Below are 102,181 nucleotides of genomic sequence, written 5' to 3'. Positions count from 1 at the left end.
GAAATCCGCCCTGGACTTCCTGTTCAAGAAGATCGGCTGTGATGCCACCAAGATCACGCAGCATCTGGGCGAGACGGGGGAGATCACGGATCAGAATTTGATGCAGTATTTCAGTGAGTGACCTGGGTAGCACGCTGAGCTGATCGCCTGGGGGGTTTTTCCCTAGAGGACCTTAAGAGGCTCCCTGCGTGTAGGGGTGCCAAGCCAGGAGCGGCAATAATACAAACTGACCTATGGAACCTTCCATAAGAGCCTGTCTTCGGCCAGGTAAAGCCTTCCAGCATATTCCCTCATTTGTCTTGAGTCTTTCCATTTGGGATTCCTCTCCTCTGATTAGAGTGTTTCCCAACCTTGAGAACTATAAGATGGGTGGATCTCAACTCCCAGAATTCTGGGAGTTGAAGTCCACACTTCCTAAAGTTCCCAGGGTCGGGAAACACTTGTCTTATAGCTTATGTAGTCTTCGTACGTCAAGTTTTAATGAGAAATTCCCCTTTTAATCCAATGAAACCAAATTTATCAGTATCAAACCGAGTTCATTGGGAAAACCTGATCTAAAAAACAAAACAACAACCCAGAGCTAACAGTCACACCTACCAAATCGGGACGAGGAGGCCCCCCTTGTTTTCTGCCCGTTTTTTTTGCGCATTGTGTGAGGTGTGTGAAGCACCCCTCCCTCCCCCCCGGGGTTCCCTTTGCTTCTCTCTCTGCAGGCGTTCTCGAAAAGAAAAGCAATGACCTTTTGGTGGTTGAATCCTTCCTGCGCTACAAGGAAGTCGAAGGGGAGCTGGACACCGTCCCAATGCTGAATCCCTTTTTGGGCGGGAGTGCTCTGCTGAAGAAAATGGACACCCTTAAAGTGGCTCCACCTTCTCTCAGCATGGATCCCTTTGCAGACATGGCAGAGCCTAGTAAGTAACTGCAGGAAGAAGAAGAAACGGTTGTGCAAAATTTGGAGCCGGCAAGAACGAGGGTCTGGCTATTGAAGACTGGCTTGGAAGTTCTTAGAAGGGCAGAGAGAATTCCCTTATGCTCTCAGTAAGTTGCTTTCTGCCAAGGTTTCTCTTGGTTTCCCTGAGTTTTCCCAAAGACATTTCAAGAAAAATAAGAAAAACCAAATCAACCAGTCAAGGAGCCTAAGAGTGGGGAGAAGACAAGCTGGTGTTGTGTTCATGCTGTGTAAATACGGTGGTTCAATGAAACTGTGATTTTAAAAAGAAAGAAAATGCCTGGTCTCCAAACTAACCTCGTTGAACTTCTCATTCCTTTCCCAACAGCAGAACCGCTAGACCACAATAACCTGCGAGCCATGGTCTTGGGGAATCAGGAGAAGGAAAAAGCCAGAAGCAATTCCCCCACGGAAAGATTGGAGAGTGGCAAAGATAAAAAGAAAGCGTCCCCGGTATAGAAGCTAAGATAGAAATGAGCGGCAGGATGAGGAACCGTTTTTCTTCACCGGCTGCTTTCATATATTTAGATTCATGTATCTACTTTTATATATACATATATATACACACACACAGTACAGAATGGGATATCAAGATGGATTTTCTTTGCATAGGATAAAAAAGTATTAACAAAGAAAGCATTTGCCTCTCGAATTTCTACAGCTTGCTGTCTTGCTTGCAGTCATGTTTTTGGTTTCCCTGAATTTCTCTCTTTTTTTTAAAATATACCCTCAAATATCTAATGGGATCTCTCCCATCATCCTCCAGCCATCAAAGTTTGGAAAGACAGAAGTGAAAGTTCAACGCAACCAGAGAATCTCACTTTGATGAGGGCTGCATTCATGTTGCAACAGGTTTTTGTTTTACTATTGTGGAAGTTAAACCATTTTCTCGCCTCTTTTCCAGGATAACAAATTCCTTGGACGTACTTTTATGTGAGGCATCCTCTGCTCTGACAAAGACGCTGCAGAGCACTTAAAATGACTCCTACAGTGTCAGCATTTTTCCCCCACCCTCTATTACCCTGTAAAGGAGACTCTCCTCCTTGCCCTTGAAACACCTGACACAGGTATCGATTCTGTTGTTGTTATGTTTTTACTGTGCGGCTGTTGCAGAGTCGAGCCATTTCCCTGGTTTGGCAGGTTCTATTAGCCAAAGAAGATGAAGGGATATGTTCCTGGCACCTCATTTTTCCCAATAAAAAGAGGAAGGCCCCAAGGAGGCCTCTGGGCTGCGCCTACTCTCCAAAAGTCAGATGGAGAGAAAAGAGGTGAAGCACCTGTCATGGAATCCATGAGCTCCACTTCATTCTTGAACTAATGTTGGTTAACCCTCATGTTGATCCTCGTCAGCTCAGGTGCAGAATCTTCTAAACAAGCCACATGATGGCTCAGTGTTGATCAAGCTTTGTCTTATGTTCTTCATACGGCTGATATTTTATATGGGTACGGCTCCATTATAACCGAGTTATGCATCAGATCTTAAGCCTTTCTAATTTTCTTATTTTTTTACATCTTAAAAAACAGAAGAGCATCTCAATAAGACATTTTAAGATGTAAATGGAAACGTCCTTCGGTCCTATGCCTTTCAAGGTGTGGAGTTACTGAAGTAGGATCATGATTCGGATTTATCCAAGAATGGTGCGTGCTTTTTTAGATACCAGACAATTTTACTATTTATAGCCCACTGTGAATGAGCTGTGTTATCTCACAGCATGTTAACAGAGAGCAAATGCCATACCATAAAGATTGCACCTGTGTGTAGTTCTTGAAAAACCTGGGAATTGTAATCCCAATATAGCTGGAGCACTTCAGGTTGGCCAGCTCCCAAAGCTAGTAGACGTTGGAAATTTGGTTTTGCAATCCTGGACGCTCAACACAAACTGTGCAGCCACTAGCTTTGGATGTGTCTCAAGCTATGTTAGGTTAGCCTGCCTGTTACAGCTGACTTCATGACCAGCTACTTGGATGGACAACTCTACATGCACCCAGAAGGACAATCGTGGGGTTCCAGCCATGTGCTTCCATTGGGTAAGAGATTCACTTGAATGTAGCAGCTGACATAGCGGGGAAACTGGGAGGGAAAAAGATCCTGGGCTCACATTTCCACGATCGGCAGGAGATGAGATGTGCCTATTGACCTTTTCAAGGGGTTGCTCTGGGGAGAGAAAGGAATAGAAATGCAACTCTACGGAGGGAAATTAAGAGAGATAGCAGGTGAGTAAATCAATAGAGCTGTGGTGGCGCAGTGGTTAGAATGCAGTATTGCAGGCGAACTCTGCATTCCCACTGCCAGCAGTTTGATCCTGACTGTCTCAAGGTTGCCTCAGTCTCCCGTCCTTCCGAGGTGGGTAAAATGAGGACCCAGATTGTTGGGGGACAAGAGGCCGACTCTGTAAACTGCTTAGAGAGGGTGGTAAAGCACTATGAAGCGGTATATAAGTGGTATTGCTATTGCTCTGATAGGTAGGAAGCCTCCATAGATATGCCCTGGTGAAAATGGCTGCCTTCTTCCAACAATAGGATTACTTAGCTGCTTTTAAAAGATGCACCCTGGCTTTTTCCTGCTTTGTATGTTGCTCTGGGTGACAAGGAAGCCCCTGGCACCACTGGACCGGGACAAACTTTGTGAGCAAACCTAAATAACATCAGCAGGCCAAAAAATTTTGGGAGTCACGCCTTCCTCCAGTTGAACATCAAACAAGATGCCTTTTCCAATTTTCATGCTTTTCTCTTTCAAGATGTGGGGTTATTGGGTTGTGCAGTGTGTGTTTGTGTGCTGTCTTTTATCCATTTCTAAGTTGGAATCTTGCCTTCCTCTCACCTAACCTGAGCATGACTGGTTCAGGAATTCTGGGAGTTGAAGTCCAGAGGTCATATAGTAATCATAGTTCCCCACTCCTGCTCTTCAGAAATGGCAAAAGCAGAAGTGGCAAATTTGTGGTCCTGTTGGTGAAGCCTCAGCTCTACATACTGTTGTTGGACAGCCTCTTAGCATTGTGTGCTGAGTGAGAAACGCACCCTGCTCTGGCATCAGAAAAGAAATATGGCTTGCTGTGAGTTCAGCTTATTCCATTCCCTCATCCATAATAATTCATCAAGGGCTGCACAGATTTTCTGAATAATTCAATACAAAGGCAATTTTAGAAATAGGTTTCTCCAGACATGGCTGCGTTCTTTCTACAGATAGGACAGACAAAGGGCTGGGACTGCCAAGAGGATGACAACAGACAGAGAAGACACAACAGCCCAGCTTAGCTGGCCAGAGAATGTATCACTTCTGTCATCACACCGAGTGGCCTCCCACCATTTCTTAATCTTTTTCTTCTCCGTGTGTGATGATGTGCACCAAATTCTTATAGTCAAGGTTGCCGGTTACATCTGGAGGGAAGGCTGCAAACATTTGCTCTACCTGGAAGAACAAAGAAGCCAGAACATTTCCTCTTGAGTGTTAATACCTCAGTGGCTCTTTTGGTAAAATTGCATATCTTCATTTTGAAGACAGTCCAACGGGCTGTACTCCTGAATTGCATTCCCAAGAAAGGCCATTGAATGATTCAGAAATTTATCTTACCTCTTCCTTTGAAAACCGTTCTCCTTGCGTCATGAGCATCTCTTTAATGCTGGAAAATAAAAACCCGGATTAGATGCAAAGGAATATCAGTCTCCATCCCACCCATTCCTCCATGTGAAAAATAGAAGTGATAGCGTTTTTTATTTCTGAAATCCAGGCTGGAGCCCATGGGGACAAAAAGCTGTTAATTGCTTTTACGATAGGCAGCCAGGCTGATTGTACATTTGCATCACGGCAGATTCTCCAAAGAGGGGTGATGCTAAATATATTCTTACTAAGGGGGTGAGAAGAAAGGGATGGAGAGAGGCAGAAAGGGATCCAGGGATCTTCTGACCATTTTAAGTGGAGAAGCTCCGGAGATACTTACTAGCTTGCCTTTAAGCCTTTGCTTTCCGGATCAAAGACTTTGAATGCATTTAGGATGGTTTCCTCTGGATCTGCTCCTGGAAAATGGAAAGGAAATAAAAGGGGGATGGGAGAGGAGATGGAGAGGAAGTCTGAGACAGCTGAATACTTCGTAAAAGTGGTCCTTCTTGCAAAGTTTGTGGGAAGGCTGAGGCTACACAGAAAATAAATGGGCAGGTGAACCAGAATGAAACCCTCCTGGAGCCACACAAGGAAGCTCTCCAGGAGAATTGGGAATCCAGCACATGACCTTAAATGTTGGTTTGCTTGTTTCTTTGTTTTTTTATCCTGTTGCGAAGTGACTCTGGGCAGCTTACAACTTATTAGACCTGTGACACTCTCGGCACATTCTTGGAAGTTCTAGTCTTGATTCTACTTTTAATCTGCTTTGTCTTGTCTTTACAATTGTAGCTTCTTCTTTCCCAGGTTGGTTGGTTATATATCAAGGGTGTGCCCATATATATGTCTGTATGGGTGGGTGCCTAAACATCTTACCAAAGGTGCTCACTGCTTGCAACCAAATCATAGCCTTCAATCTTACCTTTAAGCTTTTCTCCAAACATTGTCAAGAACACGGTGAAGTTAATTGGTCCAGGAGCTTCTTTGATCATGTCATCAAGCTCTTCATTTTTCACATTCAGACGCCCTAAAGCGAGCAAAACCAAACCAAGCATAATCCCTCAGCAGGGAACGGAAGGAATCCCTCTTAAGGAATCCCTTAAACTATTGAAAGACCTATCGCGATTGTGCTAGGCGCAGCTATTTTGAGGCAATGCAGCGGAATGTGTGGATGACCTTGAGGATGAGGGGAAGATCAGAGAAGAAAGGGAGGAGCCCCCCAGTGGCATAGTGGTCGGAGGAACAAACTTAGCAAGAACCTCCCCTAATGAATCAAGCCATTAAAAGTGAGGGAAGGAAGTTTTGGACTTTCAGGCTTGCAAAATTCTGTTAATGTAGCCTTACACTAAAGTAGAATCAGCTCATCTAGTGGTGTTTCCTGTCTGCTTTACCTGAGAGGCCTGACAAGCAAGCAGCAGACAAGTAACACCCCTCCCATCCCTGCCTAATGTGGAACAATGGAGAATTTTCTTACATTTACTGCCAACATTGCAAAAATTGAGAAATTCTGAGATGCCCAGTCGTTCATACCAGCTGCCTTTGGCTTGGAAATATATAAATCATCTTGACCTAGAACGCGGTTAAAACTTGGGACTGTCCGTTCTATTTCAAGCCAGAGTTCTGGATTTCTCTATTCCTTATTTCTCGTGGTCTACATCTTGATATTAACATTTTGGGCAGTGGAAAAGGAACGACAATTGAAACACTTTTTTCCTCAATGGGATCCTATATAAATTACTCACAGGCCACTGATGGATTTCATAACGTAAAGGCGTTTCTTGGCTTACCTAGTGCTGCGAACGTATCTCTCAGATCTGTTTTGTCGATGAAACCATCGCGGTTCTGATCCATGATGGTGAAAGCCTGTTAAAGGAGAAACCGCATGTCTGGTATGGAGCGGCATGTACAAAGGGCCTCGCCTCGCTGTCAGATCGACCACCATTGCTTTTGAAGCTGCTCCCAGCTGTCTTCACCCAGAAGTGTGTGCCCAGCCTTTCCAATGCCTCTTTTGAAATCTTTCCCCAGCCCTATTCTGTAATTATGCGAGATACATCATTGAACTCAGGGTCTTTCTGGGGTCCCCGAGACTGTGGGGGAATGTATAAGGTTTAGGAAAAGATAAAAATTAATTCAATCTTATACCATCGACCCAGGAGGCAAAACAAAACAAAACAAATAAACAAACTTTCCATGGCTGGAATTATAAGTGCACAAGGAATCTGGCAGACTTTACGCTGCAATATTCAGCTAGGACATTTCAGCCAGGTTCCAGGACTAAGGCCAGGCTTCAAATTAAGCCCCAATAAAGTCTTTTTAAATTGGTTATTACAGCCTTTGATCTACAAGAATGTAGAATCATCCGGGACTTAAGCCCACCCTTCCATGCTTTTTTAAAAACAGATAGGATGCGTGTCCAGTTCCTTAGGCCTTAGATTATGTAGCATGGCTGAAATTCAAATACGGACTCTTAATTGTGCAAGTTGAACAGAAGCCTACGTTTTCCATGTTTTTTGGGTCAGGATATTCTGCTCATCTGGATTCGTAATACAAACGATTTGCCAAACATTTTACTGCCTCTGTTGACGTACCTCCTTAAACTCCTGGATCTGTGCCTGTTCAAACATGGAGAAGACATTAGAATTGGCACCTTCTGCCCTCTTCTTAGCTTTCTTGGGTGCCTTTGGGGAGATAAAACACAATATCATTCAGCGGCATCTCCTTCACTTCTAAAGGTCCCTTCTGCTGGGTCAAATAATGGCCCCAGGCCTCCGATCTGAAGCCATAAGCCGAACACAATACCATTTTTACCGCTTTATTGGTCAAGATAGTTATGGGACCATGATCGGTTGTATTTAGTGGCTATTGACTTAGTGCCATCCGTGGAAAATGCCCCGTGAAAAGTCCACGAAGGGGTTTCCCTGACCCAAGAAGTTTGCAATTTCACATTTGATGCCCAAAAGAAAGAGATGTACCGATATATGGATTTTGACATTTTGGGGACTAAATATTTGTGCTTAAAGTAGAAGGGTAAATTGGAGGTTTTAAGAAAGGATTTGAATGCAGAAAGGGACAGAATGTGTGAAGGGAAAGAAGACCATATCACACTAGTGGTCTGAGAGAGATGTCAAGCCAGTAAGGAAAAATTGTTGGAGTCCGTTTTGGGCGCCCCTAATTCATTGCTTCGAACTAAGTTATAAAATCATCTACATTGATAAACACCCTAGGTGTGAAGGAATACGTGTGTCTTGATCAAAAACCAAGTCCTATCAATTAATGCCAGTTTAAGTAGCCTATCCAAACTTTTTCTGAAAGGAATCTCATGCTACATCCTACTAGAACTTTTGTTCTTTGGAACATCCTCACTCACTTTTTTTTATCCAGAATGCTTGAATTCCTATTTCTTTTGTTCCCCTCCCAACTCACGGACTCTCCCTCTCTCCTCCTTTTACTCACCATTTCTAAGACCCAACTGTGCCGCTCAGGGTGCTGTTTGGAGACGGTTCCTTCGGCGGGTGCCCCCTTTGCTCTGCCCGAGGAGACAATAAATAAGGCCCAACCCAGATTATAAATAAACCCATCTCCTCTTTTGGATGCAATAGGTGAGCTAATCCCCTCCTCCCTCCATTCTCTCTTCTGCCTTCTTAAATATCAGCCTGCATTGTCATGTGGTGACATGCCAGAACAACAGAGGCCCCCGAGGTTAGGGACACACCAGCCGCCCGGATGGCCTTTCCATTTAAGATGTCGATGGAGCGTCCTCCCAGCGGCCAGATAAGAGCCAGACACCTGTGGGTGTCAGTTGGCCTTCACTGCATGCATTGGAGGGCCCGCAAGGGAATAAACAATGCGTTCTCTACCTCCGTGTATATGCAACCAACGTCCGTTCTGACCGTCCCTTCAAACAATAGCAGGAACAACATGGAACCTAGAACTTGGGCAATGCAGATGGGGGAAGGTCTGAATCTTCACAATTAGGGGTCCAGGACGCCCACTTAGCTGCAAGCCACTGGTTTCCCCTGACCCATTCTTGGATTGTGTGGATCAGATCAAACGATGGATTCGGTCAGTGTCAGCAGTGGATGGGGAGCTAAGCGACCTCGGGGAAGCCGAGTCAGTCCCGGAGAGTACTTGGGCGGATGGGAGACCCCGAGGAGATCCCAGGGTTCCAGGCTAGATTGGAAAGTAAAAACCTCATCAAGAATGAAATCCTGAAAGGCGGCAAGAGCAAACTGCAAGGGGGTCTTTTATCTACCTCGCAGGGATGTTTTGCCAAGCAGAGAAGAGGGTTTAAGCCTTTCTCATATCTAAGCTTCTAAAAACTAATCTTAGCCCACCGGGAAAAGGCCCCTGTGAGTGTCCCAGGGCCAAAGCGGCCTCTCTGCATTCAGGCGAGGCATCTTCCTATCCTTTGCACTTTATATTTTTAGCTGGTGCTCTCTGCTCCTGAGCATTTCTCCCCCTCGCACCCCCCCCCCCCCAGGACTGGAACACACTTAGACAAAGGGGTGGGCAGGCAGGGAAGGTGACACAGTCCAAACAATGCTCTCCATATATTTCACAGTTGCTTGCAGCTGTCTTAACCAAACACGATGGAAATGGATGCAAGGATGAACAGCTGCCGCTCTTGGGTTGAGGTCCTTTCCCCTTCCTCTCTCTCTCTCTCTCTCTCTCTCTCTCTCTCTCTCCTTTCTGTCTGTGTCCGTCTGTCTGTCTGTTTGTCTGTCTTTTTCTTTTTTTCTGTCTATCTGTCTTTCCTTCCTTCCTTTCTTTTTTCTCTTTTATCTCTCTCTGTCTCTCTCTCTGTCTCTCTCTCTGTTTCTCTCTGTTTCTCTCTCTCTAAATCTCCCTGTGAACCAGACAGACAGATTCTTTTATTTAACCATCCCAGAGCCTAGAATCTATATATAGGCCTGTTCCGTCCTTTACATTGTTATCCTCTAAAATAGCTTTTCCCACAAGAAGTCTTGGCCCTGCAATCTTCACAATTCCCAGAAAGTTTGAAAATTGGGATTGGCAGGCTGCTTTGCATGAATTCGTGTGAACAATAATCATTTGCACAGGTTGCATGTATCTCTAGACTTTGAAATCAGTGAACCTAATAGCATGTAAAAATAATTTTAAAAATCCTCCCAATTTGTCCCGCTTATTTTGCTTGCTTACTTAATTAGTAAGTAAAAGAGAAGGGAAATTAAAAAAAAGAAAACTTCTTAGGATAAAGTTTTTAAAGTGTCTGCATTTTAGGGACATACGTTGCTACACCTGGCCTGAAGACTCAGAATATTGAGGAATTTTATTGAAGTTATAATTGTTTTATAGAAAAGACAGTGTCACCCATACTGTAACTTGACATACCGAGGATGAAAAGGAAGGCTTAGGGTTATTTTTGTGGTGGTAGAAAGAAAACTTAATCTAACATTTTTAATATCCCAACAGGGATTCCTATTCAGTGACAATTCTTTTTTGTCCGGATCCTTCTAAAAGCCAGATGCGAATTCACAAGAGCTTTAGAGGCCTAAAATGCTATCTCAGCTCTCCTCAGCTGAAGCTTTATTTAAGCTTAAACTAGAACAGGAAGAACAATTTGGAAAGGATCGAAAATAATAACAATAATAAAAAAGCTGGTTCATGCACATCGAGGGTTGTGCTTTGCCTTCCTGCCAGCCAGCAGAAACAGAAGGAAAGGAAGTCAGAGGAAGAAAATACGACATGGGCCCTGGGTACCTCCCCAGGAAAGGAAGAAAAGCCAGAAGGAGAACATCCCAGCTATTCTGGAGGCCGAGCATGCAAGAATAAATTCCGGGTGGCTTATTTAGGCCAAGCCATGCAGCTTGTGGGACTGCAGCAGTGGCTTTTCAGTGAGGGGAGCCAGTGAATCTGGTGACCTGGTGGTGATCCTGTCCACAGATCATCCATTTTCAGTTGCAAGAGCTAAAAGATAACAGGAAACAGAGGATGGTACCTCCCTCGCATGCTTTTGTAGAGGATGCTTTTGTAGTGAAGTGTCTGTTTGCAGGTGACCCCGACCAAGAGGATCCTGGTGGGGAAAATTTAGCAAGGTGTGCACGATGATGAGATTATGCCCTCAGTCACTTTAACGTCCTGCTTTGCTTCCAGTTGTCACCACCAGCCTTGTACTACCTTACTTTTGAAACGTGCAACAAAATAATGCTAGACTGGAGTTAATGATTTATGAGCTAGGGAATGCTGAGATGGCCACATGAATTCCATTACAAAGTACTATTATTGTATTATCATTCCGTATCCGGTAACTACCTCTAAATCCCTGAAAAGCTTCAGCGAAAGATATTAAAGCAGAAACAATGTCAAATTAAACAGCATGGCAAGTTTACAATAAACCCATTTTTATTGTGGGTTGGGCTGCAGAAATCTGTTACAATTCAGGACCTCTTGTGAATTAAAAGGAGATAGGAAATGCAGTTTTGCAAGTCTGCTTCGTTTTACCCCTTCAATTTACAGTAGGGTGATTTAAGAAAGGAAAAAAAGGAATGTGAGCTTTGCCTGCCCTCTTCTGGCAAAACCTAATAACACTAAAATTCATTTTAAAGAACAGATAATTCTTTCTTCCCTCACCATTGGGCCATACGTGGGAGTGTAATATTCAACTGCACTGGCTTTTAAAATAATGTTTTTTATATTTTTAAAATGATCTATATGACTTACCTTGTCAAAAAGCAGCTATTTTATTTTTTAACTAAGAACTAAACTCGATGGTGTCACACCCTTATGAAAATTTTGTGGCTGCTCATGGTTCTTTAGGTGACTCCTAAGTATCTTTGATGTACAAGAGTTTGTACATGATTTGTAACTGTTACCTTGGGTGGGGTTTTCTGCAACAATGAGTATTTTATTTTGAGAGAAATATTTCTTAATTTGATGAAGACACTTTTCCAATTCTTCTTCTTCTTTTTTCCAATAATGGGGAAATATGGTATTTCTATCAGAATTAATTTTAGGAATCTAGCTTTATATCAATGTTTAGTCCACATTCTGCTTATGAACTGATATTTCTCTTCAAGGTTTTCCACAAAAACTGAAAAACCAGTTTTGGTAAGGAAAATTCTTCCAAGTCTCACATTTCTACCATGAAATTGTGTGAAACCAATCCCACAATAATAGTTGCGGCCTAAACTAAGGGTCTCCAAACTTGGTAAGTTTAAGACGTGTGGACTTCAGTTCCCAGAATCCCTCAGCCAGCCCTGCTTGGAGAAGTTGTGGTAGGCATCAGTTTGCTCTGAAAATGAAGAAGTGTGTGTTAACAAAGAGAGCTGTCCTTGGTGCTGGGCTAGGATTCCATGTAGAGCAGTGGGGTCTCCAACCTCGGCCACTTTCGGACTTGTGGACTTCAGCTCCCAGGCTTCCTCAGCCAGCTTTGCTTTGTGAAGTCCACAGGTCTTAAAGTGGCCAAGGTTGGAGACCCCTGATATAGAGCATCCTTTGCCATTTAAAGATGGCTGGTTGGAGAATTCTGGGAGTTGAAGTCCAGGCGTCTTCAAGTGGCCAAGGTGGAGAAACACTGCCATAGAGCCCTTCTCTGAGTTTGGGCTTAGCTTTTGACTTCTCATTGGAAGACTGGAACTTTAAAGGAGCTGGAGACAAGCTCAGTCATTGGCCTGCCAAGGCTGTCTGTGAAAAACGATATAGCCAGTCTCAGGTTGACTTTGTGTAAAATGAAACAAGAGTTAACTTCTACTGACTGGTGCTAAGGCTTGAAGATAAAACCTTTGTCGGTGATCTGCTTTTGGGTCTTTAGAAACCGATCGTAGAGATGCAGGATGCACCAGAAAGAAAACGCAGGACAAACAGTAACAGTTAAAACATAGTTTTCCTCGCAGCCAGGAGGTTTGGTGGCCTGGCTCCCCAGCCCCTTGGTTGACCGTCAGAGTGAGGGGAAAATCAGCCCAATGTGTGGACCAAGACAATCCCAAAGCCTTCACTTTCAATCAAGCTTTGGGGGCTGCTCCTCTTTCTCTCCTCCAGAGTTCAGCAAGATTAATTGGCCCTGGGTGCAATTACCTTAATTTCCAGCATTAGGAAAAAAATCTATAAATGTCAGGAAGTAACATGCAATGGCTTAATGTGAGTTGTCATAAAAGCCCAGCTGGGGCCCTTTGGCCTCACTTTTGAACCTACACACAGTATTTAAATGCCCAGAAAGCAGCACAATGGAACCAGATAAGTTACCCCAAGCAGCCGAAAATAGGGATACCTGTTGAAGGAAAGAAAAATTCCATCAGAGAGATGTACATTTTTTTTATTTCAACTTCCTACTTTACTGGACTTTTGCCTCTGTTGAGTTGCAAATCCCCTTCAATTCTAAACTCAGCTGGACTCACCTGTTAGCTTGAAAATACCCAGAACAGCATCCTAAGTGCAGCCAACTTTCTATACTTGTACATTTAAAGGAACCACAAACAACGACAAATGTTGGAATGGCAGCTGAATGAGATCCAGTCCTTGGTTATCAGGAGGCCCGAGTCCAAGGATCCTAACCCCAGTTGGTTGGTTGTGAGTGGATCTAATGGTCTAAACAGGAGGAATTCCTCTTGAAAAGCAAAACGCTACTCAGGAATCCAGATTGTCCTTAACTTATGCCTACAATTGGGACCAGAACTAAGCAAGGCTACTGTTAAATGAGGCACACCCAATTCTACAGCCTTTTTTGCTTTTGTGGTGGGTGTTTTCTGCCTGGCTCTCAGTAATCCTGGGGTTAATTTTCTTCCTCTTCTTGTGTCTTGCATTGAAGGGCTTGCAAAGGGATCTTTCTCCAAAGCTGAGGAGCCAAGCTTGCTCTCTTGCTTGCAACACTTTCATAGACCTTATGCCCTGACCCGGGCACTCTGTGTGTGTGTGTGTGTGTGTGTGTTTAGTGAGATACAAGCCGTGTTTGTGTGACACTGGAGTCCTGCAAGAGTTCTTCACGTGCCTCCCCAGACCTGCTGTTCTGTTTGCCTGGCCCTTGTTCTAGGGCTTTCTTTCATGCAACGGGAAACCCGGCCCCCTTTTGTGCTTGCCATCAGCCCTTTCATGTGGGTAAATTAACACGAAATCAAGCAAACTAATTAACCTTGCTAGCTTTCTGCCAGCTGGCTCCATAACAGAATTCCCTCTCCTGTGGCAGAGGGGGATAAATCACGCTTCTCTTGCAAAAGAGAAGAATGTTATCGGGGCCTGCCAGAAAGGAAGAGGGGAAGGAGGCAGAGCACACCAGAATGGAAGGGGGAACCGGGTTGGGGGGGGGGAAGTAGGTTAATCAACCCTTTTCTTCTGCTCCAGTTTTTATCGCAGGAAAGGGGGCTGGCCTATTAATTAGAAAACCCTTTTTTTCATGTAAAACACAGCATTCTCCGCAGATAAAGGAGGGAGGTATTTGATTCTCTTGCTGTTACTTGCGTGTTCCTGTTGTTTGGTGGCCTGCCTCTTCTGCTCAGTGGCTGGGCAGGGGCGTGTCCTGCCCAGCTTTGAAATTTCAGGGGGGGAGGATTTTGTCTTCCCTTTGGGGTGAATTGATCCACGGGACCTAGCTGCTGTTGTCTTTCCTCTGGCCACTTAGTCCCACCAGCATTCACCTGGGATAACTCAAATCAGGATGGTGTTAATGAACAGAGTAACTTCACCCATGTGCATTTGGGGAAAAAAGGGGGAGAGAGAGACCCCTGCCTCGAGGAGCTTACCTTTCAAATCAGGATGATGGAAAGAATGGATCTAAACTGGGGGACTCTTTTCACAATGCTACCGATGCGGCCTGATTTAATCTCCGTGTTTCACTTGAATCTTGGGAAACGTACCCCTGGGACTTGGCTCATGGAGCAGGCTCCCCTTGCAAGCAGCCACCTGTGGCTCCTCCACAGGTAGTAACAGCCACGTCCAGCTTGTCCCTCATTTCCCGGAAGAAGGTACCGTCTCTCGGGATTTATTTTGGTCCTGAAAATGGAACAGTACAATACGGATCCCAGATGGGTCTGCAGCTGTTAAAAATCCAGCTGTTGCTCTGTTCCATGCATACATCTGTGTGGGTGAGGGATTCCGTCTGGGTCTTCAGCCATCCAGAGTTCAAGGGATCTTGAAGGAAGGAAGAGATTACAGGAGAGAACGCAATTTGGCTGGGCTGCTTCTCCAAACCTTAACTCTATTGCTGCTGTTGCCGCTAAAGGCAATTGAAACACACACACATATGCATTTTTTTTTCCTGGCAGGAAAAAAAAACACCAGACAGCACTAGATCCCAGCTGGTCACATGATTCACCAAGATAACATCAGGTCTCTCTGCAGACAATCAGAAGTGGTTACTTGTGCATCTCACTGAAGGCAAATGCAGCGATCATCATCAATTTTTACCTTAAAAAACCCAAAAGAGTGGCATAGCTTATGCATCATTCTTGCATTCTCCTCTCCCTTTTGCTAGGTAGGTTTAGGGGAACCCTGTCCGGAAGTAATCCTCCTCAAAATGTGTTTTGGCTCCATTATCTGAACACTAGTCGGTTCGTTTGTGGATTGGAGAAAGTCCCCATCTTGATTAGTATCTATGGATTTGAAAGCTACGGGTTTGCAAATTGTTCATTTGAATCAAAATACCCGTATCTTGCTTAATTCTGTCTTCTTTAACTACTGTATATATCGCAGTGGGTGAGCTTTTGACTCACCTAGCACCTAGGCCAACATTTGGGTGCACCTAGGAGGCTGGGTGTACATGAATGCGCACACACAAATGGATACATTCCCATTCCGATGAAATATAAATTCCCCTTGACCAATCCAATTTCCCAGGAAATCAATGCATCTTAACATGAGCTAATATTTATGAAATTGAATTTTGCCAGGCAACTAATGCAGTCCTATTCTACTTTATGCATTTTTATTAAACTAATGCATTTTAAATTTAACTGTCATATTAATGACAACAGGCTCCTGATACTTACAGTGTAAAATAATATATATTTGCAGAAATCGATACCAGGCCAAGCAGAAGGGGTTTGTGCTTTGTGAGACAGATATGACAAATTCATGGAGCTACTTAATTTGCTGCTTATGTACATTAGCTGGTAGGTTTGTTTACTGATAATGATTTTTCCCCATTTTAAAGAAAACATATATTAAAATGCAAAAAGACGACAGCTGAATTTGGAGGTAAGGAAAGCCAGAGAGGGTGTGACTGATGGAGGTAGCTATTAGAGATTAAGAACAGACACCACCTGCACCCCATCTATGCATCGGCCCTTTTTCTCCACTCTGTCACCTATTTTAATGTTTTAACTTCCAGTTAAACTTTTAACTTGGCTCTTTTATTTGTTTTACACTGCTGTGTATGGCATTGTAAGCCTCCCAGAGTTGCTTGATGACGAGATGAGCAACATATAAATTTAACAGAATAAATAACCAAAAGGCTTGGGGGGCAGAAACAGGTGGCGCAGGCAACTCTGGGGTGGGAGGATGAGCCAGAGCCTTTGGCTTACTCTGAGAAGTTGGTTATGCGAGGCATGTCTTACATCGGAGGGAAAATGCCAAAGGGACGTGCTGGTGGAGGCGTTGTGGTGGTATAAATATTCATATTATAGATGTACCTAACCTCAGGTATTTTGGGGGGTGAAAAGAGCTGGCGGTGTGCTTAGCAATCTTCCACAAGTCTGAGTTGTTCTCCTGAAAATAGCAAGCCCCAGGAAACGGGCATCTTCCGCGGAGTTGTAAACTTCCTGCCAATCAAACCCAAAGTACAGAACAGCGAGCTCCCTGCTGTTTAATAATGACCCTACTGGGCTCCGGACGGCCACCTACTGCTCTGCTGTGGGGTTGCCTTGGGGTTTCCTAGGCCTCTGAAGGGTGCATGTGTGTGTGTGTGTGTGTGTGTGTACACTGGAGGGACAAAGGCAGACTCAATTTAACAGCTATGCCTGACCAGATTGCATTTTCATGCCAAAAAAGACACCATCTCCTGCAGAAGCTTTTCAGACCTGGAAAGAAATTCTGCACACACACACACCCCAACTCCAATGCGTTCTTGAAACGTAGGACGAGTGAGGGGTGAGAGATCTCTAGGCAAAAGACAGTGTGGGAATATGGGAACAGTTGTTGCAATCCCATGAAGCGGTGTTTCTCGACGGAGGTGTGGCTGGCTGGGGAATTCTGGAAGTTGAAGTCCACCCACCTACAAGGGGCTCAGCTTCTGCACTCCCTGAGGGTCATATTTACACCGCTTGGTTGTTTACACTCCATTGAACAAACAAATATTCTCATCGTTGTGGAGTCCCGAATGCTCTCTGAGTTCGGCTGTTTTCTTGCAGGTGTTTCATTGCCCAACTAGGTAACAGGATCAGTACTGGGGGGAGGGAAGGAGGAGGAAGAGAAGGGTGGTGGAATACTTGGTGTTTTCTGAGCTTGGCTGGGGTTGTTGTTGTTTTTTTGGTGGACATTTCATTACTAAACTAGGTAATATCATTAGTACAATTGCTGATTATACTAGTAGCTAGGAGCACTGATGATGTTCCATAGTAGGGTCATGAAACGTCTGCAAGAAAACAACCAAACTCAGAAACCACCGAGGACCCCACGGTCGGCTGGCTAATTTTGGCCCTTCTAGTCTAAGCAGTGGCACACTCAGCCCACCCCTCAAATGTGCCCTTCCTCTGCATGCCCCCAGCCCACCCCACGGCGGACCCCGTGGAGCCCGTCTCCTTTATCCCGTGGCTCCTTCTGCCGATTCCCCCGGCATTGCTCCTTGGCTGCCAGCAGAGGGCGCTTTCTGCCAAGGCACCGGCCTCTCCCCCTCCCTGCCCACCCTGGGCGACAGATCAGCGCCAGTTCTGAATTTGGGGCAATGGGAGGGGGGAGGTGAGCCGAGCCTAAAGTAAATCACCTGCCCTAATAGGTGGAGACGTTAACAAGCAACGGCATCAATTATTCATGAGCGTGCGAAGAAGCAAAACAGCCTTAAATCATTTCATAATCCTTGGAGGGAGAGATGTTAAAGCTCCTTGAGATAAGGTGTCTCAGGGAGCCGGGGGAGAATCATTTGATCTGAGTCCAGTGTGGCTCTTTCAGGAGTGGAAGAGGAAGAAGGAGAGGAGGAGGAGGAGGAAGAGGAGGAGGAGGAGTGGGAGAAGGGGAAGGGGAAGGGGAAGGGGAAGAGGAAGAGGAAGAGGAAGAGGAAGAAGAAGAAGAAGAAGAAGAAGAAGAAGAAGAAGAAGAAGAAGAAGAAGAAGAAGAAGAAGAAGAAGAAGAAGAAGAAGAAGAAGAAGAAGAAGAAGAAGAAGAAGAAGAAGAAGAAGCCATCCAGGCCCCATCCTAAACACCTCGGAGGATGGAACTTAGGACCAACCAGGGTCCCTTAGCAGTTTGGGGGAGCTCCTCGTCCCAGGCCACTTTCCTGAACCCTGGTCCCCCACCCCAATCGAGGCGGGGGCAGCGCTTGCATCTCTCCCGACGGTCTCCCCAGTCGGCCGCTTTGGGGGCTCAGCGGGGTATTTCTCAATCTTGGCCGCTTCAAGGGGGTGGGGGGGCTAGACTTCAGCGCCTGGAATGCCCCCGCCAGCCCTCCTGCTCCCGGCTTTCGGTTTGGGGCGAGGTGGGGGGAAGGTCCCTTGTCCCGAGAAGGCAGGACGGCCTGGCTCCGTCAGCCTCCGGGAGGGAGGGGGCTCCCTGCGGCTGGGCGCTTCGTTGCCAAACTCTGCACGCCTCGGACGCTTCGGAGCCCAGAGGGCCCCCCCAGACCCCCTGCCCCCGGCCAACTCCTCCCGCAGGAGCCCCAAGGCCGGGAGGAAGGGGGCGATCCCTCCGCAGAGCAGGTGGCGGAAAGGCCGCTTAGGGGTCGGGTCCTGCCCGGGGGACGAGGGGCGGTGTGTGAACGGCAGGCAGGCAGGCCGGTGATCCAGCGGGCGCTCCCCGTCCTCCTCCTGCCAACTTCCCCTGCCCGGCGATTCCTTGCCCGCCCCCTCCCGGCCCTCGGGCAGCGCTCTCCGCCCTCCGTCCCCCGCCCGCCCCAGCTCGCCTTGTTGACGGGCGGGCGGGGGGGGGAGGAGCGAGGCGGGCCGGGCGGGGGCGCGATTGTTGCAGGGCAGCCGGCGCTTCGGCGAGCGTCCTGGAGGAGGCAGCAGGAGCCCCAGGCAGGCAGGCAGGCAGGCAGGCAGGCAGCGGGCGGGCAGGGCTGGAGGCGGGCGGCGCTCCCGCCGGCTCCCGCGCCCAGCCGCCGCCGCCGCCGCCGCCGCCCGGGCGCACTCACGGCAGGCGCAGCAGGAGCAGCAGGGCGGCCGGGGTCCGGGGCTGCCTCTCCCGCGCCTCCCGCAAGATGGCCGCCGAGGCCGGATCCGGGGTCCAGTCCTGGAAGCAGCCCGAGCTCGGCCGGCTCCAGGTGAGTCCCCGCTCCGGCGGCGGCGGCGTCCCACGGCGGGGAGGGGGCCGGCGCAGGGCCCGGGGTGGGGGTGGGAGGCGGCTGGAGGAGGGGCAGGCGGGGGTGGGGGTGCTCCCCTCCTCCCCCCTCCCGGGAGGTACCGGGGATGGATGCCTGCCGCCGCCGCCGCCGCCGCTCTTTGTTCGGCTTCGCCCATTGATCGCGGCGGGCGAGGGAGGCGCGGAGGGGCAGAGTCGCGCGCCCGGCTCGCCGGCTGGATGGAGGAGGCGCCGCCGCCGCCGCCGGTCCCGCCGCGGACTCTCCTCCCCGCGCCGATCGCGCCCGCCGGCTTGCCCGCCTCCAGCCCGCGCCGCGCCTGCTCCTCCCCGCCGGCTCGCAACTTCGCCGGGCAGCGCAGGTGACGGGCGCGGAGTTCGGGGCGGCCCTCGGGGCTTCTTCCCTTCGCAGCGGCCGGCCGGGCGGGTGGGCGGGTGGGAAGCGGCCGGGAAGGGTCGCGCGGGACGCCTCCTCTTCCTCCCCCTCCTCCTCCTCCTCGGCAGCCGCCTCTTCCTCGCTCCGCTCCCGGGGCCGGCGGCCCTTCACCGGAGCGTCCCCGGCGCCTGGTTGGGGGGCGGCGGGGGCGGCGGGGGGATCCAGGCGGCGGCTGCAACTTTCGCATCTCTCTGAGGTCTGCGGCTTCTCGGGGGGGCGGGGGGCGGAGAAATGGGGGCGTCCCGAAAGGGTCTTTCCGAAGTGATTGGGGAGGGGAAGCCCCGCGTGTCGGGACGGCTTCTGGCGCTCCTCCTGTGCTTCGCGGGTTTGGCTACTGAGCGGGAGGGGAAGCGAAGCACCCCGAGACCATCCATCTCCCCCCGCACGACTCTTCTCCCTCCTGGTTTTCGGGGTGAGCCAGGGTCCCTCTGCTCTTTCCTCCCTCAATTCCACGCAGTTCTGAAAAGCCAGCAAGTTCCCTCTTCGGTGGGTTTTTTAGACTCTTCCCCCGAAGTAGCTGTTGCACCTGCTTAAGTCTATCTATCCCCCGACACACCTCCTGCCCCGAAGACCTTAAGATCCCTGGAGACTTTGAAACTGGCAGGACCTCGGGTGGCTTGTGGTGGCTGGGCTGGCAGAAGGACCCGAGGCCGAGGAGGATGGGTGCAGGTCCTGCTTGGGCCAAGGGGAGGCTTCCAGGCGTTTGGGTTGGTTGTCTGGCCATCTTCTCAGTCTTTGGGTGGTCTCGGGGTTTGTGTGGGTGGGTGGGAGAGTTGATGAAAACTCTCAGCCCCCTTGATTTTGTCCCAGGCATTTCCCACCAATCCAGACAGGCTTCTTTAAAATTAAATCTAGTTTATTTGGGGAAAATGCAACATTTCTGCATTCTCCTAAGAGGCTTCGCAGATATGTGATCAAGCAAAACGATCTGTACAAACTCCTGCGTAAGACACAAAAACCCTTCCAAATTTAGCAAAACTCCTTAATGAGAAAGACTGGCACAATGGTGCAACCAGCTATGCTGATGTTTGCGTCTACATGTCATTTCCACATGTGGATCAAGACACGCTGACTGCCAATTTGTCTGTCCTTTTCTGTTTGGTGCCACAGTGCTGTGCCTCAAACTCTACCTTGCCACGTTCTTCTGCTAGGAGGATCTAAAATAGAAACATTATTCTTTAACTAAGTTTTTTTTTTAAAAAAAGACAGTGTATGCAGGATTTTGGCCAAGGGTGGACAATCTTGATAAATTGCAGGTCCGTGTAATAACAAGCTGATAATCTGATGGCTTTGATCACGCTGCTGCGTTTGTAGTGCACATGTTCTCGGAAATGAGGACAGATAAAATTCCTGTTTGGAATGACACTGGGCATATTTCATTTAAGAAACAATCTAAACAGGGTGTAACATCATTAATGGAGTCTTTCTTTCCTGATAGTCACATAACTAGATTTTTGTCTTCGCATTTTTTCTTTCTTCCTCTTAGCTTTTTTAATATGTCTTTTAAAAGGTTGGCAATGTGCATCCAACATTTTGAATGTTTGCGGGTAGTTTATTTTGCTTTTGCCAAGCAAGGAGGGGCAAAGGATTATTTCCAAGGAAGCTGACTACATTGTGGTGCGTAGTTCCCTAGTTCCAAAAAGAAAGCAGATGATTTGGGGGAAAACAATTATCTTTTCAACGGAGAAATGTATCCGTTTATAAAATTAGAATATCGAAGCAGGCATTTGTGGCACCTGGTTGCAAAAACCTGTTTTCTGCTGTGGAGTGTCCACAACAGCTCAGTGAAATGTGAGTGAGGGGCAGTTGGGGACCATATTTTCAACCCAAGCTTTCACAACGAGCTTTTAGGGAGCAGAGAGCTAAATTTAGGATGCCTGACAGTGAACGGTTCTTTCCCAGGTGCCCTGCAGGTATGTCCAACCACTGTTTCCATCATAGTCAATCAAGATCCCTTTCCTGTTAAGAGTCATGTTCCCTTGAAGCAATTGGGGTGGGGGGAGGCAGGCTGTGTGCAGGACCACCGTTCAATATGGTTAGTTTCTGGCATTTTTACTCCTCCTTTCTCTTATTCCGCTTTCCTTCTCTCCTACTTAAAGGAAGGAATAGGCAGCCGGAGAATTAAATAGTGTTTCACCTGCAGCTAATATCTCTGGTCTTGGGCCTTTTCCTGTGCTTGACCTCTGACCCTTTTCAACTGGAGATTCCTGAGCCAAAGGACTTACCCATGGCAGACAGTTGCTTATCACAGTGGTTCCCCCTTAGCTTTAATCATGAGATACAAGCCTTTTCCATTCTCCCTCCCCCTCCTTCTCTCTCTCTCTCCAAACTTTTACATTGTTGTTTTTACTCTTTGGATTTTGGAATGCATAGTTGGAACAGAACCGCAGTTTCGGAGAGCTTTCGGAGAGTGTTTGGTCCCATCTTTTTCGCATTTTGGGAATGGGGGTGCCGATTAAAATATTATCCCTGCGTGATATTCCAGAGTGCATGAATTTTACATACGTATCCACTAGGTGAGGCATCTATTACATGTCATGACAGGTTGACTTATTGTAATGTGCTAGCGTTTAACCAAGTGTCAACATTCTTGATTCTCAATCGTAGTAGTGATTAAATGATTGTATTCCATTAGCTTGGAGAAACCGGTGGGGAACATAACTTAAAATGAAGAGCAAGGGAGTGAGATTTGGTGTTCCTTATGCAGGAGTTAATCTATTACAGGTTTTTTTTGTAGAAACCCCATCAAGAGACTTGGATTTATTTCCCGTTCTACAGGTCCTTGGGCAATTCACTATTTTGGTGTTCCACTGTCATTTGGGAATAAATGTGCTTTACCTTCTAAGTTTATCTTGAGAGCAGTGCTAACCAAAAAAGAAAAGAAAAAGAGGCCATCATGAATCTCACTGCTAGCTATTCCTGCTCAAAAATTTTTTTCCAACCAAAGGCACTTGCAGGAAAGCATCAGAAACACCTTTCTCTCCCTTTGCTCTCAAACGTGGGAATGGGAGCAAGGAAGTACAATCTCACGGAGATCTTTAAGAACAGCCTGTTCTTCGTTTGTGATGCCTGGTTGATCTTGTCCCCTTTGGTTGTGGCAGGGCTTAGAGTGGATCTTGGCTGATCCTGAAGCTAAGCAAGGTCAGGCAGGTTCTTAGAAGAGCTGTCAGCTAGACAGGGAAACGGGGGAGTGAAGGGAGGAAGAAAACCTCACAGAAAAAGACAAGGAAACCGTTTGAAGAGCTCCGTTAAGTCCCAAGTGGGGAGCAGAAGTTGAGGGAGATGCTACCTGGGGAGAAGAAACTTCTCCTTATTCGGATGTCCTTCAGCCCTGGAATATGCTGACTTGGCCGGCAACATCCCTGGATTGATAGAGCCATATTGTGATTGCCAGCTTGTTCAGGCACTGCGGGAAGAGAGCAGAAGGCATTCTGGAACAATAGGTTGTGGGAGAGGGACGGTGGGACAGGATCGCCCTCTTTCCTTCGCCCCCAAACCTCTGCCTCCCGTTGGGGGCTTGGAAGCGACCGACATTGAGCCAAGGAAGGTTTCCCCCAGCGTCTTTTTCTCGCCCTCTCGTTCTCTCCTTCTTCCTCTTTGCAGTCTGCGTAATTGAGATTCTGTCAGACAAGATTGCTAGCAAAGGTGTGGAGTTTTATCTTTAGCGCAGGGTGTTCTTTCTTGGGAAACGGATGACCCCAATCGCAGCCCGGGGAGGGGTGATTCTCCTAATTAATAAAGCTATTAATTAATTGTGTGCACAGCACAGAGGTGGGATTGGGGTAGGGCGGCCGGAATTTGTCTAGCTGAAGAGGTCAAAGGAGCATTAGACTGGCCCCTCCAAAAAAGCACAAATTCTATTCTCCTTGGTCAGACCGAGAGATTCTCCAATTTTTATCAAAATACAGCTGGAAGGGACCTTGGAGATCTTGTAGCCCCGGAATGTTCTCGGTTCCAATGATGAGCTGTCGTTCTGGGGGAAAGGAGTTATTTCTTAATTTGAAATTGTGAGGGTGAGATCCAGTCCATCAAGTTTTAGAATTTAGAACTGGGCTGGCTGGGGAATTCTGGGAGTTGAAGTCTAGACTCCTTATCCCAGGATGGAGATTTTGCCTCATCCCTTTCGTCAGCAGGGCCTAGATTTGGTTTGAGAGCGATCTGGCTCAAAGTAGTCCCTTCCAATGGCTTGTTTTACTCCCTGGTCGCCTGGAGGGCATTTCCGCTCAGCAGGGACAACCAGTTGACCTGCTTCCTGGTTTTACAGTTAGAGCACTGGTAATTCTCACATCTCCAGGCCTCAAAACTGGAACCAGGAGGCCAAAAACAGGAACACAAGGCATTTAAACCAATTTTCACGGGAACATATATTTGCAACCTGGCCGTGGGATGCTCCATGGTGCTGAGGTAAATATTAATTTGTCTGGGCAAGAGCTGGAAGGGACCTTGGAGATCCTCTAGTCCAGCCACCTGTTAAGGCAGGAAAACCCTATACCCGTGAGGGAGAACCTAGGGCAGATGTGCCAGAGGTGACACGGAAAGCCCTCTCCATGGGCAGACTCAGGGCAGACGTGCACATATTGCATTTTGAGGAAGTGCGTGCACACTTTGGGCACTCGGGTGCCGGAAAGGTTAGCCAACCCTGCCCTAGACCATTTCAGACAATTAACTGTCCAGTTTCTTCTTAAAAAGCTCCCAGTGTTGGAGCATTGACCACTTCTGGAAGCAAGTCGTCCTCCACTGATTAAATGTTTTAACTGTGAGGAAATTTCTCCTTTAAAAAAAAAGGCACGTTTAAAGCAAATTCGATCCCAAAAGACCAATCCTTGAGGCTGTGTAATTCTGGGGGGCTTCCTACCTGACCACCCCTGGCTCTAAAAGTGTGTGTGTGTGTGTGTGGGGTGTTTTGAGGACAGGCCCTGCTTTCCTTCCTTACAAATGGGCCTTCATGCAAATCTAGAAAGTCCCCAATTTATTCCGTTCTCACCCAGCTGAATCTCTGTCTCCTATCCAGACAACTGTGGGAGTATTGTACTGAAATAATTATACTCGAATACCAAAATAACATGCTTTTTCAAAAATGACAATTTGCATGGTGTCAGGGAATTTATATAAATTTCAGCTCTTCTATTATTTCCCCCCCCTCCCCCACCCCTTTCGTTTTTGCTGTTCTTACTAAATATATTGTTAGCTGCCAGGAATCCCTTGGGTGGATGGAGGCTCTGAGCTGAAAATAAGTATTAACTGATTAAACTGCATGACTGATCTCTGTTTTTCATCTATAATCATAACATTGGCAGAGAAAGAGGTGGGTGGGTGGAGAGCTCCAGAGCCGCCTCTTCGGGGGAAGGCTTGCTAATCATAGTACATTATTTTTAAAACAGACCTGATGATTGAGGTCTTTGGGATACGTAAATAAACTCGCCAGCTTTGGGAGGGTTGACTTTGTGTGGAGAACGGTGAAACTTTTAGTCAGAACTATGCTTTTTCCATAACATTTAGCTTTTCATCTCCCAGGAAATTCTCCTGATGGGTTACTTTCATCCTTATTTTGGTTTTTTTAACTGTTTTTCCCCTTCTTGTTGGTTGCAAAACACAGTGTTTGTTTTGCCCACGGTGTCGTGCTCCTCTGATATTTGCTTGTTGCAAAACGAATCAAAGGACAGAAGGCGGCTTGTCTTTTTCGGCGGAGATTTCTGACTGTACACCAATCTTTTCTCTCACACCAACATTCATATCCTACTCCCCCCACCCCCCCTTTTCTGGATATGACAAAGCTTTCTGTAGTCTGTATACTTGCAGATTATGAGTGCGGAATTTTCTTTTGTGCTGAACATTTCATCCTGCTCGTTTTTGTTGACACTGAAACAAGTTGCCAGCCCTCAAGGCTAATAAAGGGGAGGCTGCGAAAACTCTCATAAAGATGACCCTGCAACCCAAAGTTTGCTTAAATCCTATAAGTGAATATGTATGTGTGTGTGTGTGTGTGAGATGAAGGATCCCGTCCCCATATCTCAGCTAGAAGATCTTTTATACCGCATTACGTGTTTGCATGTGTAGCTCTGATGCGCCAAAGATCCCCGCTAAATAATCATTTCTTTGTTTCTTAGTTGACAAAGCAGTGCCGTTTTTAATACTGCTTCGCTGGATAATTATTGGGTTTTGTTGTCTGTATGTTTTTACTCGTTTGGTGTAACATTTAATGATTTCCCCAAAGCACCAAGAGGACTCTGGCGTATCGATTTCGCTGCAGTTTAACTGACTCACAGCAAATGCAGGGGCTGCTTTAATATTAATTGCTAGACACGGTGGGGGCTTGCCAGCACTTCTGTCACACCGATTCCTTTAAAAAAAGAAAAAAAGGTAAATAACCAAGCGGTGGCCTGTGTAAATATGATACCCTAATGCAGTCTTTCTCAAGCATGCCTATTTGAAGATGGGTGGACTTCAACTCCCAGAATCCCCCAGCCAGCATGGCGATAGGCAGGCTTATTGCTTGGGAAAAGGTACTTTTCCTTCTTCCTGAACCTTCTTTTGTCCCCTAGGGCGCCATGTTGCTTCCCTGCATTGAGAGCAATCGTAGTGACTTGAAGCTTCCTACTTCCAGCCCCCAGTTAGGCAAGCTGTCCTCCCTCTTTCTGTGCACAAGCCCATTGCTACGGATAAGGCCAACTGAGGCCACTTAGCTTTGGTTATCCAGAGCGAAAAAGAGACCAGGCCTTGAGCCATACAACAGCAGTGCAAGACCAGAAACGAAACCAGGAGATGCAACTTGTGTGTAGACCCTTCTGCTTCCCAGCCCTTAGCTCACCCACCGCCTAGGTGAACGTTCCTTCTGATGGGTGCCTCAAATCACCTCCAACTGGCCTCGTGTGAGCCCGGCCCTCGATGAAGTCAAACCACCGCCTCTTATTTTACCCGGGCTACTGCTGCAAATGATGAGATCCTTCACAGCATTACCCAAAGGAGAATTTTTGTAGTTCAGCACTCGAATGAGGGATCCTTGGTGCAGCCCTGATGATGTTACCTAGCTTGGCCATGAAACGTCGGCAAGAAAACAACCAAGCTCAGAGAGCACCAAGGACCCCTCATTTCATAGCGTGCCTGAACCAAAATACCGAACTAGAGGTAATCCTTGACTTACAACGGTTTGTTTAGTGACCGTTCCAGATGTGGATTGGGTCCCTCCGCAGGCTGCAAGGGGGCTTCTAAGCTGATACACCTCTTCACAGAGACAAAGCTCTTCCTCCTCTTCCTCCTCCTCTTCTTCCTCCCCTCAAGCCTTCCCCCCCCCCAATAATTAGATTTCTTCTATTGTAACCCTTCTGCAGTAAATAACTGATTAGCAAAACCTGCACTGTGTCAATTAGGAGGGGCTGTTTTCACAAAGGTGGGGGGGGCAGCTTGCAATTTTCCTTGGCAGCACACAGTGGCGGATGCCTTCTCCCCTGCTGCCGTACTTTTTATTCCTATAAAAAGCAGTTAATTAACATTATTCTTTAATTATTGCTTCTATCAACAAGGGGGCTGTTTCCCCCCCCACCCTTTCTTCCCAGCTGCCCCAAGTCTGAGCTTCCTTTCCTGTTTGCCTGTTGAAAAGGCAGCTGATGACTTCCGTCGTTGTCACTTGATGGGGTCTATCGGGGACGGCCGTGTGCCAGAATGCTGTTAGCAGCCTGGAAGCTTGTAATTTGCCCCCTCTGGCAAAAGTACTTTAGAAGTCTCTGGGTAGTTTTGAACTCTCTGTTCTTAATTAAATATGCAGCTTTTCACAGTAAGCAGGTTAATTCTTTTGTGTGGTGTAGTAATGCTGTTAGGAATTTTGCATAGTTCTTATTAAACATTATTCAGGCATTGTGGATTCTGTAATTAAAAAAAAAAAGAAAGAAAGAACAAAGTTGGATTTAAAAAAAAAACCCTCCCCATCTTCTCTTCCCTCCCCCAGTTAATTTATCAAATGAATTTAGCACAGTTTTTTGAGGGGGGGTTGGGGGAAAAGGAGTGGGGAGGGGTGGCAGCTCAATCCTGATGCTGCAGCGAGTGTTTTAAAAGGGGAAATATTTAATTGCTCACCCGGGATTGGTTGCTTATGAAAGATTTGGCTGTTTGATTAGCAAAGCCTTCTGGGAGAGGCTTTTAATGGTATGTGATTTTTTTTTTCTTTCTAAATTGTGGGTCTCTCTGTGTGTGATTGTGGATAACTCGCCTTTTCTTCAAGAAAAGACCTCTAGGGAGAATTGCTGATGGAGAAGGAAGGAAGGAAATTGGGGGATCAGGCAAGACTGGAATTCATCATTTTAACAGCATCTGTGAAATCTTTCCCCAGCCTCTAGATATGTTAGGCAATCAGCTCCCAGAATTCCATTGCCAACATGCCAAGGAATTATGGGAGTTGTAGTCCATGGAACATCTGGAGGGCAGCAGATTTGGGAGAAGGCTGCTATTATAGGAACAGCTTCCTGCTCCACGCTGTCAAATAGGCAGCAAAGTTTTGTTTCTTATCATCAAGACCGCCATTTTTAAAAGATCATTTGCCGTATTTTTCTTTCAGATTCTTCATGGCTGCCCATCTCAAAACCAGCACTCTGGGCATGTCGCAATTAGTGTGTAAATATTGATAAGTTATTTCCTGCCTTTCATTTGGGACTTTAAGGCAGCCTGCAAGGGGAGTGTCCAACCTTGGCCACTGTAAGACCTGTGGACTTCAACTCCCAGAATTCTGGCCAGGGACTCCTGGAAGTTGAAGTCCACGAGTTTTAAAATTCCAAGGTTGGACATCCCTGGTGTACAAGATGCTTTACTCTGTCTTTGCTCCACCACACGCCTGTGAAGTAGGTTGTCCCAGAGTCACCCAGGGAGTCTTGACCGCCGATGCTACACCTGAGGCTAGGTTTTCCTGGTGCCAGTCCAAGAACTGGCACTCCATTTGCTTCTCATGTTGAGACCAGCTAAAGAAGAGCCCTGAGCAGCATTACCTGAAATCTTTTGGGGTGTCTTATCTCTTGGCCTGGTCTCCTCCAACAGGCCGATACCTTCTTAACGTGATTCTGTCTCGATGTTTGAATCGTATGCTGAGCTGTAGTTAAAATACTCAGAAATAAACCTGAAAGGTTGGCTAGAGGTGCGCAGGGTGCCTTTGGTGACCGAGTACCATCTGGCAACCTCACAATACATAACCCACAACACAATCACCCCGAGAATTCCTCGCACTTATAAAAAGTATTAAATCCTCTTGTTCAGCCTAAACATTCCAGCTAGCTTGGTGCATGGATACATAGATAATTAGGCATTTTCAGAGCCTTCGTTGAACCTTCAATGCAGTAACACCAAGGAAAGTTTTGTAGGCCTCTCTCTGTACCTGCCTGCCTGCGTTTGCCAGCTTTGAAGTAATACCCTTCTCAAAATGCTGTTCTTTTCCCTCGATTGAGTCAGGGCTACCTTCCTTGTCATCTCACACAGTCATGTAAGCATATCTGATTTTTATCCAGGAGCAAAACCCCACCCTGTTCCTCGGCATCCAAATTGGTGTGATATTTTCATTAGACAGTGACAGGAAAAACAGGTCGTTGACATTTACCAGGAGCAATATTAAATTGTCAAACTGGCAGTCTGGGCTGTCTCGTCACAATGTCCACCCGGTCCGTGCAGAATGGCCAAGTTGGGCAGGAAAGGCAAAGCTTGTTGAAATTCACTCTTGGTTTCTTATACGCAACCTGGTTGTGTGAGTGTAGGCTTGTTTTGAGGGACATCTTCCCAAATGCTCTTGCTATGCCCATAACAGGTGTGAAAATAAAGAAGAGCTGCACATTTCTCCATATGTCTGGACGGCTTAAGGTTGAAAGAAAAAACCATTGAGTTATAAGCTAGAAAGTTATATTTATGTACACATTTATTGTTACTTTGGAGAGGATTCATCCCTAACACGAAGTTCTTCCCTGAATTAATTGCAATTAATTAATTAGTTCCTTTTATTTCCCCCAAAGCTGTAAGAATTTGTTGGCTGTTGGAGAAATAAAAGAAAGTCTAAAAGATTCCATCAAACAGACCGGGTTGTGGGGATACGCAAGCGTCTAGAAGGAATACAGACTGGGATTGTGGGTTTGTATTAAGCTGACTTTCCTTGCCATCGGTTCTGAAAACGTGACCACCCCAACTGGAAAAGAACAATAACTGAAATGTTAAAATAGGCAGCTTCCTGACGGAACTCGCTGCCCTTACGTGCCGTGATTATGGCTAGCATAACCAGGCTTTTTCAGTAGGATTGCAAGCGGGGCCTGAAATTATATTCATCTCTTTTGTTCTATAGACAGTGGCGTGTTGGAGCATTATTTTCAGAGATGTGTCTTCCCACAGCCGCTGAGGAAGTGTTTCGTCAGGACCATGGATAGCTCTTGGTGAAGCTGGAGGCGAGGACGGCTTGCTAGCAAGGCAGGTGCTTCAAGCCCATAGATGAGAAATAACAATGATACTTTTAAATCTGCTCGGTTCCAAAAAAACTGGATTGCCCCCCAGAGGTGCCTTTGTCTAAACAGGCATGGAAGTGGCCTTAATCTACATCTGCTCTTTCTCGGCTGGTGTAATTCTGGAGTTGAAGTCCACACATCTTAAAAGAAGCGAGATTGAGAAGCAATGCAAATGAACAATGCAAAGACACTCAGAAACTTTGCTTTTGGCATCGTCGGGGGTCCCCATGCTTTGAAGGGGGGGGAACTCTGCTCCCCCGCCTCTTTTCAAATTGTATTTCCCGCTCCACTCTTCTGGGGGGGGGGGGGAAAGAGTCTGTCAGGGTGCCAAAGAATGGCACCAGAGCAGTCAGGGTGCTGGAATGCGCCAAGTTGATAAAATGGTCTCTGATGGCTTCTCTGGCTCATGAACTGCTTCTCCTCTCGCTTTGTAGTGAGTAGGTGGGAAGGCCTCGTTGCTCCTCTTGAGCTCCTCGGCAGGCTACAGATGTTGCACTTCAAAAGAAAACAGGCTAATGATAGCACTCTCTATGCAAGCAGATTTGGGGAGGGGGGGAGAAGGGCCTTTAACACACCTGACTGGCATCAAAAGCAGGAAGTTTTGCAAAGGCCTCGCTGAGACCTACCAACCAAACCAGGCTCTGCTTTCATATAAAGGCATCTCCTTCCTTTGCTTGTTCCCTGCTCTTCGCAGCTCGGGAGGCCACCCATGGTGGGGGGGCGTTATCCACCAGCCAGGCTTTCCAATTTGCACCCCAGACCTTTTCTGAAAGAGAGCAGGCTGCTCAGCGTTCATTTGGGGTCCAAGACAGGGGCTTCGGATCCGTGTTTCAAGCCTTCTTCCCTTTCTGGGCACAATCCTCAGTGGGCAGGGCGAAAGGAAGCCTCGGGGGTAGTGCATTGCCAAGGCAGCACTTAGGCCCAAAGGTTAGGGTCGGTTCTCACCCAAGGGAGGCCTCCAGCTGAACTCTGACCCCAATCTTTGAAGCAGGGTCTTCTAGTTGTGGCAGAACTGGTCCATGTGATGGACGCTTCCCCCCGACCCCCCGAACCAGTTTGCCTGGAGTGAATGGCTGGGCTTTTCTCCCCAAAGCGGAATGAATTTGGAGTTCCCTTCCAAAGAGTTCTGGCCCAACGGTTCCTGCCAAGGAGCTTGCAAGTGTTGGGGCGCTGGTCGGGGAAGGCAGGAGGGGCAGGGTGGGCGGTGAGCGGGAGAAGAACCTGCCAGACTCGAAATGAAGGAATATTGGATGGGTATTGATAGATTTCTGGGCGTCCTGCATTAAATCCGCCAGACTTTCTGACTCCTGGTGTTTTAGCAACCGCTAGCCTTTCTTTTCTCAAAGAGGCTGTTGAAATGAATCAAATTGGGTGGGGGTGGGGGGGAGGATGGAGAGGAGAGAACCAAGGATGGATGCTTGCTTAGAAAGGACTGAAAAAATTATTATTCTGTGCTGCTCCAACCCAGTTCAGGCTCCGTTTCGGTTCCCATCCAACCTAATTTCTATTTTCTATTTGCTTCTGGTTGGAGATCTTGGATTCCCTGTGATCTGGATCGCTTGGCTGATCCCTGAAAAGGCTAAGCAGATCCCTCTTGCCTCTGAATGGAGACCCCAGGAAGCCCGAGGGCTCCTAGGCCAATCTGAGAAGTCGCAAGGACTTCTAGGGGGAAGGAAGACGGGGGGTCAGCTAAGGAGGCCCTGCTTCCAAGAAAGGCCCAGGAGCTAAGGAGCTTTTGGCCTTTACACAGAGTTGCACAAGAGGGTAAGTTTGAACGCTCTCTACGACCTTTGGTTGCTAGATCTCTTGCCGGGATCAAGAGTAGAAGATTAAGGCCTGTTGCTTTCCAACCTTGGCAACTTGAAGGTGGCTGGCTGGGGGATTCTGGGAGTTGAAGTCCACCCATCTTAAAGTTGCTAAGGTTGAGAAATATTGCTCTATCTAGGCTGAGCTAAGTTAACGCATTCCTGCTTCTGATATGACACGTACCAGATTCTCCGAGGTCCGAAGGCACCTGGGATTTGGGCTTTAGCCTGCAAAGGTTGCACTCAAGGCACCGGTTCTCAGCTGGCGAATCATTTCCCCTTGTCAATCTCCGGCTGGAGGCCACTGGGTCACTGGAGTCCAGGGGTTAATAACGGGGTACTTGGGGTGCTTCCTCTCCCCCTCTTTTTTTGGGTGCGTGTGGATCTTGTACGGGCTTCTATTTATTTATTTATTTGCTTTCCATGGTTGTCAGCAGAGCCCCCTTGATAACATATGAAAGAATCCTATTCTCTTGATTAGATTTTGAAATGGATCAATTTTTAATCAGGAGAACATCTGACCCACTCAATAAGAGCGTCTCATTGTACCAAAGGCCGGGCAGGGAGGGGGGGAAACAAGCGGAGGGCGTGGGGAAGATGGCCGATGATTGAACGGATTGTTTGGGGCGCAAAACGCACGTGGCCAGGGCGGAACCGTGGCCTCCCGAATAAAATCAATGGGGCGTCTTTAAAAAGAAAACAAACCCACCGCTGCCCCCCCACTGCCCAGTCCTACAGTTTGATCCATCGGTTGGGAAATCCATGATTCCTGCTTAAGAGATAAGAGCGCTGGCTAATTGTTGGAGGCCGGTTATCCGTCCTGATTGACTTGCCGGTGGGGAAATGCTGATTAATGGATGAACTCTGTGTATTTATAGGTGAGGGAGGGAGGGGGAGAGACAGCGAGGGCCCCAGAGGGTGGCATTTGGCTATCCTGGCAGGGCTTCCAGTGAGGGTGAATTGGGCCCCTTGGGGCAAAATGGGTGGGGCAGAGATGGGCCAGATGGATTACAACAGGTCAGGCCAGAGAAGGATCCACGCTGGGCTGCCTACCCCACCTGTCCAGAAAAGACATACGGGCAACCCTCGACTTACAACAGTTCATTTAGGGACGGTTTAAAGTTACAATGGCAGTGGTGGGATTCACATTTTTTTACTATGGGCGTGGCTTGGTGGGCTTCGCTTGGCTTGGGTGGGCGTGGCTTGGTGGGCGTGGCAGGGGAAGGATATACTGCAAAATCCCCCTTCCCTCCCCACCCCACTAACCTGCTTTCCAGCTCCGTTCTCCTGTGCAGGGCAACCAAAGGAGACCCAGCCCATCAGCTGGGACTCAATGGGAGGCAGAGAAGAGATGGCAGCGGGGCCAGTCAGAAGCAGGATTGGCCGGTTCTCTGAACTACTCAAAATTTCCGCTACCGGTTCTCCAGAACTGGTCAGAACCAGCTGAATCCTACCTCTGAATGGCACCGAAACAAGCGACTTGTGACCGTTTTTCACCCTTACGACCACGGCAGCTTTCCCCCGCCCGCGTCATCAAAATCAAGGCGCTTGTCAATTGAGAGTTGTGACAGTTGTGGTGTCATAGAGTTTGTGATCCCCTTTTGACAAAGCCAAGACAAAGGAGGAGCCAGATTTACTTCACAACCGTTGCGATTCCCTGAACAACGGTGGCAAGAAAGGTCGTAAAAGGGGACAAAACTCCCCTAACAAATGTCTCCCTCAGCAACAGAACTGTTGAGCTCCATTGTGGTCCTAATTTGAGGACTACCTGTATTGTAAGTTAGAGGGAGCTCCGTTCTGCAAAACACGAGAGCTCCCAGCTGCCACCGAGGAGGCTTCGAGCTGCCCCGTGTCCTCCACCTGAAGGGAAGTTTTCCTTTTCCCTGGAGAAAGAGGGAGGGAGGGAGGGAGGGAGGGACTGGCTTGACCTGATTAAATTAGCACTTGCATGCTTTTTTTTGGGGGGGGAAGAGTGCTTTGTTTTTTAAGCCGGGGCAGCTCAATTACCTGGTGCTTTGTGCACACGGCAATCTCTGGGCCACTCGTAACGGGAGTGGGGAGGTGGACATGAACAAATCGGCACTTTTTTAAAAAAATATCCTATTTTTCCTATCTCCCCACCCTGCAGCAGCTGCGGAAACAAAGCTCCGTGTACTGCAGCCCTTTCTTTTTTACAGGCTGTTCTTTACTCGTGCTGGATGAAAACGGGGCTCCTTAGCGGGGCCCTCATTAAGACCAGGCCCCCCCCCCAAAAAAATCTGAGACCCTCCCAAAATGGCCGCCAAATGATACTCCTGCACAGAAGAGGACTTAAGATCATTTTAAATCCCCTTCAAAGCAAAATGAGATGCCAGGGTCTTTCTTTCTCTCTCTCTCTCATTCTTTTTCTTGGTCCAACCTTGTTGGAGTTTTTTGCTCTCTTTGGGAGTTTCTTGGCCACGCTAATCAGGCCACGTTGCCCTGATCTGGGTTCAGGTCTCACTTCTGAGCGTTCAGTACACCTGTGGTTCAGCTCTAGGTAAAGTCCTGTCCGTCCGCCCACTCCCCACCAATAAATATGGATCTCCTCCCCTGAGTTAATGGCTCCCTGGGCCCAATTGCGCCATGCATGTTTCAAAAAACCCTCCTGCCCGATTCCAGGGGTCCAACGAAGGCCCCCATCATGGCTTATTATACACCCTTCCTGTTGGCGGGAATGCAAGAAATACCAGCTCATGATTAAAAACATCCGTGACTCTGGAAGGTTAAATATGCATGTTATATCATCTCTGGCACTTTTACTGCTCCAAAGCTGCAGAGGGAGGGAGGGATGCGATTGGTTCAAAGGAGATCTTGTTCTAATGATGATGATGATGGCCTTTTAGGAAACCCTGGTTGATAGGCAACCATGATTTACAGTCCGTTTCTTGAAGAATTTCCTCCTCCTCCTCCTCCTCCTTCCTCTTCTTTTCTTCTTCCTCCTCTTCCTTTTCCTCCTTCTCCTCTTCTTCTTCCTCCTCCCCCCTGCTAGTACTTACTAGTGTTGTGGCATTCATATTTCTACTGAAAGAAGCACAATCATTCTTGATGGTTCTTTTTGGATTTTCTTGGCTGCTGACAGGAGAAGGAATTCAATTCCTCACTGCTGGAAAACTGTCTGCCCCAGAGTTGGTTGTTCATTTCAAAGAGAATTTGTTTTCCGTTCTCTCTCTGGGTGTGAGTGTGTGTTTAAGACACCAGGGGTTGTTGGGTCTGCTGCAGTGGGAACGGAGAGATTTGGTCGTCACCGTGATTGGTTGGGCTGCTGCTGCCTCCCCGAGGGGAACCCCAAAGGAAGCTAAATCTGCCGCTTGGAGATTTGGCTTTATTTTTAAGGTCATGGGAGGAAGGTGAAGGCCTTTTAAGACAGCTGGCCAAGGGGAAGGAAGGAGAGGAAAACTGCACAGAGGGGAGAGCTGGGGAGATGGCAGGATGGCAGAATCTCTCCTGTTGGTTTTGCACCTCCTTGGGTGTCAAACAGCCAACCTGGAATCCTTGTGGAAAACTGAGAATTTGGGTCAAGGATGAAGAAAGTTTCAAGGTGCCAACCTGGAAGGCCCGACCTGCAGATTGGTGCCTGGACAGGCTGGCAAACTCTTGAAGCTGCTGCTTACATCCGATTGGAAAGAAGCATGTATTCTGATACGGGCCCCAGCTTCTGGTTAAATCAAAAGTATTTTGAGGAAGCGATGAAATGACAAGAAGAACTTAACCATTCTGAAGGCATCCTATTGTCTTCCTCCCCCATCTCGAAGGCCTCCTTTAATCCTGCTTGACAGCTTACCTCCTCCCCCTCCCCAATTGTCAAGGACTGATTGACAGCCGTCAAGAATGATAATGAAATGTAATTAAAAGTTTGAACTCATGACGTGGTGGAGACCGTTGTCAGGAGGAATGCCAGCCCTATACAGCCATCTGAAGGAGGAAGGGCCTGGTAGGTGGGTACGAATGATGCCAAGACCCCCCCCCCAAGATTGAGATCTTGCAGAGGGGTTAAAAAGAAGCATGCAGAGATGGGTGCATGGCACCAATGCCCCAAAGATTTTCTGGCTCCTAAATAGAACCTCCATTGTTTATTGATCTGTACCAGATCACAAGATGTACTCTTTCCCCCGCCCCTCTTTATTTCCATTCTAGCTAACTTCACCGAATTGGGGAGGGGGGGGAGAGACATTTTAGTAGCGTTCATGTGATGTTTGGGGGACATCACGGCTGCGGTGACAGTGTGACTGTGCAGAGAGAGGGTGGAAGTTTGCTGGGTGGAAACAAATGGTGGATTAACGGGGGCCCCCGTGAAACGGATCTGCCACCATAATCCCACGACTTTATTTGACACGTTATAGGTTTAAAGGACATGAAATCAAACCTAATAAATCATCATCTAGAGCCCTGGCAAGCAGGAGAGAATCTGATACCAGCTCTAATCTCTTCGCTGCCAGATGCGAAGGCCTCGTTCTCGGTGCCACGCTGGCAAATGGAGCCAGATTGGGTTCTGTATTGGCATTTGTGTCTGAAGGACACGGCTCTGGGGATATTCCCCTTGGCTGAAGCAAGAATCTACCGTTTCTCTTTCCCAAAAAAACATTTGATGTGCTCTCTCTTCCTGTCTCTCTGTCTCTCTCTCTCTCTCTCATTGTAAAACACAAGGGAGAAACATCTAGGTTTCAAATCCCTTGAAGGAAGTGGCATGCTTGCCCAAGGGTGCTTATGTGCTCATTGCTAAGTTGCTAGTGACAGGATTTTGTGCACCCTCTACTGTGGTTCTGATTAGCAGGTATGTAGCTTTCCATGGGTGTCCTGCACTGGCAGAAACTGGTGGATTAAGGCAATTAGATTGTCCTTCTAGATTCATCCCCTCATCTGGTCCATCTTCCAGAGACCGGAGAGTATTGTCTTAAACTCCCTCCCCGGTTGTTTTCTTGCAGATGTTTCATTACCCAACTAGGTAACATCATCCGTGCTGGTGAATGTGAGGTTCTCTCCCCGTTTATATACAGCATTTTGCCCTACGAGTACCGGGGGTGGTTTTGCCCTTGGTGTTCCCTTGATCGGGGTATTGTTTCCTGCTTGTTTGTCTGGGGTTAATCCCTGCTCCTCTCAACGTTGACCATTGGAGGGGATGTGTTCTGCTCTGACGATGTTACCTTGTTGGGCAATGAAACATCTGCAAGCAAAGAGCCAAAGCTCAGAGAGCACGGAGGGCCCTCCCATTCAATCCTGAGCTACCAATATATAAAAGCCGTGGTTGAATATTTTGACTCGGAGCCCCCTCTGAACCATTTCACGTTGCATGTGGCCACAACGCCTTTCAGCATGCTTAATGAGAACAGACTTGGTGTTGTCACTGTTTATTAGTCTTTGCTGAAAAGCAAAATGATTTTCTTCCCACCCTCGGTCCGGGTCTGTAATTCTTGCTATCAAACTGGGTTGCAGTGGGGAAAGGAGGTTTGGCACTTGCTCAACCGATCAGAATTCCGTCGTGACACTTGACGCCGCCTGGTCTTTGGTGCGGAAAATGATTTTTGCTCACGACGTTTGGGAAGGCTGCAGAAACTGTGTTAGCCGAGTGAGTTGCCCTCTTTGCCAATGTAAATGGTGGGCATTTTCTATGCCCTTAAATGAGACCCCCCCCAAAAAAAACATGTATAATGTATTAGCCCACTAATTAAGTGGACATGGACCATCATAAGATGTGGACAAACCACTTTTGAGAAATAAGATAAGGTGAGGCAGTGGCAGTTAATTGGACTCCATTGGTTGTCCTCTCTACAAGCGGCATAACTATAAACGGGAGATTTTGGGGGAGGGGGGCAGAACCCAGGATGAAAAATTAGAAGTTTAAAGTTCTTACCATAAACCTATTGCATGCAATGCCACTTATTGCTTGGCTGTGAGGGGAAATTTCTCTAGGTTTGTTCCACGTTGCAATTAGGAAGCTGTGCAGGAATCTGTTTGCAGGACTTTCTAGAATTAATGAGTCCAACCAGTGCTGTGCAGAAATCAATGGCTCCTGCTTTAATGGCCCCGTTTCAGAGTGTTGTTTTTTAAGTTTGAGTTGCATTCTGACATCAGGGGATTCTTTCATAAACAGCTATCCCCCCAAACCAGTGTCCCCAGGTTGGCTATCTGGGGGAGGGATGACAATTGCAAAGAAAAATACCCCTAAAAAGAGGACAGGGTAGGCCAGTTGAGATGAATCATTTCCCATTTGGTTTGATGTAGTCCTTGCATTGGGGGATTGTCTGACGTGAGAAGGATCCGCCTTTGAACCCACTGGTGTACTTGACAACGTGGATCTTTTCTTCGGTACAGAGTGAGTTGTGTTCTATTTTGCAAATGCTTCCCTTTTAATGTTGCAATGATTTGTGACTATTGGTGCAAGATCTCTGGTGAGCCATTTTTTTTGGGGGGGGGGGGAAGAGGATGGTCAGTGCTAAGAGCAGCAATTCATAGGGAAGATGCTTTAAGTCCACATTTAAAAACATAAAGCATGGATGAAATGCATTTGTTTGCAAACCTAGTTATAAACCTGGGTTCGCTGCTGTTCAACATGTGAAAAGCACCCTGGTGACTTTGTGGGCAACAGCAGAGTTTGGTGTATCAGGGTTTGCTGGGCTGGGCACACTTGGGAGTGAGACCCAGGCTGGCTCTATTTCATATTTAATTAATTTGAGTCCGGTCTCCGGTTGGGTTTATTCTGACCAGAGGACTTTGGTTACAGGCTATAAGGTTCAAACAGTTCTTAATATAATCTGAAAGCAAACTGGGTGTGGGTATTTTTAGCAAATTGTTCTTTACGGTATTGATTTATATCTAATATAGTACTTGCATGAACAATAGTTGTAAATCTGCGAGCATTCATCATCTGAAATAGCTATGAACATAGTTTTTAAAAAATGTATTGGAGGGGAAGATGGCGCTTTTTAAAAAAAAATATATATATCAGGAGTTTCTGGCCTGTGGTAGTGAAACACAGGCAGAGACGGTTAAGATCATGATCATGAAAAGATCATGAAAACAACAATGGCACAACAGTTTGCTTAAATCAAAATGGACACTATTCCTTTGCACTGGTTAAAATATAGATTTTTTCTCAACCTGGGCCCACTGAATTTGAGCTGAAAAGAGAAGATGTATGTGCATGATATCTCAGATTATGAGGAACCTCCAGGAAACTAGCCCATAATAGCACCCCTTGGTGGCATCTAGGCCGGCGTGAGTTCAAAGCACCATCCTTAATCCTGGCACCAAATCCTTCCTGCTGTTGATGTGAAATGCAGAATATTTTCAAGTGTGCTCTTCCTTGATGTGGGATTAACTTTAGGCACAGAACTATCAGTATCAAAGTCCAAATATATCCCCAACCTCTTCCTATCCCCTTGCCTTTTGAGTTATCTGTTTGTTGTCTAATTAGCAGCTATTTTGTTACTACTATTAAAAATAGTAACCAGAGGTGTAATTTTTCTGGGTGATTTGATCCCAGGCAATTAGGAGTCATGTGCTAATCACCCATGCTCTGAATCTGTTCTTCCCTATTTGCCTCTGAATTAACAGCCACTTTTTCAACAAAAGAATTTGATGAGCCCAAAAGCTTCCTTTCTCTCAAATTGGAGGCCAACCTTGAGATAAGAGGCTGAAAAAGTTGCCTATTCGAAGTGCCCATAAATATTGCTTATGGTTTGAATCAACCGATGTGGTCCCCAGTTGGTTGCAATGGCTTCTTCCAAAAGTGGGTGTTCATGTTAGAACATAGAACCATAGAGTTGGAAGAGATTTTGGAAGTCTTCTACTCCAGCCACCTGCTCATAGCAGGAGACCTTACATGATTTCAAAGAGGTAAAACCTCCAGTGATGGAGCACCCACAACTTCACAAGCCATCCTAGTGATTTTGGTTTCACTGATTCTGATGTTGTTATTCTTGATATCACAGTATTGAAAGAATTCCCTAATTAGGCAGTCAATCATCAGCCAATGCACCATAAGAGGAAGTGACAATCTTCTAGCTGCAGAGATGATTGGTGATGAAAAAGGATACACTGAGAAGTCATACTAGCCAGAATCTTTTTTCATCAAGGAACTGAAGGGTGTTTTATGTTCAGAATGACTGCAGATATCTGAGCCCATGTTGACAATAAATTCCAACAAAATCAGGAAGTTTACCGCCCAGTCATATACTGTGTATCTTTTCCACAAAGCTTGAACAATGCTTTTGAAATGGGGCAGAGGCAGAAAAAGTCCCAATTTCATGTAAACGTTGAGGTTAGACTTTAGCCCCGAGACATGTGGCCATGTGGGCATATTTAAATGCTAATTTTAGTCGTCCAAAAGAAGATTACAGACCAACTTCTTGGGACTTTTAAAAAAAAGCCATAGGAGTGGAGGCCCCTGGTGCCTTTAATCCTGAACTTTAATTTAAAATTAAAGACATCTTTTCAACATTGGCGTTGTTCTCCTTTAGCACACCATCACACCCATCCTTTTATTTTTCAAGAAGCGGTTTACCATTGTTTTCAGGGCCAAGATACATTTCTCATTAAGATATTTATTGAGGAGAAGAGAAACAGACATGGGCAAGGCAGCCTGGGGATGGAGGAAGGAGTCTCAAACATTTGAAATGTTCAGTAGAAAGGCAGAGGTGACCCCGGAGAAATTAGATTCATCAACAGAGCTATTCAATCAATCAATCAGAATGAGCTGGAAGGACCCTTGGAGGTCTTCTAGTCCAACCCCCTGCTCAAGCAGGAGACCCAGTACAATCTGAGACAAATGGCTGTCCAGTCTTTTCTGAAAAACCTACACTAGCTTGATCCCCGTGCTTCACTACGAAACTATGTGGTCAGGCTTAGTTTTTGGGGAGGAAAATAGGGGGGGGGGATTTCTGCCTCTGCCAACCAGCATCCATCGGTATTCATCTGGCTAGCGTCCTGTCAGTGTGTGAAGAGAGTTGAGGGCTGTCTGGAAACTGAAAGAGTATTTGCTGTGTGAGCAAGAAGGAGACAGTAAGGAGCCTGGGTGTGGCTTAGCTCAACTGTTCTGGACTAAAGCTGCTTGGTGCTCTGAAACTAAAACTGAAACTCCTCTGCTTGTGTTTTGCGTTTGGAAGAGATTTCTTTTTTTTCAGGTGGGGTGGGGGAGTAGAACTCCTTAGCATCAGAGCGTGTTAATAGTAATAATATAGGAAATACTAAATGCTGAGATGGTCATTTCGAAAAATCCTTTATTAGTGAGCCCCTAGAAGCCAAGAGGAACATAGGGGCCAAATTTCAAGTTTGTAGGCTTTACGGTTCTGGAGATTTTGTGATGATGCACGAGCGGTATTTTGCTTTTATATATATAGAAGAAGAAAAGAAGAAGAAGAAGAAGAAGAAGAAGAAGAAGAAGAAGAAGAAGAAGAAGAAGAAGAAGAAGAAGAAGAAGAAGAAGAAGAAGAAGAAGAAGAAGAAGAAGAAGAAGAAGAAGAAGAAGAAGAAGAAGAAGAAGAAGAAGAAGAAAAGATATATTCTTCAGGGGCAATATAGAATGAGACAAAATCCCTTCCCTCCAAAATAGAAAAAACAAACCAAGAAAAAGGGGTGCTTAGCGTCCTCCCTTTCCCTCTGCTCCCTTTCTCCCCTTCCAGGCTGGGTTTGGCAGGAATGAAGGGAGGGAAAAAACAACAACACCCATGAATAATAAAAGCAATGACATGGTTTGCCCCCAATAAAAGCGGGGCGGGTGTGTGTGTGTGTGTGTGTCGAATTAAGAGGTAGATCAAAGGCAACTCTGCTTGCGGCTGCAAAGAATAAAAGGCATTTTGCTTCTCAAACTCCCTGCACTGCTGACATGCGAGAGGGGGTCGGAGTGCTGCCCCCTCCCGCCCTCCCTCCCCTGCCCCCCCCCCCGCCCCCAAAGCCCGGCTTGTTATGGAAAGCTGGAGATAATTAATGCTGTTGAAAGAGGATGATTCCATCGGCGTCTGGCAGGCTAGCCCCCACGTCTGCGCTCTTCGGGAAAAGGGACACTGTTGGGGGAGTGGAAAGCCAGGCTGGGGGGGAGAGAGAAGGGGAGGGCGGGTGGCGATGGAGCAGACCAATAAATAATATCTGGAGATAAAAGAGGATTTGAAAAAAAAAACGGGAAAAAAAACAACCCACCCACACCAAAGTTAGCCCCAGCCATGCAAGAATCGTGGCAGGGCGAAGGAAGTGGGGGGGGGGGTGCAAGCCTTGAACCCCTAATGTCCTTGCTGGCTCTGCCCTCCCCACCCTATAGCTGCCCGCAAGGACCTAGGCCAGGGGTCCCCCAACCTTGGCAACTTGAAGGCTGGAGAATTCTGGGAGTTGAAGTCCACAAGTCTTCGAGTTGCCAAGCTTGGAGACCTCTGACCTAGACTTTCTGAAGTGGGTTAAGCAAGCCATGGTTTCTTCTGACCCTCAAGAAGTTGGTTGGTTGGTTGGTTGGTTGGTTTATGGGCCGTGCTTGGAACAGGGGATATGGAAACGAGGGTCAAGGGGGGTCGGGCTCTTAATGCAAACCGGTATGTCCCAATGTCCAGCTCAGCTAAGTCATGACCCTCTCAGTTGGGTGGAGGAATCTCTTGGTCTCTCTGCCCTCTTTCCTGTTCTGCTAACTAAGGCGTGATGCCATTTGTAGGACTGTTGGGCGAAACCATCTCGTTTAGTTCACCTTAAAAATTGGATTGCTATTCTTCCTTGGCGGTGGGGCAGGATAAAGCCCTCTGCACAAGCTCAGGGGCTCTTCACCTGCTCCTGTGTGTCTCCATGGGCCGGATCCAGAAAGGGAGGAAGAACCCCTCCCATCCTCAAGGGAGGGGCTGCCACATAGAAGAGGGGGTCAACCTCTTCACCTTCTATCATTTCATCTCTGTTAGTGAGAATTATGTCCAATTGGTTGGACTAGAAGACTTCCAAGATCCCTTTCAATTCAGTTCTGTTCTGTTCTGTTCTGTTAATCTGTTCTATTCTAGTCTAGTCTAGTCTAGTCTAGTCCCTAGTCTAGTCTAGTCTAATTCTATTCTATTCTATTTATTCTATTCTATTCTATTCTATCCCTTTCTATTCTATTCTATCCTATTCTATTCTATTCTATCCCTACTCTACTCTACTCACTCTATTCTGTTTCTATTCTATTCTATTCTATTCTATTCTATTCTCTATCTAATTCTATTCTCTATTCTATTCATTCTATTCTCTATCTACTCTACTCTACTCTCTCTCTCTAATCTATTCTCTATTCTATTCTATTCTATTCTTTCTGTATTCTCTATTCTATCTCTATTCTATTCTATTCTATTCTCTACTCTACTCTATTCTCTACTCTCCTTATTCCTAAAGCTCCTGAAGGCAGAACAAGAAGCAATCAGGATGGAAACTACAGAGAAATTTCCTGACAGTGGGAACAATTAACCAGTGGAACAAGTTGTCTCCAGAAGTTCTGGGTGCTCCAACACTGGAGGTTTTTTGGAAGAGACTGGACAGCCATTTGTCTGAAATGGTCTAGGGTTTCCTGCTTGAGCAGGGGGTTGGTCTAGAAGACCTCCAAGGTCCCTTCCAACTCTGTTATTCTGTTATTTATGCCTGGGCTGGTTATTTATTTATTTCCCTACAGCCTCTTTCGGCAGCTAGCGGAGGATGCCTGATTTTCTAAATCTTTTTTTCCCCCCCTCTGAATTGATCACCTGCGAGACCGGCTATATACCTGTGAATAATTAAGCCTGCTCTGGGCTTCTAATGAGGCTGTTTCTGAGAGATGTTCTTCGGCGGACCTGCTCTGGTCTTGGCCTCCTGCTGCTGGTTGGGAGATGCCTGGTCACCGGGTGTGCACGTACTGAAATGTGCTTGCGTGGATGATCGATAGATGTATGCTTGTGCCTGGGCTGTTTATGAAACTCTTTTATCAATCTTCAGACGGCAGGGGATCAAGAGGGGAGGGGGGGGTAAGGCCAGGATGCTGAGCCCTGCTTTGAAACAAGGATGAATTAATGGCAGGGATGTGCGGCCATTGGTGGAACGGTTGGAGGAGGAGAAGGCGGGGAGCCCCTCCGGCCCATGGCTTGGGGAACCGGGAAAGGGATAGTTAGTAGAAAACTCCACTTATGACTTGGCCTGTTTCCCTAGATTGGAGAAGATTATTATGAATAAAGCAGAATATTTGTAGCTCAGGGCTGAAATGAGGGGTCCGTGGTGCTCTCTGGGCTTGGTGGTTTTCTTGCAGATGTTGCATTACCCAAACTCATTGTTATTGCACGGTGAGCTGAACTTGGCTTGGCTGGGTCTGTCTCCACAACAGAGTCCACGCGATGCAAGGAAGTCCTAGATCTCATATGCAAGGCCTCTGAGAACCGTTTATGGCCTCACATTCTCTTCCACCACATGCTTTGTCTGGTGAAAGCAGCTACTTTCTAAAAATCACGGCATGCTCTAAGTGTGAAGCCACTTTACTACTCCCCTTTGTGTGGGTATCTAGTTACGCTCAGGGTGCTACTATGGTAGGTGGTAAGGAGACCTCCAGATGCTTTGGCCCTGGGCTCCAGTCAGCATCCTGGGGGTTTTAGATCCAGAAATCTTTAATGGGGAGCTAGGTTGATTTTCCTCAAGCTAGTGCAACCTCTGCTTTCTCTTTGAGCTCTCCAAGGTCCTTAAAGAGTCTTTGCTCTTCTAATCGTCCGCCTTCTCATTCCTGGTGCCTTTGTAAGGCTTGCAGAGGGAGGGAATGGAGAGGTGATGGAGCTGGGCCTGACCCAGGACATCAGTGCTTTTTGAAGACGTTCCAACTCCTCAGCCAAGATGCTTTCGGTCCATCCAGAGTGGGAACAACCTGGTTAGAGTTTGGTCTTTGCTCTTGGAGGATGAGGATGGATGGGAAATCTTGGGAGTCCAAGCCCACAAGTCTTGCCATGTTTGGAGACCGTTGATCTAAAAAAGAACCAGCCTTTTAGAAATAAACTGTTATTCGTAGCTTTTTTTCAATCAGGCCATCAAAAAAAGCCAACGGAAGAAGTTTGTCTTCCATTCCTTTTATACAAATCACACCCAAATCATACAATTCTAGTTTTTTAAAACCCCGTACATTGCCTCTGGAAATGTAAAAAAAAAAAAAAAAAAACCCGAAGAAGAAGCTCTTTTGGCTAAACAGTCCTAATTTTATCCTAGTTAGTTTTCAGTTTAACGGCTTAAAATCATTTCCCTACAAAACTTAATCTTTCATAGCGTAATTCGACATAGCCATTGCCCATAATGGGTGTAATATCCCACCAATTAATGCCTGGAACTGCTTTGCTATGATTTAAGTACTGTGGACAGATAAGGAGGGGGGGGGGAATCCATCTCTCTGGGGCTAATTAGGGAGGTTCCTTTTATAAAAACACCGCGGGCAAGAATCTGTCGTAAAAACCATCCCCTGACAACCCTTCATTCTGTGTCGGAATCTAGCTGTGGCAAAGGTTCCTTTTGCATGACTTGAAAAGGTTGCTGAGTCCTGAATTGATGGGGCTGGGAGAGGTCATCAAGACACGAACCCAATCGAGGCAGCCCTACAAAGGGCGGTCCAGTCTCCAGTGCAAAGATGCTCGTAACTAAGACCCTGATTCCTTTGCTTTTGGGGGGGTTCCCCCCCCCCCAAACTCTCCAACTGAATACGCCTTTTAAATCTGTTCCTCTTGGCCCTCTTTCTGGGGCAACGTTTCTTCAGCTGAGCCGCTTGGAGGGGGATAGACTCTAACTCCCGGGGTGGCTCCTCCTGAACGCCAGGCCCCATTTGAGTCTTGTAAGGAGGGAGCCCTTCCCAGCCGGAGTTTAGGGTACAGGTAGCCCTCAACTTACCATGGTTTTCTTAGGGACCGTTAGAAGTTACAACGGCACTGAAAGAAGCGGCTTACAACTGTCTTTCACACTTAACGGCCATTGAGCATCCCCGTGGTCACCGGATGCAAATTTGGATTGGCGACTGGCTCCCATTTATGATGGTGGCTGCATCCCCGGGGGCACCTGATCCTCTTTTGCGACCTCTTCTGACAAGCATCGTCAGTGGAGAAGCCAGATGACATTTAACGCCGGGTGACTCATTTAACGACAGCGGGGATTCCTTTAACGGTGGTGGCAAAGAAAAATTGTAAAATGGCGCAGACCTCACCGAACCTCCTTGCTTAGCCATGGAAATGGGGCTCCGTCGTAAGTCAAGGACTACCTTTCTGTAGAGTCCAACAATGCAAAGTCTGTAATTCCCAAGGAAAGGCCAGGAGGAGGCCTCCCGCCTCTGTTATCCAGGAGGTGGGGGGATCCATTCTTTGCCTTCCCCTCCCCTCGTGCTTCTGCCGCGGAACCTTTTGTTCTGCCCCATTGGATGTGATTGAATTAGAGGCTCACTTGGAGGGAGGGCAGCCACGCAGCAGGAGGATCTTCTCTGTGTTGTATCCCTGCATGGGGTAGATTTGGGTGCAGTGACTCATTCCGGAAGCTGGTGGGTCTCCTGGTGGGCAGGTAATTTTTGCCTACTCTAAAAGGTGAAGCAAGTGAGGTCTTCTTCTGGCAAAGGATGCTTGCTTCCTTCCTTCCTTCCTTCCTTCCTTCCTTCCTCCCTCCCTCCCTCCCTCCCTCCCTCCCTCTCTCCCTCCCTCCCTCCCTCTCATCTCCTCCCTTCCTCCTCTCATCCCCTTCCTCCCTTCCTCCATCTTTTTACCCTTTCTTCCTTTCTCCCTCCCTCCCTGCCTTCCCCTCATCCCCTCCCTCCCTCCTCCTTCATGTTCTTGACCTTCCTTCCCTTCCTTCCTCCTCTCATCCCCTCCCTCCTTCCCTTCTTTCCTCTTATCCCCTCCCTCCCCTCATTCCCTCCCTCCATTTTCTTGACCTTCCTTCCTTCCTTCCTTCCTTCCTTCCTTCCTTCCTTCCTTCCTTCCTTCCTTCCTTCCTTCCTTCCTTCCTTCCTTCCTTCCTCTCATCTCCTCCTTCCTCCTCTTATCCCCTTCCTTCCTCTCTCCCTCCTTCATCTTCTTGCCCTCCCTTCCTCCTCTCAACTCCTTCCTCCCTTCCTCCATCTTTTTACCCTTTCTTCCTTTCTCCCTCCCCCTGCCTTCCTCTCATCTCCTCCTTCCTTCCTCCCCTCATCCCCTCCCTCCATCTTCTTGACCTTCCTTCCTTCCTTCCTTCCTTCCTTCCTTCCTTCCTTCCTTCCTTCCTTCCTTCCTTCCTTCCTTCCTTCCTTCCTTCCCTCGCTCCCTCCCTCCCTGCCCCTTTTGCTTTCTGAGTTTTAAATCAAGCTATAAAGTTACAGCACAGTTGCATAAAACCTGCTTCCAATTTAATCCATCTATCTAGTGTTCCATCTAATTACTGCATTAGAAAAGGCTTCGAAGCATGTATTGAACATTATAAATGGGAATAAAATGATTCTCGTAATGGCTCAATAAAACAGGTGAGGTACCTCTGACTCTGCCTGCTGGTTTCCTGGCCTTGTTTGGAAGCAGGGATGGGCGGTGGTCCCATTGCTCACCTGAGAGTGTAGTCTCCACTGAAGGCTGAACTTGGCAGTAGCTGGACGACTTCCGCATGGATGGGAGACTCTGGGATTTGATGCCCAGGCCTGGAATGTGAGTCTGTGGTGCATAGATACTTGCACGCACCTGGGCCAGGGCTCACCTGTTTCTATGCACCTGGAGCAGGAGGGCAGCTGTGGGTATGTGACTGTGCTTGCCTTACATTAGAAGGCACACAGGTAATCCTTGACTTACAACTGTTTCAGAGGTGGGATTCAGCCGGTTCTGACCAGTTATGGAGAACCAGTAGTGGAAATTTTGAGTAGTTGGGAGACCTGGCCAATACCGCCTCTGACTGGCCCCGCCAACCCCATCTCTTCTCTGCCTCCCGTTGAGCCCCATCTGATCAGGTGGGTCTTCTTTGGTTGCCCTACACAGGAGAATGGAGCTGGAAAGCAGGTTAGTGGGGTGGGGAGGGAAGGGGGATTTTGCAATATCCTTCCCCTGCCACGCCCACCAAGCCACGCCCACAGAACCGGTACTAAAATGTTAATCCCACCACTGAACTGTTTAGTTTGAAATCACAACAGCCCTGGAAAAAGTGACTTATGACCATTTTTCACCCTTATGACCCTTGTGGCATCCCTGTGGTCGCCTGATCAAAATTTGCACGCTTGGCAACCGACTCACATTTATGACAACTTCACCGTGTCCCACGATCCCCTTTGGCGACTTTTCGACAAGCAAAATCCACGGGGAGGCCAGGTTCACTCAACGACCGTGCTAGAAACTTCACAAGGGCGGTGATTCCCTTAAGAGCGGGCGGCCAGAAAGTTCGCAAAAACGGGGCCAAACCCCCCATAACAAATGTTAGCAACAGAGACGCTGAGCTCCGTCGGGGCCTTCAGTCTGGTGCCTGAACTGCGATGCACAGCAGAGGCTAGAAATGCCCCTGGGGGAGGGGGAAGAGGGTGATGCCCCCCACCTCCAGGCTCTGCTTCCCCGCCCTTCAAAGTGGGGCTCCAGGTGAGCCCTTCAGGTGAGCCCTCCAAGGTGTGTCTGTCCATTGCTGGCCTAGGAGTGCCGGAAGGCGCCTTCCTCCTCCTCCTCCCCCCCCGCCCGCCAAGACGACAGGCAGGTGTAGAAAGGTTAAGTTCCAGCGCGCCAACGAGGTGCCCATCTTTCATGGCGGGAGATGCCATTTCCACTCGGCGTCTTTGGCGTTGTCATGGTTACTGAAACATGGGGCCCCTGAGAGCGGAGCCTTAGAATTAATGGCCGGCCTGCCGAAAGGATTCCTGTCTGGGCTCCCTTGATGGATTACGCTGATGCGCCATTTGTCATACTGTAATTGTTGTGGCAAATGTAATACCCACCAGTATAAACATTGGGCTGCTTTGCTAATAAAACCCGGGAACCGGGAGGCGTAGAGGATGATGCACGGCCTGGCTCAGTTAAAGAGACAAGGGCTGCCCACTCTCCGGCCTGCCCTGGCTCCATCCATCATCGCTTGGAGACCCTGGCTTGTCCTGGTCACCCATGGGGTTCGGCCATCGCCCACTCAGGGCTGACGGTCGGAGAAGGAATGGGGGGTCATCGCGCAAGGTGTGGGTACTGCCCGGCCCTTTGGGGTCAGCTCCCTCATTGCCGGTTGGGTCAAACTTACACAGCAAATGTTGGTGGAGCTGCAGTTTGGGGTCATCCATTTGTTCTGCTCCTGTTTCTCCTGCAAAGCCCCTTCTGCACCGCAAAACTGCTCTTTAATTCTCTTCTTTGAGCTGATTTGCAAGCAGGAGCCCACCTTCACCTGTGTGTGTGTGTGTGTGTGTGTGTGTGTGAGAAAATAAGGCATCTCCTACCTCCTGGTGCCAGGTAGATCCTCCAACCAACGAGGGGATCTTTTCTTGTGGAACTTTGTGACTTTCCTCAGCTTTTAATCAAAGGACCCTTCTCTGGATGCCTGGACTGTGGTCACTCTTGAATGCAACCTGGAATGGAGCCACTTAATCTAATCTTTTGATCCCTTCTTCCCCTTCATTCCGGACAAAATGTGCCGTTCTCTCCTTGCCAATCCTGGGACCAGGGATTTCCATCCCGCTTTGGGGCCGAGAACTGTTTCCCCCGGTAATTTTGGCTGCTGAGATTTAAGGCCGATCCTTGGGTTTGAGTTAGTCGGCCTTTCTAACCAGGAACAGAAACAAACCCTTGATGGCTGCGTTTAGACGTGAATAAATGGAGCTCTGATGTGTCTCGGATGGGGTGAGGAGGAGGGAGATGCCCGCCGCCCCCAGACAGCTTCATAAAATCTGTGGATTTATGATGCCTTGATTGACTGTCGGTTTATTGTTCATTATATTAATGTGATGAGGCTCCCGGCTGCTTTCCTCGCCATAATTTATGGCAGGAGAATTGTTCTTCCCGTATCTGTCCATTGTTCTGAGATGGTCTCCCTGGCTTTTAAAGAAACATCTCTGGGTTACCAAGGCCAACAAATACCTGGATGAGGGAGAATTGCTTGCGAAGAAGGGGCTTGGTTCGACTCTGAATCTGTAGCCCATGAAGAGGTGCTTAGAGAAGGGAGGTTGAGAGGGGAGGTTGGACCGGCGGTTGGCTGAAGACAAGGGGAGGCTTGCATTTTGACCTGGAGGGGGACCCTATCAATGGAATGGAAACTAGGAACATGCCACCTGCCTTCCCTCTTGACAAAAGATCCGGTCTGGGGCAGGGAAGTCTGGCTGGTGGGAGATTTCCAACCTGGGTGAGGTGAGGACGGAACCGTTCCCGAAGAAGGTAGCAAGTTGGTTTAAATGTAGCAGAGCAGTGATTCATTCCTCTAACTTGGCTCAGTCAGGGTTAGCGATGCTGGGGGAGGGGGCTCTAAGCAGCGGGGGGGGGCTCCTTCAGTTTATCCCCACCATCAACCAACGTGACTGGCCCAGAATCACCTTGTGAGCTCTCCATGGTTGAGCAGGATTTCCTGGTGGAAGGCAAACTTCATGCCGGTCCTTGCCACTCGCTGGTTGGCCCTCTGTGGCAAGGTGGCATTTTTCTAGGTAGATCTTCACACTGGAGCAGGTAGTTGGGATTGAGAGTTTCTGCAGGCAACCCAGGTGGCCTGTTCTTATGCTATCACTCTCCCCTCTCAGCCAGAGGAGGTTCCTCTGGATGACCTCTTTTTGTCTCCCCATGCGCATTCAAGTTGGACCCTATCTTGCATATCCCCAATGTTCCTTCATCGGCATAGACCTCCACCTGGAATCCACAGGCAACCCCCCAAAATCCTGTGCTACAGGATGGGTTGCAGAACCCTTCTCCAAGCAGCATGGAGGTTGGTGTCCCACGTTCTGCTGAGGATGGGCTCCCGGCACGAAACTCTGAAGACTAAACCTCCGGCCTGGTGACCGGCCCAGTTTGGATCCTGACACCCATACCCCACGTCTCAGGCTAGGTCCCAACATTGTGGAGGAGGCATGAAAAAGAGCAGAAATGATGGTGTCTCTTTGGCATGGGATTTTTATTAAAAAAATATATATATCAGCAAGTACCCCTCTTCTGGAAACAAGTCATTCAAAAGCCCAGAAGCTGGGAAGAGAAAGTGACTGCTGCCAAGAAATTCTAAATCCGGACTCTGTGTTTGCCCCAGCCTGTAATTTTTACCTCTTGACCTTTTAAACCTTTTCCGCAATAAAATGGACACTCACCCTCATCCTTTTAACACTGACTGTATTAACCGGCTTCTACCCATGAGCTGTAGTTTTAAATTGGCTAATGCAGATGATTTGCCAGGCCTAATAATAATTCAGATTACTACTGTCAGCTGTTCCAGTTTCATGGGTGATTTAGTAGTTGGCTAAATCTCTGGGCCCCCTTCCCTTTTTTAAATTCCTCCGTTCCCCTTGTGCTGTTATGAATCAGGAGGCGGTTTACCATTGGCAGCAGGAACTGTAAGAAGATTTAAATTGCTACTGAAAAGGATTTGAGTGAAGGTAATGTTTTATAATGTTCTGAGCCATATGCAGTACTTTCAGGCCTCATCGGTTTTACATTGATTCCTAGTGAAGTGTTTAATTGCATCATGAATGCAATATAATTCAGTTCTCTTGGCTAATATGGTATATATCTCAAAGTGATATACGGGGTGGTGGCAGACCAGATTCCTAATTTCCTAGGATTCTGGGCCTGGAAGTTAGTTTTGTTGCAGAGGCAAAGAATCTCTCGGCTCAAGAGCCGATGTCACAGAAATTGACCAGCATGGAGTGGAGGCATAAATTACACCTACTAGAAGAGCTAAAGACAGAGTGGCCGAATGCAGCTTTGCTCAAAGCAGGGGTTTCAGTGCCTGATATGGTAGAGTTGTATCAATTTCAAAGGTAGGAATTGAACAGCAAAGAGTCCATGAACTCAGAAGGGCGTGGGAAACGGTTTAAGTTTTAAGCTTTGGAACTGACATAGAAAGACAGAGCTGGGTGGGACAGAGAGGCAACCTCCCACTTCCTACAATTTTTTTTTAATTTTTATTTTTAAAAAACCTAATATCATTAAGAGACTGCCCGTGCCCGAAAGTTGCACAGCGATGGAACAATTAAGTCATCAGATGACACCGAAAGGGCGCCTAGTACAATCTCCGCTGCCCTGGCCTATAAATCCTGCCTAACACAATTTGCCAAGCGGGGGCTTTGCCAAACATTCCCCAGTGTTGACGTGGGCTTCAGAAATAGTTGGTGTGAAGCAGCCAGCAAGTTCCTTCGCGAAGGTTCTCCTTGGGCGGTGGTGACACCTGCCATTCCTTGAGTCCATTCCTCACCGTCTTCTCGGCCGGTGCTGTCCCTCACTTCCCTAGCCAACATTTTATTCTGGCTTGACCGCAGCAACCCATTGGGCCGATTCACGGGCTGCCAAGTCCTTGCAGCAATAACGAAACGACACCTTTTGATAAGTGTTCTCAAGCTAAGCTTCATGCCAGCTCCCTTGTGTGGATTTCTTTTGGCTTTGTGTGGTGTTTGTCTGTACATCGTGGCTTATGTCTTTCCACCATGGTTGTGTGAATCTACGCAGCTGTGGTTAACCATAAAGCATGCTAATTCAACCACAGCGTGGAAAGCTCCACGTTATAAGCCAATTTGCAAACAATGACAGGTCTTGTGGCTCCTATTAAGCCAACCCAAGAAACCACAGTGTCTCTTAAGCGATATGTAAAGTCAGGATTTAGATTAGCTTTTCTAGACTGTGGGATTCAACTCCAGTAAAGAATAATAGAATAACAAAATAACGAGTTGGAAGGGGCCTCGGAGGTCTTCTAGTCCAACCCCTTGCTCAGACAGGAAACCCTATAACCATTTCTGAAAAGTGGCTGTTCAATCTTTCCTTAAAAACCTCCAGCGATAGAGCAGCCACAACTTCTGGTGGCAAGCTGTTCCACTGATCAATTATTCTAACTGTCAGGAAATTTCTCCCTAGTTCTAGGCTGCTTCTTTCCCTGACTAGTTTCCATCCGTTGTTTCTTGTCTTGCTTTCTTGAGTGAACTTGTGCAGTTGGGAACAGGCTGTGCTATTTCCCAACAGCTACTTGGAGATTTATCCTTATTAACACCAACACAATTCCTGCCATTTCAGGAAAAAGCTGCATTCCCCATTATGCATGTCTGTATGTTTTTGTATTATGTTAGGGAATAGAGGATGCCAATTCCATGCAAAATTTAGCAGAACAGCCTTTTCTTTTCCTTTTCTTCTTGGTGGCTAGCAGAAAAACTGAATTTCCCGGCATAAATGTAAAGCTGCTAACCCTTCTGGGTCATTTTGTGTCAGGCTGTTCAAGAATTGAGCTGGTTGGTGATTCCCTCGCACTGAGCTTCAACCTTCCTAAGATTGCTCCTTGCACAGGAGGTGTCGGTGGGTGTGCAAAAAAATGATTATATTCCCAGCTTATTTTCATTTTTAGGCTTGGTTTCTCTCCTTTGTCTTGTGTTTCACAAGAATGTGAATGTGGATTTTGGAATGCGAAAGTATTTTATTCACTAGAATACAGCTTAAATACTATAGGCTTTTTTAACAGATTGTTTTACATTTCCTTTAAGCGAGTGGGCACAAGCAGGCTGAATTCATATCTTGCACTAAACTGTGGTTGGTTTAACTGAGGCTTCTTGAATAAACTGTAATCATTAGAGATCCATGCAAATATTATGTCCCAGACCAGAGAAAGTAAGCCAGTAGCTTTTTCAATAAAATAAACAAATGACACTTGTCACTGCTAATTATCTCACCTTGAAGCCCATCCTGGTTAAGGTCTTCTACTGGTGCAATGGAAAAGCTCCCTCTTTTTGAGTAAGACTAGGGGGCTCATTTCCCCACCTGAAGCTTCGACAAGGAGGGCATTTGCCATTTCGTGGTGATGCCGTATTGGCATTTATCATAAGGCACATCCTTCACCCACCTGGGACCGCAGCAACTTCCAACTCTCCCCTAGCTGTCATCTTGCGTTAAGAGGCCTTCCATCCCGCTTTGTCGTATCGCTCCTGTATCATATTTGTATTTGTCGGCACTAATGTGATTGGAAAGTTGCTAATCCGGGAGGACTTGCCTGTATTGTATCAGTGAAAAATATTAATCCGATTGGATGGGGAAAGGGCTAATAACCATCCAAATTGCTAATGCGATATGATGCGTCTCCTAGAGGGGGCGGGGCGGTTCACGGCTTTGCGTTTTGCCAAGAATAACTTCAGCCAAGAGTCTCTCTGGCGACTCTCGATCCTCCAGGTCACACTTGTCCCAAAGGTGCTTTTCTCAAAAGGCACCTGGACTTTCTTGGTGTTTTTTCTTTTTTTCCCTTGAAAACCTTTCGCTTCTCATCCAAGAAGCTTCTTCGGTTTTGGATGAGAAGCGAAACATTTTCCAAAAAAACCCAAGAAAGTCTTCTTGCCTTTTGGAAAAGCACTTTTGGGACAACTTTAGCCAACTCAGTGGCGAGAGGAGGGGCAACGGGGCATGGACTGAGTGACCCAATTAAGTTATCTGACCTATTGCATGCCCTTCCTTGGTTTTAAGAGGGGCATAATCCGGAACCTCTGAATGGCAGGTCAGATTTTATTGTGACACAAAGGAGACAATGCTGAAATCCGTGGCGGCGGAATAATCCGATTAATCCTACTGAACTATTCGGTCAATCTGAACGTTTATAGCTTGACGCCAAGGTTTCTGCCCTGTTTCCCCACAATTTTTGGAAGGTGGCCCAGGTACGCCACTCAAAGTCAAGTTGAGCCCAAGGACTGGGTCAGTCCACCGGTAGAGTCTGATCAGGAGGAGATTAGGGGAAATTGAATTTGATACGATCTGCTTAGCATCTCTTCTGCCAGCCTAAAGCTTCGTAAGCTTTCCCGGAATTGGGAAAAATAGCTTCCCCCAACCCCACTTCCTAAGGCAGGAAATCTGCATTTCAAGATGTCACCCAAGTTGGGACTTATGAACCTGGATAGAAACACCCCTGGGAGTTTGTGGTTCTAGCGGCGAGCATGATGAGATCATCCCTTCTGGCATTGCTCTTTCCTCTACGGGAATTTTTTAAATGGGACCAGGGAAAAATATCATGTTTTTAAACCACCATCCCTGGCAAAGTTGCTTGCTTGTTTTCTTGCAGGCATTTCATGACCCAAACTAAATAATACTTAGAGTCATGAAACATCTGCAAGGAAAAAAGCAGGCTCAGAGAGCACCAAGGGCCTCTTGTGTCCTGCGATCTTTTGGCCCTCATCCCCTCTGTGTGGGTTGCCGAACCCCTTCCCGGCACGGGCTCTGGTGTCAAAGGAAATAATAAGTCAGAGGCACAGAGCCGTTTCTTCTCCACCTCCAAATTGGTGGCCGCCATTAGCCGGTGAGTTAAGATGTCATCTCAATGGCCTCTTCTCCCCTGGCTTCTAAACTGTGGTCCGACCCGCCAGATCCCTTGTGGGGAGGGGGGGGGCAGAAACTGCGCGTCTTTGGAGCAGGTCTATAATGCAATCAATTCCGTATCTTGCAAGTGAAAGAGCAACATTTATTTAATGTCTTTTATGGAGCAGCTGAGTTTTATCACAAATCACATTCCATTTCCATTTCGCTGGGGACCCCTTGAAGGCTAAAATGCACTTACTTTTCTCCAAGGAAATTTACCAATTCCTCAACAGAGGCCCATTTGCCTATGTGAAATTGACACATTTATTGAATATTAAGCATTTGTTCCTTGCAGCCCTGCTTCCCCCCCCCCCCTTTTTTTTTCCAATTTTATTGTGTTGCCCTTAAAAGTCATTAGGGGAAAGATACATCAAAGTGTAATAAAGAATTATTTACTGTACCACAAAGGGAATTGGATCACTCCAGATTTCCTTCTCCCGGGGCTGCCTGTCGGTCTCTTTCCTCCCCATCCTTTAGCAAAAGCAGTCCAATTGTCTCTTTTTACATTTATTTCAGCCCCTTCCCCCTCGTAGGGGATTGGACGGCATCCGGTCTTATTTTGATACCCTTCTCCTTGGATTTAAAAGATATTTACTCATTCACTGGGGGCGAACAATGGACTGTCCTACTCAGTGCAAGAGTGGGTCATTTGCTTTTCCTTCCCCAAACAATTGAACTGGGGTGGGAATACACAGGCCCAAGGACTCCCCCTTAGGCTGAAATGCAGAATAACAAAAGAGTTGGAAGGGACCTTAGAGGTCTTCTAGTCCAACCACCCGCTGCTCTAGCAGGAGACCTGTACTGTTTCAGACAAACCTGGTTCTCCAACCTCTTCTTCTGCCCACAACACCTTAACCTATCGATGATGACTGTAAAGTATGGATTAGCTTCGTATGTTAGGATACATGCCACGATTAAACTATTGGGACCCAGTCTCTAACTTGGCACCTTCCAAACCCGTTGAGATGCAACCCCCGTCACGCACGGCCACTGTTAGAAGGACCAGGCCCAAGGCTGGCCTCTCTTGGCATGGACAATGCTTGAACCAACGAGGATTGGGTCCTCCTGTGAGCCAAGGGAAGTCAACAAAGGTCACAATAGGACACGTAATGCCAAGTTTCATTGCGTAAGGGTATCCGCTCTACGCATGGTGGGACCCATCCTCTTTGAGGACACCCTGCGTATAGATGGAGTCCATCTCTGGGCCACGCAGCTTCTTAGGAACCATCCCATCAACCGGAGGAGCCTTAGGGGTGCAATTGAGATTCCCCCAGACTCCTAAAGTGCAGTTTATGCACAGAGCCAATACTTGTACGATTCCAGGTCAAGTGGACCACTGATGGATCTCACCAATGCTCGCGTCTCCTCAGCTGCAGCCTTCCAGAAGGGTTGTCCAAGCTGGGGCAAAGAGGCAGGTTAGGGAGTGGAGATCGGAGCTTCTTTTGGGCGAAAGGTGTGGTGACTGGTGGGGCCGTGAAGGCTTGACCTGGCCAGGGAAGGGGTTCCATTGGCTTTGGCATTGACCCTCTGCATCTCTGGTTCAAGGCTGGCTGCTTCGCCTTCCCTTATTTGCTTTCCGTGCTGCTTCTCTGGGTTGGTGAACACAACAGGCATTGCAAAGAGAGAGGGAGAGGCGGGGGAGAGAGAAAGAGAAAGACTCCCATTCAGGGCAGATTCAAGATAAAACGAGTATTTCTTTTTTTCTTTTCTCTTTCTTTTTTCATGGGGGGTGGGTGCTGGAGGGGGAGAGGCAAGGAAGGAAGAAAGAGAGACTTGCCGTTTAATGGAATCTAACTCAGATTTTGATCTGATGCTTGGCAGATGGCGGGGTTGAAAGAAGCGAGTCCCTGGACTCAGAGCAGCCTCGCCATAAAGAGATGAATGCCTCCCCCCGTTGTCGTCGTCCCCCAAGGGAAGCAACGTGTCTCAAAATGCACCGTGAATCGGAAGAATTGAGGGCTGCAGGGGAGGGGATTTAAGGAAGGGAGAGAAGCGGGAAGGGACAAGGCACACATCAAGGGGGTTCGGCCAGTCCCCCCTTCTCTTTTTAAGGGGGCCCCCATTGTACCCCTTTTAACACCTCCCAAATCGACCCTCCCTCCCCCTGCAGCCAAAGCATCCCTGCCCCCAATTAAGAGGCAAGAGAAGTTCACCTATCATTGCGAGGTTTTTACGGTTCCTCAAAAATCACAACCTGGCTTCCTTTTTTGCCCCAGGAACTCAGTGACCCCAAAATAGGGCGAGAGAGAAGCCAGTCGATTGGCTCTTCCCCTCAGCAGCCCAGCAGAACCTCCAGGGGCAGGAGCAGGCTATCCTGGAGGCTCGCCTATTAAAGACCAGCGGTTGTCCCCTTTCCCCGTGTGCCTCTCTCTCTCTCTCTCTCTCTCTCTCTCTCTCTCTCTCTCTCTCTCTCTCTCTCGTTTCTAGGTTGCGGAAGCTCCTCGGGCCATTTTGGGGAGGGGGCTTTCGTGGGACTGAAGAGGCCTCCTTTGTGCAGTTTGGCCATCCTTGCTGTGGGCTGGGTCTCCTCCTGGATGATCCAGTCCTCCCCCCCCCCCTTCCATTTATAGGTGAGGAGAAATACTTGGCAATAGTCAGAGGGGATAAACAGCTTTTAATGGAGTTACAGGGCTATTTAATGGGCATCATAAAACCGCCTCCATCCCTGGGCAGCTTTTATTATTGACTGGACACTTGGCCGTTTCTCCCTCTTTTCCTTTTGCAGTGGGAAGATGGGGGCAGAGAGAGATGGCTTGGGCAAGGGGCAACTGTTTCCTTCCTCGATTAATACGTGGGCACCCTCTTGTCCCTGCGGCGGTGCCAATGCACACCCACACACCCACAGAGAGGCGTGTAAATGCCCCCTGCTTGCGTGGAGAGAGCCCTGCACGCCCCTAGCAGTGAGAAGCAGTCTTGGGGGGGCTCCTCCAAAGCCGGTTTGCAGCCCCTTCCCCAGAAGTGGGGCACGCGAGTCGTCTCCGTTGCAGCAAAACAGATGTTCACCTTGTTTCTTGATCGGCTGTTAGATGAGAAATTTATTGTTCTTGCGCCAGGCGGCTGCGCCACCGAGTCTGTGGAGGCCGAGGGTGGGAGCTGGCCCCGTGCCAGCTCAGCTCTGTTTTGATGAAAGGCACCGAAGGCCCAGCCGGGTTCGAAGGCGCCAGCCGTAATGCATCGGCGAGACGCTCCTGATTGGGCGATTGATTGGACGTTGATTTGATTTATTGATCGATAACCCTAAAAAAAAAAAAATTTTTTTTTTTTTTGGCGTCTCCAGAAAGCTCGGGCTAATCTTTAACTGCTGAGAATGTCTCTCCAGGGACCGTTTTTTCCCCCCACTTCTCTCCATCCATTTTCTGCCTCTCTCCCCGCGCAGATATATACCCTACCTACCTGCCTGCCAGTTTGTGTGCCTCAGCTGGGATGCTCTGTATCCATTCTCTCACACATGCAAACCACGCCAGGAGGATTCTGCCAGGACGGTACTTGTGCATGGCGTGTGGCGTGTGTAAATTATATGTACCTGTACGCCAAGGGTTGATGGGCAGGTTTGAGCCTTAGGCTGACAGAGGATGTTTGAGAAGGGATGGAGAAATTCGCAGAAGGTCCCCCTGAGCTTCTCTGAACCTCACAGTCTGTGTGTGTGTGTGTGTGTGTGTGTGTGTGTGTGCAGCTGCAGCCTTCCTGCCTCCCTGCTCTCGCTCCCTTTCCACCAGCCCTGGTAGACAATCGGCAGGCAGGCAGGCAGGCAGGCGCAGAGTTGGGGCAGATCTATAAATTGATGGAATTCAAAGCCTCCAGCATCGATTACCATTCTAGCAAAAAGGGAGAGACGGAGGGGAGGGGAAATCAAGCCCAACAACAACAACAACAACCGGTGGTGGCGGGGGCGTGTGGAATGGCTGATTATTTTTAGACAAAGATTTTGCCCCTCTCAGCAGCAAAAAAAAAATTTTTTTCTTTTCTTTTTTCTTTTTTTGCTGAGCCCGTCACTTGCGTTAGATGTCTGCTCTTGATTGCAATTAGATGCAATGCAACCCTCCCCCGCCCCCAATGCCCAGAGAGGGAACAATCTCAGGTTCTGTGCCTGTGTGATTCCCCCACCCACCCCAAATCTTCTCTTTTGTGTCTCACCTAAACCAGAGGTCTCCAACCTTGGCAACTGTAAGACTTGTGGACTTCAACTCCCAGAATTCTCCAGCCAGCTATGCTGGCTGGAGAATTCTGGGAGTTGAAGTCCACAAGTCTTAAAGTGCCAAGGTTGGAGACCTCTGCCCTAAACCACCTTTACAGTCTTGGATCAACTTTGCCTTCTCGACAGAACTCTCTGCTCCCACCATGGTTGTGTCATTGCCTTACAGATGATTGGGTTAGATTTGATGTGGTTTTTAGATAAACTTTGGGAAATCGTCCTCCCTCCCAAGTCTCCGGAACAGGAGTTGCCAACTTTGGGAACTTTTTCTGATGGGTGGACTTCAACTCCCAGAATCCCCCCAGTTGACCTTCTCAAATGCTTTCTCCAATGCCAGCTCCCAGAATCCCCCACTTTGAGTCAACAGGGAGACTCCTCAAAAGATCTTGGAAAGCTATTTTGAAGTCTTGGGAGGAGACCTGTGGTTTCTCTCAGGCAGGGCTTCTCGGACTGGGCCGCTTGAAGACGGGTGGACTTCAACTCCCAGAATTCCCAGGGTCTGGCTTCCCTAAAGAACAGACTCTATGGTTTCTGGAGCTCAGCGGGTTGGTCTAACCAAGGCTTTAAATCGGTGTCCTCAGCCTGGGCAACTTGAAGATGGGTGGACTTCAACTCCCAGAATACCCAGCAGGCTGGGGAATTCTGGGAGTTGAAGTCCACCCATCTGGGAGTTGAACTCCACCCATCAATGCCTAAGTTGAGAAATAGAGCTCTAAAAAAAAACCAGTTTTCTCCACCTTCGTGGTGGTCTTATGGTACCTCCAGATGCCCCATTGCAGTTCTAAGGGGCCCTTTGTCTTCTGCTGCTCCAGAGGCCTCTCCAACCTGGGTGGTGACTCCATTCCCCTCTTCCTTTAAAATCCAAGCAAGCTGTCCAGGTCATCAGGCGTAGTGCCATTGACCAAAGCTTTTTACGCTGATTAAACATTTGCAGCCTTCCTCCTCCTCCTCCTCCTCCTCTTTGGCACCCACAGGCAGCCAGGAAAGCCAGGGGCAGGCTGGGGGGGAATCACTCCAGTCGGTGCCATTGCAAACTCCTCCGGTTGGAAAACTCTCCGGCGACTCTGCTGTTTTTCTTTCTGGGGGAAATCTAATATATCGATTAGCTTTCTCCAGAACAGCATCAATAAAAGTGTATAATGGCTGGGACCCCGTGGCGTCTTCCTCCTGCCGCTTAAAAGCCCCCACACGGCCTCGCCCCACCGGAGGCAGGAAACCGATGTCCACTCTTACCTTGAGGCCCGCCAGCTGGGCAGGGCTCCTCCTGGTCTGACCAGCCTTGGCATTCCCAGAACCCCAGCGGGCACCGTCAGCAATTTCCCCTCTCAAGTTTTGCCCGGTGGTGCAAGAGAGACGGTTCCTTCTCCAAGGCTCCCGAGGAAAATATCCCACCCCCCGTCCAGTCGATCCAGAGTTAAGGAAATCTCTTCCTGGCATTTTCTTTTTCTCCCACAGATCGGGGATCTGCCTCGATCTCCGATGCCAAAGCAAGAAGGGGTTAACAACGTCGTCAGGCTCCGGGGAAACTCGGATTTTCGGTCTATCAATAACCAGACAGCATTCCTTCTTTTACTCTAATTATGAGCTTTCCTGCCTAAATTGGCAGTTAAATTGTAGCTGACTAAGTTATAGCCAGAGCCTGAGACACATTCAAATGGCGGGGTGGGGGGTGGGGTGGGGGGCTTGGGGGGGGAGAGTGGCAGCATATGTTATTTTCAGGAGAGGATCCTGCCACTCAGATTAAGTTTTGGGAAAGCTGCCAGTCTCTGATTGGGCTTTTTATGGCTTTTTATGGAGAAGAAAGTTTTGCAAGGGATTTCTGATGAGGTCCAATTTCCTGGTATCACAAGTCCTGCAGACCAGAGCAGAAATAATGGTTATACTTCTGAATTCAAGCCTGCTTTTGGGTCGCGACAAGAAACAAGGGATGGAGACTCAACAAGGAGAGAAGGCAAGCTGGAATTAAGGAGAAACTTCCTCACCGTTGAGGACAATGAACCAGGGGAACGGCTTGCCACCAGAAGCTGTGGATGCTCCAACACTGGAGGTTTTTAAAGAAGAGATTAGGTCCGAAATGGGGTTGAGAAAAGGGTTAGACTAGAAGACCTCCAAGGTCCCTTCCAGCTTCTATTCCATTCCATTCAAGTTTTTTCTCCTAGCGCAAAGGGGAGACTTCGTCTGGCATTCCTTCAACTTGCCTCCTTTGCTAATCTTCCTTCGGGGCTCAACCATGAGGACTAGAAACCCAGCCTTTATGGCACACCCCTGAAATGTACAAAGCCCTTTCTCTCATCCTGTTAGGTTTCGCTGCCTTCCGTTTGTGCCCCTTCCCCAGGAGGAGGCTCTTCCCCCTCCCTCCCCGAATGGGAACAAAAAAATATCCACCATCCTTATTGCTGACAGATTTATTTTTTCCCCCAACTTGATGGGGTGAGGGAGCTTGATGAACTGTTTTCAGGGGGGGAGGACAATTTTGCTGTAATTAGAAATGCTTTTTTAAACACACACACACACACACACACACACACACACACGGGTCTAGTAGTAACGCCCGACGACGCACAATTGGATATTAGTGGTTGATCACTTATCTCGTAGGATGGTTGCTGCCGCCACCAGGATCTGCAATAATAGTCGGCTTGATTAGCCGATTTGCATATCTTTTGAGGACTCGAATTTGGTATTGTCTTCTCCCCCTCTGTGCATCTGTGATTGGAGCCCTCCCCGTGGGGAAGCGGTTGCTGGTGGCCCCCTCCAAGGGGCTATTGGGGGCAGAGAGGAGACCCCCCTCGTTTGGGGAGTGGGTCTGAGCAGGGAGTGAGGAAGGGGCTCCTTTGGAGTTGGACGAAAGGAATAGGAACTTCTCCAGGAGGGGTGGGTGGAAATGGCCCTTTTTTTTGCCGGAGTTTTAGTCCAGCCCCTTTACAAAAGGCGGGTTGGGTAATGATGGGGCGAACCACGTGGGTCTCCTTCCCATCCCAAAAGCACCTTCTTCCAAACAGCCCCTTCCCCAAAATTGCACTGCTGTCCCTTCTGCCTGAACCTGCACCCGAGCCAGATTTCATCAGATCTGATCCAGGATCTTTGGCCTCTTGACCGTCTCTTCCGCAGGACAGCATTCCTGTCTCCAACTGGCATCCACCAGCAGTGGAAGGGCATTTGTCCACTCCACCCCTGGACATCGCCAACTGGGGAATTCTGGAAGTGGGAGTCCGCAGGTCTTAAAAATGGCCAAGGTTGGACTTCCCTGCTCTGGGTCGAACGCTGTAGTGACCGTTTTGCTTTGCCAGCCACACAAGCCCACGGCCCTGTGGGAATTTTTGGACTTGGGTTGGTCAACCTTTGATCTGGGGAGGGGGACCATCAGCAAAGATCCATCCCCTGCCTCCAAATAACCAACCAATCTAGGTGACTACAGCCACCTAGTTCCTCCTCTCTCCATCCTGGGAAGAAACGTCTCCTTGACTTAAGGCTACTTGTTGGGTTTGCTCCGGAGTTGAGGCTTTCAGCCGGTCTGCAACCATGCTTGAGGTTTTGGGCCAGGATTCTGGTGGATGAATGAACATGGCCATTGCCATTAGGTACAGGAATCGTATTTTCTATTCTCAGATCTATTTATTTATCTATTTTATCTATCTATCTATCTGGCAGTTCCGTTCATTTTCCCCGGGCTAAACCTTGAAATTATTCAGCCCCCCCAGTCTCCTCTTTTGGGAGCCCCTCCTGGCAACAAAGCCCTTTCGAGATGGTTTCCCTCCCCCGCTTTTCCGGCTGTCATCTCCCCAATCTAAAATGGAATCTCTGGCTTCGGATGCTTGATCGAAATTATTGTCCTGGCCTCTCAAGACGGAAGGACGGCAGTTCTCAGAGGCTGCAAGATGCTTGTTCGAGGGGAAGGGAGGGGTCCGGAGAGGTGGGAGGCTCAGGCCAGAGGAGGGGATTGGGGGGGAGGGGGGCAAACTGTGCTACCCAAGGCTTTTAGGATCTGCTGGTGGCTCCGGAGGGCTATGACTACGTTTGCTCATCCAGGTTAACTGTTCATCCTGGTTAGAGGTTCTTTTGGCTTAAAACCCAGAGGCCAGTCAGTTTAGAAGTTGGGCCACTGGAGGCCCCCAGCTTAGCTTGTTTGTCTACTTCATCACCTGTTTGTTCCAGTTTGGAGATTGGGAGGGAGGCAGAATTTTGGGAGGCTACTCTAGGTTGTTTCACAAAACGGTAGTCCTTCTCCTCCATCTGTTTTTCTTCTGCACCACTCCTTCTCTTTTTTCCTTCCCTCCTTTCCCTTCTTCTCTTCTCCCACTTCCTTCCTTTCTTTCTCTGCCACTGCTATCTGCCTCATCATCTTCTTTTTATATCCTCCTGGACTCTCCTATGCTCCTATGTATTATTGCCTTTTGGGAAGGAAGCCACTCCAGGCCAGGAGAGACTCATGGAGAGACGCTGCGAAGAATTCTGGGACGGAAGGGCACTGCTGCCACTCCACTTGCATTGGTTCTTCCTGGTACAAGCAACCCCGGAGTTTTGTTTTTTGAGGCCAGAACTCGTAGCTGATCGAGCCCCTGGTAGCCTAACCCCTGGGGATGCCCTTTGCCTCTCATCTTATACCCTGAAACAGATGAAAAGTGCATCTCTGAACCCAGGTTCGAGTCTTTGCAGATCGTGCCCTGAAGCTCATAAAACACAGCCAATGGCCAGGTCTGGCTCCCTGCTTTCTCTCCCCCCACCCTCTCTCTCTTTCTCTCCCTCCCTCCCTCCCCCTTCTATCCCTCTCCTCTCTCTCTTTTCCTCCTCTCCTGGCTCATTTTTTTTTTAAATCTGCTCTGCTCCCTTTATATTCAACAGTGAAACATTTACAGCAGGGGTGTCCAACCTTGGCAACTTTAAGACTTGTGGACTTCAATTCCCAGAATTCCTCAGCCAGCAAAGCTGGCTGAGGAATTCTGGGAGTTGAAGTCCACAAGTCTTAAAGTTGCCAAGGTTGGACACCCCTGATTGACAGGATCCAAAAAAAGGCAGAAAGCTCGCCATCCCTCCGTTTCACCCGAGGCCAAAAGGAGCTTCATTGGGCGAGTTGGGCACGCAGTTGACACCCCCTGGTAACGGACCCCCGTACATCTTTCGTGTCTGGAATTTACATATTCTGTAGGAAAATGATTGATGGCTCCTGGAAGTGGGCCTGTCTACCGAGAGGCTGCCGTGCCGTTATCTGTCTTGCGCTCCTGTCTTCCTCGGATCAGAAAGATGGCAACCCCTTTCCCGCATCTCTGCCCTAAGGGAGAGGCCGGGCTCTGTCATCTTTGAAAACAACCATCTGGCTTTTCCTCCAAAGACCCAGAAAGATCAGGGCAGGCAGGAAGGAAGGAACTGGAAAGGAGAGCCACGAATTGAGTTCACGGTTGACGATGCTCTAATTGCTTTCGAGCTGTGTCTCTCCACCTTGGGCACTTTCAGGTGGGTGGACTTCAACTCCCAGAATTCCCCAGCCGGCAAAAACCTCCTCCCAAAGCCCATGAAATTCAAAAGCCATCCAGATCTTTTAAAAGATTATTTACAAACAGTAAAAAGAAAAAAAGACACACACACACCTAAATGAGTTGCAATCTGGACGTCTTCCTTCCATGGTCGATGCATTTAGCGGATGGTAGCGTGGACCGCAATATGGTGCTCTTACTATTTTAACACGATTTTCTGTTTTCCTTACGGTTGCTTAGTTAAAAACAACCCAAAGAAATCTGCTTATTAAAAATATTGATTCATTAATTTGACCCACCCATCTGTATTTATTTGTTTACATGCAAACCAATCCGATCTGGATTTGTTCTTCCTTTGTGAGTGTGCTATTCGTTCTCTTTTTGAGACACTGGCATTGTAGGCAGAGGGACATTAGACATATGGGGCCTTTCCTGAAGAATTGGCTTTGTCCTCTTCTATACCTTGTCTACTCTTGACTTGAAAGTCCCGGGATGGAAGTTGAATGGATTTAAGGTCCGAAAGTGGCGTTTCCAAAACTCCTGGCAGGTTATCGGTGGCTACAAGACTTGATGGTGGTTTGCCACTTTGCGCCTCTGGATGCTCAAGGTAGCTTTGGAAAATAGCTTAGGAAAATAATTGCATTTCACATTCTTGTATTTCTCATGTTTCCTTTTTTTTTTTTTTTTGTTTCTTTTGTTCCAGAAGGAATTGAATTCTGTGGCTTCTGAACTGGCTGCCCGTCAAGAGGAAAGCGAACATTCACACAAACATTTAATTGAACTCAGCCAGGAATTTAAACGAAATGTACCAGAGGTAGGGTGTCTTGCTTTTCCTCAAAACTTAAATGTTTAAGTCAATCCTCTTCTCCTCCTCCTCCTCCTCCCCTCCTCCTCCTCCTCTTCTTCTTCTTCTTCTTCTTCTCTCCTCCTCCTCCTCCTCCTCCTCCTCCTCCTCCTCTCTTCTTCTCCTCCTCCTCCTCCTCCCCCTCCTCCTCCTCCCCCTCCTCTTCTCTTCTTCTTCTTCTCCTCCTTCTCCTTCCTCCTCCTCCTCCTCCTCCTCCTCCTCCTCTTCTTCTTCTTCTCCTCCTCCTCCTCCTCCTCCTCCTCTTCTCCTCCTCCTCCTCCTTCCTTCTCCTCTTCTTCTTCCTTCTTCTTCTCCTCCCTCCTCCTCCTCCTCCTCCTCCTCCTCCTCCTCCTCCTCTCCTTCTTCTTCTCCTTCTTCCCTCCTTCTTCCCTTCTTCTTCCCCTCTCCTCCTCCTCCCCCTCCTAATTAATGCTTGAATATGTCCACAAATATTGTACACTTAACGTTTAAGTTGGGAATTTGAGTTAGGAGCCAAATTTTGAACTCCGTTCCCTTGAACCTCCATGCCTTCGAAGTCCAAACAAGAGAATTTTCATCCTTTCCTTTTTTGCTCTCCGTTTCCTTCAGGAGGTTCGAGATATGGTGGCTCCCGTCTTAAAAAGTTTCCAGGCAGAGGTAAGAAGAGACCAGTAGCAAGGTACCTTTGTTTTTGTTTTTCTAACCAGGGGTAGAAAAATTTGTGAACCAAACTGGGGACTCCGAATTGAGAGAGGGTGCGAATGTAATGAAAAACGGAAGCTCTGGTTCAAAATGCAAAGCGTGTGTGTCTGTTATACACTTGGGGGGGGAAAAAGTTGTGGTATTTGCAGATATTTGGGGCTGTGGGCCTCTCTTCCTCTCCACCCTGACCTTCCTCCCCAAGTGATGGAGAGAATGGAAAGGCGGGATAATGTGTCCCTGAGTATATTGAAGGACGTTTGTGTTGTGGTCTTGCAACTTCCCCTGTATTTCTTCATTATTTCAAGCATCCAGTTTCTGAAGGACTGTAATATGGATTTCAAGCAGATTAAATATACAGGATGTAGCTATGGGGGTGGTGGTGTTTCCCCCCCCCCCTGTATTTCATCTAATTAAGCCTTAAGGCCACTTTATATAATCAGCAGAATCTACATTGTGAAATTACACCCTGAATGTCTTCAGAGGAGGAGATAGGTCTGAGAGTTTGAAGCTACCCAGCCAGTGAAAAACACTTTTCCTGTATGGAAATAATGCAAATCAGAGAGGGCTCAGCTGAACTACGGATGAATCGGCTTCATTTTTAGGAAGAATGAGCTACATTTGGCGTTCAGCTTAGTCTGTAGTTCTTCTGGGAGAAGAAGAAGAAGAAGAAAAAATGGATTTAGATAGCCCACAAGAGCCAAGAATGGTTTTCTTGAAGAAAGAGAAGTCGTCCATGATTTTGTGGGGCCGTCCTGACTCTCTTCATCCTGGTTAGTGACTGGGAGCAATCTGAGCTTTTCCTGGGACTGTTTTCTTGTAGATGTTTACTCCCCAACTAGCATCTTTGGTGCTAGAAGGTGGGTCAGTCTCTGGAATTGGCTCCTTTAGTTAGAGTTTGTAGGGGCCAATCTCTTCTTCCTTGGACTGTGTGCCCTATCAATGAACGGCATTAGATCTTCCCGGGTCCTCCCTACATCTCCAAGTAAATGTTTATGGAGGTTCTCCATCATCCAGGTCATGATTGTCCCAAGGTGCTTTTTCCACAAGGTGGAAATTGGACTTTTTTGTTTTCCCCTTTGAAAATACTTCACTTCTTGACCAAGAAGCTTCTTCAGTTCTGACTAACTGGTAGGGAATGGAAAGATTTATAGTCTTTGCAGTCACCTGGTCATTAGCTGTTAGTTCCCAGAGCTGTTGAGGCCACTTGGGGGTTTACCTGTATCCCAGGAGATCTCATCTTTGGGGTCTCCAGGTAGAGCAAAGGCAATGAATATAATGGCTTAGAATGTAGAAATGGGATCCAAGTGGTGACGCAACAGAAGGTAGGAGAAAAAAGAGATTTTCCCCGGCCCTTTTGTAAGCCACCTGCGGGAGAAATAGGATCTATCTGTGACCGTCCCCTTCATTGCAGACCCCTGGCCTTGAGAATAGGGGGCAGGACCCCCAACCCACCCTGATGGCTCTTTGGATTGCTAGCAGACCTGGGGGTTTCTGTCGTTTTTTTGTGTGTGCTGGTGGGTGAGATGAACGGATGAATAGCAGAGCCTCGGCCCAGGAGATGGACAGGAGAGGCAGGCAGCCGTTCTCTCCTTCCCTGATTTCGATAAATAAGACCCCAAGTTTAATTTTTCCATCCCAGGGAAGACAAAAGGCTGCCGGTGATGGAAACGGAAGGACGACAGATTGAAAAGTTTTTTTCTTGGTTTGCTTTTTCCCCCCTCTCTCTCTCTTCTTTTCAGACGGCAAAAAGAGCCAGAGCGAGGGCCCTGCTAATTACAAAAGTTGCTTTATGAAAGATAATTCAAAGCAATAATTTAGCAAACATAATCAAGTAGCACAGATGGGGATTTCTGATGAATAGTTTGCAACATGCAATTAGCAGCTCTTGCAGTTACATATCATTAACCCTCAGAGCACAAAAATTATTTTCTCATTATTAGATGAAAAGGTAAAATTAAGCTGACTAGACAGTTAAGGAACAAACTACAATTAATTACCTTCATTTATTACAGTCATTATTTGAAACTTCTTTTTCTCTCTCTCTTTTCCTCCCTCCTCCTCCTCCTCCTCCTTTTCTTGGAGGGATGAAAATATCTAAATTAAAAGTTTTCTTATATGAAAATGTAGATGAACCATTGACCTGATGGTGGAGGAGCAAGTCAGAAGGACCGTGGGTGGGTCAGCTAATTTCTCCAACTTCTCAGTTGCTGAGAAAAAAAATAAGTTTTGAGATAATAAATTAAGGAAGGCAAATAACCTCTTCCCCCCCAAAAAAAACCCTCTGTCTCTCTCACTGTGAAACCCTGAGACCCTTTCAAATATCCAGATTCTGGGCCACTTCATCCTCAGCTGACTTTCAAGAATCTGCTTTCTCTCTCAATTCAGAGCCCCAAAACTGCTTCCTTGCATATTTATTTCTTAGATTTATCCCCTGCTCTTCCACCGCCGAATGTCTAATGGTCAAAAGAATGCAAAACAAACAGCTTAATTAAAAACAACCATTAAAAGCATAATTTACATAAAGCAGTAATTACAAACGTAAAACAACACCAGCCATATGCTAAAAAGCCATTATTAAAACAATGCAAAAGTGCTAACTTGGGGGGAAAGACCCCAGAGGAGAGGACCCTTGTAAAGAAATATGGGGAGACCGGCCACAGTTCCTAGAGGAATGGGGTGCCCAGTTTCAGAACATCAGCCCATCTTCGAGAGCTAGTTGGCTTATTTTTTTTTTAAACAAAAAGGGAAGTGTGAGAAAGTCAACGCAATCTGGACTAACGGCTGTTGTTTTGAAGTCATCGGCTCTTTCATTCCTCTGCATTTCCCATCATTTTTTAAAAAATAAAAATGGAGCCTCCTCTACCTGTCAGGGTTTACGGAAGGGTGATCTCAGGGGCGCCCCATTTGTCCCCATCGTTCTCTTCCCTAGATAGAATCACGGGCTGCGGTCCTACGGCATCACCCTGGAGTCCTCCTCGGGCGAGAAAATGCTTCAAGGGCTGGGCAGTGTCTGAGTTTGAAACCTGTCCTCCCCAGCAGCTCCCAAGGGTCCCGTTTGATAGAAAGATTTGTTGGGGGGGGCTGGGATTGATTGTGAGGGGCCGAGAGAGCATTCGAAGGAGGGCTTGGAGCAGACGGCATGCACTCTACGACTGAGGGGACACCTTGGCTGGTCCTCCTTGAACCAGGGGAAGAGACAGGAAGTGGGTGCCCTGTGGCACGAGAGAGATGGGCTTTGTTGAAAAAGTTCTAACATCCTTGGGGAGGATAGAAAGAAAAGCTTTGCCACAGCATCATTATGTCTGTCAGGAAGTATGATGACAATAATGGATGGCCAGCAGCAACTTCCTTTCATTCAGGAGTAGCATCGTCTTGGCTGTGTAAATTATTAAAACTCTTTTTTCCTCTCCTCTTCTTCTCCTTTAAGTCAGCCATTGCTCCATTTCTGGTTAAGCTCTTCTTTGCTTTTATAGCTTGAATGGGAATAATTACACTGAAAGGTATTTTTGTGCTGTTTGCATATAAACCCAGACAAAATATCAACAGAAAGATAGAAGGCAGGAGGAAAGAGAGGCAAAAGGCAACTTTAAAAAAAAGCTGTCCGTTGCAATAATATTTTTTGCTTCTCAGAAGAGAGAGAGAGAGAGAGAGAGAGAGAGAGAGAGATATGCATGCCTTGATAAGGTATAATCATATAGCATAGAGGCCGGTCTGACAGTAGTAATTAATTAGGCCATTATGTATTCTGTGGTGATAATTGCTTTGCTGGAAAATCACCAGCCATGGAAAAGACCCGGAGCAGAAATGTAATTCATCAATCTTGTGTCGTTGCGGAGTGTGCAGTTGTGTTTTCTCTCACCTTGAGTTGGGTGCGTGGAAGGCAGAAAGAGAGAAACAGGGAGAGAAGGGAAAAGTTAATGAGATGTCTTCGAGGTTTAAAAGTCAGAGGAGGGCGGGAGGGGGTTCAGATTCCAGGGAGCAAGGACGGAATATTTGGGGAGAGGGCTACTTCCACCCCACTTGCTGATCCTGTCAGCTTGACCAGCCTCCCAGAGCCGCACCCGCCGTCTTCTTGGGTCATTGGGCTGCATTTCCCAGAACCGGCTTGAGCAAACGCTCCGCGTGTGTCGGAGAAGTGTCGCTTCGTTTGGGGAGCCAAGCCAGAGCAAGTGTAGAGCCTTGTCGGTTCCTTAGTTTCCCTGGTTTCCCTCTGCAAGGTCTCCTTTCCCTTTTGGGGACGAAACACCTGGACCGCTCAGCCAGACTCCCCGGATGGAGCCTTGAGGTCTCTTGGGTTGACTTGGTCCCCTACAAGCCGTCCTTCCGGCATCGGAGCCGGGACTCTCCGACTTTGGCAACTCTACGACTTGTGGACTTCAACTCCCAGCATGGCCAGCTGAGGAATTCTGGGGGTTGAAGTCCACAAGTCGTACAGTTGCCAAGGTTGGCGACCCCTGAATCTAAGCCCCTTAGAAGGGCCAATGAGGAGAAGTCCTCTCCTTCTTGGACTTAGCCCTGTTTCCAGGACAGGTATGAGGAATCTCAGGGCGGTTGAGGGGCACCTTCCAAAGTGAGAGTCCAGGAGCCACAACAGGGAAGTGTGGGGCCTCCTGGCATCAACACAACGGCTGGATCCTTTCCCTCCTCTGATCCAACCATTTCTCCCATTTCTCCAGCTACCAAGTTATCCCTCCTCTTCGTTTGCCCTCCCCATTTGGGGGCCACAATTTCTGGGGTTCCCCAAAAAAAGGGATGTAGTGGAGCACTTGCTTCCTCTATTTTATAACTGTAACTGAACCAGGATAGAAGCTTCTGCCTTCAGCCGATTCTGGGTTTGTGGAAACCGACCACGGATCGGTTGGTAACATTTCAGCTCCATTTGAAAGTGTAGAGAAGGCAAGAAACATGCTTGAATGCTCAAGGTAAGGCAATCCCCACCGGGAAGGGGAGGGAAGCAGCGAAGGCAGTTCGCTCCGGTGACTGGAGAATTGTAAATGCCTGCTGCTTCCCTTCTGAATGACAAGCCATTTAAATTCAGTCTTGGGTGAAAGATTTGCAATCTCTCTCTCTCTCTTTTTTTTATTTGGTCCTTTTAAGATTAAGGGGGTTGGGGGTGGGAGAACCCATCCTTCCTCCCTTCCTTTCCTCCCTTCCTCCCTCCCCCCTCCCTCCCTTTTCCTCCTTCCCTCCCTCCTTCCCTCCTCCCTTTCCTTCCTTCCTTCCTTCCTTCCTTCCTTCCTTCCTTCCTTCCTTCCTTCCTCACTTTTCTTCCTTCCTTCCCTCCCTTCTTCCTCCCTTTTCCTTCTTTCCTTCCTTCCCTCCCTCTATCCCTTTTCCTTCCTTCCTTCCTTCCTTCCTTCCTTCCTTCCTTCCTTCCTTCCTTCCTTCCTTCCTTCTTCCTTCCCTCCCTTCTTCCTCCTTTTTCCTTCCTTCCTTCCTTCCTTCCCTTCCCTTCCCTTCCCTTCCCTTCCCACATTAGTTTTCCTCCACCAGAGGTTACTTCACCAGCAGTTGATCAAGTTACTGAGTTGGGATCTATCTACAAGAGCTTTGTTGAGGTTGAGATTGGGTCTCTAGGGTAATATTTGCAGTTTGCAACCATGGCTGGGTGTTTCCTAATGTTACGGAACTTTTCCTTCCTGGTGCTCCAAAGCGGAGGAGGCAGCTCTTATTCCGGGGGTGCCCTTCCTCTCCCTGGGTTCTCAACTGGGCTCTTGCTTTCATGTTTCCCTCAGGTGGTTGCGCTCAGCAAAAGGACCAAGGAAGCTGAGGCCGCGTTCCTGAGCGTTTACAAGCAATTACTCAAAGCCCCAGGTATGGACGCCGATGGCTCTCCTTCTCCAGGCAGGCTCGGAGGGGAAAGGTGTGCACTGCCCTCTTCGGAAGCACCTCTTGATCTAGTCAGGAACTTCAGGGAGAGAAGGAAGGGGATCCCAAACATGTTGGACCCCTGATCGGGAGCTCCCTCTGGCCCTTGTGGCCTGGAAGCAGCCTTGTTACCCAAGACCCTCTTGGGAACGGAAGGGTAGAAAGCCAAGGGGGTCCTGGCTTACCAGGGTCTGAAGACCACAACAGAGCTGCAGCCACTGTCCTGCTGAGGGCCTCTGCTTAATCGGCAAGAATACCTACCCATCCCAGGATCGGATAGATATTTTAATTCCAGTTGGGCTTATTGGAGTCCAACACGCGTCCTTCTTTCCTCCTCCTCCTCCTCCTCCTGCCTTTCCTCTTCCTCCCTTCCTTTCGAAGCATGAATGGCTTCTGTCTGTGCAAACCTCACCCGAGAAAAAGTGTGTGGCTCAGCAAGTGTTTTGATACAAGGAGTCTGGGATGGCGCGTCTGTAATTACAGGAAGGGGGGAAAGATATCGTAATTTTTTCTGATATTGTTCACCCAGATGTGGCGTGGGGAAGCGGGCTAGGCGTGCGTCTCTGTCGGACACGGAGAGGAGAGGGAGGGTGGAGAGGAAGCAGTGAAATCATGTTAAAAGCATAATTAAAGTCATTGTTGAGAACGGATTGATTTGAGTCTCGTTTTAACTCGCATGGCAGTGACAACTGATTTCTTCATTGTCTTTTGCATGCGCCGCTCCCTCTCGACGACGGGAACACAACAGGGGGAGAAGAACATAGTTTGCTAAGTAAGGACCATAGGAGTGCATAGGAGGGAAACAGAAATACTGTATTTTGCAGCTGGAATGGAGCTTTCCGGGGGATTTCAAATTAGAAATTTGGGAACAGTTGCTAATGTCTAAGTATGGCTGGATTAAACCCCTTAGGTTGCTCCTGTGTTTTGACTTGATAAAATGAGCTCTGTTTACCTGCTAAGTGAAATGTTTAAGGAAGAAGGTGGATTCCCCCAAAGGCCCAGTGTTGGGGGGTTAATCACAGGGTGCGTAGCTCCAATCCTGCTTCTAAGAGTCTCCAAAGTTACAGACTGAAGATGCAACTTTGGATCTGAACCAGCAGGTTCTTCCAAACCATCCACAGTGAAGACAGCCGAGACCTTCTAAGGATGGACTCTTGCCTGTCCACACAATAGCCATTTCCCCTGGTGAGGATGGCTTCATGAGGGCAAGGAGGGCCTGGGCGGACAGACGGGATCCCTGGACTCTCGATCTGTTTGTGTCCTGGTTGCCTGTGGGAAGATCTGCCTCCTGGGTGCAGAAAGTGACCCACGCTTTAGGTTTCTGTCCTGGCTGTGTTTGGGAGGACACAGTTGCTCAGGCATGCTGTGGTTAGAGCTGCCCTTAACCACAGACATTGACGGTGCACGGGCATTTCTTAATGGGAAGCAGCTTCAGGCTGCGGTTGGCTGCAAGCAGAGGTGGAAAGCAAAGAGGGCATTTTAAGAAGGAGCTGCCGGACTCACTGGAGTCCAGCTTGTCTCTCGGAAGACCGAATCAGGAACCTGTTGCAGCTACATTCAAGAGAAATAAAAAGAACTACTCTCACTTCCCCTCCTTCCAAGATTTTGCCAGCCTCCTAATAAACGGTGGAGGTGTTAGAAAACAGCAACTGGCCTAAAGTCTCCAGGTAGATTTTTCTGGATTGCGCAGGAATTCGAGTCCGGATCTCTCAGTCTGCTGTAATTCTGGAACTGGATATTCTGGGGTTTCTGGGAGAAGCCAGTTGCCAGTTAGGTGCCATTGGTCTCACCTGGAAAGACTCACCTTCCCGTTCTCACCTTTGGCTTTGCTATGGCTGCTGGGCCTCCAAGCCCCTTTGCTCTGCCCTCAAGCCAAAGCTGCTCCTTCCGTCTCCGGCAGACCTGGTGGTTGGAAATCCTGCTCATCACCTGGCACCTGGAAGCACGTGGCTTAATAGTCCATATCGTTATCTTAGCTCTGAAAAGTTATTGACAGCTGTAAAGTTAGCCAGCCTTTCTTTTCTGTTCCATGTCCCCCCACCGGTGACCCACCGCTGCGGCTGATATAAGTGAACGCGTGGGTCCTTGGCAAGAGACCACAACTGCCCTTTTATTGGCTCTGGATTTATGGTCTCCACCCCTTGGTACATCTTTGACCCCCCTGGCAAAGAAGACCACCCCCCCAAACCATCTCCTGGTGGCTCACCATTTGAACAGCATCCGACCAGGCTCAGACAAAAGCTGGAACATTGATGAGAGCTTGGGAGCGTTTAGATCAGAGATGTCCAACCTTGGACTTCAACTCCCAGAATTCTCCAGCCGGGGGAACTCTGGGAGTTGAAGTCCACCAGTCTTAAAGGGCCCAAGGTTGGACACCCCTGGTGAAGACCTTGAAGGGTAGAACAATCCTGCCTCTTTGTGCTGCAGAGGTCCGTGGTGGCTGCCCATCCAGAAATCCGAGGCCAAAATGGTTTTGCTGTATATTTGCAGATCTGGCTGGTTTTCGTTTCCCCCCGTTTGAGCAAAAAGCTCTCATCTCATTAAGGACTCTGCATTGATTTAAAACAGATTTGATTGATTACTCTGCTAAATCTGTGGTGCATATGATTAAATCTGTAGCTGTGAGGAAGATGACATCTTTTTTTCAATTTTTTTTGGTTTGGTTTTTTGTTTTTTTTACACAAGGCGCCCTTCGCATTTGCTGCCCCGCTTAAGGCTGGAGGGAGGGAATGAGGGGCTGACTCTGGTTCGTGGCTAAGAGAGAAACTCCTTTTGGGCCAGTTCTCTGCAGCGTCTGCTCTGGCAGGGCCCCTCAATGCCACGGTTTCCATCCCATGGCACTGTTTGCTTAGGCAGTGGTGGGCAGAGAGCAGGGTGGCATTTTCTGCCGTGGTAAGCAGGTGTGCTCCAAAGGAGGACCCTTCCTCTCCTGGGGCAACCCACCATTATTAGCCAGCCCTGCCTGTAGTGGAGCAGGGTTGGGGGGCTCCCTAACGCCTCCCAGGCCAAGGTAATTATGCACTGACATCATTAACCCAGCAAACCCCATTAGGAAGGCCAGCTAAAAAATGCATCCTTAATTATTTGTTGTGTGCATGCTAATGAGTCCATCTGCACTGCCAGTGTACGACACAAACAAATTAATTTACAAGCCTGGATCATTTTTAATAAATGTGTGTGGGGGGGGAAATGGGGCTGGTTTCTCGCTTCTTTCCTCCCTGTTTCTTTTCAGATCAGGGTCGGGGGGTTGGGGTGGGGTGGGGGGCTGGAGAAGCCATGCCTCCCTCAAAGGTTGAGTTTCTGACCTGGCTTACCAACTCTGACCCCCGTGGGAGATTTCCCCACCACTGTTCTAGGCTGAGCCCAGCCGATTGCAAGAGAGAAAACCCAGCCTATGACTCTGGTTCAACGTGAGGAACATCCCAGCATTGGGTTTCTATTTTGGGGGTGGCAAAATGTTTTGAGAAAATAGTGTCCTCCTTAATAGGACCAGAGAGACAGAATAATGCATGTACGTTTTCTATGGAGGGAGCTTAAAATCCTTTTGGAGGGCTTCTCTCTCTCCCTCTCTCCATCCCTCCTTCCCTCTCTCTTTCTTTCATCAATCATATCAAATCATCTATTTTCTCTCTCTTTCTCATCATCTGCCCTCTCTTATCTATCTATCTATCTATCTATCTATCTATCTATCATCTCTATCTATCTATCTATCATCTATCTATCTATCTATCTATCTATCTATCTATCTATCTATCTATCTATCTATCTATCTATCTATCTTTCTATCTATCTGCCTGCCTGCCTGCCTGCCTGCCTTCTTGTCTGTCTGTCTGTCTGTCTGTCTATCTATCTATCTATCTATCTATCTATCTATCTATCTATCTATCTATCATCTACCTACCTACCTACCTAATCTACCTACCTACCTACCTACCTATCTTTCTTTCTTTCTCTCTGCCTGCCTGCTTGCCTTCTATCATCTATCTATCTATCTATCTATCTATCTATCTATCTATCTATCTATCATCTACCTACCTACCTACCTAATCTACCTACCTACCTACCTACCTATCTTTCTTTCTTTCTCTCTGCCTGCCTGCCTGCTTGCCTATCATCTATCTATCTATCTATCTATCTATCTATCTATCTATCTATCTATCTATCTATCATCTACCTACCTACCTACCTAATCTACCTACCTACCTACCTACCTATCTTTCTTTCTTTCTCTCTGCCTGCCTGCCTGCTTGCCTATCATCTATCTATCTATCTATCTATCTATCTATCTATCTATCTATCATCTACCTACCTACCTACCTATCTTTCTTTCTTTCTCTCTGCCTGCCTGCCTGCCTGCTTGCCTATCTTCTTGGGAAGGCCCATGGGAGGTGAAGGGCCTCCAAGGTCACCTCTGCCTTTCTCCTCTCCCCTCCAGCAGACCCTCTGCCCACCCTCGAAGGGCGGCACCAGCCCCTCCACTGCCTTGGCCCCGAGAAACCCCCACTGAAGGAGCTGAACAGGCCCTGGAAGAAGGAGCTGCTGTTCCCCAAAGGTACCCAAAGTGATCCTGCTTCTTCCACTGGCAGCCTAAAGTAAAGGAGTAGTAACTTCCCTGTTGCCTCAGCACAGGGAAAGGTTCCGAGGAAAAAACCCACCAGAGCCAAGTCAGGGTCCATTAGGGCTTCAAGGCTGCTCTTGGAAGTGCACAGAGGAGTTTTTGCATTCGGTCAGCCTCACGGATCCACGGTGGTTGGTCCCCACAGCTGAAATGATCTAAAGGAGGCAGACAGCAAGGACATCTAGCTGAGATCGATCCTGTTGCTGACGTAGATTTCCCTTCCCCCCACAGAGCAAAAAGATGGAACCCTCACCGGTGGACTGGCAGCTTCGGAGGCCAAGCTTGCTGGGCTGAACAGCAAAGCCTTGCTGACCGACGCGTTGTTGCAGAGGAATGAGGTTGAGAAGCAAAAGTACGTGAGTATGGGAGGTGAGGATGGGAAGGTGGACGGGAGAGCTGCTCCCCTCAAAGGAAAACATATCACAAAATATAAGGACAGGAGGTGGTTAAGTCCAGCCTTCCCTGAAATTTTAGGCTCCGCCTTCCCCTTCTTCCGCCAAGATCTAGAAAGGTTGCTTTTCAGCTCCATGGTCTTCCTTGCATCAACATTTATGGTGCCTGAGGATTTAGAAGGAAAGACCAATTGTATGTAAAAAGCCCCCGTTCTTCCTCAGTGAGCTCCAAAGATCTTGGAAAACCATTCCTCTACAAATTCATGAGACTCAATGGAGACCTGATCATATACTAATAAATAATAAAACCCATGAATCAAAATCGGTCAACGTTGGGCACTTTGGACAGCCCCTCTCCTTTTAATTCCTTCAAATCGAAGATGTTCTCTAGATGTTCTGCAAAACCAGCGACGGCTTCCTCCGTCAAATAATTGAAGCCAATGGAGAGGTTGACTCCAAGGGGATGGACCTCAGGCTGCAGAAGGTTGCTTTCTTCTGGGCTTTGATGTGGGGGCCATGTCAACTCAAGGAGATACATCCCTTGTCTTAGGGGCCTTCAAGAAGCGCAGTTCACGTTGGCCAGCCGGCTGGGCGAAGCAGAAGAGAAGATCAAAGTCCTGCATTCAGGTACTTTTAAAGATCGATGGAGACCCAGTTGAAGATGGCAGGAGCATTTCCCGTGGCTTCCTCCTGGGCCATGCTAATTCTTGGTGGGCTCAGGCATTTGTGAAGCTCAGCATGGCACCTTCTGTTTGCTCCATTTAGCTCTTAAGAAAAAGCTGCTTTTAAGAGCTGAGTCCAATTTTCTTCCCTTCTCTGATGTCTGCTGTTTTCTCTCAGACATTGGAGCGATCATCGCCAAACTCTCTTTTTCCCTCAGTCTCTCCAACCTTTCCCTTTTTAATGACATCCAGCCCTTACCTGAAATTAGCATTTGGCTCAGCCAGGTTGAGTCAGCCTGAAAGAGAATTAATTATTCAAACTGACTTGAATAAGTGTCACAATCTCTCTCAAACCACCATCTTAAAAGGGAGCAACGCAAACCAGGATGCTACATGGCAAATGCCAGGATCATTGGCAGAACTTCTGCTCAATTTTAAGTCTCTGGGTTGAGAAAGAGGTCAACCGGTGGAGCCAACAAGTGTACGAATATCTCCTTTCCCCCCCTAATTATCCTATTATCCAGTTGATGGCGGAATATTTACTAGCCCCGAGTAGCATTCTTTAAGTACAATCCACTGGACGTACATGTCTTACGCTCTGTTTTTGTGTTCTCCCCATTGCTGGCCAGCACTAAAGGCTACCCAGACGGAACTGGTTGAGTTGCGATGTAAATATGACGAACAGGCAGCTTCCAAGTAAGTTGGTTTGTCCGTTTGTTCTGTCCAGTTAGAGTTGGCTTGTCCTTATAGCTTATGTCTCCCAATCAGGTTGTGAGGGTTGCCTGGTGTCAAAATAGGAGAACATTTAGATGAACATTTGAAAAGGGCTTCACAAATGAAGAGAGGCTTAAGAAATTGTAGAAGAAATGTTGCGTATGTGCTTGGTTTCTTTCCTCCCTGCTTCCAAATATTTCCAGCATCCTCACTGATGCTCTGTCATGACTACAATTCCCCACTGTTCTCTTCTCTCATATGTGACGGTGCTAAGAACTCTTAATCGTATCATAATGAACCAGATGGGCTTTGATCCTCTCGTGTGCACCCTCCTGGCACCTGGTGTGAAATATCATTGCCTTTGATCAAAACCGGAGGCATGGAAAGAGAAGTGGGGTGGACAGGCATTTCGCTGCTGCTTTCCATCCCTTTTCAAGGTGAAAGGAGAAAAAGACCCTTTTGAGGTTCATGCACTTCCCACCACCCCACTATCTAACACTTAAGTCACCAAGTAGCCAGATTCGTTGGAGACTTAAACTAGGGCAGGTCAAAATCTCTGGATGTTTGCTTTTCCCATGACAATCTGAGGGCCGCTTTGGCTTGGTTCATGCTTCTTTGCCCCTTAACGGGGGCATCTACTCCTAGTTGCCCTTGTAGATGCTCTGGAGGTCAACCGTAACTCTTGTCTTCTTGCCCTAGGACAGATGAAGTGGCCATGATCATGACAAATCTCGAAAAAGCCAACCAGGTGAGCGATAGGCGGCCGTGGGCTGAAGGCCTTTTGGCTTGTCAGTGAAAATGACTTGAAGGTCTCAGGAAACGGAGGGTTGGTTCCCCTCCGAAGTTCTGATGGTTCTGATTCTCCTCTTTTCCAGAGAGCTGAGGCTGCCCAGAGGGAGGTGGAGAGCCTGCGGGAACAGCTTGCCACTGTAAACAGCTCCCTTCGCTTGGCTTGCTGTTCTCCCCAAGGACCAAGTGGGGTGAGGACCAGAAGGGGATCCTCATCGTCAGTCAAATGGGGAAAGCGGGCTCCCAGGGGAATTTCCAGAAGCACAAATCTTCCATTTCCAGACTCCTCCTCATTCTGCGAAGTCTGGGTTGCAGACCAGGCTAATCTAATGCTGAGGAACAATTTAGTTTGGGTGTTGGCTTCCAAGTCTTAAGCTAGGGGGTCTGGCCCATTTGCTGCTAGCGTCCTGTGTCTACCTTCAGTTTTAGAAGAGGAGCAGCTGATATGAAGTCTCCAGTTTGCTCTCCTGCTTGTTGAGAAAGCATCCTGTGAAGATAGGGATGATTCTAGTGAGGGTTTAGCCAGAAGCGAAGACCTCAAGCTGATTTGTTTTGGTGTGCAGACATGTGTCTTTCACAATGATGCATGAAACAGTCTGCCTGGAATTGACCCAAGAGGAAAAACAAACCAGGATGTAGTCCTTGTTCTTTCCAGCCAGAGAAATCCTCAGAATGAGTAGATCCTTCCTTTGAGATGCCTTCTTTCTGCAGGACAAAGTGAATTATTCTTTGTGCCCGGGTCCACGGCTAGAGGCCGCCTTGGCCGCCAAGGATCGGGAAATTCTTCGACTTCTCAAGGAAATTCAACACCTGCAAAACTCCATGCAAGAAATAGAAGATTCTTCAGCCAATCAAATTGCAGACCTGGAACGGCAGTTGGCAGCCAAAAGCGAGGCCATCGAAGTGGGTATCGTTTCCGTGGCATTTCCCCAAGAATCGGGGGTGGGGGTGGAATTAAATTGAATCCTTCCTCTTCCACCTCCCTAAGGTTAAAAGTGAAGGGAGTCGGATAAATTTTCCAAGGATTAAAATGGGATGGAAGGGTTTCCCATCTGTTTTAATCTTGGCCAAAGCACCCATTACCTACTTTGTCCCATCACTTTAGTGAAAGGTGAATGCAGGGTGTTGTGAATAGTTGTCACTGTCTATAACAGGGGTCTCCAACCTTGGCGACTTTAAGACTGGTGGGCTTCAACTCCCAGAGTTCCTCAGCCAGCTTTGCTGAAGTTGAAGTCCACCAGTCTTAAAGTTGCCAAGGTTGGAGACCCCTGGTCTATAACACACGCAACATTTTAATAATTTTTGAGCTGGGCTAAGCAAAAGGTGGAAGACGTGCCTTTCTTTTCGTCTTTGAGATTTGTTTCAGGCCGCAAACTTTTGCCTTTGAATCGGGATTTTTAAATGTTTCTCTGTCTTTGTGTCTCTCTCTTTGCGCTTGTGTGTCCTTTAGAAGTTGGAAGAAAAACTTCATGCTCAATCGGACTACGAAGAGATCAAGACAGAACTGAGGTAGGAGTCCGCCTTTCCTTGGGTTATATCGACGGTCCGTCTCTCTGTAGGAGCTCTTGGCCAGCCGTGCCTGTGGGGTGGGCAAGCTCCCCTCGTGTGCAAAGCTCCATTTGCACGAATGGAGCCTTGTGCACAAGTGCTCTCGGCTCTCAAGCACTCTCCAACCGCGTGCAAAGCTCCATTCGCACAAGCACAAAGGGAGCTGGGTGTGCGCACCGGCCACTCGCACACCCCACACGCCCCTGTGCCATGCCAGGCCACCAAGCTGGTAAGGTTGGGGACCCCTGGGGTAGATGGATGTGTTTCTCTCTCAGTGCTTGGGACGGCCTGCAGAAGTGACCCAAGCTTTGCACGTGAGATTTGGGGTGGATGGAGAAGACGAGTGGCAGGCCACAAGGGAACGCCCTTCCCTGCTTTATATCTTCCAACATAGCTTGGCAGAAGAACCGGGCACTCGGGCCCTGTCCGGAGGCTCTTTTTAGCTCCTCATTTCCCCACCCCCACTTTTTTTTTCTTCTGCAGCATTTTGAAAGCAATGAAGCTGGCCTCCTCCGATTGCAACCTGTCCCAGGTAAGTTGGAAGCCTTCCCGACAGGTGCACACCCACGCCTTAGCTTCAGCCTCGATCAGGTTATTCTGCAGTGGGCACTGGCTCTGTTCTGTTTTTGAAAAGTGTTTGCTGGCCGTCAGAGGTCCAGAGAGCTGAGATCAGGATTATCTAGCATGGGAAATCAGCACTTTGAGAAACTTCCCATCCATTGAAATACAGTACCTTCCCTGGCTTCTGAATATTTCTGGGCATGGTGCATGGAAGGGAAAGGAAAGGAAAGGAAAGGAAGGAGGAAGGGAAGGGAAGGGGAAGGGAAGGGGAAGGGAAGGAAGGAAAGGAAGGAAAAGGAAGGGAAGGAAGGAAGGAAGGAAGGAAGGAAGGAAGGAAGGAAGGAAGGAAGGAAGGAAGGAAGGAAGGAAGGAAGGAAGGAAGGAAGGAAGGAGGAAGGAAAGAAAGAAGGAAGGAAGGGAAAGAAGGAAGGAAGGAAGGGAAGGAAAGAAAGAAAGGGAAGGGAAGGGGAAGGGAAGGAAGGGGAAGGAAGGAAGGGGAAGGAAGGAAGGAAGGAAGGAAGGAAGGAAGGAAGGAAGGAAGGAAGGAAGGAAGGAAGGAAGGAAGGAAGGAAGGAAGGAAGGAAGGAAGACCACTAGGACTTCTAGGGTCTTCTTCTCAGGTGGATCCTGTCATTAAGAATTGGGAAGAATTTTGCCTGCACTCTGCCCACTTCAGAAGTATTTTCAGTGGATACAGACAGAATAAATAATCCCTGATGTTTTGGTGAGAAAGATCTCTCTCCTTCCTGGATCATTTTTTTTACATTTAAACTCTTTGAATCCACCAGGCTTCCCGTTCCTGGATTGGTAGTTTTTGAGCCTTGGTTTATTTCTTGCATTTACCCCCTGCTACTCCACCAGATGGACCTCCGAGTGGCGAAGAACAGGAAATTCACAGCAGAAATAGGAAAGCGGTGCCCGATCCGATGGCTGAACTAATTGCCCCATTTTTAGGGTTGACTGGAACAAGTTGCCATTTTAATGGAGTTATTTTTGTTGCTGGTCCTTGTGCCACGCATGAGAGTATTTTTGGTTGACGGGCGCCTAGGGTGGCAAGGGATAGAAAGTCAGGGCACCCCTTAAAACAAAAACGGAGGAAAAGAAGGCACTGCAGAGGCTAATTCTCACTCTTTCCCCTCTTGTTTGGTCTTTTATTTAGAGGATCTCAAAACCCTCCGACACGCTTTTTCTGGGAAAAGATTCCTTCTACGCATCTCGGAAGTTCCTCTTGGAAAAACCAAACCTCACCACCAATCCTGGTAGGATGGCGAACGGATTGAGGGGGGATAAAGGTGTGTCAATGCCAATACCCTTGTTGGGATTATTTTTTGGGTTAAGGGGATGGACTAGAACTGCGTTTCTTCAACCTCAGCAGCTCTCAGACCGGGGGACTCCAACACCCAGGATTCCCCAACCAGCCAGGCAGGAATTTGGACCTGCAGTCCTTGGCACAGGCGGATCATCCATTAGAATGGTGGAAGCGGCAGGTGGGACGGTTTAAGGCAGGGGCCTTCTCGGTAATTTTAGAGCAGTGTTTCTCCACGTTGGCAACCTGAAGATCAGTGGAATTCAACTCCCAGAATTCCCCAGCCGGCCATGTTGAAGTCCACAGATTTTCAGGTTGCCAACGTGGAGAAACACTAAATCTAAATCCTAGGAGACTTTCCAAGATATGTGTTGGACTTCAACTCCCAACACTCCCGGGGGATTATCCACCACTCTATCCGCTTATTCCTCTTCCATAAATCATTCCAATTGGCTAAAGGAGCCATAAAAATGCCTTCCATAAACGAACAATGTTTCTTCCTTGGAAAAATCATGGGTGAGCATCTGAGAGGGGTCCACTTCCTTCCTCTGGCTTTCCCAGGCTGTCCCCTGGATCTCCAGATCCCATCCTCCCCAGCGGGCATGGTCCAGGGAAGCTATAGTTGGTGCGTGTGTGTGTTCCTCTCTCTTTGTTCTCTAGAGGAGGATCCCTCGGAAGACGAGTCGGTGAAGGACTCCTTGGGCCCCGAGCAACCTTACCCATCCCCCCAGCAGCTCCTGCCCCCGCCCAGGGAAGACTCCACCTCCCCTCCGCTCCTCCAGCCCCTGCTGGCCCCCACGGTGGCTCCAGAGGTACTGGGGACTGGCAGCTGGGTCTTCGGGGCCAGGGTGTTGGCGAACCCCCAGCGTGACTTTCCTCTCTCCCCACACAGATGGGGCCCCCAGGTTACAAGAGCGAGAACAGCAACGCGGGCAGCTTCCCCTCCGCCTTCTACGCCGCCAAAGGGCTGGTGCTGCCCGCGAACCCCAACGACGGGAGCCCCCCGAGTGACCAGTCGGAAGGCAGCAATCCCAGCTCAGCCGACGAGGAGCAACTGGACACGGCCGAGATTGCTTTCCAGGTGAAGGAACAGCTGCTGAAGCACAACATCGGCCAACGCGTCTTCGGACATTACGTCCTGGGCCTCTCGCAGGGCTCGGTCAGCGAGATCCTGGCCCGGCCCAAGCCTTGGCGCAAGCTGACCGTCAAAGGGAAAGAGCCCTTCATCAAGATGAAGCAGTTCCTCTCGGACGAGCAGAACGTCCTAGCGCTGAGAACGATTCAGGTGCGCCAGAGAGGTGAGTGGTTCACGGCGGGGAACCTGGGTGGGGTGCTGGATGTCACATCCTCCTCCTCCTCCTCTTCTTCTTCCTGCTTTGAACTCAAACTTCTCCCTCCCTTCCCAACTTCTCTGTGGTTTCTTAAGCAAAGACCAACCAGTTGAGGTAAGTCACCCGCGGTCTTGGTCTTTTCCCTCCTCCTTGCGGATGCTTCGGAGTGAGCTCCTTGTGGCCTGGCCTGGATCTCTTCAAGGCCGCGTGTATTCTGTGGGCTCAAGAACAATCGTATGATCAAAACTGAGCCAGGCTCAAAGATGTGATACAACTGGCTCCTCTGCAAATTGAGTTTTAATTAAGATAATACTGCTACCCACTAATCGACTTGAAGTAGGATACAGCTCGATTTTGGAGCCCCACGAAATGCACACAGCAAATCTGGGAGGTTGGCCCAACCAAACGTGTCCTTTGAGAAGCTTGATTGGGAGTTCGAGTCAACCCATTGGAGCTGCCAACAGGACATCGTTCACAGCTCCAGTTTTCAAGACCTCCAGACCAGTCCCACCACACAATTCAGAACCGGAATGGCTTCCGTTTCTGGGGGAAGGTTGCAACTCAACAAGTCCAACTTGGCCTGCAGAATCTCCCACGGCCAGCCCTGGCATTTCAGAGAGGGCTGGGAATCTCTTCGGTCTCAGGGAGGCCACCTTTTGTATCTTAGACCCACCAATCTGTCTGTCAGATTGTCGGTCTGTCTGTCAGGGTCTCACCATGGTAGCAACCAAACGTTGCTTTCTCCAAGGAGAGAGGTCTATGTTTGCAAGGATTCTGTTATAGTATTTATCATTTATGGGAGAGTTTGAAGCTTTAAGGAGATTATTTCCTAGGTGGCCTCCATGGCATGTGGACCACTGTTGCAACTGCATCCTATCTGAAGCCCTGGAGAGCCACCAGAGGTTCTACAGAAGGAGATGGACCAAGGTTCTGCCCCAAGTATGATCTGGGCATCAGTCTTGGTAGCAGATTCTTAGTGAAAGATAAGAATTGTTCCGGGATTATTAGGTTTTTTTTCCTTTCCTGCTGTCTCCCATTCCTCAACCCGAGACCCAGATTCCCTCCCTAACCACAAGAGATGTTTCTTCAGACAGGACCTTCTGAAGGAAAAAGAGGATCACGAGTGTCTGTAGGTGATTCCTTGACTTTAGGCGAGTACAGCTACTCCAGATCCAATGACGGTCTCCGCTCTTCTGTCTATTTGATCAGGAAGCATTACGCCGAGGATTAGGACTCCAGAAACCGGCTCAGACGACGCCATCAAGAGTATCTTGGAGCAGGCCAAGAAAGAGATTGAGTCCCAGAAAGGAGGTAAGGGGCCCGTGGGGATGGTAGAGGCCTTTGGGGGTACATTTTGGCCCTCTGAAATGGAAAATTAAGAGGCCGTCGCCCAGATAGGAAGGTGAGACTTGGTTGCTTTAAGTTCTTCTTAACTTTGGCCCTTGTGTAGTAGTGGCCCTAATCGGATGCATTTTTAAATCCTTCCTTCAATAAATCCTCATTTCTTCTCTCCATCTCAATGAAGTCAGGGGCAACCTTTAAATATTCTAAACATGGCAATAACTCCCTCCGTTTCCTTGGAATTAAAGTGTCATCTGCTGCCCTCTGCCGGTTCCTTTTAGGTAGGAATTCTGCAACCTGTCCTGGCTTGTCCTTAAGCCAAGGAAATCGTTCTGTGTCCAAGCAGAGGAGGGCCATAAAACCTCAAATAAAAGTTTGTGTGTGTGCGCGCCTGTGTGTCTGTGTGTCTGTGTGTGTCTGTGTGTGCACGCAAGCGCTCAAGGGAAGGATTCCCCTCCCAGTCAAAATTCTCTTAAATGCAAATTGACGTAATTGACACCTTTTTACTCCATTTGCGTAATTGACATCCCTACGTCATCGGCATCCATTCGCCAATGATTTCCATTGACTGAAATGATGTGAAAAGGTCAATTGCATCACGAGACGATTGAAGTCGGGGGTCTGGGCTGTTTTGAAGCCTGAAAAGATTGTCCACGGGATCTGAAGTTGGGTTGCAAGAGACCCAGGAGCAGAATGGTCTGGAGGCGGGTGGGGGGAGAAAAGGGTCCTATTTGACCCCAAGCGTCCCATGGCCCGTCCTAAGTCTCCATGTTGCTCCCTGTGCAGCAGACGACACAGAGCAGCTCCTCCTGGTTTGGGTTCACGATGGCTTGGTGGGACTCCATCCCATGTTCTTCTCTCTTTTGCCCTGCTCCATAGGGGAGGCCAAGAGCACCTCCGCGCCCCAGGCGGCCCCCAACGGCATCAGCACCAGCAGCTCCGAAGACGCCATCAAGAACATCCTGGAACAGGCCCGCCGTGAGATGCAAGCTCAGCAACAGGCCTTGCTTGAGATAGAATCCGGCAGCCCCGGCCAACCCATCTCCACGCCCCCTGCGGAGCCCTCCCCTCTGTCCACCTTCAGCCAGAACATCGTCCGTGCCTACATCAAGCAGGAAGAAGGGAGTGGGCTGGGCGGCAGCGGCGGCAGCAGCAGTGTGACCCAGGCCCCTCTGACGGTGCTCTCCCCTGCCGCCTTCGTGCAGAACATCATCCGCAAAGTCAAGTCAGAGATTGGGGACGCCGGCTCCTATTTTGACCAGCACTGGGCGTCCGACAGGAACCTCCTCAACCGGCCTTTCACCTCGGTGTCCCCCTCCCTCTCTTCCTCGTCCAGCTACTCCAGCATGGCCAACGGACGAGCGTGGCCACGTGGGGAACTGGGGGGACTCTGGCCCGAACGAGGAAGACTTGCCCACCTTGGAAGACGAACCCCATCGGGGGCTAGAAGTCAAGTCAGAAGCGGTGGGTTCAGATGCCCAAGGAAACGGGCGCTTGTCTTACTACCCGTCCTACGTGCCGAGGACTCTCAAGCCCACCGTCCCCCCGTTGACCCCAGAGCAGTACGAGATGTACATGTACAAGGAGGTGGACACCTTGGAACTCACACGGCAAGTCAAGGAGAAGTTGGCGAAGAACGGGATCTGCCAACGCATCTTTGGGGAGAAGGTAGCTCAATCGTCAGTCGCGAGGAAGCCGGGTTGGCTGGCTTGAGAAGGGAGGTCAGCAGGACAAGGTTGTGATCATGCAGAGATGGGCTAGATAAGATCTCCTCACCTTTCACCTGACCCTCTTTCTTAGCAAGGGGAAAAACTGCCAAGGAAAGAAAAATGATTGGTAGGGCGTTCCTTGTTTTTTTAAATATCGCTTGTGCTGGAGCAAACCAGACCTCCTCTTGGTCTGGTCCACTTGTTCCCCAGAGTGGCCAAACTGCAGTAGAAGGTGGAGACATGCCGATGTTCTCCTGCAGCTGACATTTTTGGAAGCCTGAGCTCTCTCCCCAGCCATGGTGGTGATTAATGGCCTTTGACACAGACCGTCCCCCTGGTCCCCTTGGAAATCCCCTTCCAAGTTGTGAGATCCCATTAGATCCCATTTCCAACCTCAAAGGCAGGAGCCGCACAATTATCCCGAGGAGTTGTGCTATCCAGGAACACCCCAATATAGAGAGACTGGGGGAGCGTGTGTAGTGTTGAGGGAGTACAAGGCAGACAAAATGTGTGAGAGAGATACGAGAGAAGGCAAGCTACGGAGAAATTGGAAATAAAATGAAAATGCTCTTGCTGGTGACGTGAAGGCTCTGATTCCTACATTATTTTTCCTAGACTGGCCCTGATTCCCAGCAAGCCCTGGACAGCTGCTTGATTAGAATCCATTTATTGCCTTGGCTGAATTTTATCTTTTTCCTTGAGGGAGATTTTTTTCCCCCTGAAGACTTTGAATGCTGAGCTCTGCACGTGGCTCAAATGGGCCCTTATCTTCTGGCCTTCGGGAAGCTGTTGAGATCCCTCCTTGTTTCGACAGCGGGTTGGAGCTCAGGCCTTCCTTCCTACACGCCTCCCATTCTCTTGTGTTTTCCCCCCTTGAGTGTTAGATTGTTTTTTGCATTCTTTCTGCCTGGCCTCTCGGCTTTATCAAGCCGAATCGAGATGTCAACATCCTCCCCTCTCCTTCAGGTGCTGGGGTTGTCGCAAGGCAGCGTGAGCGACATGTTGTCCAGGCCCAAACCGTGGAGCAAGCTCACCCAGAAGGGACGGGAACCGTTTATCCGGATGCAGCTCTGGCTCTCCGACCAGCTGGGCCAAAACATCAGCCAGCAGGCCAGCCTTCCTCAAGGTGGGCACCTCCATCCTTGGCTCTCACTTCATGCTTATCCTGGGCAGCCAAAGCAACCCCGTTGTCCACTCGTGAAACATTCCTATGCCTGTTTTAGTAGTTGCCATTAAAAAAAAGGGGGGGGGAGGAAATCTGAAAGAGCAGCTGAAATCGAAAGTACATTCCAACTCTTCTCTTTAAAAGACTGTAACTAAACTACCAGAGCTTTTGCCCATGAATGTATTTAATTGGAGAACGTGAATGATGACACCCAGGCCGTGAAGGTGCTCAATTGGAGAATCTGGTTTATGAGACACCCAGAGGGGAGGCGGGAACAGGGTCACAGGGGACTGTAAATTACATAAGTCAGAGTTGGCTTTATATAGGGCAGTGCCAGTATGTCGCCTCTAATAAATCTTTTGAAGTTTTTTGAAGTTTGGCTCGAGAATCATGATTTAATTAGAGCGATTGCTGGAATCCTGACACCCATAACCTTTGGCCACCCTTATTTATTGTTCTTCTGCAGTGCCTTTTAGCTATTTAAATCAGTTATGGTGCTATGAAGATGCCCTCACAAGGCCTTGGAGGTCTTCTCCAGTCCTGGAACTTATTGGAAAATAATCGTTTGCATTTGATCTCTTCCCTTCCTTCTTTTCCCCATTCACAGCCAGCCCCAGAGGGTCTCCGTCTTCTCCTTCCCCACCAGCCAGTCCTTCTGAGCAAGAGGAAAGCCCCCCAGAGCCCCCGAGTCTTGCCCTGGAAAGCAGCAAAGAAAACCAGCAGCCGGAAAGCAAAGCCGCCTCCTTGCTGGGTAGCAAGTTGTGCCCCAACCACAACTCTGTTGGCATCCAGGAGATCGTGGCCATGTCCCCTGAGTTGGACACCTACTGCATCACCAAGAAGGTCAAGGAAGTCTTGACCGACAACAACCTTGGTATGAAGCCACGGATGGCCCTGTTCCCAGGGGTCTTGGGTGGGGTCTTGGTCTAGGACGGAGGCCAAGAAGAAGTTCCCACCAAGAACTTGCTCAGATATTCTCCTGTCCAGAAATTTCAAGGATTGAGGACTTCATAGCCATTGGCTTTAATCTGAGCAATGCATATTTTGCTTCTCCTCTGCCAATTCAGTAGGGTGGAGATAACTAAATTAAAAAGGGTTGGGCAGAAGGAGGCCGTCTAATTAGAACACACGTTGGGGTCCAGCATCGAGGACGTACTAAAAGCTCTTGAGGGGTTTCTCCATTCCAGGGATATGGCTAATCGTATTTGTATTTCTGTAGCATGTTCCCAGACGGATTAAGATGGGAATTAGGTCAGGGACTGAGAAGGTGCTATCATTCCAGAGAAACAGGCAATAAACTGGAAGCTTAAATTGAGATCGCACCATTGTGGGTGGAGGCTGATTGCAGAATTTCTTCTCCTTATCAGCTGGAATTAGCGCCGCCGAGTAAAATTTTAACTCCTCCGGGACAAACTCGCGTCTGCTTCTCCCCAATCCTTTGGAAGAGGGAGAAAACATTTTCTGGTACTCCCTGGATGAAAGAACCCGTGGCAACAGCTGTGTGTGTAAAGTTAAAAGAAACAAAATATGACCCCCAAAGGGCCTTTCCTGCTGAAAATGGTGACTTTATCCTGGCCCCTCAACTGCAGCCTCCATTTTCCAATTTGTCTCCCTGCTTAGGTCAGCGCCTTTTCGGGGAGAGCATCCTGGGCCTGACGCAGGGCTCCGTCTCAGACCTCCTTTCCAGGCCCAAGCCTTGGCATAAACTCAGCCTTAAGGGAAGGGAACCGTTTGTCCGCATGCAGCTCTGGCTGAACGATCCTCACAACATTGACAAACTCCGGGACATGAAAAAGCTGGAAAAGAAAGGTGAGGAGTCCTCGTTCCTCACCCGCCGGGCTTGCAGTGGCAAAGGGAGAGGGGGTTGGGTGCAGAAGCCGGGCGTGGGGTGAGCTTCAGATCTCCTCTGGAGATACTATGCCCAAGTTGGCGGAACAAGACCCACCATAAATCTCTTGAAGATGATATCCTTTAAGTCAGGGCTCTCCAACCTTGGCCACTTGAAGACTTTGGACTTTGCTGGCTGAGGATCTCTGGGAGTTGAAGTCCACAAGTCTTAAAGTGGCCAAGGTTGGAGAGCCCTCCTTTTAAGTTGTTTAAGGGAAGGGTTCAAGAGCACAAGGTTGTGTCAACAACTTCCTTCTTGCTTGCCCAAAAAAGGATGCTGCTGACATAGGAATAATGTCAGGTTTCCAAGTGATGAAATCCATTTAAAAAAGAAAAAAGAACAAAGTCCATCTTCTATAATAATTTCTTTTATTTACAATAGCATCAAATTGGCAAAGTCTGTTGTAATTCCGGATCTGACTCAACCCGGGATTAGAAACAACCTCTAAAAGTCCCATTCCCCAACAGAGGCAAATCCACGTTTGCCTGGTGTCATCAGTCTCCACCTCCAGGTCTCAGCAGGGTCAGTTTTCGTTCCCACGGGAAGAAGAACCACCTAGCCTAAACAACTCCGACTATTTCCACTCCTCCCACCTTAGGAATGTGGCAAGCCCGAAACCCTCCCCCCATAATCAGCAAAGAGAAAGAAAGAAAAGGAATATATAAAAAGGCTAAATAAAATGGCTACCGGCCCTTGTGACTTTTTTGTGATGATGGGTCTACAAGGGATCTCACATCCTTCCAGGGTTAATTTCGGACTCATTCTGGCACTCGGTTGCTGGCCAGCAGACTAGGCTGTGATCTGTTCTTCCCTCCCTTGTTTTCCCGTGAGCAGCTACTGATTATAGCTGGTTCTTGACTTACAACAGTTCATTGAGTGACCAAAGTTACAACGGCACTGAAAAAAGTGAATTATGACCGGTTTTTTTGCATGTAAGTCCATGGTCACATGATCGAAATTCAGATGCTTGGCAACGGGCTCGTATTTATGACGATCACATGATCCCCTTTTGCGACGAGCAACATCCATGGGGAATCCAGATTCACTTAACAACCGTGGCAAAAAAGATTGTAAAACAGGGCAAAATTCACTTAACAAATGTTTCACTTAACAATAGAAAATTTGGGCTCCATTGTCGTCGGAAGTCGGGGATCCGTGGCAACTTCTCAAAACCCATGGCCTGATTGGGATTTAGAAAAATGAAGATGTGACTCCCCCTAACCCCCCCCAAAAAAAAACAACCCCAAGGCTTCCTCTGATTTTCTCCCGTCTGCAGCGTATCTGAAACGTCGTTACGGGCTGATCAGTGGTGGCTCCGACAGCGAGTCCCCCCACCCTCGTTCCGAGTGTCCCAGTCCCAGCCTTCAGCTGCAAGACCTCAGCCTCCTACAAATCAAGAAGCCAAGGGTGGTCTTGGCTCCGGAGGAGAAGGAGACCCTGAAGAGGGCCTACCAGCTGGAACCGTACCCCTCCCAGCAGACGATCGAGCTGCTCTCCTTCCAGCTCAACCTCAAGACCAACACGGTGATTAATTGGTTCCACAATTACAGGTAAACAGCAGGTCAACCCCACCTTGTGCCACCTCTCCTGTGTCAGACCCCAAGAACGGCACATGGAGTTACTTTAGTTTCCTTTCTTCTTCTTCTTCTTCACCTTTAGACAGAATCTTGCCAGACTAAAGCAACTAGTTGTAGAACTATAAATATACTCTGGGAAGTGCTAGGGAGGAGCTGTTATAACTCTCTCTGTGTCAATTCTTTGCCCTCTGGAAAGCAGCCCTTCTCGCCTGGGAATCCAGATTTCCTGGGTCTTTAAGGTTTGCACCAAGCAGACTTCCCTTTGTGTCAGATAGTTCATGACCGATGAAAGGTAGCACTACATACTGGTTAGGTGTGAACACAACCACAAAACCTTCTAGGCTACTCGAGTATTAATTTTGTGCTTTTGCATTTGCAATGTTGGCCTCGCCCTCAGATTTTTCTGCTCTTGATAAAGCCCACTAACTTTCAGGAAAAAAAAATAATTTTTTTTTCTACATCCCTATCATGGCTCTGTATGCAATCACCCACTTCTGCCTACTAAATGAAATCATTTTCTGGGTTCAAATGCAGAATCGGGGGACAACCCAGCAAAACACCAAGCTTGCCACGTTGCAAGAAAGTGGCCCACTGGTCTTTAACTGGAGGGGTTAATTGTGTTGTGGAAACCCAGTCCAGGAGTTGAGGCAACTCAAGAAGCTCTCGACCTCCTGAGCTACGTTAGCCTGGTGTCTGTCTTTCTCGTTGATGTTTTTTTTGGGGGGGGGGTCTCCTGTGGTTGCAAGAACCCCTGGCCTTTTTCCTCGGCAGGTCTCGGATGCGCCGAGAGATGCTGATGGAAGGCAGCCAGGACGACACAGACGCAGAGCAGAGCGTGACCCCCGCCGGCCCTTTGCTCAAGGGGGCCCAGCCCCAGAGCCCCAACTCAGAAGGGGAGGAGCAAAAGCCCACCTTCAGAAACGTGGAGTGCCAAGGAGAATGCAAAGCGCTGGTGGAAATCAAGGAGGAGCAGCTGGAAGCTGGTGACAAAGGCGACAGAGTCAGCAGTAGAGATTGTTGTTGTCCAGAAGGCGAGTTAGAGCCCGTATCTGCATCCAGCCCCACGGAAGACCCAGAAGAGCCTGGCTGCGTGGGCCCACACGAACCTCCCAGCCTCACCTGGGCCAGCACCCTACGTAGCAAGACACACCTGCCCGGGGCTCACAACTATTCCAGTTTCCATAACCCCGTGGAGACCGAAGGCTGCGAGAGGTCTCCCTCGGACCCCGTCAGCTTCAAATCCGCCTCCGAGTCCTCCCGTTGCAGCCTGGAAGTTTCTCTAACCTCTCCATCCGCCGCCTCCTCACCGGGACTCCTCATGTCCGTCTCCCCTGTCCCATCCTCCTCCGCTCCCATTTCCCCCTTGCCGGTGAGCGTGGCGGCCACCAGAGGGCAGAGTGCCAGCCCAGCCGCAGATACGGGCACCACGGCGCCACCCAGCGCCAAACTGACTACGAACACCCAGCGGCGGAAGGAGAAAGTGGCTAACCTCAACAGCATAATTCACCGGCTGGAAAGAGCCGCCAATCGCGAGGAGACTCTGGAGTGGGAATTTTGAAGGGCTGAACGGAAAAAAAGAAAATAATCAGAACCGAATACCTAAATAACGTTGTCCAGGTTCTAAACTCCACGGGACACGTGGACAAAAAAGCAGGGAGTCCTTAGCAGAGTGTATAGAAAAAAAACCAGATCTATAAATATATATATATATATATATATATATATATATATATATATATATATATATATATATAAAAACACACAAACACACATATTTTATTAATTTCATCAAGTCTAAGGAAGAGACAAAATCAGCTGCACTTTCTCGAACGCGAGAGATCGCTGCTCTTTCTTAGCTCCGAAGGTAACCTAAAACCGAATTTTGGGGGTTTTAAATGTGAAAACAGACACACAGGAACAAACTGAGAACACTTTTAGAAGGAAAAAATATTAAAATAATATTTATAGACCTCTTTTAGATATTTTAATAAAAGGAAACTTTGGAATTTATTAACAGCTCAAGCTGCTTTGATATTAAAAGATAAACTGTATCAGTTGTATCATTAAATGCCCACTGAAAGTCTTGTAGTTTGCCACTGGATGAGATTAAAGAGAAAAAAAAAATTAAAATAAATAAAAAAATAGGAACCTTGGCTCATTGATCCAAGCCATCAAGAAGCACTATGAGACTGACCAAAACGTTACTAAACTTGATTGGCAGACGCTGCGTTTGTCTGTAATACTTTCTTCTACTCCACCTGTCAAGAAACGTTTCTCTTGTAGTCCATGAAGACTCTAAATTTGGAACCTGCGGTGCCCTCTTGAGTCTGCTATTTAGTTTGAGTGGTATGTTTCCTTTTTGTCTTTCTTTCTTTTTGAGGCAACACAGAAAAAAAAGAGAGAGGTGTTGCATGCTATTGTGTGGAAATATGTTTTCAAGGGCCTTGTTGAACAAGAGGTACCCCGATGCCAGAGAATGACTTTCTCGCCTTTACAATCCCATCCAGAAAGGGTTTTTTTTTCCCCCACTTAAAAAGCATCCTTTAGTTTCAAAAAAGGTGCATTTGCTAAATGGAACCATCTGTTACGACTCTGGTTTCTGCCAGAGAAGACTTCCAAGCAGGGGCGTCCAACCTTGGCCACTTTAAAACTTGTGGAAATTCAACTTCCAAGCTGGCTGAGGAATTCTGGGAGTTGACGTCCACAAGTCTTAAAGGGGCCAAGGTTGGACACCCCTGCTTTAAAGAGAATTACGACACTTTTTTTTTTTTAAAAAAGCATGAAAATAGTCCCTGCCTGCTTAGTTCAACATTTCAGGTCTGGAGGAAAGCAGATATTTTGACACGTTTTTTTGACCCGGAGCAGTAAAACAGAATAGAAATGTTTTCCCCTTGGAGTAGCAGCAAATACATTTAATAATAATGGTATGAATTCACCACCCCACCCATGTTAATTCAAAGCTTGGGAGAAAAGGTGAAGATTAAATCCAGGCCCTCTTCCTCCTCTTCTCCGCTTCCCAAGGCCTTCTCTGGATCCCTCTTCCATGCCAGAAAGGAAGGAAGGAGGGAAATAGCCAGTCTGGGGAGGAAGCTGGTCCTGGATTATTTAAGTAATTCCCATCCACTTGACTTTTATCTCCAAACTAGGTGAAGAGCTGATGGGACTGTCTTCGACCTAGCAGGTTTCTTCCTTCGATGGAAGTCTCCCACCAGATGTTTTCATTATTTGAAGAGAAGAGACCCTAACGGTGGCCCTGTCTTCTTCTCCTGCTTTTAATGGAGTGATCTCCTCAAGCTTTTCACCCAGCCATTGATTTGTTCCCACAGATGCGATAAAAACCCTTTTGAATCTAATTTACAAACAGGGAAAGAGAAACCAGTTACCTCCCCCACACCCCAAAAATATATATGTTTGGCCTTCCCATTATGTGCATTTTTAAAATCAGAACTGAAAGTATTTTTATATATTTAATGTTCCTTATTTCACCCAGTTTGGTCTATCCGCCGAAAGAACCTGGAAATGTCATTTGCCTAGAAACCCCTGAACAAATTCAACTTCTATCTATCCAAATAAAATGTGGAGTGGGATCCAGGGATTCTTCTTCACCAAAGGCTCGAGATTAGTTTTAATGGGACAGGACTGTTCTTCTTCTTCTTTTTAACGAAGCACTTAAGTGTTGGTTCTCCACCCTTGAGAGAGACCGGTTGTATTCGAACCTGGCGAGGTGCGTCAGTTCCCCTTTTTCTAGGCACCTGTACTGTACTTTGAAACAATTTCTACAAGATTGACCGGAGTTTGTTAAATACTGAAAAAAAGGCCTATTACGTCCTGTAAAGAGCCGTTAAAAAAGGAAAATACAGAAATTCTATAACACCTCGGCCTGATGTCTCCCGTTTATTGCGCTCAAGGTTTGGGCCTCCGAGTTAACAGCTGCTTTTATCCACTCCTGTCCCGCAGAACGAATAAACTAAGCACATTTTCCAGGGAAAGCAGCTCTCCATTATAAACGGCGGCGGCCGAAGAGGTTCCTCTTCCAGGTAAGAAAATGCCTACAAGGGTTAGTTAGTTAGGCAAAGAGAAGATGGTGTTGCACCTTTGGAAGGAGGCGGCCGAAGTGTTTCAGTCCCTTCGTTTCTTGATTGTAAGAGTACACCCCGTTTATTGTATACACGGACCTCCTCACTGGATTCCCAACCCCCCAGCAACCCTGTGAGAGAGTTTAAGTTCCAAGAGGGTGACCCCCCGCCCACCCTATGGCCTTCGTGACTTCTGAGATCTCCCCCGATCTCGTCCCCCTTCTAACGGACAAGAATCTCGAACTGCACACCCACAATTCCTTTTACTGCACATCCACAATTCCTCCTCCTCCTTCAACTGAATTGGGTGGGGAGGAGCACCTGTCTTCCTGGAGAAGCCGTTGAGCCAAGCCCAACCCCTTCCACGGTCCTCCGGGGCTTCTGCAAACGGTCGTCCTCCTCTCTGCTCCGAGGACCGACTTGAAACGACCCTCTGTGCGTCCAGGGATCGAAAGAGGCTCCTGGCTCACTTCGGTTACTTTGCTTCCTGGGGCTGTGAGTGTTTCCAGAGGAAAACCCTTTTCCAGTTTCCAACAACATCTCGTCGCGATCCCTTAACGGTGGAGGCCTCCAGGAACTAGAAAGTTTGGCCTGGCGAGGAGGGGGGGGGGTTTGGAGGAATGTGAGCTGGCACCGGCCATGACTTTTCCATGAATCACAGAAGGGGGCTATCGGCAGACCAAAGTTTCCCGGAGTCTCATCTGCCAGACGGCCTTGCTGGGTTTTCCAAGAGTGGCTGAGCCTCAGGCGGTTCAGTTTTTCCAGGAAGCGCCTCTCCACCCCTGGGGGGTTTCAAAGGCTGCTCTCCTTCCCCTTCTGGCCCTCCAGCCAGGCCTTCTGCAACGCCACGATCTCCTGGCCGTACCAACCATGCAATTGGGAGAAACACACGCCACTCGGAGACGGTGGGCTGTCTGAGCTCAGCCCACCGGAGCTGCTCGGCAGTGACCGCCTACGAGGGGGCAATGGTGGCGGTTTGAGCCCTCCGTCGTAGCTCTTGGCCGTGCCATAAGAGTTTGCCTCTCTGCAAGCAGGAGACCAGCTGGCCGAGGCCTCCGAGTTATTCCATAAGGCACAGCCGTTCTCTTTCCCGGGGATGCCAACGGGCAGGGCTGGCTTCTCCCGCGGCAGGGCAGCCAGTTCCAAATTGGGAGCTGTTTTGTTTTTGCGATGCAGCAGCCGCTGCCGTCTCGGGCCCGGCTGGGCGCCCGGGACGGCCGCCTGCATCTCTTCCAGCTGCTTCTCCAGCTCTCTCACCACCAGGCGCAGGTAGTCGAAGCTGGCTCTGGAGAGCGCCTTGACCCAGCGCTCCAGGGCGGGCTGGCTCTCAGCCGCCAGCACGTAGGTGCGGGACTTGGGGCCGTCGAACCGGATGGCGAAGGCGAACTCCTCGCTGGCCTGGCACAGCTCCACCGTGCAGCCCTCCAGAACGATGACGCCCACGGGCTCTCGGCTCTCCCGCTCCTCAAAGTAGAAGAGCATGTTCCCCCTCAGCACGAACCAGCGCCGGTGGTAGGCCGTGTTCCGCTCGCCCTTCTTGTGCAGGAAGCCGACGTGGTCGGCCGGGGAGGCGCAGGTGGCGTAGAAGGAGAGGCTCCTTTCATTCAGCTTCATGGTGGGCGTCCCTGGGAAGGAGCGAGAAAGAGGAGTGGGTCCCGGCAGCCATCTTGGATGCCAAGGGCCACTTGGGGCCTTACCAGTCTCAAAATGGCGACATCTATTGCAGTGTTTCTCTGCCATGGCCAGTTTAAGGTGTCTGGACTTCAACTCCCAGAATTCCCCAGCCAGCTCTGCTGGCTGGGGAATTCTGGGAGTTGAAGTCCAGCTCCCAGATTCTCCCTTGTCATCAAATAAACCTCCACAAAGGTGGATTTATCAAAGCCAAGGAAGTTTACCACAGAGCCCTGTTTGGCGTAATGCTTAAGGTGCTGGGCCTAGAAACTGGGAGACGGTGAATTCTAGTCCTGCCTTAGCCACGAAAGCCGGCTGGGTGACTTTGGGCCAGTCCCTCTCTGCCAGCCCAACCCATCTCATAGGGCGATGCAGGAAGAGGAAGGAGAGTTCTATACAGTATGTCCGCCACCTGAAGAGGAATAAAGGCAAATAAATAAATGCAGGGCCCTGGGTCCATCTGAGGGCAGTGACGTCCTCAGGACCAAGAGGGGAAACGGCGGCTCCATCAAATCTGACAAGCAAGCAAAGCAGAGCCCCCTGGCCAGCTAGTTCCCCTCTTCAGACCATTTTAAAAGGACGAAGCGGACAGACGACAGAAATCAACACGGCCGGAGTTGCTCATCAGGTCTGACCGCTCCTGCCCATACGGAACCGAGTCATTCTCCTTGCCACCCACATTTATCCTCTTCCAAAGTTAACAGCTGCCAACTTCATTGTTTGGAAGGAAACCACCCGGTTGACAGTTGCAACACGTGCCTGGCACCGAGGCGCCTGCAGGACCGAAAACACACACACTGCCAACGCCGTACCTGCCTCTGAAGCCCCAGCGGCCGAGATCGTGTCTCCCACCAACAAGCTAAGATGGCAACCCTTCAAAATCTGGCAAGGAGGTGGCCTTTCCGTGGCCGCCTGTGTTTTCGGGGAGTTTGTTGGGCACCATCTGGTTCCCAGCACTGCTCAAGGAAAGGCCCGGTGGAAGAATATTGTGGGCACAGCAGTCACGATTGGGTCACGTGGGTCGGTGGTGGTGGAGCCAATCCAGAAGAAGGGGTGCAACAAACCAGGATAGGTGAGAGCTGGTTGGCAGAGCCCACCTCCGCCTGCAAATCTCAGAAGTCCATGGTTTTTTGGGGTGGGGGGTAGGGAAAGAAGGTGCTGCCACTGGCCTTCCTAGGAGGTGTGTGTGTAGGGGGGTCCCAGTTCTCCTTCTTAAAACTCAGCTGGAAAGAACCAGGAAAGGCACCAGCTGCAAAAGAGAATTTTGCTGGGAGAGACGTGGGAAGGAGGCCAAAATCTTGAATTTGGGGTCCTCCCTTCCCGGTGGTCACCTACCTGGCCCCAGGTGTGCAATTCTGCGGCCTAATTTACACCCCCCACCCCCCAGGAAGGGCGTCCTGTTTGGTGTGCCTGCTGCGAAAATAACGGGCCTCTCTGGATGGGGGTTTTCTCCAACTTCTCTCTTTCCTTTAGCAAGTCATATCACAGCACCCCAAGTTCTCCATCCCAATGTCTTTGGCCACGTTCTGAGTTGGGTCCGGCGGCTGGAAATGGGAGAAAATCAAAGGCAGCTCAGAGGAGTGGGCGGCGGGGGGGGGAGGGTCCCCTTAATTCTACTTCTAGGTGGCCTTTGGGTATCCACTGGCATCCCTCTCCCGCACCTGGACAAAAATCACTGCGAGGAGGAACGAGAGAGGAGGGAGACCTGGAAAGGCCAGACCTGGGGGAACCAGCTGCCCCCCCAATCTGGGGCGGTGGGCAAAAGCAGAGCCCTCCTCAACTCCTCCCCCTCCCCTTCCCTTCCGTGCCCAGCATGGAGCTGCCCTCTGGGGGCAGACGGGGGCGGGGGGTCTTTTCTGCAGAAATCATCCCACCCCCACGCCTGGACCTTCCGGAGGGGCTCTCCCAGCCGCTTCCCCCGACCAAGGCTCGCTGGGCTGGGGGAAGGCTCGCGGGGTCGAGCGCCTTCCTAGCCCAGCCCTCTTCTTTTGCAAGGGGGGCTTCGGGGCTGAGCAGACCCTCCGCTGGGCGCCCCGGAGTCCCCGCGGGGCTGGCTGGAAAGGGACCGGGATCCCCCCGCACTCACCTGCCCGCCTCCGCGGGGGCTCCTCCGGCGGCTTCAGCGCCCCGCGCGCCGCTTCCCTTTGTCCCGGGCGCCGCCTCCTCCGGCTCTTCCAGCGCTGGGAAGGGGGAGGCTGGGCTGGCTTCGCCTCTGGCCGCCCCCGGCCTTCCGGTTCCTTCCAGGCAGGCTTGGAAAGGCCCCTGCCCTGCCCCGGGCTGGCCGCTTGGAGAAGCCGCGGAGCCCCCGGGCTGGCGTCCCCTTCTCCCTCGCCCGCCGCCTTTCAAACGCCCTCCGCGGAAATCTCTCGGCAGGCGCTCACCTGTGGGCCCAAAGGTGGTTGGTTGGTTGTTTTTTCCCCTTCCCAAGAGGCACCTGGACTTTCCGGTTTTTAAGAGATTAACAGAGGTGGAAGGGAGCTTGTAAGGTCATCTAGTCAAACCCCCTGCCCAAGCAGGAGACCCTACCTACACCATTTCTGACACATGGCGGTCCCAATTTCTTCTTCCAGATTATTATTATTGTTGTTGTTGTTGTTATTATTATTATTACTATTATTTTAACATACCATAAATCCATTCCATTTCAATCGTGTGTCGATTAGGTACATATTTCATGTGCTTAACAATTACTAATAATATTCTTCTTAACAGTATAACCATATAATAATAATCACGTTCCCATATATATAAGTAATATTCAGTATATCTATTATACTAGTTTCTCTTATTGCTTTACAATGACGTCTAATCCCTTTTTAATTAATTTTATTTTCTAGCCATTGATAAAACAAGTCCCATACTATGTAATATCCAGATTCTTCTTTTTCTTTAATTTCTAATGTTAATCTATTCATTTCTGCACATTCAAATATTTTTTTAATTATTTTTCCTTCTATCGGTATCTTATCACTTTTCCAGTTTTGAGCAAATATGATTCTAGCCGCTGTTAATACATGTATAAGTATAAGTAAGTATGTTGTTTTTCTTTACTATAAAGTCCAGTCTCTTCTTGAAAGCCTCCAGGGATGAAGCTCACACAATTTCTGTTCTTTGAAGGCGTTTCGCTTCTCATCCGAGAAGCTTCTTCAGTTCTCAGTTCAGTTCTTTTTTCGCGCCGAAGAAGCTTCTTGGATGAGAAGTGAAACGTCTTCCAAGAAAAACCAGGAAGTCCAGTTGCCTCTTGGAAAAAAAAAAAAAGCACCTTTGGGACAAATGTGACCTGGATGGTGGAGCATCTCCCTAAACCAGGGCTCTCCAACCTTGGCCACTTGAAGACTTGTGGACTTCAACTCCCAGAATTCCTCAGCCAGCTGGCTGAGGAACTCTGGGAATTGAAGTCCACAAGTCCTAAAGTTGCCAAGGTTACAGACTAGCCCTTGAATGGGCTCAAGCTAGTTATCGATCCGGCCACTAGATGGCGCTTGAGCCACATGGATTCATTTGCAAGGACACTTAAGAGCAAAAGGCCAAAGGCATTAAGAGCAGATTTGCAATATACTGTGTATGTTTAATATATTTAATAATTTTGCAATTTATATCCTTTAAATATATATACTCCTTTAAATATATATATATATTCTTTTGAATATATATATATTTAAAGGAGTATGCAAAATCCTTCAAAGCAGGCTTATCAAACGACAGAGTGTGCCTTGACGAGCATTGTAAGCCTCCCATACTTAAAACTGGCCTAAATTGAGAAAGATTGGCTTAAAAGACCCCATAAAGACTAGAGAAAACAAAGCGACAGATAGCAATTTCCCTGCAGTTGGTTTTTTGGTGTGTGTGAGTGTGTGTCTGTGTCTGTTGTGTTGCGTGTTTTAACCAAGTCCCATTTAGTCTCATCCAGCATATGGAACCAGAATCTGATTTTTCCCCCCTTAAACCCAACTGCAATTGTCCAATGCATTAAGGTTGGCCAGAGTTTTTGAGAGTTTCTTCATTGAATTCAGTGAATAACTGAGCCATTAACCTGCCCAGCAATCAGGCCAACCGCGTGAACAAGAGGACACCAAGAAATGTGACTTCCGTCCTGCCTTCAGAAGATGCAGGCAGCGCCTTTGTTTAAGGCGACCCATCTTACGAAGGCCGGTTCCCGGGTTAAACAGAGCTCTTAATTTTCATCCCGGTGCCATTAAAATAAAAGAAAGGCGAAGAGCTTTGGAAGAGCGGGCTCTGCTGCCCTCATTTTAGGTTATTTTTAAATGACTTTCTGGCTCCTTGGACAAACAGCAAAAATGAAGTTGGCCCTGTCTTTGATGGCTTCAAGGGGGGCTTGGACTTTGCAACGGAGCGGGCTGTAGGGCGGGGGGGGGGGGCCAACCTTGGCAACTTTAAGACCTGTGGAATCCAAACAGCCAGAATTCTGGGAGTTGAAGACCCCAAACTCAAAAGTGGCCAAGGTTGGAGCCCCCTCCTGCAGGAGCCTGGCCTTCCCAAGCTGAGGACCCTTCCCTTGGAAGAGGGGGAGGAGAGGACACGGCTTGATATCCTCCCTCTCCCCCCTCCGCAGAGGGCGCTGACTGCGTGGCTTTGGCTTCGGGAAGAGAGTGCGAGTCCTGTGCCTCCTGCTCCGCTTTACCCCTCCCTCCCCCTCCAAGGACCCCGGCCTGACCCTCCTCCGCCCGCATCCGTCCCGAGGCTTCGCACGTTCGCTTAGGGCCGCG

The 102,181-nt window shown here is 48.4% G+C and overlaps 4 protein-coding genes across 6 annotated transcripts in view; 2 read left to right on the top strand and 2 right to left on the bottom strand.

The window, feature by feature from the left end:
- The window catches only part of CCDC63 (coiled-coil domain containing 63), a 9,948-nt gene extending 5,588 nt beyond the window's left edge, over positions 1 to 4,360 (top strand). The window contains exons 8-10 of the mRNA XM_026686803.2: positions 1 to 113; positions 714 to 911; positions 1,278 to 4,360. The exon at positions 1 to 113 is cut by the window's left edge and continues 80 nt beyond it. Of these exons, the coding sequence (XP_026542588.2) occupies positions 1 to 113; positions 714 to 911; positions 1,278 to 1,408 (442 nt within the window). The 3' untranslated portion in view covers positions 1,409 to 4,360. The remainder of the gene's footprint in view (positions 114 to 713; positions 912 to 1,277) is intronic.
- MYL2 (myosin light chain 2) lies at positions 4,060 to 8,074 on the bottom strand. Its single transcript, XM_026686810.2, has 7 exons — positions 7,998 to 8,074; positions 7,133 to 7,222; positions 6,332 to 6,407; positions 5,467 to 5,571; positions 4,888 to 4,963; positions 4,521 to 4,569; positions 4,060 to 4,358 (listed from the first exon to the last, which is right to left on the bottom strand). The coding sequence occupies exons 1-7, from the start codon at positions 7,998 to 8,000 to the stop codon at positions 4,260 to 4,262; spliced, it is 498 nt and encodes a 165-aa protein (XP_026542595.1). The 5' UTR covers positions 8,001 to 8,074; the 3' UTR covers positions 4,060 to 4,259.
- Positions 8,075 to 18,683: 10,609 nt separating this feature from the next.
- Positions 18,684 to 95,580, top strand: CUX2 (cut like homeobox 2). Its single transcript, XM_087942911.1, is given in 24 exon segments — positions 18,684 to 18,903; positions 65,417 to 65,527; positions 66,146 to 66,193; positions 71,974 to 72,052; positions 76,542 to 76,658; positions 76,956 to 77,076; positions 77,667 to 77,743; positions 78,408 to 78,474; positions 79,192 to 79,240; positions 79,368 to 79,472; positions 79,993 to 80,184; positions 80,732 to 80,790; positions 81,313 to 81,361; positions 82,550 to 82,649; positions 83,357 to 83,508; positions 83,589 to 83,994; positions 85,237 to 85,338; positions 86,248 to 86,768; positions 86,770 to 87,036; positions 88,044 to 88,203; positions 88,850 to 89,116; positions 89,863 to 90,051; positions 91,407 to 91,680; positions 92,479 to 95,580. Coding segments are annotated over 24 exon segments (4,362 nt in total). The 5' UTR covers positions 18,684 to 18,840; the 3' UTR covers positions 93,266 to 95,580.
- On the bottom strand, positions 95,162 to 99,859 carry PHETA1 (PH domain containing endocytic trafficking adaptor 1). Of its 3 annotated transcripts, XM_087942912.1 has the most exons (3): positions 99,541 to 99,717; positions 98,267 to 98,998; positions 95,162 to 97,408 (listed from the first exon to the last, which is right to left on the bottom strand). In XM_087942912.1, the coding sequence occupies exon 3, from the start codon at positions 97,395 to 97,397 to the stop codon at positions 96,576 to 96,578; it is 822 nt and encodes a 273-aa protein (XP_087799038.1). In that variant the 5' UTR covers positions 97,398 to 97,408; positions 98,267 to 98,998; positions 99,541 to 99,717; the 3' UTR covers positions 95,162 to 96,575. The 3 variants fall into 3 exon arrangements, with proteins under 3 accessions (XP_087799038.1, XP_087799039.1, XP_026546432.1); XM_087942913.1 differs by lacking the exons at positions 98,267 to 98,998; positions 99,541 to 99,717 and adding an exon at positions 99,836 to 99,859; XM_026690647.2 differs by lacking the exon at positions 98,267 to 98,998 and having other exon boundaries at positions 99,541 to 99,715.
- Between the last annotated feature and the right edge of the window lie 2,322 nt (positions 99,860 to 102,181).

This window comes from Notechis scutatus, chromosome 13, assembly GCF_049901735.1.
Source record: "Notechis scutatus isolate UNSWTSFEM ecotype Mainland chromosome 13, rNotScu1.2, whole genome shotgun sequence".
NCBI classification, from domain to species: Eukaryota; Metazoa; Chordata; class Lepidosauria; order Squamata; family Elapidae; genus Notechis; species Notechis scutatus.
The sequence above is the reverse complement of the archived record's forward strand: the minus strand, read 5'-3'. Positions and strand labels throughout refer to the sequence as shown.

Bases quoted from the DNA above. Each gene is read 5' to 3' on its own strand.
- PHETA1 (XM_087942913.1), bottom strand. From the start codon at position 97,397: ATGAAGCTGAATGAAAGGAGCCTCTCCTTCTACGCCACCTGCGCCTCC.
- MYL2 (XM_026686810.2), bottom strand. The intron at 4,964-5,466 runs GTAAGATTGAAG...TCCATTTTCCAG, and splicing joins GTTTGGAGAAAAGCTTAAAG to GAGCAGATCCAGAGGAAACC. The intron at 4,570-4,887 runs GTAAGTATCTCC...TTTATTTTCCAG, and splicing joins AAAGGCTTAAAGGCAAGCTA to CATTAAAGAGATGCTCATGA.